Genomic DNA, 144,179 nt, shown 5'->3' on the forward strand with positions numbered 1-144,179 from the left:
CCTGGATTTTTTTTGAAAAGGTCACTAAATCAATGGAAGAATGCAAAATTGTACACACTGCATACCTTTATCTGGCCAACGCTTTTGACACAATTCCCCTCTCAGGCTCTGTAGAAAAGTTAAATAAACTGGGAATAGACCCCTATGTCACCCAACTGGATTGCCAACTGGTTCACAGATAGGATTCAGATAACAGAAATGGGGAAGTTACCTCCACAAGGGACCATTCACTAGTGGTTTTTTGCACCACCACACCCATTTGGCATCTACCTTTTTGAGGTAAAAGCCAATTCAAAAAGGCTCTGGCTGATTAGGTTTGCTGATGACTGCAAGCTAGGAGCAGTCATTGAATCCCACAATGATTTAGATATCCTGCAGGAATGTTTATCTAGAACAAATAACTGGTGAAAAAATCATGGACTGAAACTATATGCCAAAAATGCATTATTGCATCCTTTGGGAAGTCATTTACCCAAGGGAACTACCAAGTTGTCAACACACCCCTAAAAGTTGACCCAGTTATTCTGGATTTGTGAACTTATGCAGATAGCAACCTAACTTTTGACCAACATGTGTCTATTGTTGAAAGAAAGTGCTTCTGCATTGCACAGCTTATAAACAAAGAGACTGTGTCTAAATCTAGGGATACCATTGTTCCCCTTTACTCAATCCTTATTAGGCCAGTCATTGAATATAATGCCCCCTTTGGTGTGTATCTGTCCAGACTCTTGTAACAATTTGAATGTCCACAGAGATATTTTACTAAAAGGATACAAGGTCTAAACAGCATGTCCTACATGGACTGACTCAAAGCCCTGTCACTATACTCGGTATCCTACAGACTGCTAAGAGATGACCTGTATCTGGCATACAAGACATCTTCTGACCCATTTCCTGCATGTCAGCAAGTCAAATTGCATCAGGAATACTTGGTTTAGGGATCTAAACCTCTTTTGCAATATCAATAGAATTGTTTGGAGGGACAAGTGTATATTGCACAAGATACTACTGATGTGAAACAGACTCATCATCCTCATAAAACAAAGTTAATCCTGTTCATATAAAAGTGTAATTTAGATATATGGATGGGAAACAGAAAATTTATCCCGGAACTGCCCTTATACTATTAATGGACAGAGGCAGCTTGTAAATGCTTTATCCCATGTGTGAGTCCCCTCAAATTATTTACGTCATGATCCCAGTTATTCTTATTAATGGTAATATATAATTATCAATCATAGGATTGTTAAGACCATTTTAGAACCAAATGTGGCATGCTATTTTGAGCACAAAAAGGGAAATTGGCTAGGCTTAAAATGGCCTGTAAGGGCAACTAGCCTAGAACTTACCTATGAAATAAATAAACCTTTCCTGGAAACATGAAACTAGAAAATGAAGGCTGTGAACTTAAAAGATCAAATCAGGAATCAGTGTCATGATAACTGAAATGTAAATGTAGAAAATTAAATAATGTGGGTTTGTAGTGAAGTGATATGCTGAAGACTTTATACAAAATTACCAGTAAAATAGCTGTACATGCAAATGACAAGGTTCCTTATAACCAGGAATGCAATTATGATGCTGCTATAGCTTCTGATGCATTTTTTTAACTCTTGTAATTAATTTTGCTGAAGGCAAACATAATTCGTGCCTGTTATACCTCTTCTTGATCATGTAAAATTTTGTTAATGAAAACAGGAATGCCATTTTTTTTTTTTGCTGCAAAGATTAAATTTGTTTGTTGTTTCGTTGTTTATTATACTGTATATAAAAGCAAGAGTGAGTTTATTAAAATGTTTTATGAGAACGTCAGATATGGCAATAGTCTGAGATTTTTTGCAATTCTCCAAATATGATTTTGTCAGTTTTTGTAAAACTTGTAATTGCTAGAGACATAATTTTTTGTGAACTGTGTATAGGCTATTTTAGCAAATGTATGTAGTTAAATGTAATGAATCATACATAATACCAGTTTATCTCTCTATGTCTCTCTCTCTCTCTCTTTATATATATGTATATATATATATATATATATATATATATATATATATCTATATAAATATATGGTATATCTTCATATGTTCGCCAGCCATATCTTCGATGCTACTTCCGCAAACTGCGAACTGCAAAATTTGAAAACCGCGAAAACTGAAGCGCTGCATGACAAAACCTCGCCCCCTTTTTGACTTATAGTAGCACTTGTTTTGGCAGTGGAGCAATTGGAATGTCGAATGTTGATATTTTTATGACATTTTGGGAAGTCTGCATAATGGAATTCGGCAAAACGGTTCGAGATTACACCCATTCGGAAGTGTGCCTTAGCACAAATGAAGGTATGCCATATATATATATATATATATATATATATATATATATATATATATATGAGTCTACTTCATATGACTGTAGTGCAATCCTGTAGTTAGCATATGTAGATAGGGGAGTGTGGAGGGAACAGCCACCCACATTGATGGGTATGGGGAGTAGTCCTCCACATAGTTTGGGTATATATTATGCTCTAAAAAGAGTAATTTATTGATCTTGTAAGTATCCATGTCTATGGTTCAAAATATTTAAAATAGGTGGGGGGTTACACCCTCACACCCCCCAATGTGGGGGGCTGTGTCCCCCCAAACTATATATACTAACTCCAGGATTGCACTACAGTGGGAAAAAGGGCATATACCGTTTGCTTACCTTATACACACTGCCACTACTATGTTGAAATTTAGCATTGTAAGGTGTTAGTGTTATGAGTTTCAGTCAAGTGAGTTTTCATTATTATGAACTTTAGGTTATATGGCCTCGGTCAAATGAATTTCAGTCAAATGAAATTTCGATCATATGAAGTAGACCTATATATATATATATATATATACATGGTTTACTATCAAAATTCCAAAGGTAAAACACTTTTTCCTTAAAAGAGTGAAATATCAAGTTGAAAACCAAAATAAAAGTTGGCCGGAATGTCAAATGCGATAAACGTGACAGTCAACATTCAACATGGCAGACTTCCATTTTCAAAAGTCTGTGTGTCCTTTTACGTTTTAGCAGGGGCAAGCCAACCTGCACCCCTCCACACCCCCTGCTTATTATATATACTAATATGGCAATCACACTACAGTGAAGAAAAGGGTAAATTACCTGATCCATATTTTAGCATGATCTTCATTCAAAACATCCAGTTTATATTAGCAAAAGTATACCTACGTTTACTACTATACAATCAACCACTTTCAGTTCGACTTTACGACAACTTAGCAACCATGCATTCAATCCAACCAGTATTAGACTGTGTCCATTTCAGACTTTTGAAAGTAAACTTATATATAATATGTTAAAGTCATTTTGAGTACAAGGGTCTTGCTTTTAAATTTGTTAAATTTCTTACAAATTTCAATTTGGCATCCTAGACAAGTCATCCAGCAATTATCAATTAGCTTGAAGTGATCACTGAGTAATGCCTTGATTGCAGAAATGCTATTTGTTATTGATGTAACATTTATTTTAACCAAATATTTCATTTTAACTCTATTATGATACCATTTAGGCTAATTAATAACTTTTTGCCCTTTAAATCATTTAACTTTACAAGTAATTGCAGAATTTAATTTTATGATTTAAGATGAAATTATATTTAGTATTTGTCATGCTAGCATAAATTCTCTATCAATACATAGAGCTCCAATCCATTACAAATTAAGGCTTATCCTTTATCAATGTCAGTTATTTTACTGAACTTATTAAGATATCATTCCTAGCAAATCTTGAAGTGAATATTTTTAAATTATGCAGTCTATTGTGATTTCTACTATTAGGTAGCCTTGTTCTTTCCAAGTATTATTGTCTAAGAAAAATAAACTTTGTGTATTCATTTTATCACAAAGTAACAAATAATAGAGAATATGCGTCAAAATGACTAAAATGTATTAAGAAGGCATTTTGATTGTTGAACAGTGGGAAGGTATATTTATTTTCCATTCCACATATCTAGGTCTGTTTTAATACTGTCTAGTTTTGCTGAAAGATTATTAATTTAGGCAATCAATGTATTTATTTATTCAATCTCATTTCCGATAAATTTTCTTGAGAATGAGTATCATACATGCAGCTACTAAAGACATATGCATGCTTTTGGCAGTTTAATGTGTCAGTGTAGTTATAAAGTTAACTTAAGTCTCAAAGATGCTATATAGATGTTAGTACCAAATTACACTATTTACAGTGTAGAACAAACTAAATCAAATAAGATTAAGAAGTGATATATTTTTTGTATGTATCAGTGTATTGTCTGCAAATGTTATTATTTTCCAGCAATTTTACATGCTAAATGAAATATAATTTTGTACAACTGCAATAAAGAAAAGTTACATAACCTTAAATAATGGGGCAAAATAAACAGCCTTGTTGTGCATCTTTCTGTATAACAAGAGCTTTGCCATGGATTTAACAAAGTATAATGTTATAGGGGATTAAATAATATGTAGAATTCATTAACAGCTTTAATAAACAAATTAAGAAATGTATTTTAAGAAACTTTATTTCAACTGGTATGTAAACCCTACCAATGGTTTTACTAGGAATCAAATATACAAAATCAATAACATGTTTAAATGTGCAAGACAACCATTGTTAATATCACATAGGTAATTTTATATTGAATCTACAGCAATAATTTATACCTTGGGTTTCATATTTTTAGGAAATAAATGTAATAGTAAACATCAAAAGTCTGGCATTTCTGTGTGTTTATTAGAAATTCTTAATTAAAGATTTTTAGATCAGTGTTTATTAATGGCAGCTAAACATTCTACATATATCATATCAGGGGTTGAGAGCAAAAATTATAACTGGATAATTAGGGTAAGGGCCCCCACCTTTTTTAAATTTCTCTAAGATTGTTGGGTTTCTAATACCATGACAGAAATTGGTTCCCATTCCTAAGTCAAAGTACAATTAAAGTTCATGAAATTAATATTGGTTTAATCTTTGATGTTAGTCAGATGTGCTTTTCACAACACCCAAAATGTACCCATTAATGATTCCTTCTGCAAGTCATACAGAGTTACATGCATTGGTAACCTTTCTAAGTGTGATAGGACAGTTAGAGGAAATTGGTTTATACCCTGTACTTTGTTCCTAGATGTTAGTGCTGTTTTCAGTGTTAATTTTAGTTTTCTAAAGTACTCCTTACTAAGTTTTATTCACATTTTTTCATGTTTTATTGTTAATCCTTCATCAATTCCCAAATGGTTATACATTCCCTCTTGCTCAACTTCTTTTATATCACATTCCTATCCCAAATTGATGTTTTCTTAATGCTGCAGATTTCCTGCTTTAAAGGTTGCTTTTGCACATTTATCATGACCAAATGACATTCTTATATCATCTGAAAAAGTTTTGACCACTTGCAGTTGTGCTTTCAGTTCATCTCATGAACTGTACAGTTTTACATCATCCACAAAAAGATGAAAAGTCTTTACACTTTGTTGTTTTCTGTGAGCAAACTGTAGTCATGACTTATTCTGTTAAGTAGACAACTTAATGGGTTCAGTGCAAGACAAAGATTCACATTGGAATGCACCTCTTTGAATTTTTATCCCTGGAATAATAATTTGTCCTTTATCATGGCTTAACTGCAAAGCGGTTTGCCACAGTTTCGTGGTCACTGTAATGTAATTGATCACTGTAAGGTGTATCTTATACATTTTAAGCAGTTTTTTATCCATGAATGTGGGATACTTTCAAATGCTTTTTTGTAGTCTATCCATGTCATACTTAGATTCTTCCACTTTTTGCAGTTCTGCATTATGACTTTCTTTAACAACAAATGATCCTTTGTTCTATATGACTTTCTTTTGTTACCCTTTTGTTCTATTGCCATGATTGAGTTTTCTTAAAATGACTATAAACTCTGTCGGCATCAGTTCCAGTGTATAGTTTATACATTGTTGGAAAGTAAGTTATTGGTCTATACTTTTTAGGATAGCTTGCAGATTTGCTCTTAAGTTGGAGTATCGTTTTTCCTGTTGTTAACCAGGTTGGTGTCTGTTTGTGGTGCGCATATAAATAATGTTTACTCATGGCTAAATCTTCACGTAAAAATGTAAATAACTTTTAGCCAGAAGTTAGGTACTGCATCTGGGCCTGGGGTTTTCCAATTAGGAGCTTTTCTTAACTTTGTTTCAAATTTTTTGACTGTTATTTCATCTCATTTCATATCATGTGTATTTGAACTTCTTATTCTGTCTTTTACTTCTTCTATCCATTCAGCATCTTTGTTATGTTCCACAGGCTCTTCATAGATATTTCTCCAAAATGTATCTATTTCTTCTTTTTTTGGTGGTGTTTCAATTCCTTTTGCTTTGTTTCCCAATTCTCTATAAAAATTTTTTTGGGTCATCAGTAAATTGATTATTTTGTAGTTTTCCTTTATATTTATTGTTTATTTATTATATTATTGGATGGCACAGTGGTGCAGAGGTTGCATCATCGCCTCACAGCATGAGGTTCACTGCTTTGATTCTCAGCTGGGGTGCCTTCTTTGTGGAGTTTGCTTGTCCTCCCTTCATCCGTGTGGGTTTCCTCTCATGTTACAAAGACATGCATCTGGAGATATTCTCCCCAGGCCTCCAATGAAAATTGTCTTCATTCCAGGTCAGACTTTCCTGATACAAAATAAATAAATTTATCTGCAATCTTCTAAGTTTTTCTGCATGTGCTGATATTTTTAGATTATTTGTGATAGTGCATGATAAGTCCTGATCTATTCCAATATTGTGCATTGCTTTTATCAAGTATATCTTTCTGAGTAATTTTCTTGATCTGTTACCTTTTCTATACTCTTCTAACAGGGATGTATCTTGTCTTAATTGCTATTCGATAGTTCCACAATGTCATTTGATTTCTCCCCTTCCTTTCCCTTACTACCCTGTGTTTTTTCTGGTAAGAATTTATCTGTTATTAATTTAGCTGCACATTAATGTATCCTATTTGCATATGTTATTTCACATATATTTCTGTGAATAGTCCTAATTACTGTGTTCATTTGTTTTATCAATGTCTAACTTTTTGGATTTTTTTGACTTTCTGTAGTCTAGTTCTTTCATTGATGTTAATATGTCTGTCCATCTCTATTAAATGAAACAGCTTTTCTCTTAGATCATTTTCTTCTAAACTGAGTACACATTCTTTATTCTACATTTCCTGCAGGCATTCTAAAGAAAGTTCCAGAGCATCTTCCTATGCCACATTCTCTTCAATTTCATACTGTGTCATCTGTTGTTCTTTCATCTGGGAACTCATTGGCCTATCACTCCACAACATTGATTACATCAGAGTTGCCACTGTTTTCTGATCCTTCCCTTGCTTCAACTGAACTTTTGTACTGGTTTCCTATGGAAGGCTCCAAAGTATTTTCATATGGCAACTGATCATATGTTTTCCACTCCACTGGTTTCTCCTTAATTTGGGGATCCATTGCTCTAGCCTGCTCTGGTGTTATCAGAGTTAGTTTTTCTACACCAATTACTTCACTTTGCAAGCAATCCAAAACCTCAATTTTTATTTCTTTAACTTCTACATTACTAATCCTCTTTTCCACTTTTCTTCTCTGTTTCCTTTTTTTTCAAATATCTTTATTTAGATTTTAAACATTTTAAACTTCAGTATCACAGTTACAGACTTTGTCAACCATGTGATGAATATTTTACGGACATAATCTTGGAAAACACATTGAAAAATCAAACAGAACTATAAAAAACTGTGTATAAAGAGTGCTGTATGTTTTGTATAATTTAATATATTTAAAATGCATTTGTAATGAAATTAAGAAATCTTAAAGTTTAGATCCTTCATATCATGTGATCCTTCATATCATGTCTATTATAAAGGTTAGTTCAGGTTATAGTTATTTGAGAATTCTGAGTGTATTGTAATAAATGATCAAGGAGTATGTTCCAGAATTGCATATATTAGGAACATTTTTTTTCTTATAACCTTGTGAGTTGTAATATATTTGAATGCCATTTACATCTTAGATCTGTCAATCCAGTGTTGTGCTGTATACAATGTCAATATTGAGAACAGAGAAATCAGGACATGTATTTTTTGCTTGGTTAGACCAATAGGAGGAATATTTAAAATTGCAAATTCCTATGAGACAATGGACTTTTCATATGTCATTTTCTCTAGCTTGAGTCTTAATGAACACCACAATTTATAGGAGCATTTACAACTCCAAAAGATGTGAAAAATATCAGCTTTTAGATCTTTACAGTGTAAACAATTTGGTGGGGGTATGGAGATATATTTGTTAAGTAATATGGGAGTTAAGTATGCATTATTGTTTATCATTAGCTGAGTATATAAACATGTTTTAAAAGGGAGAAATTTAAGAGCTAGTTTGATTGAATTGGTTTTCTAACTGTTTTGAATTGTTGGTTTCCATTTGGTCTAGTAGTTAGAATATAGAATAGCATACTTGTATTTGAAAGATACAATTAATTTATACATATCATTTTTTTCTGGACAAAGGTATTCCATAACATCCTACATAGCTTTATATTATTGTTCTTAACCTTTTGGTCCTGTAGTAAAGCTGAAGTAATTTCTTTTATTTGTCTCAGCATGATCAAATCATTTTTGGAAGGTTCCAAGCATTTCTGAATGCATTACTTGAAAATTGTTTGTACATATTAGTGTCTAGTAAAATATTTTATTTGATTAGTGGGCACTTGTTTAAGTTAAGCATTGAATTATTTAGTTTGAAATGTGGGTTGAGGCATACTGATTGTAAAATTTTGAATGGACTTGTTAGGTTACGTGTGCAATTATTTTTTGTAAAGGTATTATTTTGTTTTTGACATATTTATTTATTTTAATTTCTTTGATATTTCCTTTAAGAAAACCCAGGTCAGGCTCCATTCAATTTTGGTTGGATTATTATCTGAACTTGCTATAATTCTACTAATATTTATTATATCATAATAGAGTTTAAAGCCCAGGATAATGTAATAATATGAACAAATTTCAGTGCCCATAAGAATTTGGATAGACTTCTAATAATAGTCTTAAATAATTTGTTTGGAACTATTATACTGGAAGCATTAAATTGAAATAACAATCTTGGTCATATGTTCATCTTGATAATCACTTCTTTTAACAACAAATTAAATTTGAATTTCTTCCATCTAAGGCTATTTTGTCCAATAAACCTGATAAAGGCATGAAGAACTCGGCTGCAGGACAAAATCTCACTTTAATCCAACAAGTCACAAACTTTTTTTTTTTGTTTGTGACTTGTTGGATTAAAGTGAGGTTTTGTCCTGCAGCCTAGTTCTTCGTGGCTTTTTTTTGGTTTGCTAGTTTATTTTGGTTAGGCACTGAGACCATTGTTTTGTTTATCAGACATTTTGTCCATTGTCAGACCATAATTCTATTAAATAGTTTTGATAAAACAGATTTAAGTCCTAATAAAAAGTTATCCCTAAATACTTCAGCGATTCTTTTAATTTAATTTCAGTTTCTAAAAAGTAGCTGATTATATTGTACCTAGAATTTAATGAAAAAAATAGAAGATTTATTCAAATTTAGTTTATAATTAGAACATTTTGGAAATATCTCAATGGAATGTAAGATTTTTTGGAAGATCAGTATTAGCTAAAATAAAATTGAGATTCAGATTGTTACCAAAGGCAGTTAGCATAGGTTTTATCTTGTTTAATAAGGAATAGGATGAAACGTTTTTTTGTGTTATGAGAAGAAAAAGAGGTTCTTTATATACAGTATATTATATATATATATATATATATATATATATATATAGAGAGAGAGAGAGAGAGAGTGAGGGGGGTATTTAATGTCCTTTGTACTTATGTAATCAGGAATAGTGGGAAGTCTTGTCTTGTTCCATTTATAATTTTTATTAGGGAGGACTGAATTTTATTCATATTTAAGATTAATTGAGCACTGGCATATAAAACTTTTATTACCTTTATAAAGTCTTGCGGTATGTCAAAATACAGCATAATTGAAAACTGAAGTCTAAGTTAAGGCCTTAGAGACATTGAATGTAAGCGCAAAGATTGTGGGCCAGATTCAATAAATCCTACACCAAGTGTACACCATTCTGATTGAACAGACAACAGAGACATAACACAAACCTTCTTACTCCTAATTTTAATTTTCCTACTGATATTCTTGCAGCTTTAAATATTGACAGAGATTCATAAAGGTTACGACAAAGTGTAGACTACATGTACACTTAGTGTAATCCTTCTGAGTGACTAGAAAGTACAAAAATGTGAAAAGAATTTTATTGAATACATACTGTGTACACTTAGTGTACACTTAGTATAGGCTTTACTGAATCTGGCCCTGCATTATTATAGTAAGAAAAATAATTGGATCCAGGGTTATTGTGTGCTCATGAGTTTGTCTGCCCTGAGGGCATCCCAACTGGTTAGGTGAGATTCTATTTGGTAGAATGTACTTCAATCTGTTGGCTAGTAATGCAGCAAATATTTTGATATCTATATTTATAAGAAAGACTGGTGTGTAATTTAACAGGGTTTTTAGTGTCTGACTTTGCTTTTTGATAAGAATTGTTCTAGAATTGTTAAGGTATAGGTCTGTGATACCATTTTCTTTATATAATTGAATAAATGTAGCAGGATGTTTGTAGTGTTTCGACCAAATGTTTTATAAAAATCTGCAGTATAACCATCTGGCTCCAGAGATTTGCCTGTTTTAAGATTCTACATAATGCATAGGCTATCTTGTTGGGTAAATTGTTTTACAGGAATATCTTGTTGATTTTGGCTGAGCTTTGGAAAGTCTAATTGGTTTAAAAAATGTTCTTTTTCATGGACTGAGAATAATAAGCTTACTTTTCCATACATTAGAAATATATCTGTTCAATAATTTGGACAATTTCATTGTTCATATTATGAATTTTATTTTGATAAGTTATTTCAGTTATTAAAAGGGAATCTTTGTTAACGTTTACTATTCTTGTAAGTTGTTTTGACAGAGTCTGAGTCCATTCTGTGTATCTAGATAACATTTTCATCTCATTAAATGATAATTGCTTGATATATAAAAAGTATATCACTTTTTGATGATCATTTATTATTTATTTATTTTTTACTGTTTTTAGGTTATAGTTTGTGTATAGTTCATCCTCTATTCTGCAAATATCATATTTTAGTTTCCTTTCTTTTGAAATGTACATTTTTTATGATATGACGCCTTGTTAATAAGTTTACCTCTGATTTGTGCTTTTATGGTAGCCCATTGTATCTCTAGTGGAACTTGAGAGTTAGTAGAGATTCATAGACGCTCATCAAGTGTCTCTTTAATTTCTTTACTAATATCTTCTTTCTGGAATAAGGTAGGATTTAAACTTCAGTAATAACTATATTTTTTGTTTTTGGATGTATTAGTCCAGTCTATAGTGAGCAACTTTCTGGAGTGATCAGAAAAATATCTTGGTTGTATACAAAAGTCGAGGTTGGTTGTTAAGAATATGTTTAATATCAAGAAAAAATCCAGCTGAACCCAGGTTTTATGACAATGAGAATAGAAAGTAAATTTCTCTGATAGTGTATTCCTTTTTTTGGAAAAGCAAATGGTCAAATAAGTTATAGTCTATTTTTAGGTCAGATATCACCAATGAAGAGTATGCATTGTACATTTTACCTGACTTATCTATCATGGGATCATTAACTGCACCCCCCCTCCCCCATGATATAGTAGCAGTTAGGATATAGACTTACTATTTTATAGATTTACATGATAAAATCCTGTTGTTTGATACAAGGCACTTATAAGTTCAGTAATACAATAGGTTTATCAAAAGCTGTGTTTTTAATAATTACATAACACTATCTCCCTTCAGTATTTGAATTTTATTTCAAAATCATATCATTTAAACATTTCTTAACAATAATTGCCATACTTGAACTATCTAATGCACTGCCTGATTTAATTATTGTTTAATCCACCCTTTCCCCATATCATGAATCTACTCATTTCCCATCATATGTGTCTCTTGCACAAATTATATTTCTGCTTTCAGTTTAAATGCTAAGTGAAAAAAATAGATTTCTTTTCATTTTTAAACTTTTAACATTCCATGAATCTATTATCCACATTTAATACTTCTATTATCAGTATATGGTGGGATGGTACTATCTTCAAAACATATGTTCTGTTTAACAGTACACAACGTTATCAAGCTTGACACATAGCACTTAACTCTTTCTATTAAATCCCAGTGCCTAGCCAACCCCCATACATACCAGAAAGAGAATAAACAAACAATGCATAAAGAACTGTATATGTAACCATCATAACCATCATGAAACCCTTTATGTTCTTTGTGTCTTAACATTTTAATCTAGTTAGTGTAAAACACAATTCAGTACAAGTTGAGAAGAGCTTAACTTCCCTATATATTCAGATACCCTTTTCTAAAGCTCCCTTATCTAATGCAATCATATTTATTTATAAGAACACTGTAAAAACATATAAAATAACTATACATCAGAGAATATGATGATAAAAAAATATAATATTATAAATGTGAGAGTAAAAACAGCTTTAATATTTTCTTTTTCACATCAGGAATGTTTTTAGTACATGCAAGCCATTGCACAATGTCTTCCTTTATTTAGAAACAGGAAGTACAATGCATATTCTTCATCAAGCAGGAAAAATGGCCTAGGCACCTCCATAGCTGCAAGGGACACAAAAACATCACCTCCAGTCATTCAGGTACATAAACCATTATTTTTAGATCTTGAAATTATCATTCATTCACAGTCCTTTATTCAGTAAGTTGTGGCCTTGTCCGTTACATCTAATGGAATCTATTTCTACTAATTTCCTTCTTACCCCTCTCAATAAGCCTTCACTCAGGGGTGGTAGCAAAGGCATTACAAAGGCTTGTTTAGCTTTCTTGGTCATTCTGACTGACCTCTCAATAAGCCTTTACTCAGGGGTGGTAGCAAAGGCATTACAAAGGCTTGTTTAGCTTTCTTGGTCATTCTGACTGAGTATTTAACTCCTTTCTCTTGGAATATCAGAGTGAAAGGATATTTCATTTGGAATTTAATTCTTTTTGAGACCAAACATGCACTATATGGTGGCAGTTTTTGTCTAGCTTGTTTAATTTGGTAGGGTAGGTCTTGAGGAAATGTAATTTTGTTTCCATTCCATGTTATTATTATTTTCTTTTTTGATGTTGCAAGACTTTTACAAATATCCTGATAATGTAAGAATCTGACACAGATTTGTCTCTGTTTGTCCTGTGCTCATGCAGCTCTAAGGGCCAAATATGCTCTCTCTATGATGATCTGGTTAGCCTCCATCTGGTCTTCCAAAAGACAACTCATAGTCTGGTATAGAACTTCCATTAATTTTGCTTGCTCATATTTTTCAAGTACCCCCCCGCCCCCATATTAGAATATTATTTCTTCTGCTTCTTGCTCTGTAATTCCATAATGTTTTAGTTGTTAGAATTAAAAGCTTCTTGTAACTTATTAATTTTATTTCATTTTCTACTGTTTTAGTTTCTGTTTTTTTTCTAGCCTGTCTGCTATTTGGTTTATTGTTTTTCCATTTTTTTTAAATTGGACTGTGAATTGTTGAGCTACCATTTGCAGTGGTTGTAAAGCCAGTTTGAAATCTTCCATACAGGGGAAATGGTCTGCTTTCTATTTATTTAGGTTCATAGGTACACAGGTTTTTACTAGGCTAACAACAACAAGGGCCTTTTTAAGCTTAGCCATGCATGCCAAGTATCTGTTGAGTTCTGATACCCTTGATAAGTGTAATCATGGGCCTGGGAGATGAACCATTTACAGGTTACCTGTTTGCATCACAGACATAGGTGCCAAACCAAGGATGAATTTTTGGTTTCCCATCAAATTGTCCAAGTTACACTTGAATTGAATTAGGGAGGAACTCTGCTTCGCATGGCTGGGGAGCCTGTTCCATAGATGGGGTAGTCTCTGGGATACATACCTATCTCTCCAGCAGGTCCTATTTATATCACAGGCAAGGTTTAAGTCTTTAGAATGGGTAATTCTAGTACTGTTTGTTTTGTGGATATGCAGGAGGTCCAGCAGAGTGGGTTCTGACAATGCCCAGTATGACAGGCATAGATCTCCCCTCAAAAGCCTGTAGGAGACAGAATACAGAGATAGGGCCTTGAGGCAATCTGCATAGGACATATTACTTACACCCTTAATTCCTTTAGTGAGTAACTTCTTTTAGTAAGGAACCTCTGTGGACATTCCAGTTGTTGGATATGCCTGGTTAGGTACATACCAAAGAAGGCATTGTACTCAATGATAGGTCTGATAAATGCCAAATACAGTGAAACAATGACTTCCTTGGACTTAGATGCCACACCTTTGTTTATATGTTGTGCAGCATAGAATGCTTTTCTCACCACTGTAGACACATAATGATCAAAGGCTAGATTACTATCTATGTGTGTCCCTAAGTCCCTGACTACTGGGTCAACTCTAAGGGGTGTATTGTCAATATGATAGTTACCAGGGATGGATGACTTCCCAAAGGATACTATTATGCATTTTATGGCACTTAGTTTTAGTCAATGGCTTTGACACCAGTAGTTTACCTGTGTCAGCCCCTCCTGGAGAACATTTGTGTCAGTATGTGTTTTGGCTTTCCAGTTATCTTGTTGTTCTCGGTCGTTTTGAGATAATTTCTTTTTCTGGTGTGATTGCTGCTGAAATCTTAGATTTATTTATTTGTGTGTCCATAGTTTCCATTTCATTTGCCATCATCCATTGCACTCCCATAATAGCTTTATTTTCTCTCTTACAGCTCCACTGGCTGTGCTCACAATGATGTAAGTTATTTGCTTCTCACAGATAATTATCTGTGGCTTTTTGGGAGTGATCCTGGTTAGTGTATGTTTAAGCCAATTTTTTAAAGCATTTTAACTCTCTGATGCATGTTTTTTGCATTGGGTTAACTGAAGTGCCCCTTGCAGTTTATGGAGCGAGGTGAGCAGTGTGTTTACAGGTCAGCCACCATCTTCCAAATCTTCCTCTTTTTCTTATTTTTAGTAATGTAACATTTTCCATATTTGGATGCTTTTGCCTGCATTTCTCTTCAAATATCTTCGGTGCTGCTCTTTTTCTATTGATTAGTTTTGCTATCGCCTTTGCAAAAATATTGCACCATATTAAATCTCTTTTTCTTTCCCATGTCCAAATTTCATCTTCAGATGTCTCCTGCTCCTCCTGTTTCTCCTTAATTGGGGGACTCATTGTTCCATCATGCTGTGATATAACCCGTGTTAGACTTTCTTCACTTCACTTCACTTCACTTCACTTCACAGGTATTCCATAACTCCATCTTCTATTTTTTAACTTCTATTTTACCAGTCTTCTGTTCTTTGTGATGTTATTTTTCGTATTGTGAAATTTTCCATATCTGGATGCCTTTGCCTATATTTCTCTTTGAATATCATCAGGGCTGCTTTTTTTTGTATTGACTAATTTGACTTTCTTCTTTGCATAAATATTGTACCATATCAGATTCTCTCTTTCTTTCCCATGTCAATTTTTCTTTTTTATACCTTTCAAAAATTTCTAGAGCTTGTTCTTTATATTGTCACACTTCCTCATATGCTTCTTTTTCCAAATGGCCCAAGTTTTCTTGGTCTATATAATGTATCTGTTCTATTAATGAACACAAATTTTTATTACTTTCCTCAAATTTCTCTCTTAACCTTTTCGTATATCTTCTGTCTAGAAATTCTGGGCTTTTTGCATAATAGTAACAATACATGATTTCTTTCTTAATCCTTCATAGTCCACTCCATCATCTTTATGGATCTTTTTTGGCCTATCAGTTTTTGTGATTTTTGTGAATGACTACTTCCTTCTACAACAGGGGGGGGGGCACCTTCCCCCTGAGCCTACCACACAGAACTATAAGGTAATATTTTTCTAAACTATAGTATATTTCTAGGAACTTACCAGTTTTAATGTTGTTATTTAGAGTATATGGAGAAATGTATGGCCTATGGCCTTCAGCCATGAAGATTCATACTATGTCATTGCGTAATCTCCACTGAATAACTGATGTATATTTCACTGACACCAACATGGATGAGTCAAACTCATCAGATAATACAACAGCTGAAATTATGGGTGACATCACAACTAAAACCAGTATTTGCAGGTAAAAACCCCTTCCCCCTTTACCCCTAGTGTGAAGGGCTTTGCACTCAAATCTCCTTTGCTTATATATCATAATTCTGTGGTCATCTATATATCTGGAAAACAGAAAAAAATGAAAACGATGAAGGATCTCACCAGAATATTTATTATCATGCTGAGAAGCTGTATAATGTAATGTGACAATATTAACTCACATTTTGTGAAGTTAAGATCAGGGAAATGTAATTGATGCAATTATATTTTATAAAAGGTAGGACTCCTTTTGCAAAAGATACAATTATTATATCAAGTAGAGTAAATTATGACTGACATGTTTTTAATGATTTTTAGTAATTTTGATGGAATATGACCTAGTTTATTATATAATACAGCTATTATATTAATACTACATAATATTTTCATTCAAGCCTATAGCCTTCGAGAGGCAGACCAGAGTACTTTTGCTTCTTTGTAACTTAAAGATGGTACTAAATTTGCAGTAATTCACACCATAATTTATCAGTATAAATGTGAGAAAACTAACTGCACAAGAAAGGCAATATGCTGCTTTTCTTGTTCAGCTAAAAAGATTTTTGTACATTTTTATTTTTACTCTGTGTCAGTCTGTCAGCAGGAAGCAATATAACTGACTGCTGGCACACACTAATGTATATAGAATGTTGTGATCAGAGTGAGCAGATATCAAGAAGTTTGAAGAGCAGAGCAAGATAAATCAGACAGGTGAAGCTTCACTTCAAGTTTGATTTATTCAATCATCAGATTATTTAGCAGAATAAATGTTGGAAAATGCCATTGTTTGTCATGGCAGTATTTTAGTGGCTTATACAACTTAATTTGCATAGGTACATGGTATGACACAGTCACCAGGTGTGTTTGCATTTTCTACAGTATTCTTTTAATATTCAGCATTTGTCTATTCTTGAACAAAAAACACACTTCCCTGATAAATTGTGTGTGTCTATGTCTGTATGTGTACACACACACACACACACACACACACACACACACACACATATATATATATATATATATATATATATATATATATATATATATATGTGGGTCTACCTGACATTGCCGACACTCCAGAATGCCGACAACCATATGGCTGACACCATATGATCGACACGACATTCGGAATGCCAGCAGTGCAATCTTTCCTTTCCTGCACTGTAGTGCGATCTTGGAGTTGGTATATTAAAGTTACGGGGGGTCTGGGGGGCGTAGCTCCCCTGATAGCAGTTGAAAGGATATTTTATTTTCCTTTTACAGAGTCTACTTACAATGCCGAGATTTCGGATTTCGGTCATATGGTGTCAGCCATATGTTTGTTGGCATTCTGAAATGTTGGCATTGTGAAGTAGATCTATATATATATATATATATATATATATATATATATATATATATATATATATATATAGATATATATATATATATGTTGTTCCCCTACATTTTGTCGAACATGCATTTGTTTGACAAACACATGGGGTGGTAGAGATTCTCAAGGTATGTTTCATCAAGATATGTAAGTGAGGTTTGGAAATGGGTGGGAGTGTTTGTGTTTGTGTCTGTGTGTGTATGAGTTTGGTTGTTAGGGGTAGGGTCAGGATTAGGGGTATGGGGATAGATGCTATGTGTTTGTGTGTGAGTTAGTGTATTTTAGGTTTAGGGTTTTTATTACATAAGGGGAATAGATGTTATGTTTTTGTATGTAAGTGAATGTATTTAGGGTTAGGGTTGGGTTAGATAATGGGTTAGATGCAGTTTTAGTAGTGTCTGCTGCCCTATGTTTGTGTGCCCAGAATGTCTCGTGTAGAGGTAGTGTTATAGGAAGTTTTATTTAAAGATAAGCTGTAGGGCTAGTGTTGAGATTAGGTTAGGGTTACAGTTAGGATTAGCATATACTATTAAGGTGGTGCAGGGGAACACAGCACTGCCACAATTCAGACATATTTAAGGCTAGTGTAACATGGGGATTTTAGTGTGATGGTTGGAAAAAGAACTAGTTTTCCCTTCTCGATCTTCTGCAGGGTCAGTATTTTGAGTGTTCAATGGTATATATGTTTGAAATTCTTAATTATGCCTGTTTATATTTGACATTAAGCAAATCTGATCATACATAATGGTCTCAGTGGTTGTCACAGGCCTCAACTACACAAATTCTAAAAACAGCCCTGCTCAGAGGAAATTTTGTGGGGTGTTGGAGATGGTATGGAAGTTACATTGTTAATGCACATTGCAATCAAACCTCAGAAGTGTGCACATGAGGTTATTATAGCTTGTGTTTGGCTGTGGATCGTATGGTTATTGTTCCTTTTACCATTCTCACAGGCTTCAGAGGTGTGCAAATAAAGTTACTATAACTTGTGTAGGGGCAGTGCACTGTCTAGTATCAGCATGTTGCAATGCATTACTGTGATCATTATATTTTCACTTTCCTCACAGTCACATATTAGGCATGCATGGTGTGATTACCTTTGGGGAATAGGGGGGAGTAGAGTGAAGAATGAGGAGGCATGCTGTGTGTATATATGACAACAGTGACTTGAAATACACAAATATAGCCATTTGAATCTCTGCCTTGATCCCAATCTAACACCACAGGGATGTCAGGTAGTGAATGCCTTTTTTCCTGGGAAAGGGCATAGGGTGATAGGCAGTATTCCCAGACATCTAGTATATATGTATCATCACATACAATTGTCTTGTTAGTTTATTCTGAGATACTGTTTTGCAGGATTGAACATCAAGTCTTTGGCACAACTTATGTCTTCCTTGAAATAAATAAGACTGGAAATTTTTCCTTAGTCTTGACATTTGTTCCGGCCATCACTGGATTGAAAGGTTTGGGAAAATTCTCTAAAATTCAACTCTATGGCTTCTGGGTGACTGGAGCCCCCCCCCCCCCCCAGTCCAAAACCAAGATGAATTATTTTCTATATGATTATTACTCTGCTACCTTTACCAGGTAAGGTGTGTTAAACGGATGCATGGAAAGCTAAAGCAGGAAAACAACACTGAATTTCTTTCCTTAATCATAATTTTTGATCAAGCTGTGATGCATAAAAGGGGTATATTTAAAAAAAAAACAATTTAAACTGTGTTTTAGGGGATATAAAAAGTCATGGCTGTTTGACTAAGCTGAAGAATATGGCAAAATGTGGGAAAAGAAAGAAAAAAGTAATGTGCATGGTGTGGGGAGCATTGAAGGATGTGGTTGTATATATGTGTAAGTGTGTGTGTGTGTGTGTGTGTGTGTGTGTGTGTGTGTGTGTGTGTGTGTGTGTGTGTATGTGTGTGTGTGTGTGTGTGGGGGGGTTCAGATAGTAGGCAGTGCCTTAGGCTCCATTTCACCTAAGGCCACACAGTACAAAGAGTTGTTGTAAAATATCATCATTGTAACTAAATGCCCATCACGGTGAAGATAGTGATGTGGGATAGGACAACATAGTGCGGTACATTGGCCTGTCATATTATAAGGGCATCACAGCTATAGCTCAGTCTGTGCATATTACTCCTAAAACTCTGATGCATGAACTAAAAGGCTACATAGGAGTGATGGCAGTTACAGGGTGACAGATCAACTAGAAGTGCCCAGAGGCCCCCAACTTGACACGTATTGGGAGCCCCTAAAATGCTAATAATGGCCCTGAGTAGAAAAAAGCTGCAATTGCATATAACTAAGAAAAACAACTTTAACAAATGCTGCTCCAGATCCTCAAAACTGAGAAAACAGACATCAAGAAAGTCACTGCAAATCATGTGTCATAACCAGGCTTACATCACTAAGTCTGAACAGTAATGATCTCATCTGGTTCACCAACTATTTAAGTAAGTGAAAATGCAAAATAAATTGGATGGCTGCATGTTACAATGAGTTCTTTGCTGACAAATATAAACCATGGAGTCATTTATTGGTTTATCACTGTTCTTTAATTTTGGTCTGACTTCACAATGTCTTGATCTTAAAGTCATTCAGTGTTTTGATGCTGCCATCTGATTATGCAGAAATAAATTCCTCCCAGTTATCAAAATGCTAAAGTGGTTTGTGGATTCCTATATGTTACCACATATCAGAAAAAGTAAATTGGGGGCGCGTGGCCAAGATGTCAGAGAGATAACAGCACTTTTTTGATGCTCTGCTTAATAGAAATTTCTCTGACAGGAAATTTTCTTAATATTATTTTAAAAACATCTAAGTTTTCTTTCACCTATATATTTAGATACAGTGGATTATTTTTTTCTACAGATATTTCAATTTTGGTGAATAGAAAGTGAATTACATCCTGTCAGAAGTACAGCAGCTGAATATAACAGACTCTCTCAGCCATGAGTCATTCAAAAGCCTCTCTCCAGGAAACTTCCATGAAGAAAGAATTACAAACAATAATATCTAGTATTCAAGACCTGTCCATGAAAATGGACATTTTAGAAAAAATCATGGAAAACATGAGGAAAGAAAATAGAAAGCAGATTGAAGAATTCAAGGAGATAATTACAAGACACACAGACCAGATAACAGAAATTGAAGAATCTCTTAACGAAATAGATGGAAGACAACATGAAAATGATAACCAGATTGACTTCTTACTAAAGCAAAACACTGCACTTTCAGATAAAGTGGAAGACCTAGAATCAAGGTCACGAAGAAATAATATTAGAATATACGGCATACCTGAAAAAATGGAAGGAAATAACACAATACAGTTCTTGAATGACTGGTTGCCTAAGACACTAAACCTACCTGAATCTCTCTCTCTTTTGGGATAGAGAGAGCTCACAGGTCATTGTCAAATATGTCTGTGTCAAAAAATCCAAATGTTTCAGGATCCATTATTGTAAAATTTTTATCATCTCAAGACAAGGACTTAATCCTGAGAACAGCGTGGGCAGGTAATCCTATACAAATTAATGGTCGAAACATAAGATTTGACAATGACTATACCTCTACTATAATAACTAAAAGAGAAGCCTGCATTCCTCTCATTAAAAATCTGAGGAAAGCTGAAATTAAAGCACAAATCCATTTTTCCTGCCAGAATTAAAATACATCTATCTGAAGGAATAAAAATATTTAATAATCTTGATGATGCCTCTGAATATGTGAAAAAGAATAAGATTTTGGAAAATACTGAAGATATGGACATCTCATTACCTAGTTTAAAAAGGCAGGCAACAAATGGAAAAATGTTATCGATTGATAAAACAAGCAAGAAGCTTAAGGGTAAATAATACAAATGAAGCTCTTCCACAATCCCTTCAAATCCCAAAATTTTCGTGCTATAAATCACCTACTTCTGGGAAAAACATACATGTTAAGGTAAAAATCATTTAATATTTATTAAGTATGCTTATTTACTTATTTATTTTTTAATTTATTTGTTATTTAAAAGCCTTTAACACAAATACGCTAGAATGTTAAACATAGATGTTAAAATTCTAAATCTTCCCTTGGCAGAGTGTATTATTAGTTGACAACTACATAGGGGCAATGTAGCAATACCATAGAAATATTGGTTAAAACAAGAACCCCCTTAATATCAGATACTGTATGTGTATGTGTATTAGATTCTGATGATATAGATCACTCCGATAAGTGAAATGAAAGCTCCCCATCTCAGTGCAATTAAATGAAAGTGTAGCACCTTTTTTGCATCAGTGGGCTTTCTCTCCTGTTAAATGTCATGTTATGCTTGGGTCCTTTTAAATCTAATGGATATAATTTATGTGACTTGTTCTAAATAGTTTAAAAGGTATTGGAAATTGTTCTTTATCATAATAGAGAAGATCATTTTCTTCCTAAGAATCTGTCATGACATGTAAAAATACATTCTCATACACTTGAGAGGTTTGTGTCTTTACTAAATGTGGTTTGTGAGTCCATCTGCTGACGGAGAGGGAAACGGAGAGGTATTTTCTGATGAAAGCTGGTGGAGTGTATGCTGCAGGGACAGGAGGGTTTGTGTGCTTGATATTGGATACATTGGTCAGTAAAATTGGTGGTTACAGAGAATTTTATATCTATATAAAACAGGGCAAAGTTTTTTTTTTTTGTTTTTTTTTTTTATTGTACTTCATATATATGCTTTTTGAGTAACATATTCTGTTTTTCTTTTCTCTCACAAAATGCACATTACGAGTATCTCATGAACAGTTATCATAGCTTGCTGCAGATTCCCTAGTGCGAGCTTCTAAACGCCAAAATTCAAATGTTAAAGGAGAAGGAAAGAAAAAAATAAAGAAGGCTGTTGCCTCGAGACTTCTTGGAGATATCTTCTTTGTAATACAAGAGACTTATGCATGTACCCTCTCGAAGTCTCTTTTGTCATATGAACTTTGGTTACGTATTCACGTTACCAGAAATCGTCACATGAAAAAAGGAAAAAGAAAACGGAACAACTGAATGCTTTATCGTCTACCAAGAGCGATAAAGAAAAATCTATAAAAAACATAGACATATATAAAGGTCCTTTTTACTAAACTAATATTGATGCCTATGTTGTTCCCTTCATAATACGTTTTCTGATGACATGTTTTACAAAGTAGTTTACACTTGATCATTAGTTGGCAGCTGTAGCTAACAGATACAGTGAAAACATAGACTAGGTCATCTGATCCTTTTTGGTTAGCAGAGCAGAAAGCGGCATATGCAGTGGTTATAAAGTCACTAAAATACATTATCTATTGGGGGTTAATGTGTTCTTATTATTTTTAAAGTAGATTTTGGGCAGCTATGTATTTTCTGTGCTTTCATCTTGATATCTTCGTCCCCAATCTTATTGATTATATGAGTTGTTGGTTGATGGCAATACTGCTGGAATGGGGAAGCCAAAGCTGCAGACAGACCATTACAATAAATAAAAAATCTGTTATAAAAGGGTGAAATAATATATTGGGGCAGGAGAAATTTCGGTTCCAAAGAAAAGGAGACAGTTCTGCTTAGAGAACGATCTTAGTTGTTACTGAAGTGATGCTTTTGCCTCACTAGACAGTGATAGTAGTAGAAGACTGTTAGGGGGGGGTGGTGCAGAGTGGGGATGGCTACCCTTGACTTATAGTTACTACTTTCATCAGGACATGAGGACAGTTGTTTTTTCCAAAGGTAGCCTTTACTTTTTAACTGCTTTTCTAATTAATAGTTTGCATTATGGTGGATTTATAGTGAATGGTGAAATTGGAATCTACTTAATCCACCTCCAGCTACATAAGTGCATACTACAATCTGACATTTTCACTAATATTCATAAAATATTGAATGTTTTACTGTCTGTAGACTACATTTTCTAGCAAAAGATATACTGCATGTTAACCACTGCCACTCTAACTGAAAAAATATTGGTAAAATCTGTTAATGTATTTTGTTAAAAAGGACAACTTAAGGGGACACATTATTACTATAACCTCTAAAATTGAAATGTCTTTGAAGGTTAAAAGCTGTGACTTCATTATATGATATTTTTATCAAAATCAAGTTACACTACATAGTTTATTTAGATTCACATCTTTGGAAAGAAAAGCGAATGGTTTTGATGATTATACAGATCTATATACCTGCATAGATATTTGCACAACTGAAATTTTATCTTCTCATGTAAAAAATTCTCATTAGTACCTCCTTATTTTAAATATCTTTAATACCGTAAGAAATTATTTAAGGTTAATCAGATATGTTTTTTTTTTTTTTTTTTTTTTTTTTTTTTAGGGGGAAGAAGGGGGGGGAGAAAAAAATGGTAATTTTATATCTTATATAAAAGGAAAATAAGCCTATAGGCTATATATTAATATGCTGATTCTATAGTAAATATTAACACTGTTGTGATTTCACAGACAAGTTCATACTGGAATGTTTTGTTACATGATGAATTTTCTTATTTTTATACATAAACTTCTTGACTGAATTCCTGGTTAAGTAGGTTTTGATCTAATGTAGTATACTAAATTAAGATCTGTATTAGTATAGAATAGACATAAATGAATATGATATACTATGTCATGATACAAGTTTAAAGACACTGTTCTTAAAAATTTTGAAAATTACATTATTTATGGTAATAGATGTTTTTCCACAATATCTCCTACATAGTAATACCTATACATCCTGGAGAATTAATAGGTTGTAGTTTGTTGATTCAATAAAGTATTAGGTAGTAGCATTAGAAAACAATAGTCTTGAGCACTAAGGATGATAGAGGGTGGTATTGATGACTTCTTCATCAATCCAGGAACTAGATGTTCCATGGTTAGTTTTGTATATAGTTATATTTTCATCTTCTCTGAACATTACTTGTTAATTAAGTCCAGAATAGTATTTATCCATCAAAAGCTTAAAGTAATCAATGGCTGGGTTTAAATGTCTGTCTCTGAATACAAATGGTCTTAATAACCCTACTAAAAGTGGAAGGTTACTCAAATACCTAGCATCTAATAAAGCTGACATTATATTTTTGCAAGCAACACACATTATTCAGAAAGATCTAGAAAAAATGTTTTTTAAAGGTTATAGTATTCTAGCTGAATCTCATTTCCAAACAAAGATAAGAGGAACCATGATTTTGTGGAAAAATACATTACCAATGCCTAAAATAATTAACAGTTTCTCTGATAAAAATGGTATGTTGTGTCTAGTAGTATTGGAATTGAATAAGAAATATTTTACTTTATCAAATATGTATTGGCTACCTGGTATTGGTGCTAAATCTGCAAACAAATATTTGGAAATAATAACAGCAAATTCTAAAGGAGATATCATTTTGGCAGGTGATTTTAATTGTATTTTATCATTTAAAGATACCACTAATGTCAGCAATATTAAGATACCTGCATCTGCCAAAAAATTGATAGATTTTGTCTCATTTCATAACCTAAAAGACATATACATGATCAAAGAGCAGAGATCTCTCAATTTTCTCACTTTTCTTATAGATATGGTACACAGATGACTATTGATAAAGTGTTTATATCTGACAGCCTATTATCTAAGACTCAAGATGTAGTGATTACATCATGCCCTCTGTCAGACCACAATGCCATACTATTTAAAATTATAATTAAACCAAATGATCTTATTCATTGGCAGAGACTACCAGCCTATATTATTAAGATAAAAGGATTCAAAGAATGGTTTATAAAGGAAGTAAACTATTATATTGAATTTAATAATAATAATAACACAAATATAGTATTTATTTGGGACTCTTTAAAATATTATATATATGGGAAAATAAAAACCTGGTATTTACATAAAAGGAAAGAATGGGACAAAGAATTATTAAATCTACAATTGAAAATTGACACTTTAAAAAATAACTTACACCCCAAAGAACTGGGCTCGAATCTGGAATTAAAACAACTAAATATCGAATATTTAGAAATTCTTAGTCATAAAGTAGCAATTAATTTAGAGAGGTTAAAATTACAATCTTATTCATCTAATCCAAAACATATGCATATATTAGCAGCCAAAATGAAAAGTTTTCACAAGAGTAAGCACATAACTGAAATATTAGACACATCTAAACACAATTCAAAACCTTCTTCAGATCTAAAAGATATTTTAGAGATTTTTCATTCATATCATGAAACAATGAATAAAGCAAACTTAAACTTTACTAATAATAGTTCAAAAATAGAATTTCTAAAAAATAATATAAATAATATACTTTCTAAAGAACAAAATAATAGATTACTTAAATCAATATCATTAATAGAAGTTAAAGAAAGAATACAAAATCTTAAAAATAATAAAGCCCCTAGTCTTCATGGCATAATAGGTGAATTATATAAAATTTTCCCTGATTCCGCTTTGAAGATATTAATGAAAGCACTTGAGGAATTTTGAATAAGTGACAAACTTTGTCCTTCTTGGAAATATTTGCTAATTTCTCCCATTCTAAAACAAGATAAGGACTCCAAATTTGTTTCATCATATCATCCTATTTCCCTATTAAATATAGATTATAAAATATTTACATCTATTTTAGCAAACAGATTAAATAAAATGATGCCAACTTTAATAAACAATGATCAAACAGGTTTTATACTGAACAGAAAAGTTCAGGATAATACTATTAGACTTTTAACTTTAATAGATTTGGCAAATAAAAAAAAAAAGAATTATCACTCATCAGTCCAGATCTAGATAAGGCATTTGATTCTATTAACTGAACATACTTATTTATGGTATTAAAAGAATATAATTTCTCCTCGGAAATCTTAAACTTGTTAAAAAAATGATATGAAGGTTCTATAGCATATATTAAAATCGGCACTTTTTTATCTGGCCCACTTCAAATTCTAAAAGGCACTAGACAAGGTTGCCCTTTATCCCCACTACTATTTGCATTAGCAATAGAACCATTTGCTAATTTTATAAGAAACAATATAAACATAAAAAGTTTTGATGTTAATGAGAACTATTCTTCTAAAATTTTACTCTTTGCAGATGATATCTTATTAACTATTGGAAATATTGATTCATCTATTGACCACATTATCAGATCATTAAAACTCTTTGAGGAAATCTCAAACCTTAGATTTAACCAAAACAAAACAGAAACTATTCTCATCAATAAAAAAAATAATAACACTCTATCTAATTACAATAACTTTAACTGGACCAATGATAAATTGAAATATCTAGTGGTTCATATTCTGTCTAAATGGAAAGACACTATAAATATAAATTATAACATTTTATTAAATAAAATCACAGAATACATTAATAGATGGAAGAAAATGTCCTTTACTATAGAAGAAAGATTATCTCTGATAAAAATGATTCTATTACCAAAAATTCTTTTTTATCTTCAAACACTACTGGCTCCTCCTTCTAGAAAACAACTTAAAGACATACACACTATATTAATTAAATTCCTATGGTATCCTCAAAAACCAAGGATTAAATATGATTGGCACTATAAAAACTGGATTGAAGGAGGGATTGCTTTTCCAAATTTTGAGCTTTATGCTGATGCCATTATTCTTAATATAACAAGTCTGTGGTTAAGTCCAAAATACCATTCAAATTGGAAAAATTTACACAAAACAATACTATTAACTAAATTTGACAAGTTTTTCAAAAACATATATTGTTCTGAAAATATTAAATAATTCTTCTTCAACAATGAGCAGGAAAAATCACATCTTATTCCTATAATTAAATATATCTTGCAAAATTTAAAAAAAGTAATGAATAAGAATCTTTTGAACAACAATTTGTCCATTCTAATGTTTCCAATAATCTTAACCAAGGGATGTGTTGATTCATTTAACATGATGAAAATAAAAACTATGGAAGAAAATGGGTTATTATTCTGGCATCAGTTTTTAAGAACTAATAATATTCATGATACTACCTACCTTTTAGCCAGGTATAATATCTACCAAAATAACTGGTTAAATATTCAAATCTTCAGAGAATTTATTTTAACGGAATTTAAAAGACATCATTTTCCTGCTATAACAGACCTCCCCAAAAAATTATCCATCCTCTTTGACTTCACCAATATAGGCTATAATAATGGTATCTCATTGTCAAGATTTTACAACATTCTTAGATCAGATCTAATAATATTAGACGACAATTTATGGAAATATATCAACAATTTCAATAACTCCCAAATACATATAAATTATAAAAATTTAATTCTCAGATCTCTTTACCATACTTCCTCTTCCACATATTGGAAAATTTTTACATGGAAATTCATTCATAGACATTTTATTACACCACAAAAAGCCTCTAGAATAAGCAAGAAAGATTTTAATAGATGTTGGAGATGTGAGGAGCTAATAGATGCCGACTGGGCACATATGTTTTTAGAATGCACAACAATAACCACATTTTGGATGGAGTTTAAACATTTTATTAAAGCTTTGTGGTCGGACAGATGTGAAATCTCTGATTCTATGATACTTTTTAATGCACCAATGCCAAGGTATGTCCCACTGAATCAAATGAACCTCCTTTGGACTCTACTTGCTATAGCAAAAAAAAACTATTACTAGAAATTGGAAATGTAAAAATAACCTCTCATTCAAGGAATTTATATATTTTACTAAGATTATTTGTAGTAGGGAATTGCAAACAGCTATGTTACACTCCTCAAACATGACTCATAAACAAATTGCCTGGATAAAGCTTAAAAAACTATTAGATAAAATGTAATGTTATTGAAGATTTGGTATCTATTTTGGACCTTGTATATAGTTTTTGTTAAAATTTGATATTATGTTGTTTTTTCTTTTTAAAAATTGTATTTATACTAATCAATAAAAAAAATATGAGGAAAGAAAAAGTAAGTCTATTCTTTTGTGTAGTTACCATTATCACATCACCTGTGCACTTGACAGTGTTATCACTGCTGGTAGTAGAACTCTGAATGTGCGGATAGTGTCAGTCACCAAAGTGTCATACTGAGCAGCTCCTTATCACTTGTCAGATGTATTGATTATACTTTGCAGTCACTAAGATTGTTGTTTAAAGTTAAAAAAAATCCTTCCAGCTATCTCTTTTTTTATATTTGTTATATCACATCTGTTCTCAAAATGTTTACTATGAGGAGTGTACTCGTAATGAGCTTATGCTAAGGAAAACTCCAGTTAAATGGAAAATGTACACTTTAAATTTGCTACATTTATGCACTGTAGCCTAACAAGGACATTTCAGCTTGACATTGCTCTTATTGTTCTCTTTTAACTTTCATCATCTCATGAAAGTGCTTACACAGCAAACTTTATTTCAGTGATATTCTTGTGTGCACGCAGGTTCATAGGTATCTAGTAAGCTAATGACCATAAGGACCTTTTTAAGCCTCACCATGCATCCCAAATCTCTGACAAGTTCTGGTATGCTTGATAAGTATAAGCAGAGTCTTGGGTAATGAAACATTTACAAGCAGAGACCTCTGAGATGACCAATTTACTGACTGTGTCCATTAAAGACATAAGTGCCAAATCAGGGATATTCCCCATCCAATTATCCAAGTTACACTTGAATTGGGTGAAGGAGGATGTTTCTGTCAAAATAAAAGATGCATAGACATTTCATTCCTTATACTGAAAACATTTCATGTTCAAATTTGCATTACTTGAATTGCAGTTGTCTTGACACCAAAGCTATGTTGACCAATGGAATCTGTGATATTAGAGTTATGACTGAAATGACAAAGCAGACACTGGATTTATAGCACTGTATGTCATGAATTATTGTTACTTAGCAAAAGTACTGTAGCTTTTTAAGAGTTAAGTAACACAGCAGGTTCCTTTAACATACAATCTACATTTTAATAATGATGACGCTCATGATGGAAATAAGAAATGGTAAAATGTATAAATGGCTGATACCTCTGGGAACATCATTAGCACATAAAATAGGCAAAGTGTTCTACCTTGCTACATGCTGAAACAGCATTGCAGAAAAGAATTAGCTTGCCTGTGGGACACCATGTTAATACTTCAAAAGACTTTTGATCTGAAGTCTGAAGGAATTTGGGACGCCCATAAGTTATTTAAAAAAAATGACTTGTAAAAATTGAAATATCCGATCTTCATCACTATTTTGCACAGCTCTGTATCCTTTTGCTTAAGGGAGGTAGGAACAGGTTTTTACCAATAAAATAAAGCAAATTTAAATAATGTATGCTGTTATTAGAAATATGCTTGAGATGTTTGTTTTCTGGGTTTCTGCAATGCATAACAAAAATAAACACAAGAACAGGCATTAATGCATAAACAAGCTAGGGCAGATTTCTGCAGCATAACCAAGTATTCTAGGCATAATTTTAACAGAATGCTTTCAACAAGCAAATGAAACAGAAAACTGGTTGTAATATTTTGATTGCAGGCAAATCCTGAGATCTGAAAGTGAGTACATGTGTCACTGAACAGATTTTTCCAGCCATAGCAGTCTTGTGTGGTATGTCACAGTGTGTGTTTGTGTGTGTGCCTGTCTGTCTCTGTATGTGTTTCATATACATGCTAAACAGTAAAGGTTTTTTTAGAGAGGCATCCCTGATAAATTTATCATTCAAGAGTACCTGAGTCTGCAACTAGCTGTCAGTATCACCTAAATATCAAGATAATGCATTCATTTGCTACACTGAAACTTCAAACATTTGTGAAAGAAAAATGTTCTCCAGGTATTAGCTGACTCTGGCCTATGCTCTCCAGTGCACCGCACATACGACTGAGGTATCAATATTAGCCTGCTTTCACCAAATTACTTCTTGTAATAAAGAAAACAATGGCTGATTTCTTCTTGCTCTCCCTGTACCTCACCACGACAGTTAGCACCTATGCCTGACCATGACAGTTAGCACCTATACCTGACCATGACAGTTAGCACCTAAACCTGACCACAAAAGTCAGCACCTGTACCTGACCACAACAGTTAGCACCTATACCTGACCACGACAGTTAGCACCTATACCTGGCCACGACAGTTAGCATCTAAACCTGACCACAAAAGTTAGCACCTGTACCTGACCACTACAGTTAGCACCTATACTTGACCACAACAGTTAGCACCTAAACCTGACCATGACAGTTAGCAGCTGTACCTGATCATGACAGTTAGAACCTATACCTGATCATGACAGTTAGCATCTATATCTGACCACAATAGCATCTATATCTGACCACAACAGTTAGCACCTTATACTTGAGTGCAACAGTTAGCACCTATACCTGACCATAAGAGTTAGCACATATACCTGACCATGAGACTTAGCAGCTATACCTGACCACAAAAGTTAGCTTGTATACCTGACCACAACAGTTAGCATGTATACTTGACCATAACAGTTAGCACCTATACCTGTCCACGACAATTAGCACCTATACCTGACCACAACAGTTAGCACCTATACCTGACCAAAACAGTTAACTCGGTGTATACCTGACCACAACAGTTAGCACCAGTGTTTCCATGGAAGATAATGGTAATCATTCACCATGATATGGTTTCTAACATGCATATAAGAAAAGACAAAAGTATCCATTTGGATATGCTGCTACTGTGGTATAGCTTCCAAACCAGCCTGACATCCTATGTTCATGTACAATTCATCTAGTTCCATCAGACTAGATTATGTTTCACAGCTCTAGTATTATTTTTCTAGTAGTGTCAGATACAACACTAAATGGAAAGAGCAAACAGACATTTACATTCAGAAGGTAATAAAAAGCATATGTTTTTAAGTTTGTTTCAATTGCTTAGTATATCACTTGAAGTAATGTAAGACAGAATTTTCTGCGCTATGTTTTTGGTTGTGTTCATAATGAGCATGGTGTTTGCTTTATCTCAATCATTCTCCATTGCATGACAGGAAAAAAACTCACTTAAAAGGAAAACATTAGTCAAGAAAGGCTAATTGTTTCCTTACATCTACATGTCATAGATGGATGAAGCCATGACTACAAGGCAGATGACTTGAGTTCAGTTAGCAACCCTAATACTGGACTACTGGACTAATTAGGGTGAATGTGGCATGAAGGGATGTGCTCATTCACCTCTCTTAGGTAGGAGGGTGTGGGGATGTACTGGGCATGGCTATTTCATGAGTCCCAGTGGTGATATCAGCACTGTAATTATATAGCTACAGTGTGTGGGGGGACTAGCATAGTGAAATTCATCAAGCAAAAAACTGTATCCGGTAACAATGAAGGCTGTCCGATAATCCAAAGGATGCAGGCAACTCAAGTGTTATACAGACCCACACACAATCTGATACTATGCAGGCAGGTACTAGTAGTGGTGTACCGTGTGTGCAGAGTAGTCCCAAGGACCCCAGAAGCTGTCGCAATCCAACTGAGTCGTTTGACCAACAGGTACGAGATGGGCGCAATACGAGAGGTAACGCCAATTATAGAAAAAGTAACAGAGCATTTTCTAACAGTTTACCGGAATATGGCGATAACCAGGGGGTGGACAAGCGATACATGGAAACCTACAAGGACATTGACTTTCATACGTGGTTGGACAAATCGTTTCAAGGTAACGCTAGAGAGAACAACCGAGAAGCAAGGAGCAAGCAAACGGCTACACATTTAGAGTGAGGTACACTTGAGTTGCCTGCATCCTTTGGATTATCGGACAGCCTTCATTGTTACCGGATGCAGTTTTTTGCTTGGTGTTCAACCTTTCTGCAGTGTGGTTAATAGTGAAATTCATCACAATGTAGGTGGAGGAATTTCCCTCATGGTGCTATTATATCCTAACCTGTGTGATATTACCCAGCATGTCAGCAGGAGAACAGGCTTTACATGCAAAAATTCATAGTTGTACAAACAATATGATGCTGCTGGTGACATGCATCCCTCCCATCTCCTACTAACTGTTCCTAGCTCCCTTTCCAGCCCACCAAGGCAGCCCCAATGGGAGTGAAACTTGATGAGGAGGTCTGCCTCCTTGCCTATTGATTCTGATCACATTCTCCCAATATCAAAGTGGTCCCATTCAAAGAGTAGTACCAGCGAGGAAGGATGGAATGCAAAGGGAGTAAAAATGAATGAATGAATGAACAAACAAACAAATAAATAAACAAGTGTCTCATCCTGACATCATACAATTGCAATTTTATCATAAATCACCACCTTGAATAACATCATAGCACTCTTACCACTTGAATGTGCAGAGAAAATTTGTTATGATACTGAATGGCCTCTCAGCACTGAATCTTCCATATTTATACATACTAGATTTGCTATTACTTTGGAAAGGTTCATCTAAGGATATAAATTGCTTCTACTATCATGGAATACTTAGTTTCCTTTTCCCCTGCCTTCCCAAATAATTTTACTCCCCCTCAAAGTAACACCTCAAGCCCTGCCTGGCTTCCTACCTTACCCATGTCAACCTTGAAACTTTGCTTGCCTGAATCATCCAGCAAGTAGAAGATGTCACATATATCTAGTAAACCTTAATATTCTTCTATGTTTTCCCTGGCCATGCTTTATAGATTATTGATTTGCTGCCCTTTCTGTACAAATACCTGTGACACAACAGTTGAAGCTCCCATATCACAGACTCACTTTAGATGCCTAAATTGTTTTACAATCAAAATTCTGAAGGCTCAAGTGCAAAAGTCATGTGGATAAAAAGGAAGTTTTCAAAGTTGCAAAATCCTGAACTGGAATAATATGACATCATAATAATGAATGTAAAGCTTGATTCATTATTATGAGTTTGGCATTGTGAATAGAGATCGCGGTACAGTAAGGATCAGGGAACTTACCCCTTTCCTCACTGTAATGAGATCTCAAAGTTGGTATATATAATTTGCAGGGGGTGTGGGGGGGTGCAGTGGGGCTTGCCCCCTGCTGAAATGTGAAAGGACATAAAAACGTTTTAAACCAGAAGTTTGGTATGTCGAATGTCGTTCATTGTGTTTACGACGTTCGGCATTTAGGCTGGATTTTGTTTTTATTTTCAGAATTTTTGTTCATTGTTTGAAGGCAAACTGTTTTGCCTTTGAGATTTTGACAGTAAACCTGCCTAAACATATAATCAGTAAGAGAAAATTCCATCATCTTAACCAAAGTAATTCTTCCTCTAAAAGGCATAAAGCTTCCATTCCTTCTATCCAGCTTTCCACTTATTTTCTTTGACTACGTTCTAACTTTTTCTGGTATTGCCTTTGTCATGAATACAAGCCCATTAATGCCATCCTTGCTGATCTTCCTTGGTCCACACTAACACACACACACACACACACACACACACACACACACACACACACACACACACACACACACACACACACACACACACACTCACACACACACACATTCAACTATCTTTTCTCCTCTACCCATATGGAGCTATCAGTCATTTTACCTTATAGTTCCTCTGGCCCAGTTCCTTTACCAATGCCAGTCAAACATGTTAAATCATCTTTAACAATGATATTCATGATTAACAATGTACAGTTTCAAAAAAAAGATTAAACAAATGTTTCGTTATGCTGTCCCTCCTTCCTGATTACCCTTCTCACAATTAATGAGCACCTTTATAATCAATGACATGAGATAACGCCAAAGAAGTTATCCCTGGGCAGCACTGCATCCTAAATGAGTTTGCCTGGAAACCTGCACATTATCTTCTACCTCCAGCTGGGATTAGAGCACAAAGCCTTCATTTCTTTTCTGAGTCATCTCTACAGTTCACACACTAGAGCACCCTATCTCTACCCGACATAAAGCTCTGTATCAGTGGTCTTCTGAAATTCTAATGTCACCATCCCTTACATGTTTTTTTAATGAAGACTTATATGTTTTCTGATAGACTATCACAAATGTACTCAGAAAACATCAGAAATTAATGCAAACCAAATACAAGGAATGAGTAAAAAAAAAAAAATAATTAAGGGAACGAGCCCCCCCTCCCTACACTTCCCAGTGTGAGGAGTGCACCTCTTGCATACCCACTGTTTCTATCTACTTATGCATAGCAACTCTGCTGCATCCCAAAGGAACAGAAATTCCTTGAGATTCTCCATTTATAATATTTAACACAAACTCCAGTTTTCATGCATTAGGGATTGCACACAGAAGAGTGACCATCACTAATGGGTCACAAACAAGCTGGTCAGTTCCCTTAGCTTCTTACTCTTTTTCAGCCTGTCCATGAAATCAACCAATGGGCTCCAGTTATCTTGTAAAAGATACTCTATTAAAACCCCTTCCCATCCACAATCAACAACATTCCCATGAAGTTATCAAACATCACTACTAGGAGTTCATCACAAATCCATACATCTGCGTTCAGCAGAGATATCTGCTGATCTCTCACCATGTTTTCCTGGTCACCTTGGTAAGTACCATTTCTGGTCATTCCAGCCATAACTGTATCCTTTAACATTCCACTGAATGTCTATTTAATCCCCCATGCCATCTCCATTCAAACCATAAAAGTACTAGAAAGTAATAGAAAAGAAATCACGAGCATATGATGGTTAGTTATTCATGTTAACAAGAATATTTTGTAAGTATGTGCATCAGCGTAAAAGGTGACGTGTAAAAATAGATGATATCAGTACCTCATATCCCAAGAGAATGTTTCACTAATACAATAATTTTAGGCATTTTGTGTGCTCTATAATTTCACAAGAATGTATATGGTAGGGGTCTATATCACTTCATTGAAATGGCAGAAGTTCGAACACCATATCTTCGAACTTCTAACCTCGAAGTGCAAAACTGTCAAAGGCTTAGAAAAGTGATTGTTTTCCCAGGAAAAAAAAAAACGCTGTTCCAAGAAACACAGACACACAACACAAGCACACCAAAAAAACAGCAATCCACACATATACACTTAAAATCCTACATCTAACCCTACACTAAACTGTACACATACTACTATCGATCCACTTACCTTAACCCAAACCCTAACCCTAAGGTCCGTCACTGTTGCACACTCACCTGACCCGCTCCCTAACCCTAACTCACCTATTCCACCCTAACCCTAAAGTCTGCCACTATCGCACACCCACCTCACCCACGCCCTAATCCTAACGTCCCCACAATCGCACACTTACCTGAACCCAACCCATAACTTTCCACCACAATGCTGAAAATCACGAAGCCACAAAAATGGCCCGCTGAATTCTTTCCCTGGGAAAGAATTTGGTGTTCTGCGGCTTCGCGATCATCAGTTTTCAAATTTCACAGTTCAAACATATGATGTTCGAACTGCTGAAGTTTAGACGAACTGATAGGAACCCCATGATAGCAGTACCTCATCTCCCAAGAGAATGTTTTGCTAATACAATAATTTTAGGCATTTTGTGTGCTCTATAATTTCACAAGAGTGTGTACTGGTTGCTCTAACAAGGGTTAGAAAGCACACATCACCAGGACCTGATGATATCTATGTATACTTTATGGGTAACATTAAAGACAACATAAGATATACACATAAAGTACTGACCTATCTTTTTCAGCAATCTTGGGAGACTGGGTATGGATTCTTAGACTACAAGCAGATGTTGTTTCAGATATTAATACAGCTATCAGTATTAAACCTGTTTTAAAGAAGAAACAGTCAATTCTAAATGAGAAAATGTTGTTTTATAATGATTTAACTGAATATACTATATAATTATGTTATAAGTTGGATCATTGATTTTATTTAAGGCTGTGTCACATGATCCTGCACCTGAATTATATTAAGTTGAGAAGATGGCTGAATGATTTTACTACACACTGAAGAAGGCCATTGGCCCGAAAGCTTTATGATCTCTTGATTTATTAAAGTTCTTAAACTTCTGTGGTCGTAAGTGTTTCCTATCTCTGAAGTGTTTCTCTTTAGACTGGGTATGTACACTACAATGGAAAAAGGCCGATGTAGCCCCATTCATTTTTGTTTATTTATTTAATGATGCATTTATGTGTGTATCTATATACTGAGTGTATATTGATTTACTGAGGTCGTTCACCGATCAAAAATGACCATTTGTAGTTACAGACTGGGTGAATACCATTCTCATGATAAAAGTGGAAGTAGTACGTCTTACCCAAAATGCTTTCACTTCAACCAAAACACAGTTGTACAAGTTATTTACAAATATTATACATCAATACTGTGTACAATTTGATCACTAAGGATGGAGTTAGTCAGGTAGGGTAGCAGTTTTGATTGTTACTTGTTGGAGTATTGCAGGCATAAGCAGTTGAATTCAGCAAGTCAGAGAGAGCTCCTAAGTAGTGATATTGTAGAGGGATATAGTAGTGGATCAGGTATTAGGTACTATTTTGGCACAAGTACATTGCCACAGAGAAGAGAGGTGTGATCTGAGAGACTTCTTAAAGAGACCAGGATTACTGATTGTTCTGATAGAAGGTGGGAGGGCATTCCATAGTTTTGAGACAGTAAAAGAGTACAGCATTTGACCAACTGCAAGGTTAGTTTTTTCAACTTTCAGCATCATTGTGTTTTTGGATCTTAGTGGCCTGCTAGGGTGGTATGTAGTCAGTAAGGAGGAGGAGAGGGAGGGGCATGTTAAAAGCTTGTATATGAGTTTATGTGCAGTGGTTAACTATGAATAAGTGAGGTAGTGTGGGAGTTCGAGACAGTTTAGCTGTTTTAGAGATAAGCAGTGGTGTGCTGAGTTTTTTTAATTTGTTACAAATATGGCAGTGTTGCTGTAACATGAGACCAGTTTGGCTTTCAGGGAGGACTGAATATTGGTGAGGATTGGGGCACCATATAGTAGAGATGGTAGCAGGAACGATGATGTTAGAGCTCTATGGAGGTCGAATGTTAGATTTTCATCAATAATAACTCCTAGCAGTTTGGTACTTGGAATGACTTCAGTGAGAGTATTATTATGGGATTGAACAGAAAAATCATTCTTGTTTAGAGCAGTAGTTTTTTTGGGGATGGATATTAGAAGTTTGGTTTTATTGGGACTTAGAGCGAGATGGTTGTTTGACATTCAAGTTTTGGTTGAAGTGAAAGCATTTTGGGTCAGATGTAACTCAGATATATGTTTGGCAGTGCAGATGATTGTAGAATCATCTCAATATTGGATAACTGTGCCATGGGTAAGGGTGGTGTGGAATTTGTTAATGAATATACTGAAAAGGAGGGGACCTAGTATAGATCCTGGAGGTACACCTCTGGTTGTGTTGAGAAAAGGTGAAAAGGAGTGTTGCCATTTGTGGATTGTTGCCTATTGATGAGATAGTCTAAGAACCAGTTTAAGGTATGGGGTGAGAGACCTAAGTTGGTGACTTTTGTGAGCAGAAGGGGATGTGAAACCATATCATAGGCCTTAGAGAGATCTAGGAACAGTGAGGAGACTATGTAACTGGCATCGCGAGCCCTGTTTACTGTATCCATAAAGGATATGAGAGCATGCAGGTATTATGACCTTGCCTGAAGCCATGCTATTTAGGGGAAAGTATCTGGTTTTGGACAAGATAGTTAAGAAGTTGAGTGTGAATAAATTTTTCTAATATTTTAGAGATGGGAGAGAGGATAGCAATGGGTCAGAAATTAGAGATGTCAGAGTTGTTGCCACCTTTATGGAGTGGAAGAACAAATTTTTTCTTCCATACATTTGGTATACTGGACTCCTGACTAGATCTGTTGACGAGTATGTTGCTAGGATAGGTATTGGAGTTTGCAGATAGTTGTAAAAATTCAGCAGGTAAATTGTCTGATGTGTTAGTACAAGGTTTGAGTTTATGAAGTAGCTTTTTATAGTGAAAGTTGGTAAAGGTGAGAATGAGAACAGAGGAGTTGTAGAGGACTGTGAATTGAGAGGTTCAGGTGGGTAGGGATCTATAGGTGGGAAGGTAGTGGTGAGTTTAGCTATGGTGTCAATAAAATAATCAAAAAACAATGTTCTGTGCTTGAACTGAAGTCTCGCCAAGCCAAAATACGTCAGTAGCAATAAAAGAAAGAATGGCAAGACACAGCTATGAAGTTTTCTTCTTTAATAAAATGGCAAAATCCAGATAGTAAGCGCTTTCGGGTTCTGCAACCCTTCATCAGTCTGATGAAGGGTTGCAGAACCCGAAAGCGCTTACTATCTGGATTTTGCCATTTTATTAAAGAAGAAAACTTCATAGCTGTGTCTTGCCATTCTTTCTTTTAGTGTCAATAAAATAAGAATTGAAGAGTGAGGCTATCTCAGTGGGAAATTTATCTGGATTAGGGCAAGGTTTGTTATTTTTACCTGGATGGATTAGGGAATTGATTGTGCTCCCATATTTCTTTGGGTTTAGTTTGTATTGATCTTAAATGCTTAGGAAGTGTTCTTTTTTATTTTTAATCAAAGGTCCTTTTGCCTGGTTGCATAATTGTTTATATTGAATAAGGTCATTAGGATTTTTATTTTTTTGCCAGGTTTTCCAAGCTTTATCCCTAGCAGACATAATTGACTTTGTGTGTTTGGTAAGCCAAGTTGCCTGTTTAGCTTTTACTCTTTTTAGTCGAGGTGGGGCTAAACTATTAAAAATTCTAAGAAATGTTGAATTGAAGAAGAATTAGTTGTGTATAGTTATATAGGCTTATGCTGGTGGAAGGGTCCTGATTAGAAATATCAAGCCAGTTAATGTTAATGTCCCCTAGGGTGATGGTTTCATTTGTAATATTATTAGTTGACCAAGCAAGAATGTCTTCAAGTATAGTAATGTTGTTGCCTGGGGGGGATGTATATGACTATGATACAAAGATTTTTACTGTTGTTCATTTTTAGAAAGGTAGTATCTCTGCTGTTGAGAATTGTGGAACAGGTTTTGTGTATTAAGCTACAGTGAAGGTGTTTGGGTATATCAAGGCAATACACCCCCCCGTTTATATGTGGTCTACGTATTCTGAGGCAGTTGTAATTAGGGGATAAGAATTCGGCATCTTTGATATAAGGTTTTAACCATGTCTCAGTAATGGCAGTGAAGTCTGGTTTGTTTTTGTCTAACCAGGCATGTACGTGTGGTATTTTATTTCTAATGCTTTGGAGATTGATGGTGGTGAAGTTTAGGGACTTTAAGGAGGTTGGGGGTTATAATAGGCTGGAGGAAAACCAGGGTTTGAATGTATATCACCATATAGACTTAGGTTGCAGTGGATGAGGAGATTTCCAGGTTACAGTTTCTTTTTAATATTGAGGAGATTGTTTAAATCTCAATGTCAAGGATTAATGGTGGAAGTTAAAAAAGGGTGATTGTGAGGTGGAGTTCAGGGAAGAGTTAAGACAGGCACTGGGAGGCAATGAAGAGTTACAGAATAGCTGGGTAACTACAGCAGAGCTAGTAAGGGAGACTGCTAGGAAGGTGCTTGGTGTGACATCTGGACAGAGGAAGGAGGACAAGGAGACATGGTGGTAGAATGAGGAAGTACAGGAGAGTATACAGAAGAAGAGGCTGGCGAAGAAGAAGTGGGATTGTCAAAGAGATGAAGAAAGTAGACATGAGTATAAGGAGATGAGGCACATGGCAAAGAGAGAGGTAGTGAAGGCTAAGGATAAGGCATATAGAGAGTTGTATGAAAGATTGGACACTAAAGAGGGAGAAAAGGACCTGTACCAATTGGCTATACAGTGGGACAAAGCAGGGAAAGATGTGGAGCAGGTAAGGATGATAAAGGACAGTGAGGGAAACGTACTCACAAGTGAGGAGAGTGTGTTGAGTAGATGGAAAGAGTACTTTGAAGGGCTGATGAATGAAGAGAATGAGAGAGAGAGAAGGTTGGATGATGTGGTAATAGTGAATCAGGAAGTGAAGCAGATTAGCAAGGAGGAAGTAAGGACAGCTATGAAGAGGATGAAGACTGGAAAGGCTATTGGCCCAGATGACATACCAGTGGAAACATGGAGGTGCTTAGGAGAAATGGCAGTGGAATTTTTAACCAGATTGTTTAATGAAATTTTGGAAAGTCAGAGGATGCCTGAGGAGTGGAGAAAAAGTGTTTTGCTAGCTATCTTTAAGAATAAGGGTGATGTGCAGAGCTGCAGTAATTACAGAGGGATACAATTGATCAGTCACAGCTTGAAGTTATGGGAAAGAGTAGTGGAAGCTAGGTTAAGAAGGGAGGTGATGATTAGTGATCAGCAGTATGGTTTCATACCAGGAAAGAGCACTACAGATGCAATATTTGCTCTGAGAGTGTTGTTGGAGAAATACAGAGAAGGTCAGAAGGAGTTGCATTGTGTCTTTGTGGACTTAGAGAAAGCATATGATGGGGTGCCTAGAGAGGAGTTGTGGTATTGTATGAGGAAGTTGGGAGTGGCAGAGAAGTATGTAAGAGTGATACAGGATATGTACAAGGGTAGTGTGTCATTGGTGAGGACTGCGGTGGGAGTGACAGATACATTTAAGGTGGAGGTGGGATTACATCAAGGATCAGCTCTGAGCCCTTTCTTATTTGCAGTGGTGATGGACAGGTTGACAGATGAGAGTAGACAGGAGGCCCCATGGACTATGATGTTTGCAGATGACATTGTGATATGTAGTGAGAGTAGGGACCAGGCTGAGGAGACCCTGGAGAGGTGGAGATATGCTTTAGAGAGGAGAGGAATGAAGGTCAGCAGGGCTAAAACAGAATATATGCATGTAAATGAGAGGGAGGTTAGAGGAATGGTGAAGATGCAGGGAGTAGAGTTGGTAAAGGTGGATGAGTTTAAGTACTTGGGATCAACAGTTCAGGGTAATGGTGAGTGTGGAAGAGAGGTGAAGAAGAGAGTACAGGCAGGGTGGAATGAGTGGAGAAGAGTGTCAGGAGTGATTTGTGACAGACGGGTACCAATAAGAGTGAAAGGGAATGTCTACAAGAGGGTAGTGAGACCAGCTATGTTATATGGGTTGGAGACGGTAGCATTGTCGAAAAGGCAGGAGTCATAGCTGGATGTGGCAGAGTTAAAGATGTTAAGATTTGCACTGGGTGTGACTAGGATGGACAGGATTAGCAATCAGTATATTAGGGGGTCAGCTCAGGTTGGACAGTTTGGAGACAAAGCAAGAGAGGTGAGATTGCATTGGTTTGGACATGTGCTGAGGAGGGATGCTGGGTATATTGGGAAAAGGATGCTAAGGATGGAGCTGCCAGGTAAGAGGAAAAGAGGAAGGCTTAAGATGAGGTTTATGGATGTGGTGAGAGAGGACATGCAGGTGGTTGGTGTGAAAGAGCATGATGCAGAGGACAGGAAGAAATGGAAACAGATGATCTGCTGTGGCGACCCCTAACGGGAACAGCCGAAAGAAGATGATGATGGAGGAGATTGTTTAGAACTGAGTTTTTGTTGTAGTGGATTTGATAAGAGAGGATTTTTAGTTTGATTTGTAAGATTAAGTCTGCAACATATAAAGTAGGGCCTACTGAGGAATAGCTGGGGAGAGATCGCCTAAGTATTGTTGTAAAGTAGATTTGTAAGATATGCGGGTTGTGTGATGAGATGTTAGTTGTAGAAGGAGATAGAGATATAGAGAGAGCAGAAATAGAATAGTTTTGGAAGTGAGAGGCATTTTAGAGAGCTGTGCATTCTTATGTGTGTGAGTATGATGTTGTTTGTAGGACTAATAAGGTGAATGGCAGTGAAGGTGTTATAGGTAGCTGTGGTTAGGATAGTTAGAGTATTGAGTAGCGTTAGAGAGATAGGATAATAGCAGTAAGTAAAAAGGAATTTTGTGAGGTGGGAAGAAATAATATGAGAGCAGGGTAGATGAAGTATAGAACAGTAGTATTTGGAGTTGTATAGGATAGAGTAGTGGAGTAAGTGACAGGTGCACAGATAGTAAGTGATGTTAGGAGGGGTAGGAGGTGGTGGGTGGAGTAAAGGAAGTTAGGAGGAGGTTGGATAGGTTGGATAATAAAGTAGTCTGAGTTAAACGAGAGTTGAGAGGTTAAAGTACAGGTAGAAGATATTTGAACATAGGGTCAACCCACAACAACTACAATAAGTAAGGTAGTACAATATGGAAAGTAAGTATAGTAAGAGTGCAGGAGAGGAAATTGGTTGGTTGAAAGGTAATGGTGTGGAGGATAGTGAAAAAATATATAGGTGACTGTATTGTTATAATGAGAAATAGGGGGAGTGACTCAGTGTATGATGGAGCATCTGGTTAACTTTAAAGGAAAGGATGTGAGGAGTGGGTGGGAATAGGGGGTTAGGGTGGGGAGCAAATTGAACCCGGGCGTAGCAAGGGCAAACAGAGTGGGCTAAGCCAAGGAACTGAATTCAGAAGACAATACTGTTAATGGGAATGAGTCCGCAGAGACCCAAGATTACCTAAATACAAGTAAAGATTTAAAGTCCTGCAAGGAAAATGCAGGGGGGGTGCAGGTCCTAGAGTGTGAGTCTCAGCTAGTATTAAAACCAAGTTACAGGAACACAAAGATATTTAAATGGAAACCTACACTGGCTGCTTGTAAGACACTAGAAAGTTGAAACTTTTAAAGAGCCCTGTTAAATTGTGAGGCAGCTTGCATATAGGTCCGATGAACCGGTATCAGCACACTGTTGCAGTTTACCTCTAGAGTTAAGTAGTCTTTAGGTTGACTGACTGCAAAAGCAAAAAAGAGAAAATAAACATATAAAACAACACTTGCTTAGTAAAGAGGGTCAGTTTAGAGCAGATAAGGAAGGAGGAAACTCTGTTATTTGTAGATAAAAATAGTACAATGGTTAGAGCAGTTGAGAGGTTTTGCCTGTTATTACAATAATTGACCAACAATCCTTACATGAACATGTACTTAGCAGTAAAACAGATGTACTTAAACAGTATTAGACATAAATCTTGCAGCACAGTAGTTATACTTTCATAATCAGTTCTCTTTTAACTACTGGATACAATTATATGATTATTATCTGACAGTTGTTTCACTTTTTTATTCAGCTTATCACCAGTGCTGCATGAATTCTCTGCAGTGTATGCATGCGTCTATACACTAGAACTGTGTTTCTACACTGTAATGTTGTAAAGTTCTCTTATTTCACAGTTTCCTACAGTAATGTAAGTATAGCTCCAGACTTAATACAAACTCATATGGAATAACATTAGAGTTCTGCCAGCATTCCACATGGTACTTGCAAACAATAATAAAGTTTACAAATATGAGAGCCTACATTTCCCAATAACAGCTGCCAAAACCAGTATGCATCAGTCAGTAGTATTTTTAACTTCTACACTGTGCAATAGGAGACAAGACAATGTACTTACATTTAGAGGCATACACACATCTAGGACACCACAGTAATTCATAGGTTCATAGGCTCATAGGTAAGTACTAGGCTATTGGCCCTAGGGCCCATATAAGCCTAGCCAAACAGTACCCTGGCTTTCACCACACAAGAAAATTATTTTCCTGTGCCCCTGTCGAGCAGAGCCACAGAAGTGATCCCAGGGTGAATTTCCTATCTCCCATCCAATCATCAAGATTTTTCTTGAAGAGTGCTAGTTTAATATGAGTTTATCTATAATTCCAGAGTGGGGGATGGTGTCAAAAGCCTTGGCGAGATCTAGACAGGCTATGTGAACCACCTTACCCTCATCTACGGCTTTGGTGACCACTTCAAAGAAGTCTATCAGGTTTAGGAGACATGATCTGCCTTTTACAAACCTGAACTGGGTAACTTATTTAATGATGCCACTCATCTTTGCCTCAAATATAGACTGATTAAATTAATTTCAGCTCAAACCAAATTAAAACTAAGTGGGAAAATACTCAAAAAAACAAGTATCAATAATTCCCCAATATACTACAAATCTTTCTAGGAGGAGATATTCACCATAATCCTAGCCCCAGCCATCACTATGAACATCAAGATAATTCTCCTCCAAATACTACTCTAATCCTACAACAATCAACCCCAACTCTGGTAATCTAACTTTTGCTACCATAAATGTTAGAGGTGTAAGAAATAAAACTGCTGAGCTACATGCCGAGATTACCAAACATAAGCCCAATATTCCACTGTAACTGAAACTTGGTTTAAACACAACAAAAACAACTCCAAAATTACAACTCATGTCTATAATGTCATCTGTAATGCTCATATAAAGAGGAAAAGTGATGGTACTGCTTAAATATTTCCCGTCTACCACATTTCCCTGTTTAATAAACCAATACCAAAATTCAGTTCGGCACAGCTTCTTATGACTTTCTTGAAATTAAACAATTCTAAACAAATCAGTTTTACTGTTCTTCACATCCCTCCTGGTGACACTACAGCTATACTGGAAGATACCCTACATGGGATATCCATTACAATTCCACAAGAAATAATACTACTAGGTGATGTGAATGACAATTGGTTGGACATAAACTCTAACTCTTACATCTAGCATGAAATTATTTGGTTTCACACAACTAATTAATAACCCCACACATTATAGCAAGACATCAAATTAATTATTAGACTGAATTATTAGACTGGATCCTAATACCAGACCCTAGCAAATACACCATCATTGGTACAATGTCTGACTGTCTCAGTGATCATCTCCCAATCTATACCACCAGACATTGCACATATCAACTTAAACAGCATGTTTATATTTATATAGGAATAAGATGGAGGACTTCAGTTGGGTGGTGGAGACTATGCTTCATCCATAAAGGAGGTACACCTTTATGTGTCTTTTAGGTGTACTGTTAATTCCTTCCTGATCTGTAAGTATTTTGTTAAGTTGTTGGAGTTGCGCTGAGAAATGGTTCCACTTAGGAGAGAGAATTTTCATTAAAGACCTTTCAACTGTATCAAGCCCAAAAGGGGATGGACTTAATGATACCGTATGTCTGTTTTTATGCAGGATATTCTCTATTTGAACAGATGTGTCCAATAAAAAAATATAATTTTGGAAAAAAAAATCTTAAGTTTCCTCTAATAGGTATATAAAACAATGATTTTGTATCTGAAACATCTTAATATGATATAAAATAACAGAAACAATTCAAATTCTACAAAGGTGAGTTTTTATCTTGGCAACATAACTAGATCATGGTCAAATGGACCCCTAGGTAGGGTAATGGAACAACTCTCCCTGCCACACAGCCATTCCAGCTAGTATTTCAACATAAGTCACATGCACATAATCAAACATGTATATATACACACATACACACAGATGTAGACACACTAGTCCTGCAAAGCCAGAATAAAGACATTTTAAGGTGACATCTACAGAGAGCACACACCACCTCCACTACCTACAGCTGCTTTGTTGACTTGTGTACACGTCTTATTGTTATGAAGTTATAAATTACCTGTACTTTATTAGCAGCTTTGGGTGAACTACATTAAAACGTATAAAGATCACTAGCATCACACCTCTGGCCATGTGAAGTACAGTTCAAATAGAAGAGTATCTATGAGGGCATAAGAAATGCTAACTGTGTAATAATATATGTTCACACTCTGTACGGAACTGCAGTACAGTTTATGCAGAGGATGGTGCCACTGCAGGCCATAAACACACTTACTTTGACTTTTACATGACTCTTCCTTACTCCTCCTCATCTAGAAATCATGTTTTCTTGGCTTACATAGCATAGGCTAGATTCAGACCTACTAAATCTAGACTGTTTAGTATCGCTCTGCTCTTAAACCAACCATCTTACATTAAGAGGGCCTCTCTGCATCCTTGTGGCAGACGTGTGTAGCTCAGGACCCATCTGAGCTGGGAATTGCTGGTGAAATGCTTGGTTTGGGGCTTTTCCATTGGTAGTTGTGCTAAAACTGTTTAAATTTGCCTGTATATAAACCTCAGATTGGCACAGGTTTGCACTCAGTCTGCTGAAGTTGTTCAACGTTTGGCAAACTTTAGCCAGAGATCTGGAATGCATCTGCACTGAAATCCAAGGCATCCATTGAAAAAAAAAAACAGAAAAATAAGTATATTTTAAGCCAGCATTGTACTTTGTTGACTGTATTTATTTGAATTACTGCTTCATTTTTGCTGTTTGTGACTGCTCTTTACTCTGCACTTTGAAATTGTGTTTTATTGCCTTAAATAGCATAGGCTAGATTCAGACCTGCTGAATCTAAATGTTTGGTATCACTGTGCTCTTAAACCCATTCAAATTCTCAATTCTCCAAAGAATTGTTTGGTCAAATGACTTGCTCATGGTCACACAGGAGGTAAATGAAGGTGGGAATATTGTAACCCTGCATATTTGCCACAGGAAGCAACTCATTATCAAGTGGGAGCTTTAGTCCTCTGTGCTAACAAACAGAATAACACTTTTGAATTAAATACAAAAGTCCTTTCTGATCTAATCTTGTAACAAAGACAATAATATGCAACACTGACTATATAATGGATGCTGAAGAACAGGCGATTCTGGTCATTACTCTAAATAAAGCCGACTGTATGACCTGACAAAAGTAAACCTTTTGCATTTGCTGTTTGCTCTAAAGAAGGCACTGCAAAAATATATTACTAAATGCAATGTGTTTAGACTATATTATACAAGCTAGGCCTGTTAATTAATTTATTCATTTAATGCAAAGAATATAGCAAAACAATTGCAGACAATATAAATGTTGTAGCAGTAGCTTTTGTTCAACAACGCACAAGTCCTACAAATATCAGCAATATTGCTGCATAAAGCACACTGCTTTATTTTTTTCTTTGGGGGGGGGGGGGGCTTACATGCTTGCAGGATACCTACATCTTGATTTTGACCTCCACATGTCTTCTCTGTCAGACTACCAGACTCCCCGAAATCACTTAAATTAACAGAACAACAGGTTTTACAGAAAAAATGTATTTTGTGTACCAGATCTTGAGTTTTTCCTAAGAAATTCTTTCCAGCATTGGATTAAAGTTCTTACCCACTGTATCTAAGGTACAGAGTTTGACTTCAAGCAATCCCAACAGTTATGTATGGCATTTCACAAACATTCTGCAACATGTATTTAAATCCAAATCACTGCTTGTAAACCACTGGTCATGCTTGTGTGCACACACACTGTACCTGTTCTGCAAAAAGCATATAACTCCCAACTGCTGGCAGCAAAACAATATATTTACACTCTTCTGTGCCATCTCTGCATATTTGCTTGCTCCTGTCTTCAGTGGCTGACAACAGCAACAAGCAGATTTTTTTTAATTCTTAAAATGACGTTGCACAGTTACTGAACAAAATAGGAAAACTTCACTTTTTTTTTTACCTTTAATGCTGTGACCAAGCCTCCTGACAGCATGGGGGCCCTAGGCAGGGACCTAGGTTGCATAGTGCTGTAACTGACCCTACTCGGCAGCAAAGCAAAGCAAAGTTTAATGCTTTGAACTGGTTGCTAGTGTAATTTTGTATGCAAAATTACAGATTTCAATAAAAAAGTGTGGCACTTGAGGCATATAAAAAGATTGTAACCATAGACATACCAGAGACAGAATGTTGTCCTGGAGTCCGAAGAAGCAGAAGGATTTTACTTGCAGTGTACTTCTTAGAGATGGACAGAAAGAGCAATTCTTTAAAAGTAAGGGTGGATAGAATGAATGTGGAATGAGCAGTGACTGGAAACCAGTTTGACAATGATGATCTTTTTGGAGTGAAAGACAAATTAATTTACACATGGCATTAATTATTTGTATTTTACAAATATTATATGCAGGGAGCAGGGAATAGCATATTATATTCTTTGCCAGGGATTTTTCTGACTTTGTTTACTGAACAGGACATAAAGTATAACTCTCAAATGTTATGGTTTAGGCATTGCACTAAACTTTCTGCCCTCAGATGTAGCCTTGCTTTTCCAACATTCACCATTTTCTATACAATATAGACATATTTAAGGGTATATACCTGATAAAATAAATGAAATAGCTCAATACAAAGATTCTTTAACAGTAGCTATTTGGGGTCTAGTACCAAAAGACCTATTCAAAAATCAGAAAGTTTTTGAGACCTTTGCTATGATTTTTTTTTTTACTTTTACAGGTTGAAAGTTATAACTGCAGGTATGAAGTACAAAATATGATTAACCTCTAAAGAAGTGAACATAACAATGTAAACTTTGTCTTGTTGCAAGAACAGCATCCATTAAGGTACAGTAAAATGTCATTTTACATAGAATTACTAAATAAAAAGGTCTTGCCCTAGGAGCATTTTACACAGCACCACTAAATATAATTAATTTTCTGTGAGGAATTTCATAAATCACCACCATATAAGCATGTATCCACCATCTTGTACTCAGCCACTAAATATAATTATTTGTCCACCGAGAATTTTACTCAGTAGAAATTGGCCATGAAAGTTTTTACTCACCAAAGCAAACCTTTTTTTCATTACATTTATATAGATATATCTGCATCTCTCTCTCTCTCTCGCTCCCTAAATATATATATATATATATATATATATATATATATATATATATATATATATATATACATACAGATACACACACACACACACACACACACACACACACACACACACACACACACACACACACATATATACACACACACACACACACACACATACATACACACACACACACACACACACACACACACACACACACACACACACACACACACACACACACACACATATATACACACACACACACACACACACACACACATACACACACACACACACACACACACACACACACACACACACACACACACACACACACACACACACACGTAAATAGTATGGATCTGTAGAATCTACTTGCGTGCTTCTTTGTTAGCTAGTACATTAGGGAGATGCATTTATAGTCATCCCTCACAGTAACTTGTAATGAAAAATAAGAGTCTCACATCTAATTAACACCACTGAGGGAAAGTAAGACATGCCATAAAATATCCAGTTTAGTTAAGTCAATGAATATATAGGGCATTTTTGCATTATTAATAAGCATTCAGAAAGTGGGAATCTAGTAAGCAAAAGAAAAGGAACAAGAAAATGTCATTTTGTACAACAAATACAAAAAGAGTGATGTGTAAAACAGCTATACGTTGTAAATAATATTAAAATGCAGAGGTGAGTTTGAAAAGACAAACTGCTGATTAACACAGTACAAGAGTAAACTGAAATTTTGTTTGCGCAAGGCAAAAGGCTTTTGACATGACAAAAAGTCTCTAACAAAGGCAAAAGGTAGAAGTTGTATCAATGTCAATGTTATTGATGAAAAATGTTAAATGAGGGTTACTGACAGTGCACAGGTTGTCACAGACATCATCAAACATTCACTCAGTGATTTATCACTATGATTTAAAATGTTTTTTAAACAATTATTGACATAACCTCACAGTGTAAACCCCAGGATACTCTGCCAGAGGTGAAATATTGAGTTCTACTGTACTGATGATAAACTGCATTGAACTAGTGTTTTCTGAGCCTGACATAAGCAGTTTGCCAGTGTCTCAGCAATGATACACAGCAAATTACTTCGTATCACATATCATATCAAAACCATTGCTTTTTTCCACACCTTCCTGGATTTTTCTAACACGTGTTTTTCCTCCTATCTGGATATATCTGTGTGTGTGTGTGTGTGTGTGTGTGTGTGTGTGTGTGTATGTGTGTGTGTGTGTGTGTGTGTGTGTGTGTGTGTGTGTGTGTGTGTGTGTGTGTGTATGAGAGTATATGTGTATGTAAGGGGGGTGTTATTATAACAAAGTTTAACAGACTGTGATATATCAGTGTTTTAAACAGGCTAATAGAAGAGGTAGTTATTCACTAACACTTTTGTAAAAGACACTCTAACATAATGTGCTCGGCATCAGGTCATGAATATAACCATTTGTAGCCATGGGCAATGTTTTGGCTGACCACCAGTGCAACTACCACTTCACCTCTTATTTCTTGTACAATGTATTTCACATTTTATGTATTATTCCAGTTATATACCAACATATAGTTCACTTCTCAGATGTTAAAGATTGCTCAATTAGAAATAATTCCTTTGACAGCAAGTTCACAGTTTATGGCCACATATTTTATTGAGTACTACAACTGTGTTTTGACATGAATGAAATGCAATTTTTATACTTATGTTATTAAAATTCAGACCTGCTAAGAAACCAAAAATGCACTTATATGAATAAATGCAAGTGAAATAAACATATAAAGCAATAAACATGTAGTTCTTACATTTACACACACACACACACACACACACACAAACACACACACACACACACACACGTGCACAAGCACACAATACAAATAACACACACAAAAGTAGAGGTATCACTAAGGGTAGTATTGCTCCTTCATTAGTGATTGTGTTAAGAAACAATCAAAGAACAAACAATATTTACTTTTGAGTGAAACATTTCCACATTATTTGCAGTTTTATCTGCAAGCTGTAAAGGCAGCCAGTTTGAAATTGTGACATATGGCCACTGTAACCATTATCATACAATTATTGATACGTTTGCATTTTGCACCACAGTAGAAGACATACAGAATGCAGTACCTTTTGGAATGGTAAAACGTAAATTGTCAACATGTATCTGTTGTTTCATATAGTAAACAATCAATAATGCCCATTCACGGTACGCAGTGCAAGAAAATAATTGACCACCTGTAATAATAAGTGAAATAATGCCACTAAAATGTGAATATAATGTCAATGGAAAAAAGAATGCGAGAGGGCATTGCTGTTTTAAACTACAGACAACATTATAATACCCATAGCACTCAATCTCTTACATACTAAATCAGTGATGAATCCAGAAATGCTCAGGTTCAATCAGGGACACCTTTTCATATATTAATATTGCTAAATGAGAAGCTGACAGAATAATAGAATGTGAAATAACATGTATTTTCTGAAGTAAAATAGGTATATAACTTTTAACTATTTTAATTATTTATTAACTGTAATTCAACACCCTTTCTCTCAAAATTGCCAGTTTTAAGAAGGATTAAGAGCGACAGAGCAAAATTTGAGCTCAGTCAGGAATGCCCATGAAAATCGCGCATAGTTGTGAAGTATGCAATACACAGCTCTGTCTTGTTACCATTGTTTTCACTTTGAGTTGTTCTGAACAAATGTTTTAAGTTTTGATAACTGGCATCCTGATGTTTGGGTGCTATTGCAATACCACTTGGTAATAACAAGGTTTGCATTTCTGACATGGTATCAGAACCAGGATCATTAAAATGAACAAAACCAATAACAATGCCTTAACAGATTTAGAAACCACACAAGTAAAGGTTCAATGAATCTAGCAGCAGTCAGAGTCATTTTTTTTTTACCACTGAAAGCCGTCTTACTTCACAAACTGACTATATTACCAAATTCAACCAAGAAGAAAAAATATTGATCCTTTTTGAAATGTAACTCACCAAAGCCATGTGGTTTCTGAAAACCCTACAGATGGCCAGGCTGAAAACAAAAGTTTGCACAATGCTGTGTAGCAGTGAAATTAAATAAAGAAATAGATGAAATTCAACTACTGCTCAAAGACTCAATGAGGAGAGTTCAAGGCTATATATAATTACTTTTTATTCATAAAGGGCCAGAGTGTTACATATGAAACTGTGATGAGCAAACTCAATGAATATGTTGTGTCACAAAGAAGTACAACACATGAAAGGGGATGTTCCATCAGATATGTACAAGATATGGGAGAACAGGCTGAATTTTATTTGAGATGATTATGAGATCTGGCTGAAAACTCTCCTGCTTGAATTATTAGTAGCTTAGAAGGATTTAGAAGATCCCACAGCACCTATTAAAATGAATAGGGAATGTTCCCTGAAGCCTCAGCCAAATTTCCCCTAGTAGTGTAAATACAGCCTACCTCCAGTGAGAAGAGGCCTCTAGTCAAGTGGGACTAATCTAGTCAACAAAGAATAAATAATTGTACTAAAAATTATCAGATATGTGACAGAACTGTGACTCGAATGATTGATGTAGAAGTGTCTCAACAATTACAACATGAGGTTACTCTAGCTTTAGAGAGAGCCATACAAACTGATAGAGAAGCAGAGTTTGTTAAATAGCAGAATAGATGCTCAAACATGGCAAATAACATGACTGACGTCAGATGCAAAGTTGATTGTAAGTTTAAAAAGAAGTATGATTCTAAGCAAAGTAAACAAATGTTTGAAAATCAATGTGACTATAAGTCTGGCATATGTACGAATTGTGATCATTAATACAACTGATCAATGTGCTTGTTGCACATGGCAGAAGGTGTAAGAGATGTAAGAGACTGAGTGATCTTGCTGTTGTTTGTAAAACAAAGTTAAGTAATGAGGTTGCTTCTGAAAATAATATGAAGAATAATGTACAAAAAGTGTTTTGTGGGTTCTGTTGCTATTGTGCATACCTCTCATCCTCTTAGAGCAAACATTCCAGACAAAGTTAAAAATAATGGACAAAGGCCCAAAATCAGAGGCAGATTTTAAATATACATCTTATAAACTTAGAAAAACAATAACAGGTTTTCCAATAAATACACGCATTTTCAAAATATATGAAATCTAAAACTCTAATATCAAATTGTTATGTAGTGATTGTAATCATCGATGAATTCCCAGAAAAAAATGCACGAGACCAAACGTATAAGGCACAAATCTGGACAGTGTGCAAAATTCTAGATAGTTGAGACAGTTGAGAATGTCTGTGAGTTTCAGGACTGGTACAGAGGCTGATCTTACTGTGATATCACATGCTATATGTTTTTTTAAAGTATCTGCAGTTACATTTGTTGATGTAAGTTCAAGGGAATTAGGAGAATTATGTTTATACCCGAGTGGAAGGGTAACAAATGTTAGTTTTGGATTTGGCCGCTTGCTTGTCCACACATAAAGAATTTGCTCAGCAATGCTATGGCATGCTGGGCGTAATTGCCAATATAAATGAAGTCAGTTTAGATGTATCTGCTGAAAATGGCTTGCTTTGTTTTGAATCAGTCAAGATTAGGATGAAGTCAAATGCTGCTCATATGCCTTAACAACTCTAAGGAGGATGCATATCCTGCTTTTGTCAAAAGTAGAAGCAGAACATAATAAATACAAATCCTTAATAATAACTAAAAGTGCTACTGAACCAATTGAGGGGTTTCCTTGAGTAGTCCCAGTGATTAAACATAGCTCCAGTGATTAATAAGAATAGTTGGGTATGAATATGTGATGAGATAAAAACGCCCAGTGATGCACTTGTGAGATGACATAGCACCAAACTACTAAATGGTAAAATGTTCTCCATACTTGATGCTTCCAGTTGGTTCTGTCAAATATCGCTTGATAAAGAAAGTGAGAGACTGATTGCTTTCATTACTCCATCGGGAAAACTTGCTTCAAAAGACTGACATTTGACAAAATCTCAGAACCTGAAATCTCCCTACAAAAAATCAATGATTTGTTCAAGGGTGTGGTTGGTGTTGCTGTTGTTATGGATGACATGCTAGTGTTTGTGCCTAACAAATGTATGTGTTATGGAAGACTGGAAGCTATACTGCAAACTATCATAACCTCTGATTCACAATTAAACAAAGATTAAGTCCTGTTTCAGTTAATCAGCACTTTTGAGTACCTCATAAACACTAGCGGAATCTAACAAGAAGATGCAAACAAAGTCAAAGCAATAGCAGAATGCCCAAATCCAATGTGTGTGTGATGGAGCTGAAACAAGCCTTAGGCATGATTAATTATTTAGGCAAGTTCTTTCTTGACCTGTCTACCATACTTTACCCTTTAACAGACTTGTTAAAGAAAAAATATATCTTGGTCATGAGGTCTTCCTAACTGATGCTTAACAGAAATATGCACTAATCAAAAATGAATGGCTGCAAGTGTGTAAGCATGTGAGAGTTCTCCAGATATTTATTAGGCCAATTCTAGACTGACCAGAAGCCTACTAATAACATTGTATGACTTAGAAAAAGTGCTGCTGTGGTGCAAATGACTGTTAGTGAAACTGAGACAGTTCAATGCCAAAGCAATACTTGCAATCGGCAAACAGCTTGTAATTGTTGACATGCTGCCCTGCAGTCCTGTACGTGACCAACCTTTATGCAGCACTGAAGATGAAGCTGCTGTTTATGTACAAAGTGAAAAGATGAGAAGATCTCCTACTACCAACTAATTCAAAAAGCTCAAACCTGCTTGTGTAAATTATGCAGATTTTATAGCTGTCATTCAACATGTATGCAATGGATGGACAAAACGTTGGACATTACCCAAAAAAAGTTTGTACATAAGTACTGTATAGTCAGAATACATTTATACAAGTTTGATAGCTTGTTTTATATCAGATCATAATGATTGCATTCTCATCTCAAAGAATTGAAATGCCATGTCAGTTACAAGGTGATCATCAAGGTCTTACCTAATGCAAAGAAAGAGATAAAATGTCAATGCAGTGGTCACATGCCAACCATGATGTTATTAACCTAGTGTCCAAGTGTCAATTCTGTAATTATCTAACATTCTGAGACTGGATAGTGTGACTTCCAAAACAACGAGACAAGTCCGAGATTGCCATTTCTCTGAATACTCGCTTTTGTGTAAGATATAATGATCTTCGAGTTGGTATATGTTTGCCTGAGAGGTTATAAGGGTGTACTTCCACACTGGGGGATGGGTGTAGGAGTGCTTGTACCCCTGTACAAAACAATTTTAAAGGAGAAGGGAATGTTCAACATTTGTCTTTCTGCATTTTCAGTTACATTTTATAATTCCAGGGCTTGCAGTTATACATCTTGAAATTATAATAGAGAACTATCAACTTTATATTGACAACAGACCACTGCAGAACTGAAAGTCACTCATGGTTGGAGGTCTGTCGTTAAAGACAGTAGCTGATGGGTGAATTTGAAGGCAAAAATGACCTCGTTGTAAATGAGTAGTACTCATGTGATATCAAAATTATCCAACCATGGCTAACAAGCAAATACCAGTGACATTCAAAGCAAAATTCACCAGATATGGTCTGCCTGTTAACCTACGCATTCACAGTGACACAAGATCAAGTACAGGTAGTTTTAACAGACTGTTATTGGATATTAGTTTACTCACACTACATCACATCTGCTCAACTCAACAAGCAAATGGTAAAGCTGACAGATCTGAAAAAACTGTGCAAATGATCCCAAAATAACCAGATTCTCACAAAGTACTAATGGCCTAGCGTGCATATTGTCAAAGTGCAACTTGTATAAGCCCTTCACAGCTAATACTTGGAAATTAAATACAAATTGACATGCTAATTTTCGAGTCAAACGTTGATCAAAATCATTCCATGCATCTTAGTCAAACAAATGACCAAAAAGCCAAAACTCCAACACATACACATGCTTACATACACACAAACACACATGTGCATGCACACACACACACACACACACACACACACACACACACACACATACACACACACACGCACGCACACACACACACACACACACACACACACACACACACACACACACACACACACAGATATATGTGCACACACATATAGAGATATAACATCACTTTCCATATTTACACACTCATGCATAAACACACGCATGCACGTGCACACACATAAATATTCAATTTTGGCTTCCCCTATCTACCTTTCTACCTACCATACTGCAACCACCCAGACAGACACATATGCTCACATATATGTACATACACACACACACACACACACACACACACACACACACACACACACACACACACACACACACACAACACACACGCGCACATGCTTTCATTCAGCCTTATTCGTGCCCCTGCAACCAGAGCTTTACTGTTCTTACCTAAAGCCCAAGCACTTCTGTAGGATTGAGAAGGAGGCTGCATCTTTTAACAGTATTCACTTTTTTGCCTAGACTATTTCAGCACCCACATGTTCTGGATGGCAGCACATGGCTAGTTGCTATTAGTCCCGCCACTGTACTACTGCATTAGCATAAGGAATCACCCACAAGACCAGTGTCAGTGTTATGGTGCCCATGATGTGAAAACCTCAGCAGTAGAGCTGTCTTAGAATCAGAAAGGCTTAAGAAGTAGAAACCTCCCAACATAAGGCTTCTTCATTATACTAGGCCTTTCCTGAATCTCTGGAGTAGTTTGTTATTAAAAAAAGTGCTTTGTTACCCAAAACATGAAACTTCAGACTGACTTTACCACTGTAAGAAAACATAAAGTAACCAGTAAAGTTTCAACAAGAAAACAGTCACTCCATTGGGTGCTGCCCTATATCAGGTCACTCTGCAGTTCTTTCTATAGGTAAGATGCAGGAGTTTCTTTGGTGGTTTCTTCTCCTACCATCTTGGAAATATTCTCTCTGCCACAGCTCAGAGTTTCATCCACACACTCTGCCTTCTCAAAGCTTAATCATCCACTTGCTGATCAGGATTCTCTTCCCTTTGAAGTATAGTATTCTGCCTACTTTCCTTCCAAGGTAGGTACTGAGATCTTGGTATCTTACCTTCATCCAGAAAGGATAACTCACACCAGTGGTCTGCGATGGCCTCCGCTGTATCCTCCATTTCTGGCATACTTTTTTCATTCTGTTTCCTCTTTATTTCTTACTGTTCTTGGGGAGTGATTCTCAGTTATTTCACTCACTGTTCTTTTGAAAATTGGTGCTATATTTATTTCTGAGGATTCTAACCTCTCTTTAAAGGTTTTCTGTTCTAATTGTTGCTCCCTGAAGACAGAATGACTTGGGGGTCCTTTTCTTCCTACACTCTTTTCCACTCAGTTAGACATTCAGTTGATATTCCAAGTCTCTCGTGCCCCTTAGTTTCTCTGCAACTAGTTGTTTGGGTAATTCTTCTCATAACTCAAATGGCTGAAGGGTTGTTGGCAGCTGATTTGTATAACTCTTGGAAGTTCAGAAGCTCATTGCTCAATACTATTCTCCCTCTCTCATTGCCTTCATAACTTTTTAAAAAGGTAAATATTTCCTGATTATCAGGACATAGGCAAGGTTGGGACTACAGCTACTGGCTGTAGTGTTTTAACCAGAATTTTATGAATTTTAACCAGAAAAGTAGGCTAACTCTTTTTTTTCTTCTTCCCATGTATACAAATAATTTGTACATATTTTTGCAAACAGGTATTCTGCTTGCACATGTATTACTCCTGTATGAGTTCAGACATACTGCCAGAATATAATAGTCCTGCAGCTTCTTTATATCTATTAATATGATATATGTGAGTAGTTTAGCAGTGGAACAATGACAGCATGCAGCTTGACAAACCTAGATGAAATGTTATCACACTCCATTTGATCCCCACTTAACGGTCTGTTCTTTGTCTGTCTACATGTCACTGTTATAATATTTGGCGATATACCCTCTTTTCCCACAGGTAAAGCCTAGGGTGTGTGAAAAGCCACTTTTGATGTTGTTGTCATGTTTCTGTTACTTTAGGTGACACTTCTTTAAAATATTTTTCTTTACATTCAATTCTTTTAATTAACATGACAAAAATGTTGGCATCTTTCAGGTTAGATTGACACACCCACTTCTTAATAGTTTCTGGCAAAGCTTGTTTAAATTTATGTGTAACAACAATCCTCATCATGGTATCTTAACTACTAACGCAATCATGGTACAGCCACAGTTTTACAGTATGTTTTAATTCAGACAATGGTGCTTTAACCTATGTTTGTGACTAGCCATTTCACAGGTAAACACTTTTTTCATTGTCATTTATACTGCAGCCGAAGTTGTGAAATTAAAAGCAAGAAGGAGACTCTCCCCCATAGGCTGAGCTGCAAGCAAGCCCCCCCCCCCCCCAATAAGCTGAGCTGCAAGCAAGTGAGTCCAACTGGCCTGGTCCCCTCCTTCCTGGTTGGTTATACATTTGTATGTATATCGCTGGGTTCTCTCCAGATGACCTCTAGCATGGTTGCTAATCATTAATCTTCGCATGCAACACTTGACAAAGAAAAAGCAAATTTTCCAGTCATTATGTGCATTTGTTGCAACTCACTCAGCAATGACAGGTAGAATTGGATCTTTAGAAAATTGTAGGTCTGAAGTCTCAATTGGCCACTGCACCCTCCAGTGTGAAATTTTACTTCAAATAGAAAATCTCCTGTTCTTTTGTTAAACATAATAATCACCAATAAATGATAACACAAAGTAAGTGGTATTATTTTTCTAATGCTGACAATTACTACACAAAACTTTGGTAATGGTAATTGTCAAACAGAACTGTTATGCTGATAATAAAATGGCATTTAAAGTCTCTCACAGTTTCTGTTTCAAGTCCTTGTATATGATATCTGTTACCAGGACTTTGACACACTCCAGTTGGTGTGTCTGTGCAGCAATTATCTCAGAGGTGACACTCTGCCCTTGATTTATATCTCCTTCACACAGTTATGCTCATGACTATTCTGGGCTTTAATTCCATGATGTTTTCTTTCTCCTTCTATCTGAGTTTACCTTAAAGTGATGCAGAATTCCACTTGGAGCCATTTTTGTTCTTGTTCCACGCATTTCCCCTTGAACTGACCATGTTTTCTTGCACTTCGCACTACGTAGGTTTACAATGAAAAAGTACAAAATAAGTAGTTTTTCCAACATTAACAGCACATATATTCCAATTTATATTCCAGATAAACATCGATGCACCAAATTATATCTGTCATATTCCAAATTTATAGTTTTAATGGTGTCAGCCTTCATGCTATGTTACTATATATATATGTATATATGATTCCAGTCAATTTCTCAAAATATCTTTTATTAACTTATTAAACTAATGTTCATGTTTTGAGAAACTTCTGTAATGTCAAATAATGAAAATGCTGCTGTTAGGAATATTAACATTTTATATGTTGGGTGAGGTTCGTGTGCATGCAAGTAAGTTGGGTTTGTTTACTAATGTCATATTTTTGGTTATAGTGAAAGTTTTTGCATTAGGGGTGGCAGTGTATTTGTGAGTGTTTGCGGGTTAGGGTTAGGGTAAGTGCCAGTTAAAGTGTACAGATTTTGTGTTGTGTGTGTGGTTATATGAGGTGTCCATGTGTGCCTGTGCATGTGTTTGTGTGTGTGTGTGTGTGTGTGTGCGCGCATGTGTGCATGTGTGTGTGCCTGTGTGTGTGTGTGTGTGTGTGTGTGTGTGTGTGTGTGTGTGTGTGTGTGTGTGTTTGAGTGTCATGTGATGTTGTGGAAAGAGTTTTTGTAAGGTAATCCCCGGGATTCAATAAACACCGTGCAGGAGTAGTGCTATTCCTGCACAGAGTGAACTGCGTCCGTTTCCCCTTAGTTTTAACAGCAGTGTGCCTTGCATATAAATGAAGGTGCACTACTGCTAAAGCTAAACAGACACGAACACTACTGAGTGCAGAAGGTGTGTTTAAGTAGTGCACGCCCATTTAACATGTCCCTGCACTCAGAAAGTGCCATATGGCACTTTTTAAAAGGTTTTCAGTGTCCGCAGACACTGAAAGAGGGGATCAAGAAAGTAATGCAGAAGGTGTGTGACAGGTTCTGTCACACACCCCCGGCATTGTCAAAGTACCATATGGCACTTTGCAAGTTCTTTTAGTGTCTGTGGACACTGAAAGCAGGAAATATGGATAGGAAGCAATGCAGAAGGTGTGTGACAGGTACTGTGACACACCCCCTGCATTGTCAAAGTGCCGTATGGCACTTTGCAAGTGCTTTCTGTGTCTGCAGACTCTGACAGCAACTATTCTAATAGAAAGCAATGCAGGAGATGTATAACAGGTACACAACATCAGTGCAGGATACCCCTTCTCTGTCAACAATGTAACCCTGACAGGTACAAGCCCCTTCCAGTAATGTAGCCATTGTCCTTCCAGTCTGCCACACACCATTACAGGTTGACAGTCTAATGGGTATGTATGTGCTACAGAAGCTATGGGCCATAGGTAGATGTAAAGTGAGAGCAGACCTGTAGATTATTGAGTAGTATGGTTGTGAAAAATTGAAGCCTATACAGATGTTAATGGACTTTTTTTTCTCCACCCACCCCTCATTTGAATCAATAATTATTATTCATATACTATGGGTATGTTGTTCTCAAAACCTATTGTTGGGACATGTGTTGTATTATTGTTCATATATTTAATTGGTTGCATATTAATATACCTTGTTCAAATACTATTATTGGTGGCCTGTTGCCATAAATGTAACTTGCATACTGTTAAAATACTTACTGTTGTTTCATTTATGCATGTGTTCTGTTTGTTATGAAACTGTTTCAAATTTGTTGGTTTGGGTTAATTGGAACACCCATGCATGCTATTATAACTGATTTTGAAATGTTTTGTTCATTACTAACCAATATATCTTGGATAACCTCAACACCATAGCACATTTGGGATGGCAGATCCCAGTGGATTCGCCTGTCCTGCCCCATTTGGCCATGGCACCGGGCCCCAGCACATCTGGGACCCAACCTGGAACTTCCTCATCTGCTGGTCCTGCACCATTTTTGGGTGGAACCCCCTCAGGGGAAGGGGCCCATTCCCTGGGTGCGAGCACAGAGAGGAGCCTGTCACTCACCGCAAGTTCCAGGGTATGGTGCGCAGTGTCATCCGCTCTGAGTTGAATGGACATCTGAGCCAAATGGAGGGCCACCTGATGCACCTGGAGGGGCAGACTGCCCCTGTTGCCCAACCCCCAGCATAGTCACCTTTGGGGTCGTGAAGGTGCACTGCTCACTGCCCATGGGTGAGGACCTCAGTCCCACTGTATCCATTTGGGGGCTCATGGGTCTGTCCCAACCACCCTCCCTGTCCAAGGTGTTTACCCCCCTCATGTGTCATATACCGCCCCTGTCTGCTGTCCCATGTGTCTTGTCTGTCTGCAAATGCAACCTATCCTTCCCAACCTTCCTCCCCAACCATACCTACAGCCCTTCCCCAATATCCCACTCTCACCTTAATAAAAAATGGGCATCTGTCCCACAAAAAAACATTGCTCAATACATAGCTCTACGTTCTGCCCCCATGTCCAGTGACATAACTCAATCAACACTGAAATTACCATACAAATGTATATTGTCAACATCTCTCCCTGTGGGGTGTGAGGCTGTCAATCTCAAATTTTCAACATCAGTCACAGCTGTTGATGCAGTAGAAATGTAGAGCTATGGTCCTTCCCTACACCTGTCCTGCACATCCCTAGCTGTTTTTCCTAATGTTCTACCCCTACTTGCTCCCATTTCACCACTTTCCTATCACCCTTTTTTTCTTTTCTTTAATTAAACTTAGCTCAGGTGTAAGTGCGAGTAAGCTGTGCTAAGTGAAGCTAAGAGGACTTAATTGTCTGTTAGCATTGCTAAGCTTTGCGCAAAACTGTGCAAACCCACTTACAACTGCTTAAAAGTGCTTTAATCATGCTGCAATGCTTTTACAAACATATCATGCATTATGGTCATTTAACATGAATGCAAAAGTCATCACTACAAAGTCTTGAACACAGGACCCTGTACACTACGATCACAACAATGTTCCTCTACACCACCTGAGCTGTAGGAATGTGCAATTTTTTATGTTTTTACAAACATATCATGCACCACAGTCATGTAACATAAGGGAATAATACATATCTGTAGTACTCTGATATATATATATATATATATATATGTGTGTGTGTGTGTGTGTGTGTGTGTGTGTGTGTGTGTGTGTGTTTATATATATATATATATATATATATATAAATACATATTATATATATATATATATATATATATATATATATATATATATATATATATATATATATATGTATGTATATATATATATATATATATATATATATATATATAAAACAACCTCTTACTGCAAGACATCTGCAAAAAACCTGACAAAGTGCAAACAATAAAGGGCAAACAATAGTGACATATTTGAAATATGGCTATTCTACATGTAGAAGTCTGCTAGAGTAGCATGGTTTGATCTAACATATATTTTCTGATAGAGTCTAGGTCTGAAACACAAATGATTGTCATCATTTACTGATATCAATGCTCATATCATCACAGTAATTTGTCAGACACTCACAACTGTTATCGGGAACAGACCAAACACGAGCCACACTTCTGGACAGTGTCTAGACATATGGACAGTGGAGAGGTATGACTGCAGTCATGTAACAGAAGAGCAAAAACATTGAAAGCTGACAACCATTTCTCCCAGCACCCTCTGAACCACAATAAGACCAACACTACCCCAAATCAGCTCAGGGGAATTACCCATGTATTTGCAGGTATTTCATGTACTACAGGGATGTAACTGTAGGGAAAAGCAGACATTGGTGATAAATTCTCCACCCACATCCATTCCCACCACAGTCACAGCAACATACCAGTACCCCAAATGAACTCTAGAGTATTAAGATTATTTGAACAAACACATCCTGATTCCCAGTCACACACTAAACTGACATATACTGCCCCAACTCACAGTCTACTGGGAATCCTGAGGTGCTACAGGACATTTCTCAGTCTGCCCCTACAAACATATACACCTGATAGACTACCGGCAACTGTAGCAACATGCACAGTCAGATAGAAAATGATCTATGAAATCCACGTCTGCTACTCTCCCTACTCAGCCCAACAAACATGTACACACACAACACTGCTACACAATCTTGACAGTATGTTAACAATGGCCAGAAATACATAACTTTCAACTGTATAGATTCCCACAGAATGTCCAGGGAGTGGGACCATATTTATGGCCACTGATGCATAACACATCAGGGAGTCTGCTAAGTTACTGGGATGATATTAGTAGTGAAGTATCTAAATAATGTTATACCATACCTCTGAACCTCTTACTACAAGACATCTGGACAAAGCCTGACAATAAGTGTCTTACAGCTAGATGTATAGCAGATGTCTTGCTGTAACAGGAGCTAAATGTCTTAGCATGAAACCCACATCAATGCAAGTGTTCCTTGTCCTGTAGGATGCTGACATTTGTGCAGTCACTGACACCTGCTTTGCAGCTGTGGAGAGTACATTAACCTTGTCAGGTTATTCATCCCATCATATGTTCAAACCCCAAAGGGAGGGCTGTAAAGCCACAGGAGGTGGAGTTTTAAACTTATCATGCACATACACACTACCAGGCTGGCCAAACAGTATGACCCATGGGAGACATCCCGAGTGCAGTTAACTGTAGACAAAACACGTACTCAAATCATAGCTAGCTACATACCTCCAACCATGACTTTGGACACCCACCACACCTATCTGGACTTGCTGGAATCTGTCAAGATCCAACCATCTACCTTGTTCCTGGGTGACTTTAACTAACCAACCATTGTGTGCATGACTTATGCTACCTGAACATGAATGCACAGAGATTCCTTGGCTTTGTCAATGGCAATGCAGTGGATTGGCTGTTTAACACTCCTACGACAGGTGGAAATATCCTGTACCTGGTGCTAACCAACAGAAAAAGCCACTGTAGCACTCCTTAAAGCCTCCTTGGTAAGAGCTGACCACATAGCTATCACTGTTCAGGTCATATTTTCCTCTGCCCTCCACCTTGTCAGGGTCAAACAAAATAAACTTTACAAAAATCTCCTCAGAGCAGGTAGAAGTAGCTTTACAGCCACCATCCCATCTGTTGGAACTGGCAGTAGTGTCCAAGCCCACACCACAATACTATGAGCACCTACATAGCTATATGGACTCAGCAATACATGATAGGAGAACATTATCTCCCTCAAGATAGGGTAAACATCTGTGGTGGACAGCAGCAATACACAAATACCATAATATGTGGAAATAATTGCTGGACAGGGCCAAGATGGAGCAGGTGCCTAATTGGAAGCAATGTCACCTTGGTCTGAACAAGCAAATAAGGTCACAGGTGAATACCCTAAGGCTACCTTTGAGTGCAAATTGGACACATCCACCAAGGCCAATCACTAGGCCTTCCACACATGTCTGCAATCCCAGGGGCAATACCCAAATCTGCTCTGTAGTGGTGGTCAATAACATCACACACACATATGGCATGGATATAGCCAACCTGCTGCAGACAGATGAAGTGTAAACATCACCCCGTCCCCCCATCGGTACACATGTGCATACACAGCACCTGTCCCCCTCCCTTCAACATCAGGAGCCAGGTCCATAATGCCCCCTCAAAGGCAACACACAGAAGTCTCCATAGGCCTGATACCATACCTGGCTGCATCCTACATGAACTCAGGCATGAGCTCTCAACTCCATTACACACTGTAATCAATCAAAGTCTGTGCACCAGTGTCATTCCCTCTGGACAGAGTATAGCCACTGTCATCCATATGCACAAAGGCGGAGCAATCTACTGACCCAGCCAATCATATGTACATCACCCTAACTAGTCTGATCTGAAAGGGCATGTAAGGTAATATCCAGCACATTATGAACAGGGACATTGGCAAACTCAAAATGATTGAGCCTACACAGTGCAGTAGTGTCAAAGGGAGATCAGGCCTGTTAGACCTGGTCGACTTTTCTGAAGTGGTCAATAAACACAAGGATGAGGTGAAGATGGTGAACAATATTTACCTTCACCTAGCTCAATTCTCTCACAATAATCCTCAGGTGACCAGGATACATAAGCCTACACAGCTAGGCATCAACCTATATGTTACCAGATGGTTAGCTAAATGGCTCAATGATAGTACTCACTCGGTCAAAGTAGTGGAACCCACCTCTAGTAGTAGAGTCTTCCAGAGTGTTGTACCCCAATGATCAGTTTGGGGGCCTCTACTGTTTGAGATATATGTTTCTGAGGTACAAGACAAAAGCAGTGGTCAGTGGCTGACCAGGTTTGCAGATGTTTGCAAGCTGGCCACTGTCTTACATTCCCCTACTGATGTGAGCCTCCTCCAAGAGGCCATCAGCCAAATTAATGACTGGTGCAAGAAGCATTGTCTCAAACTGAATGCCAGGAGATGCATAATTTTTCCCTGCTTTGGTAGATGTTATCCACACTAATTATGAAAGTAATAATACACTAAGCATGCATTCAGGTGTGAGGCAACTTGTGCATCCTGGTTGGTAGCAAACTGACAGTTTTCACCGTGTGGGCACCATTGTACGGATGGATGTATACATGGCCCACTTCATAAATATGGATATGTCATCCAGGAACCAAGAGGCCACAACATCCCTGTACTCCACCCTTATCAGATGCATTACCAAGTACAATGGCTCATTTGGTATCTACCTTGCCAAACAAATACAGCAGGTGCAGAGACCACAGAGGTTCTTGACCTGGTAAATCTTGGGCCTGCAACACATATCCTATACAGATAGGCTAAAAGCCCTGTCCCTGTACTCAGTCTCATACAGACTGATCATAAGAAACCTGTTTCTGGTATAAAAGGCCATTTTCATACCAGCCTTGATGGCATTTATATCTGTAAGACAAACTCCACTCATGCAACACCCATGCAAGGCCCTCACCTGGTCTGTGACATGTATAGTACTTGGTGGGATAGTGTAGTGTCACACACAATACACTCTGTAAAGTACACTCCCTCTCCATGTGTACCAGAGTACGTATATAGCCCTCTTGAAGAAGAAGCTGGTCAACTGTATGGAAACAAGACACCCCTGGGATCCTGTGTGCCACAGCTGGACAGGGGACACAGGTGCTGGCTTTGAAGGGACATGGACGAAAGTCTGGGCTGGGCTTATGAGAGCATCAGGGCCAATAGCCTGGCATCATCTTATGAGGCTATGTACCTAGTCCTTTACATGTTTCTTGTACGTATTGTAGACTGTCCTGCACTGTTGTCTGAAATGAATCCCTGTAAGTCTGAAATGTGCAGGTACTGCAGTGATGGTGTATACTCTTGTACCTTCATCAGTTATCATCACATAATGTCACACCTTGTCATTGTGTGTAGTCTGTATAGCAGTACATCAGCTCTTACAGTACTTGCATATGCACTTAGTGGCACTGTATATATCTCACTCCAATAGCCTTAGTCTTTGTCACAATTATCATTCTGCTAATAGACCCATCACACAGTAGGATTTGTCTCCCTTTGTTGTGGGCCTTACAGTAGCTATGAAAGAGATGGAATGTGGCAGGCAGAACAACCGTATGGTCTGACCTGAAGGGCCCATAGGTGTCAAAGCTGTGCCAGACTTTACCAGAAGTGTGTGTGTGTGTGTGTGTGTGTGTGTGTGTGTGTGTGTGTGTGTGTGTGTGTGTGTGTGTGTGTGTGTGTGTGTATCAGCAGACATAATACTGCAGGATATTACTTTAATTATGTTGTCTTCCCCTCACAGGTGAACATAGGGGTTTGTGTCTCTCCCCCTCACAAACAGATGTCAGTGTCTTAAGTCTTAAGGGACTTCCATGATGATGGTGGGCATAGTGAGGCACAGGTGGGTTTGTTGGGGCCTGAATCTGTGTGATTGCTTGGTATCCCACTGTCACAAACCATGTCTCTGTACACAGTCAGCATGCCTCACATACCCAGTCCCCAGCAGCCACAGATAATGGCCACTGGAGGGTGGTGGCATGAAACAGGCTAGTGTGTTGACTATGGCAAGTGTGAGTGTACACACCAGCAATAGCCAGACTGCAGGTAAGTTCACACATGGGCAGATGGACAGGGGACTCGATGGAGTAATGCTGCCCATCAATCTCCTGTCATAAGTGCCACAGCAGGTGTCACCAGACACATGTTATGGTCTGTCATGGAGGCACAGGTGCATATTGACAGCAACACCAGACAGATGCTCAGGGTCATGACTGCAGTGCTTCCTGCCATGTGTGACGACCTCCACTGCATTTGTGATGTCATTTGTCATTTGTCCAATGGCATGGATAGACAGTGGGGTGAGACATTGTCACTGCTTCACAGTGCAATGTCTGTTCTTGAGCATGTGGTGGAAGTAGACATCGGTGAGGTGTACGCAGGTCAGCAACATGATCAGCTGGGAACCCACGTGACCATGCATATTTGCAGTCCCGTAGTGGCAGTACCACCAGCACTACCGGAGGGAGGGTGCTGTCCACACCACAATGGAGCAGGCCATAGGCACATTGTCCTGGCCAGCCCTGTCAGGGATGTGGATCCAGCAGACAGCAGTCACCACTGGGGAGTAGTACTACATCCGTTCTTGGGCCTGGTGGTGGCAGTGAGACTCCTGGCAGAACCATTTCCTGCAACCCTCCCAGGAGACAGTGAACCATACATCCTGCCATGTAGGGTCCATGGCTGTCGAACACAGCCCTGTGTCAGGCATCCACATGGCTTGATGGTGTGCAAACATAGATTCACACATCCCTATCACAGGCCATTCACCTCCAGACATGCACAGCTTTTCTGCATAGCCCACTTGAACACCACCCATCCATATACACACACACATGATGTCAGTTATATGGCACAGCCTATGCCTCTGGCAATCCAACACCATACCCTGTACATGTGATGATACTTGTGCCACAATCCAATTATCCATACCAACAATGCAGGGTCATGCTCATATGGGTCTGATGCACAGGGTTACTATAGTGCAGTGTAGCAATGTAATGCTGTGTAAGGTGCTGTCTGCTGACAATAGTTATAGTTACACATTGAGGTGTATGTACCTTATTAGCCATGATGCACTATTGCTGTTAGTAGTGCTGACTGACTGTAGTGTCACGTATTGTATTCTGTTTGTGTTCCAGGTGTCTGTGTGTCTGCAGGCTTTGGTCCTGATGACAGTAGCAATGATGAGTAAGGCTGAGTGGAAACACAGTGACCTTTTCATAGCCAAAGTGCAGCTGTATATGTACATATTTACCAAATGTGTTTACATGCAACAGTGTGTGAGAGGCAATTGTGGAAGACAGTGTGACCTTGCATACATACCCTTGACACAGCCACTTATCCTTCATACATGTCACCTGGGTGCTCTGTAGGACCACAGGCTCACACATACAGAGGAGGTTACTTGAGTACTAGCACTAGGTCCCTCACAAATGTAGCCATTACTTTAACTGCAACAGATTCAGCTATTAGTACACATGGCCCCTGCCATTTATCTCCCATCCACTCAACCATCATGCAGTTGATGAGGGTATGCCTGGTACCGTGTATGACAGGTTTAGGGTTTGTATTCCTGACACAGGTCAGCCTGTGTTAGTCTAACCTGACAATCACCAGCATGTGTGTCTGCTATCTCATATTCATGTCTGGCCTTACATGCTGGTAATGCACACAGAGGCATAGTCCTGTACATGGGGCAGCTGATGAAGGGCTGACCACAGCCCCTACCTGCACAGTCTTATGAATGATAGTGCTAGATACATAACACAAATAACACAATGATACTATAGTGTGGCAGTGTCTGCCATGACTATTCAAGTGGGTGACAATTACATGGGCTGTTAGGATTGCCAATGGTGGGTTCAGAGCCCCTTAACATGTTAGATCCATCTCACACACACTCACACTCACAAACACACACACACACACACACACACACACACACACACACACACACACACACACACACACACACACACACACACATACACACAAGACTGCATGGGGGTATGCATTGAAATACATATGCATATGGAGGTGACACTTCTCAGAGTAGATGACCTACCCATCTATTAATGTACAATACACAGTGATATACCCATTGCATGCACCACAGTGCCTTGGTGTTCGAAGCTGTGTAACTGTGCTTGTACAGTGGATAACATCTGTATGGGCTGACACTAGGTTGGCAATGGAGAACTTCACAGGGTGGAAGAGGCGCACAGAATGGTATAGCCATCCCATATACACACTAAAGACAGCCACAGGGCTGTGTATACAGAAACACATACACAGCTGCCAGTAGACATATTAATAACCCTACATATCCACTTGCATATACTATATTGCTGCATACACATGATATGCTCCACATAGATCCTATGCTTGGGACATAACACACAACCTCTTGCAACAGGTAATCTTATGAATGCCTTCACGGATGGTAGGGTAACCCACCAGGCATAGTCATTTGTCTTGTCTACTGCTCCTACAAACCTGCACAAGTGATAGAGTGACACACTTTGTATCAGCATGGTGTGTCAGTCAGGTATGATATCTGATGCTGGCATGTGTATCACTACAGTAACTGTGACATATTTGGCAATGATATCACAGGAATGCTCATTGTTAGGGGACACAGACCACATATAAGTTGCAAACATGTGGATATTCCATTTTGTACAGATCATTGGTATGGGAAGTACAGTGTTACATGGTGCATGTGAGGCAGATGCCATTAATAGGCTTTTTTAAAGTAATGTCATGGGTAGGGGTCAACAGGCCTTAAAATGGCATAACCTACACACACAACAGCTACAGGGGATATGCTTTACAAACACTACTATAGTTGTCAGTATTGAGATTAGAACCCCTGCCTATCTACTTATTTTTATAATAGTATTGCACAAATATTGCACATACCTCAGAGCTTAGAGGGCTGACAAGTTTATACAGGTACATCTAAGGTGAATGACATCAGCAAGCCTTGTAGAGAAGGGCAATGAGATGTGTACTGGGTGGTACTCGCCTCAAAATGGTATATAAACCACACCCCAGAGGATATGATTCTCATCCAAACACACAGTGGTGATGTGAGATACACACACACACACACACACACACACACACACAAACAGTATCACAGTTGCTAGTGTTGATTTTAGAACCCCTGCCTATCTAGTTATGTGTACTATAGTGTTACACAGTTATCACATGCACTACGGAAGTTGTAGGATTTAAATGTGTCACAAGGTATGTCTAAGGTGAATCATAAGTGCCTTTGTTGTAAAATATGGCAATGGGAACTGTACTGGGTGGGAAGGGCATAAACATACATTACCAAACAAACATACACACTTACAAACACCTTCAAACATGCACACATTTGCCATGACTGAGTGTAGAACCCCTGCATATCTAGTCATCTGTACTATATTGTTACTTATTTATTACATGTGCCATGGAGTTTATAGGGGTGAGGGCTGTCCAAAGGTACTTCTAAGGGCAATGACATCAGCAGGACCGCTAAAGTAGGGCACTGGGAAGTGTTCTGGGTGGGAAAGCTCTAAAAATATATTATCCTACAAACATACATACTTACAAACTCCTGTACATACACTTATACACACATATTTTTTAGACCTGAGAATAGAACCCCTATTTATCCAGTTATTTGTACTATATTGTTACACACTTATTGCATGCATCGTGGAGCTTATATGGCTGAGGGCTGTCCAAAGGTACTTTTGAGGGTAATGACATCAGCAGGACTGCTAAAGTAGGGCAGTAAGAAATGTAATGGTTGGGAATGGCCTAAAACTGTTTCATCTACAATGAAACACATCACACACACACACACACACACACACACACACACACACACACACACACACACACACACACACACACACACACACACACCCACACACACACACACACACACACACACACACACACATTTGCCAGGATTGGGATTAGAACCCCTACCTATCTAGTTATTTGTACCATAATGTTACACAGTTATCAGACATGCTACAGAGGTTAGAGGGCTAACAATTGCCCAAAGGTGCTTCTAAGGTGAATGCCATCAGCAGGAATGCTAAAGTAGGACACTGGAAAGTGTACTGGGAGGGAAAATACTCAAAATACTTCATCCTACAAACATACACAATTGCAAACACTTGTACACACACTTTTACACACGTACATATTTGCCAGAACTGAGACTACAACCCCTGCCTATCTAGTTATTTGTACTATAGTGTTATGCAGTTATCACATGTGCTACAGAGCTTATAGGGGTTATCTGTTCCCAAAAGTACTTCTAAGGTGAATGGCATCAGCAGGACTGTTAAAGTAGGGCACTGGGAAGTGTATTGGGTGGGAAATTCCTCAATACACTTCATCCTACAAACTTACAAACACTTGTATGCATGCTTATACCCACCCACACACAGACACACACACACACACACACACACACACACACACACACACACACACACACACACACACACACACACACATTTGTCAAAACTGGGAATAGAACCCCTGCCTATCTAGGTATTTGTATTATAGTGTTACACAGTAATCACACATGCTACTGAGCTTATAGGTCTGACAAGTGCCCAAAGGTACTTCTAAGGTGAATGACATCAGCAGGACTGCTAAAGTAGGGTGCTGGGAAGTGTACTGGGTGGAAAAGCCCTCAAAATACTTCATCCAACAAACATACACACTTACACACACACTTATACACACACATTTACCAGAACTGAGAACAAAACCCCTGCCTATTTAGTTATTTGTACTATACTGTTACATTGTTATTGCATGCACCAAGGAACTTATAGTGCTGGGGCTGTGCATAGGTAGTTTTGAGGGTAATGACATCAGCAGGACTGCTAAAGTAGGGCACTGGGAAGTGTATTGGGTGGGAATGGCCTAAAGCAGTTACACACAAACACACACACACACACACACACACACACACACACACACACACACACACACACACACACGCACACACACACAGAGGCAGGTGATGTGATATTACAACACCCACCTCGGTACTATTACACAATGGGGCTCAACTTCATGCTGGCATGTGTGACTGGTTATAACTGGTATGCCACTGTCCACAGCAGGACATTACTCTATGCCATTCAGGGTATCCCTCTGTATGACTCACTCTCTGTGTGTCCCCCTGTGTCTCTTTATCACTGTGTCTCTTCCCCATGTCTATGTGTGTGTTTATGCCTGACATATTGTTATATGTTGCCCATATATGTGTCTGTGAATCACACGCAACATATACAGATATATCACATATGGGCCACCTACAGCTAGCTGAGGGCAATCCTGTCTGATGGAGGTGTGTGTGGTGAACCTTAAGGTGTACACAGCTGTCTGTATGCAAAGACATATATGCACAATACTGTTATATAGTCCGATGTGGGTTCTGACATGGCCTGTGATTCTCTAAGTGTAGGAGCATGCCCAATATGACTTTGTATAGTGAGAGTGGGATTCCATTCCAGAGATAGTTGTACTCCGGTCTGGTGTTTTGTGTGCTACAGCCATACCTCTCAGAAGTAAACAGGACTTTCCTAGAGGTACTGGGTTTGTTTTAGCAGACATTTTCTGACATATCTGAAGTCTAACACTGGAATGTAATGTGTCATTACCTAGTGATAGACATCCTCATATCATCACAGCACTTTATCAGAAGAATACAAGATGTATGATGCACAGACCAATATTATGAGCCTGACTATATACATTCTTGCCCAAAAAGGCCAGTTGAGAGGTGTGGCTACAGCTGGGTGACTGATGAAGTTGTGTAAACAGTCCAACAACTTGGTGATATACTGGCTGGGGATCTCCTGCTTGTGTGGTATTCGTCTTAGCTGAATAGTCATATCCTGGTGTGGTCATACCTCTCAACTGTACATTTGTTGGCAGATTGTCCAGATGTTTGCCTAGAAGTTTTGTCCAGTCTACATAAACTTGTGTTTTATGTCAAGTGAGTTGCATATAATTGAAGAATGACCTTACACAATAATGACAGACATTAGTGTTTCAGACTTCATAACCTTCAGACATTTCCTGCTACTGCAAAACCCGTTATTCTACCAACTTTCTCAGTATGTAAGGGTAATCTTTACAACACTTCTTATCACTGGGCCTTTGACCCACTTTTATTTATGACCTTGTCCAGATGTCTTGTTGTCAGAGGTTGAGAGGTATGGGTGTGGGTACAGAGTGCATTCTGCTGAAATGTCCATTATATGTGTAGTATATTCCACATAGCACTGTGACTTCCAGGTATGTCAGTGGCAGATCAGTACAGAGCAATGTGGTGAACCACTGACACACAGTTGTATATAGGTTGATAGGTTGCTATGCCATTAGTAGAGTATTGGCCCTGAAGCCCTTATAACCTAGCAGATGAGAGTGTAGCCCATGTTATGACATGTAAGAACCCAGAGCCCCTGTCCACCAGGGACACAGGTGAATCACAGGATTGTATTTTGTGTTTCCCATGCACTTATATATAGGGAGCACATCACTAGGGGTATTGAGGCACTTGGCTTGCTGTTGACAGGGAGTGTATTCCACAAATAGGGGAGTGTGTGGTAGATGTATCTGTCACACCGACAAGCCATACTGATATCACAGCCCAAGTTGATGCTGTGCCTACAGTTGATGGAGTGGGCCTTGAGTTCCAGATGTGCAACAGTCCCATCAAGGCAGGGTTTGGATTGCTTTGTACGCCACACAGGGGTCACCTCAGCAAAGTCTATATGGCACAGGGTAGAGGGACAGTGCTGTTAGCCTATCTGTGTATGGTAGGTGTTTGGGTTTGGGGTAAGGCCTTACTGTTTGCAAGACCCTGGTGTATGGAGTCTACATGGTCTGTGGTGTGTAGGTTTGTGGAGTTTTCATGTGATTTTGCCACTGAGGTGTCCATTGTTTGGGTTTTTATTTTGTTGCAGACCTCCACTTACATGGGTGTGTGTTGTGTATTTGCATGTGATGTTTACTGACTCCATACAGTGCATGGCGCCTATATTACTGCACAATTTGTTCTGGTGTGCACATTCTCCATTTGTCTGGCCATTGGTTCCCCTTCTCCTTATGTGTGTCTTTGTCTTTCTGTAGTCCAGTCACAGGTTTTGTCCACAGTGGCTGTTGTTATGTATTTGTAAATCTGATGTGAGCGGAGTAAATGCCATTACATCACACACAAGGTTGTGGACTTCACACCTCTAAGTGTACCTATTTAACAGGTTGTCCATCATTGCACCACTCCATTTGCTGTGGTCCTTGGATGATTTGTGTTGTTATATGTTATTATGAGGCTACATGTGGGCCTAGCTGTCAAATCATCACAGACTGACATCCGGACAGACCCAAATATGACAGTCAGACAAAAGCCCACACATGGGAACAGGGTGTTACTAATATTCTGCCAAACATAGACAGTTGGGAGACTGATTTGGTAATTGCTTGTTTGCTGTTATGGGTATGATGTCTGCTTCCACACTGTCTGCCATTGCTGTTTTGACATGACCCTTTCTTGTTTTGCAAATAGTTGAAAGGCAAATGTAATATTAGGACAAGCATAACAGATATACAAGGCGTACTTGTGCTCCTTCTGTGACAACCTGTGTCATTCCATGGGTATGGCTGTTGGCCAGCGACATGTTGTCAGTGCTGACACAGAAAGGTGGCAGCCTTTTATAAACTGGCAGTACACTGACCTTCAGGTACCTGCTGTCCTACTAGGCACTATACTTCTCAACTTCTGAGAGCCAGACATCTGGACAAAGCCATAAGTAATTGAGGGACAGAGGCCTAAATATAGGGACCATTTTTCATTATTGGCCTTACAAACCTAGAAAGGTGATTCAATAACAGGTTTTGTATTAGCATGCATTTTTCTATATGGTATGATGTCTGACGCTACAATCTGTCATTATTTCCTGACCTTAGTCTTACGTGATTTGCCACTGAATTGCCAGACAATCACTATTTCAGGATATACAGACCACAAATATGATGCAATCCTCTAGACATTCTGCAATAGATCTGTACGGCTTAGAGGTATGGTAGGCATTGTGTAGGTTACTCCAGGATATGTACTGTCCATATGTGTGGCCCCCTGCCCAGCTTTCCTGCAATAACAGATATTGATGTCTGGACAGTGTGTAGAACTACCGTAGGTGTAGCTGACATGTAGAATAGTTGGCACTTCAGTTCTTGGAATATAGCTTTGACAACCACAGTACTGTACCTATACCACTACGACACAACAGCTGGGAGTAAGTGCTGGCCACATTCTGACAGTATTAACCATACATATACATAGCTCATTGACCCCTGCATATTGTGGACATGCTATGAGTTATCATGTAGATTGGGACAGCCCTGGCAATGTGTGCTCTGCTGCTATTTCCCTACAAACATACATGTTACTGCATTTCTGTGGCAATATGAGTGGGGGGGGCACACCTGTCAACTGTACACATTTGCACAGACTGTGCTGATATTTGCATTACATTTTGGTTCCATTCAGCATAGTACTGTGCCCTGTCTTAGAGACTACAGGCATATCACAAAAGACCACAAGTCAGATTGTAATGGCATACATTTGCATTTCATACTTCTTACCTTTCAGAGCCTTACTGCAACTGCAAGATGTGCTGCACTATCACCGTCTGTATGGGGGTATTTCATCATTGTTGCCATTTGTGGGCCTTTGCCAGACATTTCTTTATGGTTTTCTATGGCTGACTTGCTGGGTGAGGCTGAGAGGTGAGTATGGGACACCCACACTGACATCCATGCCTGTGACCTATGACCCCCCCAGTTAGTTGGCTCCCCACATATACTGCAATGGGATTTGTCACCTTGAGTACTACTGCATAGTGTGGGGAAGCCAGTATTGGGAACCATTTCCTGGTGTCCCACATAGCTGCCAGTTGTCTGCTGCTATCCCAGTAGGCCACCCCATTCCCTTGCATGCATGCAGCAATACCATAGATATGCTACCAGAACATACTACTCCATTTATTTATTGTTAAGAAGACTGACTTACCTTGTGGCTGCAGCAGTTGTGAGGATGGTGCTTGAGGGCTGCCTATGTCAGACGCACACAGTACATTGCCTATACTTGGTAAGGTACAGGTAGTGTGATGTGTGCGGCATCCATTTTACTGTGTGTGTGAGAGTCACAGGGAGGTGTCAGTCCCTGGGTCCCTACAGTGTCAGTGTGTGTGCTATGCATTGCCGCTTTGCCAAAACCAGGGTATACTGGGCATGCCTCCATCTACCTACAGGTGCTGGCTCGGTGGATTCCTCCTCTGAGTCATCCTGTGCCTGTGGGGACTTTGGCAATGGTGGGGGGCTGTGTGGCCCTTCCCTGTGCTGTTCCTGCTGTAGCTGTTTCCACAGGATCATATTGTGTAGCATGGCACATACTATGAATGTGTGCACATGTGGCTGCAGAGTACTGCAGGGCTCCACCAGATATGTCAAGGCATTGGACCCATGACTTGAGCATCCAAACACACACTCTATAATGATCCTGGTTTGTGTGTGTGCCTCATTAAGGCATTTTTGAGTGGATGTGTGTGCATTTCTGAAGGGTGTCATCATCCATGGCTCCAGTGCATAGCCAGCATTCCCCACCAGCTGGCCATATGGGATGTCCACCCTGGCAAATCCCTGGTACAGTTGTAAGGAATGCCAGATGTGGGAGACGTGGTAGCTTCCAGGGCTGCCAGCACACACATTAATGATAATGCCCTGGGAATTGCACACATGACCTGTCAGTTGGAGGGAAATCCCTTGCTATTTACACAGACCCTCCCCTTTTCACCTGGTGGTGCTTTGATGTGGATGCTTGTTCAGTCTATAGCACCAAGTACCTCTAGGTAGTCTACTACATGGTGGAAGAGGAGAATATTGCTGATCCTCTCCTCACGGGTGCTGGGGAAGTAAATGTTCTCACCAGCATAAGGTAGCATGCCATTAAGGAACTGGTGGAGTACCCTGGGTGCAGATGCCTGTGAGACCCCCATAATGTCCCCAGTAGGTCTTTGGAAAGTACTTGTAGCTAGTATTGTTAAGGCTACACATACCTTGGTATCCACTGGGATGGGTTCCCCTCTATTGGCTCGGGGTCTGAGGTGAGGCCAGCACAGCTCAATGAATTGCTGAGGTATGTTCCTGGCTAGCCTGTAGCACTCTACTATCTCCAGATCATGTAGTCCCTGGTAGGTTACCCTGGGTCTGAACACTCTTCTCCTCCTCCTCAGTCTGGGGCTGTTGTCAGCATTATCCTCCTCACCGCCCTCAGCCTCTAGCACATACTGATGTATCAAAGCAACACCAGAACCTAACATATTCTCAATTAAAATTCTCCCGAGTGTGTACACCAATGGTGCAGAGTTTGTGGGAAAAAACAGACTGAATTGTGTTTGCATAGTTTATACTGTTGTGCTGTAGATGCTACTTGTATGATTGGCTGACTATGATACATTCCACCTGTCAGCTATATTATTTGTACTTGATTGCTTTTATTCTGCGATTTCCGTTTTTCTTTTTTCCCCTTCTTATTTCTGACCCTTTTAAGCCCTGAGGCACACTGCACAATCCCACTGCCGAAATGTAAATAGTTCTGCTCACGCCATGCAAACCCAATTATCTAAAGTAAACACTTTTAAACAGAAATGGCCCTCCCCTGGATGCGAACATTCTCCTCATTTCATGGAATAAGTGAATACAGCCTCAGACACACACCCTTGCTTAGCTGTGCTTAGCTAAGCTCAAATGGAAGCCGTGGAGCTCCAATGTGCTTATACCAAGCATGACACACCCCCTTTTCATGGCAGCTGCTTCTCCTGCTTACACCACTGCCTTATAGCGCCTACACAGTTAGGTGCATCCAGACAATGGTCTCCCATTTTGCTATTCAGTAAATTGTGCTCATTTGCATACCCCACTGCCTTAGTCCTTTGTTACACCACTACACCAGAGCCTTTCTCCTTAGCAACCCGTGTTACCAGTTATTGTTTTGATTCTATATGTTACCCATTATAATGGCAAAATGCAGATTTCACTTAAAATTGTCTTTTCACATTTTTTTATTTTCTGCACAATTTCGTTTGCATGCCGCTGCACTACACTTAAATAGCTAAAATTAGCCAAAAATAACTTTTATTTTTATACTTTTGCAACTGTTTTATATGCCAATGGCCATATTATTGGCCATTGGCATGCCTAATAGTCATAATACATGCTTTACTTTGAGCTGTCATGCCCCCGTTTTGATTTTGCAGAAATGTACAATTTCAGTAACCGAATGCATTTCTGCAATGGACAGTGTTCTGGCATGGATGCCTCCTGCTTACTGAATCACTAATTCATCTCATTTGGATGGTTTTCACCAGCAAATGAGGTAATTAGCATTATTCAGTGGTGTCCATGCCAGAATAGTGCTGATAGGCTCATGCACACCCTCAGCCTAGTTTACTGAATTGCTCAGCGGCCATATTCTGTGCAGGAGCTGCTACACTATTCTGGCACGATAAAAATGCTTTATTGAATCCCGGGGACTGTGTAGAGTTAGGGTTACAGTTAGGATTAGCACATGTGTACTTAAAGCCAACAGAGTTATGTCTAAAAGTGCTTTAGTTATAAAACAAGAAAGTTATATGATCTACAAAGTGAAGTTGCACATGACAGCTTGATTTTACATGTGCAAGAAAAAAATATATATCTTTTTTTTATTTTCATAATTTAAGGAAAATAGTAAATCTGTCTGCTGAAATGACATGCTTGTAATCCAATGCAGTAAGGAGGATTTGCTTCACCTGATTAGCACTTACTCTGGACTGTAAAATGTTGGGTCATTTAAAATACATTCTTTGGTATTTGTTTCTAAATTTTGTCCTAGGTCTTTTTCTACCTGTACCTGTCACCCATTAGCCCATGTATTACCCAAATGACATATGCATTTCCCTGAGAGCAAGATATAAGAGCAGGAGGCCATCTGCTGAGCAATTGTTGGGGTTATTACCTGACCTAACACCTGCAACTACTACTGCAAAGCAACATGACATTATTAGTGGTTTGGGCATCTGAGGCACTTGTAGGAGAGGGGAGGAGGAAGGGAGGGTAATGTTCATTGGGCAGCTCAGATGTCTTTAATTGAGGTGTGGGAATTAACCATGACAAACAGCTCGAGGGTGGACAAGACAGCAAATCAGAGTGGTCTGTCCACTGCATGGACCACCTACATGATGCTACAAAATCAAGTGAGTGCAAGGATAAAGATCGAAGCAGTATGACATGGACTCAGAGTGCTTTGATCTAATTACTTGCCCCAACATTTACCATATGAAGTCTGAGGAGGAGCAGCAGGGGTTGATCAACACAGTGATGACTAATACACATCAGCATCATCTGATTCAGCTACACAAGGTAACATGAGAGCAAAAATCCATGTGGAGCATTTAAATCACAAGAAACAAATTCAAAGTTGATGAAATATGACTGCTAAACAGAAGAGAATATGGAGGTTGACGCTGTATTAAATCTTGGCTGTGGTAGAAATCAGATGTACTGCACATCTACTTTCTTATGGTCACATCAACACTAAGCACTTCAGCATCAGGAGGTTATGGTAGTTATGTAGTGATAGATGTTGTTGATGTATATAGAAACTCTTACTACAGTGGTGTTCTGTTTGAAATTGTGATGACCATTGAAAGAACTGGAATAGGCAGGTTCAAGTTTATAGTACTGCAGTTTTTCAGAACATTTTCTTTCTATGTGTTTTTGCTAGAGTGGATGATGGCTATTTAGGCCCCATTAATCAGATATGTCCCATTCATTCCTTCCTTTACTTGGAAATTTCACGCAGTTTCTGAGCAAATACTATCTAGAGATTATTTGTACAACTATCATGGTGAATACCTTTCATTGTGACAATCTGACACTAGCTTACTCCCCAGACAGAAACCCTTAGCAGACCTATTCTTGCCCTGACTATGCTAGACTACCTGGTCCATCAGTCAAGTGAGTTCAGCTTATCATCTAGACTAGGGCACAAAGGTGATCTCTCTATCTAGAACTACAACTCCGGCACCAAAATGAATAAAAACACATAACCAGATGTTATCTCTGACCTGAATAGCGATTCTTCTGATCTGTCTATCTAGCCCTGGCTGACAAGTACACCCACAATCAGTGTCCTGCTTCATCCATGGACACAGGCAGGGGAGGTGTTTTTCCCTTGCCCCTAGCTCTACCCTACACTTTTTTGTTTGTGGCTGTAATAGATGGTGTATCACTATGGAGCTTCCAATTCCCTTCCTCTGGCACATGCCTCCAGAATGGTACCATCATCAGATTGTGAAGCCATATATATGCCCACCCAACCCAGTCAATGACATCTGTGCAATTCTGCAGTTGTACTTTACCAATGGAGAACCTTTCTATCTTTCCTCACCTGAAAGGGTGAGCTAACATTTGACACTGACTGCCATCCACCCTGCCCTGCACTTCATCACCTTAGCCAATAACTGAACTTGGATCATCTAGGTCTGTGGTTAAATTAATCTGCAAGTTATATGTTAAACAATTTTCCTTTATTGTACTTATGCTAAATGAATATCCTGCACCCATATGACTAAATATGTCATAAGTGACCCTTTCAGAAAAATATTTTTTCAGAACCAAACCAACCTCACCTCCCCAAAAACACATACAGTACAACTTACTGATACAGATATATATGTATCCCTTGTTGTTGTGTCTTTTGGCTTTTCCCATTTAGGGGTCGCCACAGTGGAACTCCAGTCTGCTAATGATTGGCAGTAGATTTTTACATGCTGAGTTGCCGGCCCTGCTGCACAACCTTCAACAAAGGTACGCCCATTCACATGTGTCTCCACATAGAAGACGCTCTAGCTGAGAATCGAACAGGACAACATCTTACTGTGAGGCGACAACACTACCGCAGCACCACCACCACTGCAGTATATATATATCCCTTGTAATACATATTATTAGATCCAGTCTGCCATTTTGATAACAGTTCCATATAGCAAACTTTCATGATTTTTTTCTCATATGTAGCTCTCTGTTTTTGCTTCTAGCTACTCAAAAACATTGCAACATGCAAACATTTGCTTGCATATGAATTCTATTTCTCCAACTATCAGTGTTCTTGGTATCCAAGTTATTTGTATACTTTTTGACATTTCAAAGATTAAGCTACCGTTTCATCCCTTTCTTTCACTAAATGCTCTTTAGCTCATGCTCTTCTTTTATTAACTTTTATCATCTAATCACAATGTGTTCATTATTTTATTAACTGGGCAGATAAAAATGTCTGTGGAACTGCCTAAAATACAGTCTTAAATAACTATCAGTTCCATTAATGCTGACCTGATAAAATACGCGCCGCCCATACTAAAACTACTTTATGTGTGTCAATTCCTCTGTGCTTTGAACCCCGCCTCTTTTTTTGACAGGCAGCATTATGCGTATGGATCTGTCAAACTGTTCAAACATATAAATGATGGTGCAGTGGTGTAGTGGTAGCGTAAATGTTTGCAGCTGTTTGATCTGGAAAAGAGAGGTCAGAGCAGTAATGAGATGTTATTTTATTAAAAATATTTTCATACTTCTCTTCAGATACACTAAACAAAAAAAAAAACAATATAGATTCTATTCATTATTTATTGAAGGATAACTTGTCATTTATGTGAAATTACATAAATATTTTAATATGAAAACATTATTGAAAAATACACCATATTTCTTGTTTGCAAGCTTCATTGAAGAACCTGCTTTTCTTAATACAAGAGTCACAAATGCCTGTCTACTTTCTCATATAAGGATTATTTACATGATAACTGTCCTTTTGTTTTCCCTCCTTTCTCCCTCTCTGCCTTTATTTAGACTTGGATGCAAAGTTTGTGCAGATAAGTGCTCAGCCCTGTACCACAGTTTAGCTTTTGATTTAGTTCAGTTCTCCTGTTCTCTGCCCATTCATTGTCCTTCTCTTTAAAAAACTTCCAGAACTGTAGGCAGTATTCTAAACCTATCTATACCAATATCCTGTTCAGTGGAAGAATGCCAGTTCTTTCAGTGAATTTCATTTAATTTCTTTTGAGTCAGCTTCCTCCTACTAAACAGCTGAGCATCATTGTGAGTATGCCACAGCCCTCCCACTGTTTGACGACATTTTAAGGTTCTGCTGAACACATGCCTTTCCTTAGGGGTGGTGTGGAGTGTCTTTGAATACATGTGTTTTCTTGGGGGAGCTGTGTAGTACTATTTATAGGCTCATAGAGTCATAGGTAAGCACTACACAAGCTGCTCTTATAGGCCATTTGAACCTTAGCCAGCTTGCCTTTTTGTGCTTGAAATAACCTATTCCATTTGGTTATAGATTGGTCTTAGCCAGTCCATGGTCAATAATTATATATTATCACTAATGAAAATAACTGTGATCATACCATAGATAATTTGAGGGGACCGATGCATGGAATAAAGCATTTAGGAGATGTTTCTGTCCCTTAGTAGTACAGGGAGCAGTCCTGGGGTAAATTGTCTATTTCTCATCCATTGATCTAAGCTGCACTTGAATATGGACAAGAATGGACTTAGTTTTATGTGAATAGTGAGTCTATTCCACAGCAGCAGTATCCTCTGCAAGATATTCCTCTGTGAGATATATCTATCCCACAAAAACATTTTGTTGATGTTGTGGAAGAGGTTTAGATCTCCATACTGAATATTTCTGATGCCATTTGACTTGTTGACGTGCAGTAAATGCATCAGTAATGGGTCAGAGCATGCCTTGTATGCCAGACACAGATCAACTTTTAGCAGTCTGTAGGATACTGAGCACAGTGAAAGGGCTTTGAGTCTGTCCATGTAAGACATGTTGTTTAGACCTTGTATGCTTTAGGTAATGTATCTCTGTGGGCATTCAAGTTGTTGCATGTGTCTGGACAGATACATGCCAAAGAGAGCATTATATTCAATGACTAACCTAATGAGAGCTGAGTAAAGTTGAACACTGACATCCCTAGATCTAGACACAATCCCTTTGTTTATAAACTATGCAATACAGAAGGACTTTCTTACAAGAATAGACACATGTTGGTCAAAAGTAGATCATTGCCTCTATAAGTTCACACATCCCAACCACCGGGTTAACTCTTGGGGTATATTGTCAAGTAGTTTCCTGATGTAGATAACTTCCCAGTGGATTCAGTAATGCATTTTTAGGCATTTAGTTTCAGCCCATGATTTTGCACCAGTTATTTATTTCAGGCAAACCTTCCTGCAGGGTGGCTAAGTCATTCGGGGATTCAATGACTGCTTGCAGTCATCTGCAAACTTAGTCAGCCAGAGTCCTGTCTTCACTTCATAAAAGAAGATGCCAAACAGGAAAGGTCCCAGCACAGAACCTGGTGGACTATACTGGATACTGGTCTATTTGTGGAGGAAACAAATATGAAAGAGAAAGACTTTTAGCTGTGAAAGAAATCAGCTGCTCTCATCTGGTAATTTTATCTGCCAGAAGGTAAAACATAAGGATATCTGAAGCAAAAGTGCAATGCTTTAGAGAAGCCTTACTCTGTTAACTTCAGACTGAACTGTTCGATTGCTTATCTAAATGTGTACCTTTGGAAAATCTAAGTTGTATATCATCTTGGTGGTCTACATTTATATATAAATTAATATAATATATAAACCAGTCTGTGCACTAAAATGGAGTACAATAACAATTATAATCTGAAGGGAGAGATGACAAAAAGTGGCAAGCAGAGGAGAGTGGTGTTGCTAGAAATTAATTCATCCTCGAGTCATGGTTAGTACCTTCACAAGGAACACCCTGTTTTTACAAAGTCTCACCAAGACAACAGTGATATATAGATTCTATTTTTATATAGCATGTATCATAGACAGAAGTATGTTTAAAAATAAAAAGGACAGCTGGGTACACAACTCCCAGGATAAAAAAGTGCTCATTCCTAGTATGTGTATTGGCACCATGACTGGAAAAAATGGCGTAGAATCCTGAAGGCATGGAAACATTCTTATAATAGGGTTAGGCCAGGCTTAAGGAGAGGATGCCCCCCCACCCCCTTGTAGAAGGAAGTAGTAGTCCACAAAAACACAAAATTTGACAGGCTAGAAAAGAGCCTTAAAGATGACAGAGCGGACTGTTGAGAATAAGGAAGAAATGATGTATTGTTACTATTATGCAAGTGGCCAGAATTTTTGGATAGAAGATATTCAGAAAAAAAAAAGAAATTAGAGGGAAGAAAAATACTTGGCAAAAGAAAACTATCAAAAGTTTCAAATGCAGCCTTGTGTTCATTAATACAATGGATTCATGAAAAACATTACGTAGACAAAGAAACATTGGGCCATTTGGAAAAAGAAGTGATTGACTAAGGGTGAAAATATAAAAAGCAAAACCTAGAAATTTTTGAAAGGTATAAAAAAGTAACATGGACATGGGAAAGAAAGAGACAGCTAATACTGCATAGTATTTATACAAAGGGGAAAAAGAACTAATTAATACAAAAAAGCAGCTTTAAAGATAGTTGAAGAGAAATACAGGCAAAGGCACCCAGATATGGACATTTTCACAATACAAAAAATAAAATCAAAAGGGTGGATGTAGAACATAAGATTAATAAAGTAGAAGTTAAATAAATAGAAGCTAAAGTTATGAAAAACCTGTAAAGTGAAGGATTTGGTGTAGAAAGTCTAAAATGGTTATGTCACATCATGATGGAGCAACGAGTCCCCAAAGTAAGGAGAAACAGGCAGAGAGTGAGACATCTGAAGAAGAAATATGAACATGGGAAAGAAAAAGAGATTTAAATGGTGCAATATTAATGCAAAGGAGAAAGCAAAAACCAATCAATACGAAAAAGCAACACTAAAGATATTTGAAGAGAAAACAGGCAAAAGCATCTGGATATGGAATATTTTACAATCTAAAAATAAGAAAACAAAGAGGGAAAGTAGGAAAGGGGATTAGTAATGGAGGAGTTAAAGAAAGAGACACTGAGGTTATGGAGTACCTGTGACGGGAAGAATTTAGTGTAGCTGACCCTTTAAGTTTACAGGTCTATGTCAAAATCACGAAAGTTTATTTACCCGAAGACCTAAACGCCGACACATATTCCGCGAACCGCAAATACACTGAACGCCCTAAACAGCGAAGTTCAAATACTCTAAATGTCATAGTTGTCCCATCCCACCGCCCGCTACATACTACCTACACAAACTAAATAAACAACATACATACACTAACCAAAACCCTATTTCTAACCCTACACTAAATCTTTCATATACCACCAAGTATGCACTTAACTTAACCCGCACCCTAACCTAAGGTCCGTAACTATCGCACACTTCCCTTAAAAAGCTATACCCAAACAAACTAAATAATCCACACACATGCACTTAATAAAACCCTACTTCTAACCCTACACTAAATCTAACATACATTACCATCTATGCACTTACCTTAACCCACACCCTAACCCTAAGGTCCGTAACTATCGCACACTTACCTTATGGAGCTACACCACAGAAGGGCCTACCATGATGAATCGACGTTTCGGGTTTCGCGCTTCAGGATGATCGATGTTTTTGCAGTTTGATGAAGATGTGTCGGCATTTAGGTGTTCGGGTAAGTAAACGTTTGAGTTTTTAATATAGACCCTAAGTTTACACCTGTCAGGCAGGTGGATAAGAGCAAAAATGGCAAAGTTCTTTGGTAGACTCAAGTAAAGTGATCTGGAAGTATCTGGAGTGTGTTTGAGAAGGTGGGTATAACTTAGTTAGGAGAGGTATTCCACAAGAGTATTAAAATTTGAGAGTAACATTTCAAGTATTAGTGATGAAGGAGAACAGTCTACACCTAAACCTGAAAGTTTGTCTCTGGGAGTTATGGTTAAGAAGAGGAGAGAAGTAACTGAAGAAAAACAGGTCTCACTGGTGGTGGACAAAAAAATAAACCAATAAATAAAAAATAGGAACACCAAAGGAATAATAAGATTAAAATGAAATGACAGAGTATAACACAGTATAACTTTAGCACTTTTGTTCCTTTGATAAAAATGCAACTTCATCAAAGTGGTGTCATTCTGTTTTGACCTTATTATTCCTTTGGTGTTCATATCATTTCTTTATAAGAATAGAAGATGTTTAGTATTGTCTTTGCATATGCTTCAATCATAATAGACCTGATTGTTTTAACTGATGTTCCCTTTGTGTTTCAACCAATAACAGACTTTGGTTTGAACTTCTTTAATGTAAAACTGCAACTTTTGCACATTGCTCTTTCAGTCTACCCAAAAAACAACAGCCAAAATCTGTCTCTAGTAATTACATTAGTTTTGTTAAAGTGAAAAAATAAAAAAAAATTGTATAGAATAAACATGCTGACTATAAGTAGCACATTAGAAAGCAGGACTAGCAGAAAATGGACCCATTTGTTAACATCTACAGTAACCGTAAAACACAGCTAATGTACAAAATTAACAAATCCAAAAATAACCCTTACTTAGCTACTAGAATACATCATAAAAATAAACTGATATTAAAAAAATGTTTGAAATTTGCCAAAACTACCTCTGAATTGGTCTTTAACTAGGTATTGATGTACTGTTGATAAGATTGATACCTGCATGGATTACAAATATGATATGGCAATTATCACACACCAACTGGACAGGTGAAATCCTTGGTTACAGTCAAGATGTCCCACAGGGCTCTGTACTAGGCCCTTACTTGTTTAGATTGTATCTTTCAGACCTTACTTTTTCATCTGAGGTGTTCTACAGTCTATATGCTGATGACCTGAAATTGGGTAAACTGATTACAAGTGTTACAGATAAGGCATGTCTGCAAAATAATTTGACTAAATTGACCATTTGGGCACAGGAGAATAATATGTTGATAAATACATCAAAAACTAAGCATATGAGATTTGGGAGACATAAACTGAAAGGTGAATATTTAATACAGCACACAGTGATTGAAACTGTAGACTCATTTAAGGATCCGGGTTTATGGGTAGATTCAGCTATGAGCTTTTCTAATCGTATCAACCAATTGGCTAATGATAGCTATAGAACTATAGGTTGTTTGTTAGTTACATTAGACCCAAACTTTAGTATGGAATAACAATATGGAAACCCTGTAGGAAAACAAGCATGCATAAACTGGAAAGAGTACAGCGGAAATATACTAAGGGCATCCATGGATGTGAAAATCTAAGTTATTATGAAAGACTAAAATATCTGAACTTGTACAATGTCTCTTACAGATATTTAAGAGGAGATCGTATTCAGGTATATAGGGCATTAAGGGACAACTACCTCTGGGAATGTTTCGGGTTATCAAAAAATACTAGAGAATCCTCAGATAACCTATGTAGAAGATTCTATAGGAATGAGAAGTGTACTAATTGGTTCTCTGACAGAGTAGCTGATGCTTGGAGCAGACTACCAAATTACATTAAAGCAAGTACTAGTTTAGATATTTTTAAGAACAGTCTGGTCATTTATTATGGAACAATTGTTTTGGTATATTGGCAAGCTAGAAGGGCTTTAATGCCCATGCTTGAAACATTTGTATGTATGTATGTATGTATGTATGTATGTATGTATGTACAAAGCCATCCTCAGTATTTTGCATATCTCGCAACTGGCCAGATTTTTGCTTCACTTTTTTTTTAATGTTCCTCATAAAATGTAATGTTTTTTTTTTTTGGCAAATTACTGAGGATTGAAGTCAATAAATAATGACAGATATTTGAGTTTCAAACATCATATCCTTCAGAAAATGCATGACTGATGCAAAACCTGTTTCTCTAACGCTGTTTTAAGTGTCTAACAGCAATACTTAAAATCTGCCCCATTTAGGGACCTTTGTGTCCCCAATATTTGTCAACTTTGTCCTAATGTATTAGGCAAAGAACTGAGAGGTATGGTACTCAGCATTTAGAAACACCTGTGGAAATTACACAAATCCTTATTCTTTAGAAACATAGGTAGCTCAATTAAGTTGATATGAATTACCATTGTGATATAATAAAAACAGAAGTCCAGATAATGTTCTATGTGGGGTCTGGTTAGTGTGATTACTGAAATAACTTTTATTTATTATTTGTTGTTTGCTTACTAACCATGTAAGTCTACTGGCAAAGAACTGTTTTCAGACACGTCCTGAGCCAGAAGGTTAAGAGTAAGTGCTGCAAATATACAATTTCACATAAACAAAAAATATATATATTTATAACACTCATTGTGGTATGTATATAGAATCATATATAGAATTGATACAAAAAAACCTAGACAATAGAGCATCACATGCATGTGCATCAAGAAATCTTCAACTGTGGTAAAAAGAAAGTATAAGAAACATTAGCACGTATCTCTAGGGTCATGACATGGTCATTTACCAATCAGGTCACTCACACACCAACATTCAATGCCAACTCTAGTCAGACTTATATGAGGTCCACCTATGGTTCCCAAACTATAAACTACCTCTCAGCCTCACTAAGGTGAAAAACTATATTATTTGGAACTCCACAGAAAATTTACAAAAGCACCTGACTCATTAACTCTCTATGACCTATTCAATCATTCCACAGAGACAACATCCACCTTCAAATACCTAGGGCTACCAGTTGCTAAACTTGTATTTCCACATAGACAAAGTGAGGTCCAAAGTAAATCCCATCCTCTTCTGGGCCAAAAAGCTCTCCCGTTTTCTATACCAACCAGGTAGAGCAGCCATTGGCAGAGGAGTTCTCATTTCTCAACTTGAATATGGGCTCATGATTTCTGCCTCCAAGGAAAAACATTGCCATACTCTCTTAATAGCATCTGCCAGTTCATCGCAAACTCACCTCTCTGTGAGCATCACTGTATTACCTTAGAAAAAGAGAAATGGCTACAAAAAATAAAGATCTAACCTACTTTTAGAATTCCAGCTCTACAAACTACTCCAAATCCACAAATTCACTTGCCTTGCAGCTAAACATCATAAAAAATTCCTCATACAACTGGAAACATAACTCAGAAACCACACTGACTATCATTATTCCTAGAGCCAAACTCCACAGTATTTCACATGCTTTCTCCTCTCAGGCACCTACTCTTTGGCAAACTCTTCCCATTTACATTAAGGAAATTGACGCTTAACCCAAATTCAGAATGCAATTCAAAAAGCACTTCTTAATCCAAGCCAAATGCTCCTGCTTCAACACAGGCCATATCACCTAACCCATTTCCTTTCTGAGTTTCTTCTCCTCCTCTGTAAAGACTCACTGAAGATTGACCCACTTTAGAAACTAATGTATATATTGTACATTACACTCTGCTTAATTGTACACTGCACTGTACTTGTTTACTAGAATGTATGTACACTTTTTTTCTGTGTAACTACTCTGTTATTGCATACTTGTCTGTATTTTGTTTTTGTGAAAAGTTCTGTATTTCACCCAGACTGAGCCTGAAATTGGTCAATATTGATGACTGCACTACTCCAATAAACAAATATAAACTAAATAAATACAGAATTTGCATTTTTATTCCTGTTGCAAGTAAGATCTAAGTTTTTTGTTAGAAAATAAAATCTTACCTAGATCAATTAGATCTGCTGGAAGAGTATTCCAGGTTGCAAAGTCAGTTTGCAAAAAGAAGTTTTGCAAGTTGCTATTGTGAAGTGTGATCTATTAAGTCTTACTTTATTGCTTCTTAGAGAATAAGTTGTGATAGGAACAAGCTCGGGGGGGGGGGGGGCAATGGCATTCTATGCAAATCTTAAAAGTAAAAATGCTAAGTATCTAGCTGGCTTCAGCAGCCACTTGAAGCCATTTTGCATTTTTAATAGCATGGCAATGATGTTCAGAAAGTTTGTCAAGCTTTATGAATCTAAATGCCATGTTTTCTGTGGTCTGAAGCAATGAGATATTTTGGCCAGAGATAGGGGCTATAATAGGGAGAATATATTTATCTCTGGTGACAAGCATATTAATGGCATTTGATGTTCTAATTTAGTAGTCAGCGAGCATGATATTTTATAGGCAGCTTTTAGTTATATTGAAACTTTCATACTGACTTTTGGAAATGTGATTGTGGAAGGATAGTGTGCCAACATCCAAAATACTTAACAATATTTCTGATCTTAAGTATATGGAAATAACAGGCCTGAATACTCAAAAATATCTAGGTAGGGATTCCAGGTAATTTCATTGTAGTATCAAAAATCATCCTAGTAGACTTGGTAGCATTGACAATCAAGTTACTTGAATGCATCCAGTTCAAGATCATGGAGAAAGCATGTTGCAAGGATTTAGTTAGGAATTGTAAATTCTTAATGCAGGCAGTCAGAACAATAACATTTGCATGCATAATAACATTAAAGGTAGACAATGCCATGAAAAGTTACTGATGTGTAACAAAAAGAGTAAAGGACCAAAGATAGAGCCTTGTGGAACTCCCAATGTAAGTGTGCTAGTCTCCAAAGTGGAATTCTTTCCAGCAATTCTCAAAGATCTGCTGAATAAGTAGCAAAAGCACCTGGGAGTTACTTCGGTAGAGATGCCATATTCAGATAATTTGCTGATTAACAAATTGGTGTCAACCATATCAAAAGCCTTCTTTAAATCTAGAAAAATAGTTGCAGTAAGTAAAACTTTCTCCGTATGTATAGGTTGTAAACATGAGTATGGCAGTTTGATTACTATACTTGGAAAACAAATCCATGCATCAGAGAAGATCATATTCTGTATATAATCAAGGAGCTAGTTGTAGATCAGAACTTTTGTGTGATGAAATAAGTTTACAACAGGTCTGTAATCTGGTGAGGATATAGTGAAGAGATGTTAGCCATAAGTGTGATTAAAGCACATTTAAAACTTGGGGAACTACTGTGGTAGAAAAAGCTAAGCTAAAATACATTCAAGAGACTTACAGAGAATTGAGGTTCCATGATTAAGTATATTTGGATGGAGATAGTGAAAGTAAGGTTTGAATTTATAGTCTATGTCTTGTGAATGTTCCCCAGTTTTCTTGGAAGATAACTTCTGAAAGTAAAAAGGGTGGTAGTCAAGAGCTTTATGAAAAGGGAGAGTAGGTTTAGCTGAGTTAGAAAGAATAAAGGAGGGTATGAGTTCAACACAATGAGGGGATATTAGGGAGTCTTTGATGCTAATAATTAGGATATGGATTCTAGTTTGAGAAAGAGTTTTTTTGGTTGTATAATGGCTGCCCAGATTTTTTGAGGCTGTCTTCGTGCATAATTTGAAGTTTCCTATAGTATTCTGCTTTGGTAGTATTAGTTTCAACACATGTAGACAATTTAATTTGCTGAAAATAGAGGAATTTAGAAATTAGTGTTGCTGTTTTCTTTTTTATCTTTCCATGCTTTATTTATCTGCGTTATTTTCTTAAGGGTTTGGTAAACCAAGGAAGACAACTACCTTTAATTAATCTTTCTGCTGTAGGCAGTAATATGTTTTGGATAGGTAACGATATATTATAAAATGTGGCCAAAGCTAGAATGGGATCAGTGTAAGAATACAACACTGACTAACTAATACGCGGTAACTAAGAAGTCTTCACAATTTCTGGGAGTAGACCATGTAATGATAATGATAACATTTGGTGGTAAGTTGAGTGTTTTTAAGTTCCAGTGTGACAGGTCATTGAGGTCATTAGTTATAAGATCAATGTCATTAGATGCGTATCTAGGGTTAGGCGAGGAAGGCATTCAGCCTAGGCACAAGGTGTTAGAGGCACAATTGGAAGATGCTGATTGCTATGTAGCACAGTACCAACATTCAGTACAGTACTGGCATTTCTGAACTGCAGTGCCTAAATGAATGCTGATACTGCAGTTTTTAGTTGAGGGCATGTTATATTGTAAGCTGTAACAAGCAGTTGTTACAGTTGTTAAAAGTAGAAAGGAATCTGTATTTTTTTATTTATTTGTGCTCCGAATTTAAAGTTGTGCAGGTTAGTGAAGGAAGGACATAGACCTGCCTTGCTCATTAGGTGAACGCACCTTTTTTTGTTTTCCTTTTGCTTCTCAAGTTAAAATTAAGGGGTGCCAGATCAGGGAAAAGCACCAGGCACTAGATGATTCAGCTACTGCTCTGAATCTCCACATATGTTATGGGCATATTCATAAAAATGTGAGTAGATATTTGTACAGCATAGACTTGAAAAGAGTTATGGTGGCAGGTGGAGGAATGTAGTGAAAAGTAATATAAAAAGTAGAACAGCCACTAAGTGAAACCTGAATAATAAACCAGTTTGAATCGGTGTCATTAATGGCATTAGTAGAGGGTTTAAGTTATATTCTTTGTTTTCTAGTTGAAGAAATCCACCACCTTGTCTAGTTCCAGACCTGTTGTCTATAAAGATTAAGTAGTCGAATGTGCAAAATGGGGACAGCCAGGAGGTTTTTTCAGCCAGGACATGTCTATAGCTATAATTTTCAGTGTATGTTGGATAGACTACATCTGTAGATAAGTCCAGTTATTGTTAATGCTACCAATGCTCAGATAACCAGTAAAGATGGATGTTAAGAGAGTTTCTGGATGGCAGTCCTGGATTTGCATGTACATTCCCAGATAGTAAGAAAATACTAAGTAGGAGCATTGCAGGGGTTTATATCATATGTTCGAAGTTTTGTAACTTTGAACATTAAAATATCAATTTAAATGGTCGAAGTTATAAAACTTTGAACATATTTAAAAAAAGAAAAAACTAAAACTAACAGCTGTAGGCAGGGGTCAAGCCCCCCTGCACTGCCCACGTGGGAGGCTGCACCCCTCTACTCTTTAAATATACCAACTTCGAGACTGCACTACAGTGCAGTAAGGGAAATCTTCCCTTTACCGCACTATAGTGCAGTCTTGTGCAGTCTCGGAGTTGTTATATTTAAAGAGCGGGGGGGTGTGGGGGGTGCAGGGAGGCTTGTCCCCTACCTACACTAGTAAGGTAAGTTATGTTTTTTTTTTTTTTATTATTATATGTTCGATGTTTGAAACTTCAAACATTTAAATTCGATTATTTAACGTTCAAAGTTTTCAAACTTTGAACATATAACATAGACCCACATTGCAGGCAATTTAAGCAACCTATAGACTGCTTTGCACTGTGCATATTTGAAGAATTACTTCATGCTTTGAAGGACAAACCTATTTGTAAAAGGAAGTGTTATGTGCTTAAAAGTTTTTCTTGTAGCTGCAGGGTGGTATATATTGCCTGTGGGTGTGAGTTAATGAAACTTTGAATAATGTAGGTTTAAAGAACTTGTTTCACTATATGTGGCTTTTATTTATGCCCATATTCATAAGTATTTCAAGAGATCCGACAAAGAAGAGATAACTGTTAACTGGTGCTACTGGACCCAAAATTTCAGATGTATAGTATAAGTAAAGATAGCAGTACATGTTTCAGTAGAGGTGAAAACCAAAGGAGAACAGAAATGCAGTAAGCATTCATGTTAAGTTGTCAATCTCGCCTTCATTCTTGCTTGATGGGTTCGGAGCCGATCCTCGGCTCCGACTCAGCACTTGCTAAGCTCGAGAGTCACTTTTACCAGCTCGAGGCAGCCCCATATCCCATGATGCAAGGCGGTAAGTACCCAGATCTCGTTTGCCGCTTCGCTGATGAGGTCCTCCTTTTACCAGCTCCTGGTAAGTGAATTGTTACTTTACTATTTTAGCCCCTTTCTACAAAAAACCTTAAAATTATTAGTTTTAACTTAGTTTTAGTCCCTTTCTGACAGAAAATTTCCCTGTCTCTTCATAACTTTTAGTCAGACTTTCACCCATCCCATCCCCCCCCTGTTAGGGTGTGTGTGTGTGTGTCTGTTATTGATACCTTTTGGTATATTTAATTTAATTTCTTGGACTGGTGTTGTGTGTGGGTGTTTTATTCACCATGTCTAAGGAAAGGGTCTCAGGCTTTAAGAAGTGTGACTCGTGCTGTCAGAAGATGTCTCTGACAGACGGTCACACTTCTTGCCTTTGCTGCCTGGGGCCTCTTCACCTGCAGGACTCCTGTGCTATATGTCATTCTTTTAGCCAGAGAGTCCTGCAGGAAAGAAGAAATAAATTGATTTTGAGGGGCCTTCTTAAGCCGGAGGGCTCTCCAGCTAAGTCGGCCCCATCTAAGACTTCTAAGTCTTCCAAGGCCCAGGCTTCTGTGTCCAAGCCTGTGGCCTCGGCTCCGACTCATTCAGAGTCGAGATCGGCTCCGGCTGGAGCCGATTCTGGGTTACCTAATCCTTCGGCACTGATGGCTATCGGTGCCGACTCTGGTTCGACCACTTCGGTGTCGGCTCCGATCGGTTCCGACCACCATGTGGCCCAGGCATCGGTGTCGGCTCCGATCGGCTCTGACACCCTTACCTTTATGGCCGTATCGGCTCCGGCTGGAGCCGATGCATCGAAGCTACCTGTCGGTGCCGATAAGTTGTCGGCTCCGACAGTTTCTGTGGTTTCATCGGCTCCGATGGTTCCTTTGAGGAAGAGGTCTAGGTCCCTTCCTTGGAGCCGATAGTTTCGGCTCCGGCTTCGCCTCTCCTCTCGGAGCGGAGCCATCGGAGCCGATCTTCAAGGTCATCCAGGCTTTCTGACCATGATTTGGAGAGAGTGGTCAGTAGATTACTAAAGTCACAGGCACTGGCCCAAATGCTACATAGTCTGTCTCAGCAGACGACTATTAGTCCACACCCCATTGCAGTTCCTCCTTCGACTCTACCTCAGAGTTTGGAGTTGGAGTCTTCGGGAATGGTTTCTGCTATGGCTGAGGGACAGATACCCCCTTCTGCTCCTTCAGCCTCTACTCTTATCTCCTCTTCGAGACCTTCCTTAGAGGGATTCGGTGGCCGGGCTTCCCTGGTCTCCTCCGAGGGGGTGAGTGGCATCGGACCCTTGTCCGAGCCTGCTCTTCCCCTTGGAGCCTCGGCCTTGGTGAGCTCGGCTCCGACATCTGCCTCGGAGCCTTCCTTTTCGGTGGGTCCTGGAGTTCCTAGTTCTTCAGAGCGGGTTCTCTTGGACCTTCCTGGGAGGGGAGCCTTCGAGGTGATGAAGAGTGTGCTGGCCACTGGTCTCAGCCAGCAGTCTGTTCCCTTAGCTCCTCCCTCTATGGTGCCTGTTGACTTCTCTGCCACTTCTCTTGCTCCAGGATCAGGTTTCCCCACTGGGAATATCCCCCTCTTCTGAGGATTCTCCTGATTTGTCGGGGGATCCTCCGCGGAAGAGGACATGTAAGAGGAAACACGTAGACTCCCCCGAGTCTATCACTTCAGATACTGACTTAGATGAGTCAGAGGGATCCCCGAGATCCCCCTCTAAGGATGTCTCCTTCTCAGACATCCTAGAACTCCTTAGACAGAGGGGAAACTGGCCCACCAATAATCCCTCTGAGGATGAGTCAGTATACCTGGAAGCGTTTGGATCTCGGCCCTCCACCTCCTGGGTGTCTCCGCCTTTCGACCCCCTTATGCAGGTTATTGCTCGAAAGGCGTGGGCTGCTCCTGACTCTGTAGAGCCTGTCCCTAGGAGGCCTTCTAAATTTATTACTGCCCCGTCGGACAAGCAATTCCTTACAAAAGGTGTCCCCGCTGATGCCATGGTGGTGGCGGCTGCCACCAAGAAGGAACTTGCAGATCCTTCCGTAACTGTCCATCCTCCTATAGGACCATGGATAGATATGGTAAGCGGATGTTTTCTTCAGCGACCTTTGCTATGCGTTCGCTGAACTACCTTTGTCACTTCACCAGACTCCAAAGGGATATCCTTAAGGAGCTAGATGAAGTTGTGCAGGATCCTACAGCTGCAGGGGCTCAGGAAAAAATTGCTTCGCAGCTAGGAACCCTTAACTCCATTGCAAACTCCTCCATGCGGCTGATATCATATGCTGCTGATGGAGCAAGCAGGGCCGCAGGTACAGGTGTGGCTCTTAGACGCCAAGCCTGGATGCGGCTATGTAATTTTGCAGATCCCTTTAAGGCGTCCTTCACAAACTCTCCCTTTGATGGGTCAGCTTTGTTTGGCCCTCAAGTGAAGGAAACGTTGACCAGGTGTGAGCAGGACGGCAAAACTCTTTCTGCCGTAGGAGTCCGTTTTTCCACCCCTTCTAGACCTTATCCCAAAGGACAGAAGGGTGGCAAAATGTGGTTCCGCAAATCCTAAGGAGTCACGCCGGATTCACATGGTCAGTTTACCCCTAGAGGCAGAGGGGCTAACAACAACAGATGCCGCTCTAGAGGCAGAGGGGGTCCACAAAACCAGGGAAACAGAGAGTCTCTCTCTGACAAGCCCTTTCAGCATCCCTGAGATGTTGCCCGGCTGTCCCTCCTTGGAGGCAGTCGGGGGAAGACTATCGCTGTACCCAGAAGCCTGGCGTTCTCTCACTATCACATAAAAATTCACAGACGCTCCAGGAGATTTCTCCGCTTTCAGCTGGGGTCCAGTCATTTCCAGTTCAGAGCCCTGCCCTTTGGTCTCACCACAGCCCCCAGAGTGTTCACCAAATGCATGGCAGTGGTCACGGCTCACCTGAGACGTCAAGGATTCCAGGTGTTTCCATATCTCGACGACTGGCTCCTCTCAGCCACCACCAAGCATCAGCTTGTTCAAGCCAGGGATTACACAATAAATCTTTGTTCTCATTTGGGCATCTCGATCAACTTCAAAAGTCATCCTTATTGCCCTGCCAGTCTATTACTTTCATAGGCGCAAACTTAAACACTGTTCGGATGTCAGCTACCCTTACAGACCAAAGAGTTTCAGACATTCAAAGTCATGTCAGGATCATTCTAGCCAACAAGAAAGTAAAGGCCAGAATGGTTCTAAAGGTATTAGGCCTCATGGCTGCGGCCATTACTCTTCTTCCCCTGGCTCGCTTCTACATGCGCCTTCTTCAGTGGATGTTGTTCACTCAGTGGTCTTACCAACAACTTCCAATGCGTCACCAGATTCCGGTGACACAGATTTGCAAAAATCATCTTGCTTGGTGGATCACTTCTCCCCAGATTCACCAAGGCAGACACTTTGTACCCCCATCCCCGGTAGCCACTGTCACCACTGACGCCTCCCTGATCGGGTGGGGGGGTCATTATCAAGGCAGGATGGTTCATGGGACGTGGCAAACATTCGAGTACCACCTGCACATAAATGTCCTAGAGATGAGAGCAGTGCTTTTAACGTTGCAAGCCCTCAACGACTTTCTTCCTGTAGGGACAATTGCAGTCCACACAGACAACATGTCTGTAGTTTGGTATATCAACAAACAGGGCGGAACCAAGTCCTACCCTTTGTGTCGAGAAGCGCTCAGACTTTGGCAATGGGCGATCTCCTCTCATCGGTTTCTGGTAGCAACGCACATCCCTGGGAAAACCAACATTTTAGCGGACAGATTGAGCAGAGCTATTCTCATGCCTCACGAGTGGTCTCTCAAGCAATCTATAGTGGAAGAGATTTTTCTGGAATGGGGTCGCCCATGTTGCGATCTTTTTGCTACTCCTCAAAACAGCAAATGCCCAGACTTCTTCTCTCTTCCCTCTGTCAGGCCATCCCCCCAGAGACGTTCTGACCCAGGATTGGCCCCAGGGACTTCTTTATGCCTTTCCTCCTTTTCCTCTGATCCCTCATGTTATCCAGAAAGCAACCGTTTTGAGAGCCAAAATGATTCTCATTGCTCCTTATTGGCCTCGACAAATTTGGTTTCCGTTCCTTCATCGTCACCTTTTGGTGCAGCCGTGGCATCTGGACCCAGTGCCAGATCTTCTGATTCACCAATCCGGTCAGCTGCACCGGTCTATCCCTTCTCTCAACCTCACAGCATGGTTGCTCCACTTCCTTCCTTAGCCAGGCTTCCTTTGATCTCTAACCCTGTTAGAGACATCATAGTAGCTTCTTTAAAATCCTCTACCAGGAGGATTTATACAAGCAAATGGAAACGTTTCTCTTATTGGGCTAAAGCCAAGAATATTGATCCTTTCACTGCCCCAGTTCAGGCAGTTTTGGACTTCTTAGCGGAGATTTTTCATGCAGGCTCCTCTTCTTCCACAGTTAGAGTTCAATTGGCTGCTATCTCGAACTTTCATGTCGGGATCGCAGATCACAATATTATGTCCCATAGGCTTTGTAGAGCCTTCTTGAAAGGAATTTTCCTCCTGAAGCCTCCAGTCAGGAATCCTCCTCCTCAATGGGATCTAAATTTAGTGCTGACATCCTTGATTCTTCCCCCTTTCGAGCCAGCTGTTTCTTGCTCCCTAAAATTTCTTTCTTGGAAAACCTTATTCCTAGTAGCCATTACATCGGCCAGGAGGGTGTCTGAACTTCATGCTCTATTGGTTCAACCCCCCTATTTGGTCTTTCACAAAGACAGAGTATCATTGAGAACTAATCCGACCTTTTTGCCTAAGGTCGCCTCCAAGACTAATTTGAATCAATCCATTGATCTCCCTGTATTTTTTCCAAACTATTCAAACAGATCGGAACAAAAACTACACTATCTTGATGTCCATTGCCAACTCAGATATTATTTGGACAGAACTAAACAATTTAGGAAATCCGATCAACTCTTTGTTTCCTATGCTGATAACAAAAAAGGCCTTCCTGTCTCTAAAGTGACCTTATCTAGATGGCTTTCTTCTGTCATCTCTGAAATTTATCGGCTCAGGGGAAAACAGCTGTGCTCAAAACCTAAAGCACATTCAACTAGAAGCTTAGCTACTTCTACAGCCTTTCAAGCTAGACTTCCTTTAGACACTATTTGTGCAGCGGCCACTTGGGCCACTCCTCATACTTTTGTTTCCCATTACAAATTGGACTTGGCCTCCAGGGACAGAGCCAGTTTTGGCTCTATAGTCCTCAAGAGTCTGTTCCATTGACCACCCAGGATAGAGGTGCTAGGGACGCGGTCCCATCAAGCAAGAATGAAGGCGAGATTGACAACTTAACATTGAGAAGTTATGTACCTACCATAACGTTCCATGTTAGTTGTCTTCTCTCGCCTTCTTTCTTGTGACCCTCCCTCCTTCCCCCAGGCCTGGACAGACCTTTTTCTACAAGGAATTTTTATGCTGAAGACCATTCAGAGCTGGTCCTTCTTCCATCCTGTAGGCTTTCTTCTTCCTTTAGGAAGTGTTTATGCTTGGTGCTATTGCCCTTTGTCATCAAACGAGATCTGGGTACTTACCGCCTTGCATCATGGGATATGGGGCTGCCTCGAGCTGGTAAAAGTGACTCTCGAGCTTAGCAAGTGCCGAGTCGGAGCCGAGGATCGGCTCCGAACCCATCAAGCAAGAAAGAAGGCGAGAGAAGACAACTAACATGGAACGTTATGGTAGGTACATAACTTCTCATTTCATGTGGTAGTGTAAACTAATTTAGATTGTGTTGTCAGAGTTTATTTAGAATTAATCTGTAACATATGGAGGCCTGAACTAGCAAGCTTTACTAAATAAAGCTTTCTATATATCTTACTGGGTGACTGCTGTTTAACCGATGGCATGTCTTACTTCTGACCTCATAAAGCTGCAAAGAATATGACTGACTGTTAAAGTGACTAACTATTTTTGTACTGGGAATTAATTATGATAGCTATAAAAGGCTATCAAGTCCAAAGTGTTCTGAGGCAGCAAAACTATAAGAGGAGTGTAAATAATGTAAATTTGGCATGCTTGTCTTCCAACAAATAATAAAAAGTTTTTTTAATGCCATGCACTTATTCCTCAAAAGTCTACTTTCTTGTATGTTTGTGGTATATATTAGTTGATGTGCAGTTACATGAAAGCACTTTCACATTTCTTTCCTTTATAGATCAAGTAGCATTTTGCAGTTCTAGGTTTTTTTTTTTTTTATGAAACTTAAGGTTGCTGAAATAATCAAAAACTTTTGTAAGCTGACTAAAGACTTGGCTTTTCTATAAAATATGTCTCTTTTCACATAAAGGAATTCAAAAGCATTTCTTATTTGACACCTATCGAATATAATTCTTATAATTATATCAGTAGATACAGAATTTACATATGGACTCAGCATGTCATTGCAACCTTGAATTAATTTTTACCATCCTGTAAGCACTAGGGCCAGATTTACAAATGGGACTATACTCACATCAATTGCAAAAATCATATTATTTTATCCAGTTATAATGCAGCATCTTCATTTTCTGTGTAAAGTACTCTGACTGAATTATATAACATATAGTAAGAATATAAACCACCCTTGCAGGGTCAGATTTACACCAGACATGAAAATTGGTCACTAATTTAACTCCTTCAGAAAATGTCATTGTGTTCTTACTTCTCACAATTTGCAACAATACTTTGTTGCTCTTGAAAGAAGTGGCATTTTGGATAATTATCATAATTTTATGTTATTTTTAGTCCTCTGGATTTCAGATTGGACTGTATTATAAAAGTGTACAAAATAAATACCAAATCACAAATGATAAGAAATGCCAGCTTTTCACTAACACATTATAGGCATCAAAAAGCAGACAGATAAGGGCTTTTCTGACAGATGTCAGCAAAGAGCTATATTTTAAAAATTGTGAGAAATCATACACATGGAAGAGGAAATGAACATTAACGTCAGTGCCACGTCCATAATTTCACAGCTGCCAGACAAATAGCTGCCTCACTAATAGAGTATGTGACAACTCTTGTAAGGAACATAACAATTTATGCCTGCAAATCATCTCATAATAGTAATGTGTAGTAAAATAAAGTGGAGTATGGTATGTTCTGCTCATATACTTCTTAAAAAGAAGTTTATATTTTTAAACATAGGCATTTAATAACCAATGATCACATTTTAACTTTCAGTATAATTAGAACAAGTGACTTATTTTCATTTCCTGAATGCATTATATCTTGCAAATGCATGCATGCATGTTAAAGAATGTGGCATACAAATATTGCTGTAACAGAATTGCAGTATAAACACATGAGGCTACATCCTTACCAGAATGTACATTTTTGCAGGAATATAGATATTTATTACTTTGTACATACAGTGCCTTCAGAAATTTTGACTAAGTTTGAAAGTTGAGATGTGCATAAGAATTCTCATGTACCCATATATTTTTTCTTTGTTATCCATCTTCATAAACTATGAATAGAAAAAAAGACATCATTTCACCTCATCATTTTAATAAGACCTAGTCAAATATTTGCCAAAGAATCATATAAAAGCCAATTAAAATTAACTGGATGTAGTCTTCAGTTTTGATCAGCCTTCAACAATGGCATCACTTTATTTGCAATAACCCCACTTCTGTAACCCAGACCTCATCCATTTTCTGTCTAGTGGCTTATTTAAAAAATAGTACTTATTTTACATACCATTGAAGATCAAGTATTCATCCCCATTTATTGCCTTAAAATCTCAAAATATTCATTTTTTGCCTCCTTTTCTTGGGTAAAAAGTCATTATATCCAAAACCAGAAGAGGTTGATACTCCACAACAAACGAAGCAAACCAGATGAATGAAAAGACAAGTCCTTTATTCGAATAAGTAAGCGCTTTCACGTTGCTTAGAATGCTTCATCAGACTTCAACAAGCCATAAAAATTTGAATCAACTTATATATAAGTAAAGCACCAATGAAAATCACATTAGCAAGTCACATGCAAGTCACAAAAATACATCATTTCCTTTCCATAAAAATTACATAAAATAAAATATATAAATATATATATCCTAAAAATCTCATGCTGAAAGATGAATAGTAGAAGTAAAATGTTAAAACATATTAAAACATATATTAGATAGTGGAACAAATTACTACTGTTTAATGTTTCAAAGGTTTATCTAATAAAAATGGTCTCAATGAAAATTTATCATTAAGACCATGACCTTTGTTCGCAGATAGCTTGATTATCCACTTTGCCTCAGCTTTTTCTGTCTTATTGCCAATATTACCAAGTCTTTCTGTCTCTGTTAACTGTCCTATTACTAAAAATCTAAAGGCATGTGTGGTGTCATTTTGTAGTACATGCTTGGCTAGGGCATTCCCTTCATTCTCTCTATGTATAGCATACAGATGCTCTCGTATCCTTTCTCTTAAAGTTCTATTAGTCTTTCCTATATAGAAACAATAACATTTTATGCAGGATGCTAAATAAATCACATTTCTTGACTTACAGTCAGCGTATTCATTAAACTCATATTTAACGCCAGTATCTGGATGTATAAAAACATTAGATTTCATTATATATTGATACATATATAATGAAATCTAATGTTTTTATACATCCAGATACTGGCGTTAAATATGAGTTTAATGAATACGCTGACTGTAAGTCAAGAAATGTGATTTATTTAGCATCCTGCATAAAATGTTATTGTTTCTATATAGGAAAGACTAATAGAACTTTAAGAGAAAGGATACGAGAGCATTTGTATGCTATACATAGAGAGAATGAAGGGAATGCCCTAGCCAAGCATGTACTACAAAATGACACCACATGCCTTTAGATTTTAGTAATAGGACAGTTAACAGAGACAGAAAACTTGGTAATATTGGCAATAAGACAGAAAAGCTGAGGCAATGTGGATAATCAAGCTATTCATGAACAAAGGTCATGGTCTTAATGATAAATTTTCATTGAGACCATTTTTATTAGATAAACCTTTGAAACATTAAACAGTAGTAATTTGTTCCACTATCTAATATATGTTTTAATATGTTTTAACATTTTACTTCTACTATTCATCTTTCAGCATGAGATTTTTAGGATATATATATTTATATATTTTATTTTATGTAATTTTTATGGAAAGGAAATTATGTATTTTTGTGACTTGCATGTGACTTGCTAATGTGATTTTCATTGGTGCTTTACTTATATATAAGTTGATTCAAATTTTTATGGTTTGTTGAAGTCTGATGAAGCATTCTAAGCAACATGAAAGCGCTTACTTATTCGAATAAAGGACTTGTCTTTTCATTCATCTGGTTTGCTTCGTTTGTTGTGGAGTATCAACCTCTTCTGGTTTTGGATTTGTGTTTTTTTTGGGAGGTGATACCTAACCCTGACAGTGTTCTTTTCTTGCTGAAAAAAGTCATTATAATAAATATTAAGAACTCTTCCTTTGGAATACCATAATGATCATTTTAGAAGGCCATGTAGTAATGAAATTTAATAATTTCAGATTGCCTACAATTATAGAAAAATACACTGCCTAAAGACTGAATGCAATTTAATCTGTATTACTTTACACTGCATATGATCTTCTGCTCTGTCATTTATGCATGTTGTTTTCCTTTTTACCATCTTTAAAAGCAGCTGTGTGCTGTTGACCTCAATAACCACATGCTAGGAACCTACTCCCTTATCTTCTCATTTAGTCACATCAGACCAGTCAGACGTGTCCATTTTGTAGCTGTCATTCCTGCTCTTATTCTATCAAATCACATCAGGCAGAGCCCCTCACTAACACTCGTCAAGAGAAACCTTGACAAGTGGATGGGTAACAGAAAATACACCCCTGGGATTACTTCACTTGCTCTACTTGACAGAGGATCAGTTACTTAATCAATGGGGCGGCCAAAGCGGACACACTCTGGCTAGGCTTATAAATGCCCTTGGGCAGATAGCCTAGTACCTACCTATGAACCTATGAACCTAAATTATATAAATTTAACTATTTATTATATCACATCTTCCTTTTTGTATTTTTCAGCAGGTTAAGACACATATCAAATCACAAAAGATTGTAACCAATCTTTTATTAAATAACTCTGCATCATCATAAAAGTAAATCAACACTGGAATATATGTAATGCAAATGCAAATTTTATAAAACTCTAATGAAAGCAACAATTCCTTTATATTAAGTTCCAGACTTCCCCTTACCCCAGAAAGCACATAGCACATTCATCAGAAAATGGTGCACTGAATCTATCCAGGTAAACACCTCATGGAATGCATTGCTTCAGTCAAATATATTTTCTTGCCTCGACCAAGCTGCTGTATTCTCATGCATCCTTCAAACATAAGATAAGTTTTCCTACCAACATAACCAAAATGACACACATGGAAATTCATGAAAATTAATGTTCTTCTTTTGTTGGTAAATGCAAAATTCTGTTAAAATAGGAATATCTGTATCAGGTTAAACCACATTATTCAGTCTCCATTATTTCCTTGAAAATAGGAGATAACAGGCCTATTATAACTTAATCATATATGCTCAATATGATCACTGTTTGAAGACTTTCAGTCAGAATAAATTTGTTTATATTTTTGGCCATCACTTACAGTATATAATGTTCAAGGGTTGACCCTTTCCTTGGATGACATCTATGTAAACTCCTACACTACCAGAAATTCCCTTCCCTAGCAGTTAAAATAATTAGGGAGCTGTAGATAATTATGTGTAATGTTCCTACTGAGCCACTGTAGCTAGATGGCATGTACATATAAGTATTGAGCACGTGTGAGAACGATGCCATTTTGTACAGTCAGCCAGAGTGAATTCAGCCATCAATGGAGATGCACATACAAGTGTGTCTGAAGTAATGTGTGAATCAGTGAACTTAAATATTTGTTTCAGTTCCAGTTCCTGACAATATTTATGTACAATAAATATCTTGAACCCATGCACTGCTTCATAGTCTCTTTTGAATGCATGAGACAAGCGACATGGTGCCAGAATGGGATCCGAAGTTGAAGCAACACACAAGTCATGAGGCACACGGTTAGAAGTGGAGGAATATACCAGAATGAACTCGCAAACAGGTCAGCAGTTATTCAAAGGTACTTAAATTCATTTAAATGATTTTTCAGTTGCCCAATATGTGGCAAAGCATTCAGAACGTTCAAAATAATTACCAAGATAAACAAAATGTTTAGTATTGTGACATCCTGATAAAAGTATTCAAAAGGAATATGAATGTGTTCAAAATAACTTCTGAAATGTTTAATATGTATAAAAGGGCTGAAATTACCACATTTTTTTCACAATGTACTACTTTTTTGCATTAACTAAAGGTATTTGGAGTGTCTGAGGTTTCTGGAATGTTGACAGTGTTTGCAGTGTCAAAGTGAAGCCTTTTCAAAGAGATTGTTGTGCATTTGCCCATACTTATAAGTACCTGGTCTATGCCTATGTTAAAACGTATTTTGCTGATATGGCAGAGGGATTTCATAGACCTGTATTGCTGGGGGTCTATATTACATCCTTGGAAGATGTCTCCACCGAACATCTGTTCGCCAACCAATAATCAGCAAACTGTCACTTCTCTGAATGGCCATTTCAGCAAATTCTTTCCTAGGGGAAAAAAAACGCTTGGCCATCATTGGGTATTTGCCCATTTCCCCATTGTAGTGCAATCTCAGAGTTGATATATTTAGTTGAGGGGTTGTTTTGAAGGGTTTGAAATTTTGTTTGGTTGCTGAATGCCCAAGCAATTTTTTCCCTTAGGAAAAAATTCACTGAAATGGCCATTCGGAGAAGTCAGAGTTCACTGATTATTGGTGACAAACAGGTTCTCGTTGAAGGCATCTTTCGAGGATGTAATATAGACCCAACTACTGGTGTCTGATAATAATATTGTTGAGAATTGGAGAGTGTTTGAACAAGAACATGATATTTTATACAGGCTGCTTTTTCTGATAAAGATGCACATACAAAGGCATTATTCATATTTCTTAATTTAGCAGGCTCGGAAGCCATTAAGAGGGAACACTCATTTGTGCACTCACCTGCTGTGTATGCAGGGAAGGGGGAACACTGTCATATTGTAAGAATGGCTGAAACGTGGGAAAAACCTAAGTGACTAAAATATAAATTTAGAGAAATGTGTAACCCTCAAATGAATATTACAATGTAAAGGCACTTATTTTAAACAAGAAATCAAAAGCCAGGTGAATCTATAGCAGCATACATTACCGACATGAGAAATAAAGCAAAACCATGCAGATTTGGTGATTTGTAAGATGAGTTGATAAAGGACAGAGTTGTGTGGTGTTAATAATGATGCAATGAGAAAGATTTTGCTTTAAGACAGTGATTTAATGTTGAGCAAAGCCCTAGAGATTTGTCAAATATATGAGCTTACAGAAAAGCATATAAATATGCTTACAAATGAGAAAAACATGTATACAGTGTCTACCAGTGCAAATGCTGATAGTGTGCGACACAAAGCTAAGATGAATAGAAGATATAAGCTGAAGAATGTGGCAGTACCCAGTTTTAACCATAAATCAAATGGAGCAGCTACAAGTAATCTTATTATCAGCTGTCGTAACTGTGAAGGCAACCATGAGCCTAAATGAGAAAAGTGCTTAGCTTTTGGTCAGCAAATGTCACAAATCTAAAAAGTGGAATCATTTCAAAAGGCTTTGTAAGTCTAAACTGGGCAATACTTTTAAGAAGAGAGAGCATTCTAAGAAGCAAGTAGATCAGTTAGAAAGCTGTGAGCCACTTTTTATGTTGATGGTATATCTGTGATTGATGAAAATATTAATACAGTAAACTATCAGCTAACTGGTAATCTGGCAGTAAAGGGTGACATTTTTTGTACTGTTCAGATTAATGAGAAACCTGTAGAGCTTAAAGTAGATACAGGATCCAAGTGCAATGATATATCAGCACAAATGTTTGCCAAGGTGAAATTGGTGAAAATTTTGATTCAGCAAAGTGTGCAAAACTTGTTGCTTATGATGGTGAAGAGATTCAAACTGATGGCATAGTAGTTCTCACATGTCATTCTGGGGAATGGTTATGAACTGCAATTTTACATAGTCAAAATATACATGCAGTCACTGCTAAGCCTCAAAGACAGTTTGAGAATGGGACTGATTTAATTTAGCAAAGAAGTTCACCATATAAGTCTGAACAACCACAATAGTTTTACACAGAATATTTTGCGTGAATATGCTGATATTTTCTAAGATGAGCTTGGCAAGCTACCAGTCACATATTCCATGAAGTTAAACCATGAAGTAAGCCCAGTTGTCCAACCAGCAAGGAAGATTACAGTAGCAATGCAGAGCAAAGTAAAAACAGCACTAGACAAAATGGTAAATTCATGTGTGATACCTCCAGTAAAAGAACCAAATGAATGGGTATCCTCAATGGTCGTAGCTCATAAGAAAATCTCAGATAATATTTGAATATGTATTCATCAGAGAGATTTAAACAAAGTGCTTTAACGTCCTCATCATCTGATATGCACAGTAGAAGTAGCAGCACTCATGCCAAATGCTACTATTTGTTCACATCTTAGATGCAAAAAGTTCATTTGGGCAAATTTTGTTGGATCACAAATTTTCATTGTTAACTACTTTCGGTACACCATTTGGAAGGTACAGATTTTTGAAAATGCCATTTGGGATAAATTCTGCCAGTGAAGTCATTCAGCATGTGACAAAACAAATGTTTTCAAGTTATCCATGTGCTATCATAGTAGACGACATTACTGTATGGGACAATGATGAAGACGAACATGATAGAAATCTCAAGAAAGTTCTAGACCATGCACATGAAGTCAATCTTAAACTGAATCCTCAGAAATATAAATTCAAGCTGAGAGAAGTTACTTATGTGGGACTTTTATTTACGGGGTCATTTATTTACCATTTCTGGCTTACAACAAGATCTGTCTAAGCAGTCTGCAATTCTTGAGGTGCCAGTACCAGACAATGTCACATCTTTGCAACATTTTCTTGGTATGGTCAACTATTTAGGAAAGTTCATTCCAGACTTGAGTGAACCTTCAGCTCTGTTATATGAGCTACCATGCAAAAATGTAAACTGGTCCTGGTTAGAACAGCACTAAAGAACATTTGAAATTCTGAATCAGAAAATTGCAATTCCACCCACTTTGAGATATTATAATGTCCACAAACCAGTAATTCTTTCATGTGATGCTTCAAAGTATGGTCTTGGTGCAACATGTCTTCAAGAAGGTATACCAGTAGCCTGTGAGTTCAGAACTTTAACACAAACTGAGATGCAGTATGCGCAAATTAAAAAAGAGGTTTTGGCAGTAGCGTTTGCATGTTCAAAGTCCAATGATTATATTTATGGCAAACCTGTTCAAATAGAGACTGATCACCACCCTCTAGTGACAATTCTAAAAAAAGCCAATACATTCAGCCACAGCACATTTGCAATGCATGATATTAAAGTTACAAAAGTACATTTTCAATATTGTCTACACAAAAGGCAAATATTCACACCTTGCAGATGCTTTGTCAAGATTACCCAGACAAACAACAGAACAGCATGACAATGAGAAACCAGACTTGGAAGTCATAGAAGTCAAAAATTTTTCTTCCTCATGTCTTGATCAACTTAGGCAACACACAGCTTTAGACTCAGTTCTTCAGAAGCTGACGCATTATTAATCAAGGATGGCCAGTTCGACAAACCAGTCTACCACTTGATGTCCAGACATATTTTCCTTACAGAAATGAGCTTGTGATGAAAGATGGTATCATCATGAAAGGTCCTAAAGTAGTTATTCCTTCAGTGTTATAACAGGAATATATCAAGATCTTACATCATGGACACCCAGGTACCAAATCTACCAAGAGAAGGTCAAGATACATAGTATTTTTGTCTTCTATGTCACAAGATATAGAGAAGGAAACTCTAGCATGTTCTACTTGCAACAGTACTAAATTGCTCCAACAAAAAGAGCCACTTCAGCTAAACCAGATTCCTGAACTACCATATTTTTGAATGGAGTGTTCAATATTACTTAATGTTAGTAGACTCTTACTTGAATTGGTTTGAAATTGGCCTCCTTAATCTAATGTCCAACACTATCATTACTAAACTGAAGAGACATTTTTCTGGCCATGGTAGTCCACGCAAAGTTGTATCTGATAATGGTACACAGTTTTCCAGTCAGCAGTTCAAGAAATTTTCTGAGTCCTTGGACTTTGTCCATGTTACTAGTAGTCCTGAGTACCCATAGTCAAATAGATTAGCTGAGCATGCAGTCCAGAGTGCAAAATGTTCATTAGAGAAATCTAAGAAAGATGGTACCAACATTTTCCTTAACCTACTCAATATCAGAAACATTCTGTGAGATAACTTGTTTGGTTTATCTGCTTAGAGCTTAATGTCTAGACAGAAGGGAACAACCTTACTGATCAGTAAACAACTATTGATTCCGAATACAAAGAACAACAAAGTGGTCAAGACTCAACTTTTGATGAAATGTCATTCACAAAAGTAGTACTATAATAAATCTAGCAAACCTCTTAGACCACTAAGACAAGGAGAAATCATAAGCATGCAAACAACCATAGGTTACAACCAACTGGGTATTATCCAAAATATCTGTGAGGAATAAAGATCCTATATTGTTCAATCAGAGGGAATGTAATTTAAAAGAAACCGAAGCCATATACTTCAAGTTTCTGAACCAGTGATGCAGCAATTGCCTGTGCCACAGACTCTAGTTCTCAGAGTGACCTTACACTTGTTCCAAATTTACAGGACAGTGTATTTTCCTCAAATAATCCTGATGTTCCTGTTAAGAAGAATTCCCCAGAGACTGTCCCTGTAAACCTGATCGCTTTTATATAACCTGATTGGGTAGAATTTCCAAACTCAATACAAAATACAAAGCGATATGGACTTGAGTTTGATTTGCATTAATATTGAAAAATTATCTAGCATATACATTCTCTTGTTCTCCTTTTGCATGTCAAATAAATCAAAGAGGGAAGATGTAGATCATTATGTGTAATGCTCCTATTGAGCCACTGTAGCTACATAGCACGTGCATATAAGTACTGAGCACATGTGAGAACAGTGCCATTTTGTACATTTAACCAGTGTGAATGCAGGCATAAATGGAGATACACATGAGAGTGCGTTTGAAGAAAAGTGTGAATCATTTAACTTAAATACTTGTTCCAGTTCTTGACAATGTTTATGTGCAATAAATATCTTGAACCCATACATGCTTCATCGTCTCTTTTGAATGCATGAGACAAGTGACAATAGCCTTACTGCTTCTACATCAGAAAGAACAACTTTTCTGTACCCACACTTTGACCTCAAAAACTAAACTTAACTGTATAAACCACTGCTACTTTATACTAAGCTCAAAAGTTTGGAAAGTATATTCCCACAAGTAAATGGCAAAACCTACCCTAAATTTAGATCTCAGCTAAAGGCCTATATCTTCTCAGTGGCAATGTGTCACTGCCTTTCATCCAACCATATAACATAATATAGCTTTTTTACTGTCTCACTCTCTCTTTCTCTCTCTCTCTCTGTTTCATAACAGTTGTGTCTAACTGTACCTTATGATACATTCAAATGGTCCAGTCTATCTTATCACTCACTTTCTGTAACAGTTTTTGCATTAGCATACTTTTTCTGAAAGATTTAAAGTCTGAAACTTAAATGTCTGTCTATAATCCTCAATGACTTGGCAGAAACCACAAACTGTATGAGGGGCAGACCAAAAATGTGTGCAAAAATATGAAGAGTTGATAGCTTGGTAATTTCAGCTTTGTTTCACATAAACAGCAGCCTTACGTATTCCAGCTTATTTCATACAAATGCACATTAATCCTACAAAGTCAGATGAATAACTGTGGAAGTAACTAGAGTGTAACTTAATTTCATCCACATGTAGCTCCTTACTACACCCATCACAGTTGGAGCAACTTTGTTGTGTAAACCTCATTTGATTATGTTAAAAAATGTCTCTTAGTCTCTTAGTGAAGAATCTGGGGTAAACAGAAAACAGTGAGAAATAAAGGCTCAACCTCAGTGACTGATGTTAAATAATGCTCATATACATAAAATGTTGCTAGAATAACCAGAGTGTAAGTCACTTTCATCCATATGTAGCTCCTTACCCCATCCATCAGAATTATAGCAACTTTGTTGAATATGTTAAAAAATGTCTATTAACCTCTTAGTGCAAGAATCAGGGGCAAACACAAAAAAAGGGAGAGATAAAGACCCAGCCTCAGTGACTGATGTTAAATAGTGCTCTTACATGTATAAAGATTTGCTAGAATATTTTTGCAATGGCATTCATTTTGTGAAGGATGTGGTTCCAAAAAGTGAAATGTCTATCATTTTATTTATTTATTTATTTTACATTTGTTGACCAGGTTAGTCCAGCTGGATATATGTCCATTTTCAGTGGAGGCCCGGGGAGAAAAGCTCCAACGGTATTACAAGTAATTCACAGAAACAGGCAATACAAGGTTAAAATTATTAACACATTGAATCAAAACATGAGATATACATGCAGTCAGGCATAGTCATAGCAGGAAATTACATAAACAAAATTTAGTAGATATTTGCTATACAAATTCTAAAAATATAAGTATATAATATAGAAAAAGGTGAAAAAGAAAATAATTAAAATATTTTTTTTTTTACATATGTCTATAGGATGTTGTGTGAGGAGGAATTAAGGAGGAAAGGAAAAAGGAAGGTTAATCTGGGTTGTTACAGGATGATATCATCATTTATTTTTCAGTTACATGCAGGGTCATGGTTAAGGTTCCTAATAGATATAAGCTTAATATGAACCAATGAATCTTTGATGGGTTTTATTATGTTTTTTTTTTTTTAAGTAAGACTAACTAAACACTTAGACACAGCCAAGAAGTTAGCATTGACCTCATTAGACCTTGTTTAAAACCCCCAAAGGAGAAAGCCTTCTCTAGGCTAGACTATGTTTTTTAAATTGGCTACCTGCAGATGGACAACAATAAACGATTGAATTATTTGAAACAAACTATAACGTCATCCACTTAAGGGCACCGAATGCTCTTTTTTTCATTGAGAATGAGTAAATACTTGCAGCTCAGCTATAATCATATCTTTGTTAGAAAGACACACTTTCAACAAATGACCACTGGGTGAATTCTTTCCGCAGCTGTACACACTGTAAATAATAATAGTATCACATGCATTTATAATTGTAAATAACATGCAAGTGTATTGTTTGTACTTTATTACTCCATATATAACTCTACATATTCTTTAGCCCATGTATGATCTTCTGTTCATGTCTTTCACTATGGTGTCTCGGTCATAGCTGAAAAGGGTCTGCTAGCTAGTTCACTTATCTGGCTATTAAACTAAAAGAAAGAAAGAAAGAAAGAAAAGTCTTTGAGCCTAACATGACTATTTCTATACTTCATTAGTTTTAATTTAGTATTTGGTTGCATGTTTTATTCTTATGATTATGATTGGTTCATTCTGGGATGTACTTCACATTTTAAATGTGTGTGTTAAATGTGGCACTTGTTAAATGTCACTGGTGTCACTCCAACAGTACGTTCACACAGTGATTTGGAATGTGTTTGACATACTGAGTAGACTGTGCAGCAGTCACTGGTTGTGTATGTGTATGTGTGTTGTGTATGTGTAAACGAGATGCTGAGCTGTCCATGTTCATTACTGACAAGAACTTAAGCAGATACACATAAATAAGCACACACAGAGACAGTATACATTAAAGAAACATACCCATTAGGGCTACGCACACACCAAAATGGAGTTGTTAAGATCATATGCTAATATGAAAATCAGGTGGCAGGCATAACCGAGAGTCATTTGTGATAAGCAGTCTTATGATTCATCACAAATGTGAGATTTGTTTCTTTTTTATTCAGTGTTTGAGATTACTGTATCTTGATAAATTTACTTTTCTCTGAGATACAGGGATGCTGGAATCAGTATATTTAAATAGCAAGGGTGTGGGTGGTATAGTGCACCAATCTGGGGGGCATTTGCAGCCTGGCAATAAGAGCTTTAGCAATGAAACAGAGAGCTGTGACAGTCGCTGTTACATAGTCATTTTGATATTCACCGATCTCGTTTCTGAATATCAATAACTAATATATCAAACATTAGTCTAGCAGCCCTGAAAATCACCTAGCTACTAGTGTTAAGACACTGCTATTTACTTTTATGTATTTATTTATTTATTTATTTATTTATTTATTTATGTAGCTTGTTTACTAGAGTTACTAGGATACTATGTTGATCACAACAGACCATTTGCAGGCACAGCACAGTTGAAAAAATACACAGAGAAATAAAATGGAACAAATTCACAGAGTAAGCACAGAAGGCAGATAACCCCATAGACAATTGATGCAATATGTAAATATTATTAACAAAGTAGAAAAATAAATGTGATTTAATTTTAGTAGCAAATATGATAGGGAAGCAGCACATGAGAACAGGAGTGATGCAGCTGAGGAGGGAGTTAGGTTATGTGTTCAGTGAAAAAACACATTCCATCAGATTTTTGTTGGTGGTGTCTTTTGAGTTGAGCTCTGAATGCAGGGAAAGCTGAGACTTGTTTTAGGTGAGGGGGAGAGACTGCCAAAGTATGAGCGCAAGAATGTAAAAGGAATGGTCAGTACAGTACAGTTTGGTTTGGGGTGTCTAGAGTGAGGGAGTTAATTGGGAGAGGTTGCAAAGTGTAAGGGGCGATTTTGTTATGGACTTTGGTTGCAGGAGGTGGAAAGGCACTTGACTGAAGTAGCTTAAAAAGAAGAGACCCTAGCAGTAGCTCAACTCTGTAGGATACTGGTAGCCACTGAGCTTTGGAGATAGTGACATGGTTATAAACGAAATGGCAGATTTTGTTTTCAAAGGACTGCAGAATGGATGATTTTTCTTTAGTAGCTGTGGCTATGATGAAGAGCCCGTATTCAAGTGCAGCAAGGAAGAGTCCTTTGACTTTTGCAGCTCTAGCTAGTATGGAGAGAATGAGAACATTTTTCCAGGAGCAGAATAAAAGAACTGATCTTTTTTCTTGGTGTTTTCAATGTGGCTATGAAAATTAAATGACTGATCTAGCCATAAACTAACTATATTTTTTTGTTTCTATTGGAGAGCCACTTACATCTGCAATGCTGAGATTTCTATGTGTTTCTTCAGCATTTATGATGTTCCAAATGTCATGCTTTTAGTTTTGGCATGGTTTAGGAGTAGTTTATGGTTGTTTAGCCAAGAATTAAGAGAGTGGAGGTCAGACTGAAGCTGTGTTTGAATGGTTGTGAGAGACAGGACTGAAGAATAACCATGCCATCTGCATAAAGAGTGACAAGAAGGTTACAGAGATCACAAGATAGCTTGTTTATGAAGATTGAAAGCAAGGGTGGGTTGAATATGGATCCCTGGAGGGATGATCCCATTTAGACTCTGAAATTTAATAAATGCTGGAACTAGGTGACTGTGTTAGGGATATCCATGATTTCTTAAAGAGTGTGAAGGAGCAGGAAGTGGTTAAATAGATCAATAAATATTTTTGATGAGGTCAATGAAGAGAGCTTCTGAAAGGTATCCTTTATCCATGTTAATAAGGATCTTATCTGCAATTGAACATAGTGCTATCATTGTGCTCCAGCCAGTCCAGAATCCATGCTGTATCTTCCCATGTATATAGAGGATAGAGATTGGGCAGAAGTAGGGTATTTACTGGCTGAGGCTGTTTGGGGAGGGGTTTGACAGGAGCAGTTTTACATATGTCTGGCATCGTGTTTTGAGTTAAGCAGAGGTTATAAATATGGAGAAGAGGTGCTGTTAGGAAGCCTTTGCAGAGTGATGTAAACCAAGGGAGTAGGTTGTCTGTACCAGCGGGTGCATGCAGGGGTATGTTTTCAGGTACGAGGTCAAGGTCTTGCTCATTTTCTGAGAACTCCCATCTGCTTGGCAACCTTGCCACATTTTGAGAGCATTCTAAGTTAACCCTGCTCTATCCTTGGCAGATAAGAGATTTATTTTATTGTTTTGTAGTTCAGTTAACTTGCTCCATCTTTGGCAAAAAGGAGATTTATTTTATTGCTTTGCACTGTTTGTAGGGCTTTTGCTTTATTTTTGCTATATTTGTTGATTTTGTATTTAAATCATTAAAAATGTACCTAATATTTGAAATTGCCTTGTTCGAGTAGTTTTATCAAGTTGTTTTGTTGTAATATTAAATACTCAATATATCTTTTTTGGTGTTTTTGCATTAAGAGGTTAGCAGTGCCCTTTACAGACACAAACACCTAGATAGTAAATTTTATCTATAAAACTTGTCTTAAAACTGAAACCTGTAGCTTACTGTGGCTTACTCTGGCTAAAACAAAGCTATTGTCTCTGTACAATAGCTTTGTTTTAGCCACAGTAAGCCACAGTAATCTATGGCTTAATCTAGCTAAAACAAAGCTATTGTACAGAGACAAGCTTATAGCAGTTAGTTTACACAGTAAACAGCACTACTATCAAATCTTAGCGCAATCTAACCTAGTCTGATGCCAAACCCCAGAGACCATCCAAAGAGACCTATGTATAACCCAGTCCATAACCAAATATAGCTCACCCAAATACAGGTCCGGACAACATGGATATACAATTTTCAAATGTTTCTGTAGCTAGCTTGTTGGATATCAGCATCCTGAGGCAATGTAACAATTGTTTCATGTTCGCAAACAGCCAATTAATCCTTAAACAAACAAAACAATTGTCAAATTGAAGAAACTACAGATGAACACTATCCTCGATTTTTCTAATTGAGTTTCCTTCCAATGGCTGGTAAGGAGTCTGGTAGATACACATGATACAGTTGGGTAAACTCTTTGTCATATTATTTTATTATTACCACAATTTTTATGTTACTAGCATAAAAATTAAAACTGGCTGTGCACAGGCTAGGCACATTATCATTGAATTTAAATTTATATATGAAAGTGGAAGAATAAGGTATGCAACAGGGATATAAAAATAAAGAATACATATTTAAAACGTGGAAGCATAAACCATACTTGTACATGCAGTCATCAAAATATGTCTGCTAGTATAAAACCTTGGTAATTAAATAGTTAGCCCTAGCAGATACATATTATTTAGAGTGAAGACTCCATTGTGATGTACATTCACCTTCCCAGGCAGCCTAGACCTGAGCACTTCTCTCATATTTGGTAACACATGCTCCCCTGTAGACCATATCAAGAAGATTCTCAGCTTCTAAACCAAGAACACACTGCTTGGCTACTGCTGCTATCTGGACATCTGTATTTCGTATTAACGTTGCTAATTCTTTTAAAGTGCGTACATATTAGGTTCATAGGTTCATAGGTAGGTACTAGGCTATCGGCCCAAGGGCCTAAGTAAGCCTAGCCAACAAGGTCCCTGGCTTATGCCACCCAAGAAAGTTAATTTCCTATGTCCCTGTTGAGCAGAGCCACAGAAGTGATCCCCCGGGGTGTATTTCCTATTTCCCATCCACTCATCAAGATTTTCCTAATGAGAATCTTTGCTTGACATAGATGGGTAGCTTGTTCCAGAGTATGAGAAGTCTCTGGGACAGGAATCTATCCCTCCAGCATGTCCTGTTTATTGTGGTGACAAGGTTTAGGTTCCTAGAGTGTGTAGCTTGGAGGGATTGGGATTTCTTTAGGTGTAGCATGTCCAACAGCTCTGGGTTTAACATAGCTTTATACGTTAGGCAGAGATCTCCTCGGAGCAGGCGATATGCTACAGAGTAAAGCTGGAGTTTTTTGAGACGGTCAGTGTAAGTCATCTGTTTAAGGCCAGTAATCCTCTTTGTGAGGTACTTCTATGGCCTTTCCAGCTGCTGCAGATGTCTTGTGAGGTACATTCCAAAAGGGGCATTGTACTCTATAATGGGTCTAATGAGTATCAAGTAGAGGGGAACAATTACCTCTTTTTTCCTGGATGAGAACCCTTTTGTGATGAGGTGTGCCACATAGAAAGATGCCCTGACTGCTGTGGTGATGTGATTATAAAAGGAGAGACTACTGTCCACCTGGGTCCCAAGGTCTCTTATCACACTTTGTCTGGGAATTTGTGTGTGTGAGTGTACGTGTGTGTGTGAGTGTGTGTGTATGTAGTTTTTTCAGTACATAATATATATATATATATATATATATATATATATATATATATATATATATATATATATATACATGTATATGACTTTTTATAGCATGATATTTTCTTTAAGAGTACCCCTTCTCCATGTTGAATAAAGAACAAGAAGGAAATTGAACAGAGAAAGCTCAGTGTATGCATTCCAAAGGACTGGTACCACTAACCTAAATGTATTACACTTATAGGAAGAGACGGAGAAACATGAGGAACAATAAATAAGGCCAGTAGGTACACCATGAAATACTGTAGGCAAGAATAAAGCAATGGTTAATGTGTAACAGTACCAAGAGCACCTCTGACATTGAGGTAGAATATCTTAGCAATGCTATTGGTTAAAGTTATCAGCATAATAAAAAGGACAGAGAGAAGGCAACCACAAGCCTGGGCACATCAAGAACTTCAGTGTTCAGCTATTGATGGAACAAGCTTTAGTCTGTCAGGGATTTCATAAGCATTGCTTATGTTATGAAGTATGCTATGGACATTTGTAGGTGAAACCAGCAGCTAGTTAAGTTGAGGTCATGTCTGATTATCAAATTTAGATACAGTGGTTAGTGGCCTTCCCAAAACAGTTCTGGTTTATGACCATAGAGGACAGTCTGATATTTGGGGTAGTCTGAATAGACAAATCATAAGGCAAGCAGGAAGTCAAAGGAGAAACCTTGCAGAACTCTGATTACAAGTGATATGTTCTGGTTCAGATTCCCTACATTCAGGTCTAAAGGCCAAATATAAACTTAGGCAGAATGTATTTAAGTTGGCTGAAATCAAATGCCAAATGGATAACTTGTCTCAGCTGCATTGACAACATTTTGTAATCACAATAGCTTAAACCTGATCCTGATAAAGTTGAATCAATTGTAAATATGGGGAAGCCTTGCAGAAAATCTTCTGTTATGAATTTCCTAGACATGGTGGCCATTTTTCAAAACTAATCCCTAACTTATCACATGTAGCAATACCACAAAGGAAGCTATTAGATCACAATGTAACATGCCATTTGTCAGTAGAGCAATGTACTAGCTTTAAAATGCTATGAAATCTTGTTACTGTAGCACTTACAAACAAAACCTCTACCACTAAAGGTAGCAACATCCTTCACCTGGTCATGGCTAACATGAGCGACTGTTGCTCTACACGAATAGTCAACTCCTCCCTGGTTAGATCCGACCATAAACTAATCACCTTGGAAATCCACCCCCCCCCCCCCCGCAAAGGTAACCACCATGAAAAACTTCTCCAAAGCTAACTTTGGGCTCCTAAGAACAGAGGTGGCTAACTTCATGGCACCCATGCAAATGGAGAATAGTTGCATGACCGCCAAATCATACACCAATGGACTCTATGAACACATACACAAATGCATGGATCTCGGCATACCCAACAGAACCAAGATGCTCTCCTCCAAAAAAAGGAAGCCAATCTGGTGGTCCCCTGCCATAAACAAACTCTACAACAGAAGGAGGAAACTGATGCAGAATAAGGTGAAGTCCCAAGACTGGAAAAACTCCCTTATCAGCCTCAACAAAAAGTTGAGATCTCTCATCAAATCCTCTAAAGCTAGCTATGAAAACAGAATTGCAACATATAGTAAAGACAAGTACAAGGCCTTCTACAGTTATGTAAAGAATCTCAACAGCAATACCCAGATTTGCTCTGAGCTCCTGCACAATGGTACCTCCTATACTGAGCCAACAGATATTGCCAATATACTGGCTGACAGATTCAGTGCCAACTTTACCCCTCTCCCCCCACAAAGGACCTATCACATTAACAGTAGATTGCCAGGCACCCAGTATTACTGCTGCACAGGTTAAAATAGCACTGTTCAAGGCCAAGAATACAGCTTCTATAGGACCTGACAATGTCCCTGGCTGTATTCTACATGAACTACAGAGTGAACCGGCACCTTACCTGCGTGCCCTGTTCAATCACGGCCTCACCTCAGGCTTTGTCCTTACCGAATGGGGGAGTGCTACAGTCATCCCTCTCCACAAAGGAGGAGCGACTACAGACCCTGGGAATTATCGCCTCATTAGCCTGATGAGTCTGATATGCAAAGCTATGGAATGCATCGTTGTGGAACTACTAAACAAGGATATAGAGAATCTCCAAACTCTGGAACCTACATAGTTTGGTTTTGTGAAGGGTAGATCATGCTTGCTCAACTTGGTCAACTTCTTTGAGTCAGTCACCAGAGCTGTGGATGAAGGAAAGGTGGTTCATACAGCCTAGCTTGATCTGGCCAAGCCCTTTGATGCCTTTCCCCGCTCAGAAATCATAGAAAAACTCAGTAAGCTAGGCATCAACCAATATATCATTAGGTGGGTTGCAAACTGGTTCACAGATAGAAAGTAGCTGACTCCAAGTCAGACTGCCGACCAGTCACGAGTGGATTCCCACAGGGTTCGGTCCTGGGTCCTGAAGTCCAGGCCAACACGAAGGAACTCTGGCTGACAAAGTTTGCAGACAATTGCAAGTTGGGAGCTATTATTTACTCCGCAAGTGATGTTGACATCCTACAGAAAGGCCTCACTGAGACCAATGACTGGTGTCAGAAACATGGCCTTAAGCTCAATGCCAAAAAATGTGTCATCATCTCCTTTGGGGAAAAACCCAGTTCCCATGAATTACCACATCAATGGTAGTCCACTGAACACAGAAGGTGTTATAAGAGATTTGGGAACACAGGTTGACAGCAACCTCTCTTTTGACCACCTCATTGCCACTGTTGTTAGAAAGTCCTTCAATGTGGCGCATCTCATTACTAAGTGTTTTGCATCCAGGAAGAAAGAAGTCATTGTCTCCCTCTACTTTTCCCTCATTAGGCAAATCATCGAGTACAATGCCCCATCTGGCATGTACTTCATTAGACACCTGCAACAACTGGAGAGGCTGCAAAAGTACCTCACAAAGAGGATCCTAGGCCTTAAACACTTGTCCTATATGGACAGACTCAAAAAACTCCAAGTATTCTCTGTCTCATATCGCCTACTTAGAGGTGATCTCTGCTTAACTTACAAAGCCATGTCTGACCAAGCCTTGTTAGAAATGCTACAGCTTAAGAAATCCCAATCCCTCCACACCATAGGTTCTAGAGACCTTATCCTCATTACTACAGTCAACAGAACATGCTGGAGGGACAGGTTCATAACACAAAGACTGCCCATGCTATGGAATAGACTTCCCATGCATGTGAAACAGAGCACCTCACTGGCCTCTTCAAGAGAAATCTTGATGAGTGGATAGTAAATAGAAAATTCACCCCAGGATCACTCCAGTGGCTCTACTCAACAGAGGCATTGGGAACTAAGGTCGGGTGGCATGATGCCAGGATAATCCTATGGCTAGGCTTGTAAAGGCCCCAGGGCCTTTAGCCTAGTACACACCTATGAACCTATGAAGCTATGTCCTGTAACCAAGTGTTTTGTAGGTTGTTGTTAGCCAAATTCTTATTAGGGCACTCTCTTTATAAGAAGGTAGGCCAATAGTTTAAAGGTTAGGAGGAAACATTAAGCTCAAATCAAAAAAAGAGATACTAGTTATACTAATATTTAATCATGACTATAGCTATTGTTAAAGAATAATAGTAGAATCAGTTAATAAATTCAGAGTATATTGCACAAAAATATTTAGGTACAGTAACAAGTCTACAGGTAATGTTAAAATTGCAAAGGAATAACAAGCAAGTTTTATATATACAAGTGCTATAAAAAAATTGTTCAAGAATGATCTAGAAGCCTTCTAGATTCTTTCTCAATTGCAAATTTCTACTTAGAACCTAGAAGACGTGCAGTGAATGACTGAATTGTAGTTGTTGGTTGATATCATTATGTCAGGATAGCAGGATAATGCTAAATCACTTCATCCCATTATCAGATTGTAGGTTGGCATAGTGGTTGAATTGCTTACCTCACATACACAAAGCTTGAAAATCTATGAATCAGAGCTTACTTTCCTTAAAGAAATAAGCTTTCACATATTAAGGTATTCAAGGGTCTTATTATTTAACAGAGACAGTGTCATTATTCTACAGAGTTAAGTGGAAAAATGCTTAAAAAGATTGCTAATTATAAGAAAGTATAAGGAAGGAGTTTGTAATAATTTTTTTGGCCTGACATATTTGAATAAATAAAGCATATTGTTTAAAATTTTGACATATATACAGCATGTATAGACATCAGAATCAGAAAAAAGGAGACAATACATCAGAATCAAGAATTTGGAAGTAAACACATGCACCCCTAATGAACAAATCCCATTTCGAAGAACATGCTTGCTGTTATCTTCATCTGGCAGCCAGCACAGAGGATTAATGAGCTGTTAACCAGCTGTTTCCTGTGGTCCAGGGTTTGAGTACCCCAGCATCATCGGCCTATGTGTGTGAGTATGTCACTTAACCAGATACCACTCTCAGACAGAGTCAGAAAAAGGCAACTGAGATCAGTGCTCTACCCTGGGTAGCAAATTCAAATAAAATACAGTAAAAATAAAATCTTCTTTAAGGTCCTGATATGACAATTATGGGAAGAACAATAAACAGCTGTTGAAAGTGCTAGATACTTGGTCAGTTATTCTATTCTAAGGATATACATGGCTCTCCAGCAGTGAAAGCAGAGTGAAGTATCACAACAAAGTTGGTTTGTACATTTCCAATCTGTAGAAGATGGTGCCATTGTCTTCCTAGACAGACTCCTCAGCTGATCAATACTGAGTAGTAGCCAGGATGTTAAGCTGTGTCAAATACTTAACAGAATGTGACTGAGCTTACCCAGAGTAGTGCCTTTATATGCAACCAATAATCCCTGGGTTTGATAATGGATATTAAGATACTTGAAAGAGGGTCTACAGGGAACTCATGAGTATAATACAGGCATTCAAGTAATATTGCTCCAGTAAAAGAAGCTGCTAAGGCTTAAAGAAAAAATTATATGTTTACACATTTTTTATTCCTTTAACTGTCAAAATGGACTTGTCATGATGGACCTTTCTCCTAGCACCTGAGCTGCAAGAACAAGTGTAAAAGCAGTATATATACATATATATATATATATATATATATATATATATATATATATATATATATATATATATATATATATATATATATACAGATAAATAAGATACAGAGATATAGATAGATATAGATATGTCAGGGTGTGTGTGTGTGTGTGTGTGTGTGTGTGTGTGTGTGTGTGTGTGTGTGTGTGTGTGTGTGTGTGTGTGCACATGTATCTGTGTGTTTTCATGCGCGCGCGTGTGTGTACGTTTTAAAGTAGTCAGCCAACCACCATGTTTGCTGGTAGGAAATTGGTGTGTCCAGATAAAACAAGGAGAGCATGCAAATTTGCTGTCAGAAGTAAGGACTGAATTCAGGACCCTGAACCTGTGCGGTACAGATCTTCCTACTGAGGCACCATTCTGCTGGTGTTTCTAGAGTCTTCTATAAGAAATAATTTAAGTAATTTGTAGCTTGTATGCAGTATGGAATAAGGTGATTATAACTATTTAGACTGAAGCCGATTAACTCAAAATGGTAAGGAATGATATTTATATTTGTGAAAACAAAATAAAAATCAAACAGAGAGAGAGAACGAGATAAAATAATCCCTCTTACGTAAACAGACTGCACCTTGCTGAATCCACACTCAGCTGAGCCCAGCCCATTAACCCTACAAATGTAAACAATTAAAAGAGCCTGAATTACTATTACTAAATGTTAAAAGTTAAAAAACAACTCTTCTTTGTGGGTGGGGCAAGCCCTCTACACTTCCTTTCAGGGGAGTTGTAAGCCCTCACACCCTTGGTAACTATGTCTGTTGTCACAAAATCATAGAAAAAGGCAACAATCAGTACTTTTTACACTCATTTATTTCCCTCCTTTGTAGGTATGTGACATTGAAAGACCAGCTGCACAGCCCACTTTCACCATCTTGATGACAGAGCAGACTGTCCCAATTATTAGCACAGCATCTCATTTACTGATGAGCTTGGATTCAACATACTCGGGTGATAGCAAATAAATAATTTGTACTTGTGTATCAACGTAAACATCAATGAACCAACTATAAACTCCAACAAGACTGTAGTCAGCCCACCAGAATGCTGGAGTGCATAGCTAAGGAAGGTGAATCTAGAAACACTTACTTCATCTTTTTGTACAAGCATTAGTATGACCATAACTGCATCAGTATGTCCGGTTATTTGTGACTGCTTCAGAAATTGTAACCAAGATGTTTAATAAGCTTGCAATATTAATCCAGAAAAATAGTGATAGGTAGGAGTTTCTTGTCATTATGAAAGATTCAGATGCCATACAGTGAGCAGCGTTACATAAAAAAGTATTGCTTTAATCATTTAGATGGGATAATGCATGTACTAGATGAGATAAGCAGATTTTATAATGTTGACAGAGCACACTATTGGCAGGTGTCAAGGATACATTTGAAGGGATGAAAGAGCAAAAGCAATACCCAACAAGTAGAATGTGGTGAAGTAAGACAGACATAAGAAGTTCTGTTTCACAAAAGGGTAACTTGCCTAGTAATTCATAGTCAGTGACAACAGGAAAAGTACATGGTAGTGGAGGCCGTTGGTTCAGAAAGGAAATGATAGATCAGTGATAGGATAAAACATGTACAGAGAACTTGCTTTAATTAGGGTATGGTTTCATCAGTGTGGCCAGTTTAATCAAATATATATATCTTCATCAACATATTCATTTGTTCGTATTTAGCATAACACATGAGGTAGACAATTAGAAAATGTTATTGTAGAGTTACAGGATTGAATAAATATCTGTCAGAGATGGTGGTGATATAATGAAGAAACTGGCAAAGAAAACAGCAAATGCATCCTAGTAAAATCACACTTGAGTGTTACAGTAAGTGACATGAAGGAGGGGGCAGGTGTTGAGATACTTGAACTAAAAATGAAAATGGTCATGTATTTGCTGAAGTCATATATAATTCTGTTTGGGAAAGCAGGCCATAATCTTTTAGATGTTCAAATGGCACATTGGTGCAGTGGTTTGCATTGTCACCTCACCACAAGAGGTTCTCTGGTTTGATTCTTGGGTGGGGTGCCTTCTGTCCTTCCTGCATTCATGTGGGCTTCCTCTCACAATGTAAAGATGTGTCTGGAGCATTTCTCCCTGGGCCTCCACTGGAAACTGGCTCATTGGAAGTCAGACTTTCCCAGTAAATAAAATGTTTCTTTGTTTTCCTCCTTTTTTACTTTTTTCCCTGTTTAATATTTCTGTTTTTACATTAGTTGCACTTGCAAAATATTCTCTCTCTCTCTGCTATAAAGAAAAAGAAAAACAATTAACTTTCTTCAAAATTTGACCCCTAATTCTGCAGCTGTCCATGGTAAATGCAAAAGTTAACTCGAGAGTGATAATTAACATCTGAGAACATCATTTGGGACCACTGATTATCAATACATCAAGCAGAAAGAACATCCTAAACCATATATTTTTCTTAATCCATGCATGACTATGCTTATACTCCAAGAACAAGACCATGTTTTTTATGCACAAAATGATCATTTATTTTCAGACGGCCTGCTTCCTATATAAACCACTGGTCACCCTCATGTTTTCAGTTTCAGTGGCTGTGCCTCTGTTGCAGAGGCAGGTAGCATATTTGTATTATTTATTGACACATATTATGCTGGTCATCTGCCTAAGCAGACAGTTTAGGTTTACATGAAGACTTATGTTAATATGGTTAGACAAAACAAAGAGAGTTGCAGAGAGAGATAGATTTTGAATAGAGAACAGCTATCTAGTCTCACTGATAACAGAATAGGAATTTTAGTAAATTATACAGCTAGGACTATTGACTTAATAGGAAATAAGGCATTAGTGTGGGGCAAAAAGTGAGGGACAGCCAGTTACATTTTATTAGTAGAAATGAGCATATAGAAAGTTATGCCCACTGCCATAAATGGTCCATGATAGCTGGAAAAGGAAAATTATATCGATGTGTTTTCTTTGCCACTCAGCTATTAAACACTTTTAAATTCCTAACATCACACTACATCTAAATTAAAATGATTTTATAAGACATGTCAGGACTTGTTACATCCATCAGGATTTGAAAGGATCTGCAATATCACAAAGTTATATGTATATATAAGCCAAAATAAAAAGGAGAAACATTTAATTCATATAATCATCTGTTTTTGATAATCAGCATTTGCCTGACACTGACACTGTCACTGTACCATCATGAAAATAAATCCATGCATACTGGTATCTCCTGGGATATTAAACAAAGATGTTATGCAACATTAAACAATGTTTATGCAGTCTGCAGATAAATAAATAATAACTGTATCTAGCAAGGCATGCTACCCATATAGGAAGCATAGTAACAAAGACAGGATGTGATCAATATTTTGACTTGTATTTTGACAGATGTTTAGTAAGTCAGCAGCAGCTTCTATACATGAGATATAATGAAACAGGATGACAGGCGTCATTTCTGAATTCACCTGTATAGTCCATAACAAAGTATTATTGACTGACAAAAAGACCAGAATGGAAACTAAGATATCATATATCGTATTTCAAACCATTACTTTAATTACTGACACATCTTACTGTAGAACTCACACATCACTTAGCATTATTATAGCATTGTTTTAAAGTAAATGTTAAAATATTGATCAATTGCAGATAACATGCACAATGGATTGCTGCCCTTAGCCTCATTATAAATTTTCAACGTGTTCTGCAATAGATAACACACACTTTATTTTCATTTCTGAAGTCATTGATTATTTAATAGATACTGACATTCTGTAGCTTAAGTTGCAACAATAAAAAAGCTTATAAAAATAGTTGTATAAGACATAAACAATATTGTTTATATTGATATGTATTTTAGTTCTTTCCATTTGTAAATTTTCATTTAGCTGTACTATACTTTTACATATTTATCAAAATCCATATCACTTCCCTCTGTGTGTTCCGTACTACACCTTATATTACATTGCTGGTGAAACACTTTGTATTTAAAGAAACTGCAAAAACACTATGAAATGAAACAGATCATAAAAAGCTGTACAGAAATAATAAATGCTAAGGCATATCACAGCTATGTGTAATTATGTTGCTTAACTCCCATTATGTACTTGGTTAATACTCAAGTTTGTAGTTTATCACCACTTACCAGTGAGCATGTCAATACTGAAATTTTCAGTATGTAAATTACTGTGACATGTATTCTTACATTTTATGTATTCTTTATTTTTTTTTCTGCAATGTTTTGGATGTTGATATGTTTATCTCACTCTCTCACTCTTTCTATTTCTCTCTTTTTCTTTATCTCTGCTCTTTCTCTCTGTAAAATGTTTCTTAAGTATGACAAAAATCAGAAAAAAGAGTTCAGGTAAAAACAAAGCCCTCCAAACTTCTGATCAGTTAAATTATATGCTAGAATATTGAGTAATAAGTGACTGCCCTTTATATTTGAACCAGCTAAGGATATTACATTTTCAGGCAATTACAAACGTTTTAACTGTTTCACAATTAAGTATATTTTTTATCTACAGTGCTTCCAAAATGCAACTATTATTTTATTTAATCTTCATTTCAAGTTTTTTTTTAAATTTGGTTTTATGCAAACAATTTTCACACATTCTAGCAGTGAAGATAGATTTAGTGGTCTAGGATGGATATGCTCGTCAGAATAGCGTTCAGAGTGAATGAAGAGCAGAAGATAGAGAAGGAGTGTTTAGACGCTTATCAACAATGAATGTGTGATAATGGAAAACCATATTATGTGGGAGAAAGCATGTGAAATTTAAAGCCTTGGGCCATATTATCTTTCAGCAAAATATAAATCAAGCATTAACTTAATTTCAATAATGGTTAAGAATTTACAGGCAGGCTGATGTTAACTTTAGAGATGAACGACAGGTCTGCCATTTTTGTTTCACTTTTACTGATGTGGTTTCTACAAACATTTGTAAAAGTATCAGTTTACAAGGTCTGATAGCTGAGATATAGGTTAAGTGATTTGAAGAAGGGAGAGCACGACATTTTATTGTAATTGCCACCACCATTGCTGTACAACCGTGGTACTGTTTCTGTTAAGTATAGCACTCATCTGAATTCTTCTTATCTTTCTCATTGATTGTAATGTGAAAAGATCACCCAGTTCCATTATGGAGTTTGGAAGAATAGGGATAGCTGACAATTTGATTACCAAAAGCAGGCGACACATGACCATTAGAACTTGTTTCACCTATTACTTTATAGTCCATGAGTTAATGGAGGAAAAGTACAAATATCTTAAAAGATGAATGGAACATTTACCAAGAGCTTTGCCTAAAGACAATGAAGAGGTAATTAGACTTGAGTGTTGTGTGGTTGTATTTTATTTGTATCGGTCGCAAATGAGTCAAGTGCTTATGAATGAAGTAGCTGCCATAGCTTTGTGGTCATGTGGTATTTTAGCTTGCATCATAGCTCCAATGAATTATGTACTTATTTTGAGCCAGCAATAAGTTGGTGTGTAATGTATTATAATTAATAGTAATAAGCAAATACCATCAGAATTACCCAGTCAAGGGACTTAAGCCTTGCCTGCAACACAAATAGGACATATTGGAGGGAGAAGTAAGTGTCTCAGAAACTATCCTTTCTTGGGAACAGGCTTTCCATTCATGTGAAGCAGTGTTCTTCCCTTACCCAATTCAACGGTAACTTGGACCAGCAGATAGTGAATTGGAAATTCACCAGTGGTCTGGTACCTATGTCTCTAATGGACAAAAGTTGCCTGTTAATGTTTGACCACCAAAGCCCAAGTCTACATATGCCTCTTGGAATAATCTTGACAGATATATTTGGGATACATGGCTAGGTTTAAAAAGGTCATATACCTAATGAACCTGTGAACTACAGACAGCAGGTATGGCTGAAACTGCTCTTGGTCTGGAGCAGAACACAGCTTGCTACAGCATTCCTTAAGCACTTAGGGGCAGCTCCTTACACCACAGTTATGGAGCACTGACTATACAATGGATTATCCAGATCCAATAAATGGTCCAGATATAGGAGAAGCTATGGGAGGGAACTACAGTGAGCAGTTACTCTTGTCACACTAATCTCGGGGGGATTCCGGTTTATTACACAACTGACAGCTGTTAGGGGCCTGAGATCTCTAGCAGCATAGATGGCAAAGACAGCACAAGTCATCTTTGACCTGACAGATGCTACTCTGTACTGCATCTGGGAATTGAGGAGTATATGGGTATGCAGTCATCACAGGGCTCAGAAATGTTAGCCATTATTTTGGTACACGACTTCAGCAACCTTTGGGAGATGAGGGTTAGGGTGAAAATAACCCCCAGAGCAGGCTGATAATCCATCATTAGCCAGGTCCTACACCTATTATGTTAGCAGTTATAGCACACAAGATTTAAAAAGACTGATTTTTTAATGGAGGAGGCTAAAGTCAATAGGGCGATGTGGAAAAAAATCATGCAATAAAAGTGAAGCTGTCTGGAATTTAGGTTATTTGGAGATGTCCTGAAATGATGTGATAAATGGAATGTATCAATGCCTGTACCAAAGCAGAGTACTGTGACCTTTGTTATTGGAATGAAAACAGGCAGCCAGGCATGGGGGTAAGGCAGTAAGTATAGCTTTACAACTCATGCTAGAACATGATGAAGCAGATCCAAGACTATCACTTAAAATTAAACAGAGGTGATATGTGCAGTTTTAGCTTGTCAAAGACTGAGTGGAGAGGGCATTCAAAGCTGAAGGCATACAAGGCTGTAGAAAACAAAGGGTATAATAAAATTCTGCAACATGCTGTCATATTAAGTGCGAAAGTCCAGATTAAGACAAATGATTTTCTAGACAACTTACAGGGCACATTGTGACATGGCTAGTTAAACACCGAAGCATTTGCAGAAGGTCTGCATATTTTCTGAAACTGTGCACACATAACTGCATTTACACTGTATATGTTGCTCCTTCAAGGGGCTTGAGATGGACTGTGCCATGCATTTCCAACATCACCAGTGGTGAAAGTTACTTGTTGGGACCTCTTCAGCAGTTGCTTAGGCTTGCCTGTGATTACCACTCTACAAGGAAATCTGATCTGAATATCCATATATGAATAAATAGGAAAGCATGAGAGACTCATCAAAATATTATGTCTACTTCACACTTAAACTGTCCAGATTTTCACAGAATGTCCAGATTTTTGCCTCATATTTTGGTCTCTTCCACAAAAAACGTGAGGTTTTCTAGAAAATCACTGAGGACTGGAGTCCCTAAATAATGACATACATTTGAGTCTCACTCTTCATGTCCTTCTGAAAGTGCATGCTGACTCAAGTCCTGTTATCCTAGCAACTTTCTAAATTTATAAGATTGATATTTAAAATCTGTCCCTATTTTTGAGTCTTTGCCCCCAAATTATATTGGGCTTTGTCCAGATTTCTTGAGAGGTTTAGTATAAAGTACACATTTCTTAAAAGATGAACAGAACATATACCAAGAGCTACTGCTAAGGACAATGAAGAGGCAGTTAGGGTCGGGTATCTTGTGGTTGTATTTTATTTGTTCCACTTGCAAAAGCACAAATCAGTCTTGAGTATATGAATGAAGTAGCTGGCATAGCTGTGGGGTCACGTTCTGTTTTAGCTTGGAACACAGCCCCACTGACTTATTTACTTGTTCTAAGCCAGCAATAACTTGTTATGCAATATATTATAATCAAAGTTAAATGGTGTTTAACTTTCACTGTTCCATTTTGTTCCCTTTAATATCCACACATAAGTTTCATGTAAACTTTCACATTTTCTCAATGCACTAGCAAATATCAATTACATGAACCAGAGCCATAACTGGGGGGCAGGGGCAAATGGGGCAGAAATCTAGGGAGCCTGGTGCTAGGCAGCATAACTGGCAAATGCTGATCAGTTGGTGGTGTGGTACCACATTCACAAAATGAATGCCACTACTATGTCTGCAGTCAGGTGCTTTAGTGATTCATGTGTAGTAGAAGCAGTAACAGGCCACTTGCTATTTATGTAGAAGTGGTTTGCTACAAAGACAACAAGGAGAAAGACTGTTTTTTTCTTTTTGACAAGATCAGATAATGGTACATTATGCTAGACTACTAGCTACAGCAGTACATGGACACAAGAGCTCATATGAGATGACAATACCAGTTTGCAAAACAGAAGAACACTGCTGTTTAGGCAATAACATGATTCATTTGACTTCTGCATGTGTCTTGTGACATCCATAATAATACATTCTCTGTTTTGCTCTTTGTTTTATACACTGAGCTACTCCATACAGTTATGTAAATGCCTTAACAGGTAGCACACTTACCTTTGGTTGTGGAAAGCTCAGAAGATTGAAGGGAATTATCCTGACATATCTGCGTGGATGTATGTTCTGATAATGACTACCTGCTTGAATACATGTTCTGATACTGACTACCTGCTTGGATACATGTTCTGATACTGAATATCTGCTTGAATATATGATCTGATACTATCTGCTTGGATATATGTTCGGATACTGAGTATCTGCTTAGATACATGGTCTGATACTATCTGCTTGATGTATGTTTTGATACTGACTATTTGCTTGATATATCGCACAGTACAAGGATAAAAACCACACCGGAACAACGGAGATACGACCCAACAATTGCAATGGAAATAAAGCAGAAGCAAGTAAAAATCACCACCATGCGCTGGGTCAAATGGCTTATTAAATACAGAATAAAAGTTCCACGATAACAGCAATCCAAAACTTAGTTGTAAAAACCACCAGAAACTGCAAAAATGGAAATAAAGCAGTTTAATAGCAGAAACTGTTAGCGCTTTCACCTGTAGGCTTCTTCAGACAGTATCAAACATAAAATGCTTTCTCAGTTTAAATATTAAAGCAATGCTAGCAATAGGTCAGAAACAAACACATGTCAAGAACCAATTACAGCATGTTTAAAGAGCCAAACCATATGATATACATATAATACGGCATTCAAGCGCTAAACATGAATGTAAACACCAAAAAGTACATTAAATACAAACTTCACATAATTAAAAACCACATTAAATAAAACGCCATGTTAAAAACTCATGCTATATATATGTAATCACAATAAAAATTGTCAGAGAATTAAAATGCACACGCAATTATATAATATAATAAATGCCCATAGTACATTATGGTCTATAGCACCTCCTTTTCCTTAGTGCAGGGGTTATGTTCACCTTCTCATTAAGTCCAGGGAACTTATCTGCCCTGCACCTGATAATCCAGTGCATTTCTCTCTCCAAAGTATAATTAATAAGATCTCCTCCCCTCATGTTCAAATAAATCACTTCCATAACACTAAACAAAAAAGTATGCTGTGGACCAGTCACTAAAACATGTCTGGCTAATGTATATTCTGATACTGACTATCTGCTTGGATACATGTTCTGATACTATCTCCTTGATGTATATTCTGATACTGACTGTTTGCTTGGATATATGTTCTGATACTGACTGTCTGCTTGGATATATGTTCTGATACTGACTATCTGCTTGGATATGTGTTCTGATACTGGCTATTTGATACTGACTATCTGCTTGGATATATGTTCTAATACTGGCTACCTGCTTGGATACATGTTCTGATACTGAATATCTGCTTGAATATATGATCTGATACTATCTGATTGGATATATGTTCTGTTACTGAGTATCTGCTTAGATACATGGTCTGATACTATCTGCTTGATGTATATTTTGATACTGACTATCTGCTTGATGTATGTTCTGATACTATCTGCTTGGATGTATGTTCTAATACTGACTATCTGCTTGGATACATGTTCTGATACTGACTATCTGCTTGATGTATGTTCTGATACTGACTATCTGCTTGTATATGTGTTCTGATAGTGACTATCGGATACTATCTGTTTGGATATATGTTCTGATACTGACTGTCTGCTTGGATATATGTTCTGATACTGGCTATCTGCTTGGATTTGTGTTCTGATATAGACTATCTGATACTGACTATCTGCTTGGATATGTGTTCTGATGCTGACTATTTGATACTGACTATCTGCTTGGATATATGTTCTGATACTGACTATCTGCTTGGATATGTGTTCTGATACTGACTATCTGATACTGACTATCTGCTTGGATACATGTTCTGATACTGACTATCTGCTTGGATACATGTTCTGATACTGACTATCTGCTTGATGTATGCTCTGATACTGACTATCTGCTTGGATGTATGTTCTGATACTGACAGTACAGTGAAGCATAAAGGTATGTGCTGCACCATTAAGGTGCCGTATCTTGGACATCAAAGGGTGGGGCAATGGTACAGTGTTTAGCATTGTCACCTCACAATAACAGATTCTCCAGTTCGATTCTCAGCTGAGGTGCCTTCTGTGCTGAGTCTGCATGTCCTTCCTGCATTCACATGGGATTTCTGCAGGTGCTCCAGTTTCCTCCCACATTTCAAAGACATGCATGTGGAGTGTTTCTCCCCAGGTCTCTGCCGAAAATGGTCTCTGTCTCAGCCGGACTTTTTCAGTAAATAAATAAAATAACTAAATTAAACTAACCATCTCAAACTCAAGTCCCACAGGGAACAAATAAAACCTTTCCCTCCTGACATGGGCTACAACCTTGTCTGTTCTTGGGAGCCTGAAGTGTAAATTTTCTCCCTTCGGGTACAGGCAGTGAGAAAATTCACATTCTGGGGTGTAGGGCACAACTATAGGAATGCAAGGTATGCTACTATACTTCCTCTGATGTGATTGGGTGTCTGTTACATATTTAGAGTTTGCTTGTATTTATCAATGAGATCCACCAGTTTACTGCTGATACATTTTCTCTCCTTTATTTATACCAGTGTCATGAACTTGTACCAACTCACTTTATATACTATGGGGATATTCTACCATTTACTTAGTTCATATAATGATATACAAAAGGTCACAATACACCTATCACTCCTTTACTTAATTCTGCCACATACATATGCGTGTTTTCATTTTCATAGTGTTCCCTGCCTGCCTACTTACCAATCAATTGACTTTCTTTGACTTACATGCTTTAGTACAAGTTCCAATCACCTTGCCATGAAGTCCCACCCATAGTATTTGAATAAAGAGCCCTACTCAAAGTGACTTTAGGCAATATAAAGAGTTTCTATAAAAAATGCAATGATTTATTGGTGATGATTTCTGGCAACTTGCACAAAGGTTAAGATTTTGAGATTTAGTTCTTATGGTAGAGGGTTCGATTCTCTCATTTGTCTCCTGTGTGACCTTATACAAGTCACTTAACAAGACATTACTCCTGGGCTACCCCTAAAAATGGACTGTGTATATAATAGACCTATGTGATTGACAAATAGTATTGTTATTAATTAATTAATTAATTAATTAATTAATTAATTAATTAATTAATTAATTAATTAATGTATTTATTTATTTATTTATTTATTGATTGATTGACATTTGATTACGGAGAAAGTCCAACTGGGTACGAGCCCATTTTCAGCCCAGAGAGAAAAGCTCCAAGGTATTACAAAACATTTTCAGAACAATAATTTTGCAATCTTTAAAAATAATTAAAAAAAACTACCATTTAGATAATTATATCAAATTAGACATAAGATGAAAACATTGGTTAAGAATAAAAACAAGTTACATGACATAGATTTAACATTTAGGGAAATTTTAGCCAGTTTATAGAGAAATTAAAGGTAATAATACAAGTAGGAATTGCAATATGAAGTGCGAGAAAAGCAGGTTTATGATATATTTAGAGAGAAAGTCAGGGGAAAGAAATTTATAGATGGAAGAAAGTGAGTAAAGGATAGAGAGTAAGGATGTGTAAGGTTTTAAAATGTACTTGTTCACATTTAGGAGTATAATTCATCCCAGTGTTGAGGAAGAACAGAGCCAGTTTCTGGCTAGGAAGTGTTTCAGGATAGTTCTGAAGGATAGGTGGGAGGGTATTGACCTGATGGATACAGGTAAGCAGTTCCAGGCCTTAGCAACACGGTACGAGTATAGACAATTCCCAGCAGATTTGATAAGTTTGTGGACAGACAGGAGTTTTTGTTTCATGAATTGTAATAACTGACTGGGAACAGAGCTGTATAGATAGTTATTCAGTACTGGACAAACAGATGAATGCTGGATAATTTTATAGGTGGTAAGAAGCTGTGCATATGTTGGTTGATGAGGTCATTCTAACTAATTTAGACATTTTAGTGTTATACAGTGGTGGTTTCTGAAAGGGGTATTTGTTACAAATTTAGCAACTTTGTTATAGCATTGTTCAAGCTTTGTTTTTTGTGATGGGACCACCATGAAGAAGTGTTTAGAGGAGATAAGTAGTGGAAAGTGTACTTTCAGTTGTGTTGGCAAAAATGTTTTTGGCTCTGTAAAGCATCCTTAGTTTTTGATGATTTTTTATTAAGTAGCTTTGTATATTTATATGCAGATAAAATTTAAAATTATTATCCACTATAATCCCTAATAATTTTCTATGAGAAGTGACTTCATTGGTTGTATTATCAAGAGAGTGGATTTCAAATTTTGTTTTTTTTCATGAGAGACAGATTTGGGGAAACAAATTAGGAGTTTTTTTTTTTCAGGCTTGAGCATAAGTTGTCAGTTACAGTGTCACATTTGTGCTTTTGAAGCTTCCTGAATAATTTTTTGGAGGTGTACCATGTTGTCAGATGTGCAAATGAGAGTGGAATCATCTGTATATTGTATTAGGGTAGCCTGTTGTATAGAAGTATAGATGGTGTTGGTGAAAATGTTTAAGAGGAGGGGAGCAAGCATAGAGCCTTGTGGTAAACCGGTGGTGGCTGGAAGTAATAGAGACATTTGGAGTGCCATTTTACTGATTGATACATATTGGATAGGTAGCATTTGAACCAAAGATGGTTGAGCTGAGAGAGAGAAACATATTGAGGACATTTGAAGTAAACGTTTGCTGTGGCATACTGCATCAAAGGCTTTGCACCAGTCTAGAAATAAGGGAAGACTAGTTTGGGTTATTTCTAGCTTTACTGACAGTAGAAGTGCAGTGTTAATACTATGGGAAGGATGGAAGCCATGCTGTGTAGGGGAGAGGAGTTCTTGCTGCAGGAGATAGTTTAGCAATTGTTTTTTAATTAAGTTTTCAGGTATTTTGGAGAGGGGAAGGCAATCCTTATACATTTGTTGAATTTCCTCTGTTGTACAGAAAGATAATATGTGACTTCTTACAGAGAGAGGACACATGGGATTCTTGAACTGACCTATTTGTAAGGATTGAGACAGGATAGGCAATGCTACTTTCTGCTGTTTTAAGGTTCTCACTTTGAATGTCATCAGCTGAAATAGAGCATGAATTTAGTTTGTTTAATAGTAGTTTCATATATAATAGACGTGGGGCATAGCTATCAAATGTACAGATTTTTTTCAGAATGCCTAGATTTTTGCCTCATATTTTGGCCAGTTTTTAATAAAATTGTGATTTTCTGGCAAATTATTAAAGATTGCAGTCAGAAAATAATGACATGTTTTTGAGTTTCAAACTTCATACCCATCAAACAATTCATGTGAATGTAAAACCTTCTATTCTATCAACTAAGTTTGTAAGAGAATATTTAAAAATTGTCCCTATTTTGGGCCTTTGTGCTCCCATTATTCATGACTTTGTCCAGATTTTTTGTTCTAAGAGGTTGAGAGGTAAGGTGTGGGCAGAGTTTGAAGGTAAAAGTAGATGTAGTGACACATGGCTGTTGGTTAGGGCTAGGATTAGATATTGGGGGAATTCTTGGTTAGACATGCTATGCTATCTATGAAATAAGAGTTGAACTGTATTGTGTTGTGTTATTGGGAGAGGGCTTTGAGTTGAATGTTTGGCTGGGATGCAAGATTTCTTTAATGCCTGTCCAGAAATTTTAGGGTTTCATTTATTATTTTTCTGAAAGCTATTGTGGTATAGTTTTGTTTTCATTTATTTTCTTCCTAGCATGATTGTCAAGCATTCTGAAGTTTTTAAGATATTCCCCAGGATTCAGCAAGCTCTGCACGGTATGCAGGAATAGTGCAGGAGCTGCTGGAGGCAATATGGCTGCCGTGCGATTCCGGAATAAGCTCCCGGGATGTGCACAAGTGCTCCTGCACTATTCCTGCACGGACACAGCTCCTGTATGGAAATTACCCCATTTGCAGGAGAAAACCATGCAAATGAGGTGAATTTGCAATCCAGGAAGCTGGCAGCTGGCCGTGCAGGACTAGTGTAGTCTGCAGAAATGTACTTGGTTGGTAACCGAGTACATTTCTGCAAACTACAAAATGGAGCCATGACAGCTCCAAATAAAGGGTTTTTTAGGCAAAGTTCAAAGGACAAAACCACCACCATAACAGGTTCAAGCATGCAAAATCTGAAGGTAATGCTACTCAATGCTAGAAGTCTAAACCTCAAAATGCACTCTCTCAAGGCACTCCTAAAAATGGAAAACATTGATATCTGTGCAGTAACTGAGACCTGGTTCAAGGCTCCAGAGAGCACTCCTGCAATACCAGGCTACAACTCCTACCACACCTTTCGGCCACCAAACCAGGATTGAAACACTAAAGGCAGAGGAGTGTCCATATTCACCAAGGATATGCACACCACCAGGTTAGTTGCCCAACACAATGCATCTGAAATTCTCCAGGTGCAACACTAGGTAAGACTGCAATCCAAATTGTAACTTGCTACAGATCCCCCACCATGCCCCAAGATTCTCACTACACCTTTCTAAACATACTGGAAAATATTAATATACAACCAAATACCCTAATACTGTGTGATTTCAACTACCCTGTCATTAACTGGGAAAACTTCTCATGTACCAACACCTTTGCCCAACGGTTCTTGGAATTCATAAAGTCCTATGCCCTGGATCAACTAATCCATAGTCTCACCAGTGGATCCAATATTCTAGACCTGGTCATTACCAACATGGGAAATCGATGTTCCACACCTATGGTCACCCCCTCGTTGGTCAGGTCAGACCATAAGCTAATCACCCTTAACATCCACACACCCCCCCCCCCCAGTAAGGAAACCTCCATAAAAAACTTCTCCAAAGCCAGCTTCATGCTACTCAAGTCAGACGTTACAAACCTCATGACACCCATGCAGACAGGAACTGAAAGTTCCACTGCTGAGTCCTACACTAAGGCACTGTACGAGCACATCAACTCATGCATGAATCGTACCATTCCAAGTAGAACCAAGATGTTCTCCTCCAAAATAAGGAAACCAATCTGGTGGTGCCCTGCCATAAACAAACTTTACAACAAAAGGAAGAAACTGTTGCAGAAAAGAGGAAAATCCCAGGATGCAAAAAAACTCCCTTACCAGCCTCAGTAAGAAGCTGAGATCCCTCATACAATCCTCCAAAACTAGTTACGAAAATAAAATTGCCAAAGATTCCAAAGACAACCACAAGGCATTCTATAACTATGTCAAGAATCTAAATGGCAATGCTCAGATCTGCTCTGAGCTACAACAGAATGGCATTAAATATACTGATCCCAAGGATATTGCCAATATCCTGGCAGATCGATTCAGTGCCAACTTCACCCACCTCTCACCCCCTAAACAGCCCATCTCAATACCGGAAGATTACCAAATTCTGGTAATAACAGCCACACAGGTAAAACCGCACTCTCCAAAGCTAAAAATACAGCATCTATGCGACCAGATGACATCCCGGGCTGTGTACTACATGAACTACAAAATGAACTGGCACCTTACCTAAGTGTCATGTTTAATCATACCCTCACCTCAGGCTTCATGCTCACTGAGTGGCGCACAGCTACAGTTATCCTACTCCACAAGGGGGGATCCACCTTGGATCCCGGGAACTACCACCCCATCAGTCTGATGAGCCTGATCTGCAAGGCCATGGAACGTATTACTATGGAACTTATAAACAAAGACATTGGCAACCTTAAAACACTGGACCCCACCCAGTTTGGGTTCATGAAGGGCCAATCTTGTCTCCTGAACCTGACTGACTTCTTTGAATCAATCTCCAGAGTCGTGGACAAGGGTAAGACAGTCCACACAGCCTATCTGGACTTTGCCAAGGCCTTTGACACCATCCCCCACTCTGGAATCATAGATAAACTTACTAAGCTGGGCATTAATCCCTATGTCACTCGATGGGTTGCCAACTGACATAACCCACACTGTAAAAGTAGCTGACTCCAAATCCAGCTCCAGACAAGTGACAAGTGGAATACCTAATGGTTCAGTCCTGGGGCCTCTCTTGTTTGGCATATACTTCTCTGAAATACAGGCCAACACTAAGGGACTCTGACTAAAAAAATTCACAGATGACTGCAAACTGGGAGCCATTATTGAATCCCCAAATTATGTTGATACTCTACAAAAGAGCCTTACAGAAACAGATGCTTGGTGCCAGAGCCATGGGCTAAAGCTCAATGCCAAGAAATATATAGTTATCCCCTTTGGGAAAATACATGTACCCGTGAATTAGCACATAGGTGGCAGTACACTAAACACCAAAGGTGTGATAAGAGACTTAGGGACACAGGTGGACAGTAGTCTCACCTTCAATAACAACATCGGCACAACAGTCAGGAAGTCCTTCTATGTGGCACACCTCATCACTAAGGGCTTTTCATCCAGAAAAAAGGAGGTCATTGTCCCACTGTACTCATCCCTCATTAGACCCATTACAGAATACAATGCCCCATTTGGTATGTACCTCTCAAGACATCTGCAACAACTGGAAAGGCCGCAGACATACCTTACTAAAAGAATCACAGGCCTAAAGCAGATGCCCCATGCTGACCACCTTAAAAAACACCAGCTATACTCTGTCACATATCGTCTACTCCGAGGCGATCTCTGCTTAACATACAAGGCCATGTCAAACCTAGAGTGGTTGTATATGCTGCACTTAAAGAAATCCCAATCCCTCAGAGCCACACTTTCCAGGGATCTAAACCTTGTTATTACAATAAACAAAACATGCTGGAGGGATAGGTTCCTGACCCAGTGACTCCCCAGACTCTGGAATAGACTGCTCATACATATCAAGCAGAGCGCCTCTTTGGCCATCTTCAAAAGGAGCCTTGATGATTGGATGGGAGAAAGGAAATTCACCCTGGGGATCACGTCAATCACCCTGCTAGACAGAGGTCCAGGGAAGTAAATAGTGTGGAAAGAAATAGCCAGGGAATTGTTATGGCTAGGCTTTTATAGGCCCTAGGGCCGATAGCTTAGTACCAACCTATGAATCTATGAACCTATATTATGTTGAAAGCATACCAATGGCCAAGTATATGGCCATTGGCATGAAAAACAGCTGCAAAAATTAAAAAAAAAACATTTTTTTTAGCCAATTTTGGCTGTTTAAGCATAGGGCAGTGGTGCGCAAACAGGATCAGGCCAAAAATAAAAAAAAAAAACTGAAATAAGCATTGTATCCAAAAATCACTATTTTGCCATTATACTCAAAGGCAGGCAGAAGACAACATGGCCAGTGAACAGTGGTTGCTAAGGGGGAAGGCTTAGTGTGGGACTTATAACTAGGCGTTAGCAGGCAATCCTATGCAAATGAGGGGAATGATACTGAATCCCAGATTCCCCCTCATGGCTAGGCTGCACCCAACCGTGTCAGTGCAGGAAGACCATGGTGCAAGCCTAAGAGCTAGCTGACATCATAGAGGGGTGTGTCAGGCATACTGTAAGCTTATTGGAGCCCTGTGGCACAGGTTTGCCCTGAACATAGCAGAGCTAAGCAAGGGTGTGTGTCTCTGAGGCTGCCTAGCACTCTTTACATTGCCTAAGCAGGTGTGTGGTACCGTGCATTGGGTTTTAAAGGAAAAAAAAAGTAAACCAGGAAATAGCAGCTCTGTGCACATCTGAGCACTCACTGAGTTTGTGTGGTGCAACCCTAGGCTTAAACAGGAAGGCAATGGGAAGGGAAAACAGCAGTAGGAAGGTAATCAAGCTGGCAGGTGAAATGCATCAGAATCAGCTAATTATACAGGCAGCAGACCAGCCCAGCCCAACACATCACTATAAACTATGCAAACACCTTCCCCTCTATTTTTTCCCACATAATCTACACTACCGGTGTACACAAGCGGGGAAATGCTGCACATCAAAAGCAACAGAATGATATGGGGTGCAGCAGCTATTATAAATCAACATGTGAAAGAGGCTGAGGGTGGTGAGGATGAGAATGCTGATGACCAACCCACAGTGAGGAGAAGGAGAAGAGTGTACAGACTCAGGGTAACCTGCCAGGGGCTACATGAGCAGGAGATAGTTGAGCACTATAGGGTGGACAGGGACCTCCTACAGCAAATTGTTGAGCTGTGCCAGCCACACATCACACACAGAACCAACAGAGGGGGGCCCAGCCCAGTGGATAATAAGGTATATGTAGGCCTAAGAAAACTAACCCCAGGTACCATCCAAAGGCCAACTGGGGATATCATGGAGATCTCACAGGCATCTATATCCAGGGTACTCCACCAGTTCATGGATGTCATGTCAGCACATGCCGGTGAGCACGTATATTTCCACAACACCCATGAGGCGATAGGCAGTGATATGCATCTCTTCCACCAAATAGCAGAATACCCTGAGGTAGTGGGTGCTATAGACTGCATGAACATATGCATCAAAGCACCACTGGGTGAGCGGGAAAGGGTCTATATCAACTGCAAGGGCTTCCGCTCCATCAACTGCCAGGTTGTGTGCGATGCCCAGGGCATTATAATGAATGTGTGTGCTGGCTGCCCTGGAAGCTATCATGACTCCCACATCTGACATCTGATGAAGCTGTACCAGAGATTTGCCAATGGGGACATCCCTTACGGTCACCTAATGGGGGATGCTGGTTACGCACTGGAGCCGTGGCTGATGACACCCATCAGAAATGCACACACACCCAAACAAGAACTCCATAATGAGGCACACACACAGATCAGAATCATAATAGAGTGTGTGTTTGGGATGCTCAAGTCACAGTTCCGGTGCCTGGACACATCAGGTGGAGCCTTGCAGTACTCACCAGCAAAATGTACCAAATTGTCATTGTATGTGCCATGCTACACAATATTATCCTGCAGAAACAGCTGCAGCAGAAACAGCATGGGACAGGGCCACACAGCCCCCCACCATTGCCAAGGCCTGCACATGCACAGAATGACTCAGAGGAGGAACAACCTGAGCCTGTCCCAGTAGGCAGAAGGAAGCATGCCCAATATGCCCTGGCCTTGGCAAAAAGGCAACACATAGCACATACACTGACATGGTAGGGACCCAGGGAATGACACCTCTCTCTGACTCGCACATACAGTAAAAGGGGTGCCAAACATGGCACTATCTGTGCTTAACAATGTACAGGGAGTGTACTATGTGCATCCAATATAGGCAGCCCTCCAACACCATCCTCAATACTGGCACAGCCACAAAGTAAGTCACTCTTCCTACCAATTGTCGAATGGAGTAGTATGTGTTGTTACAGGTATCTATGGTATGGATGTGAGCATGCAAGGGAATCAGGTGGCTGAATGGGATGCCAGCAGATAGTAGACCCCTACAGTGGCAGCATGAGATCTGTAACGAATACTGGTGTCACCAGTACTAGACAAGGTGACAAAACTCACTGCAGGAAATGTGCTGGGCCACATGTGTGTCCATAGGACACACACATGCCAGTCAGGGAGGCTCACATACCCAACACAGTCTCAGCCAGCAGGACAGGTGTAGACAAACACAAACAAAAGTTGTGCTAAGGCCTTGGATTGATAGCTATGGAGAACATCCCCCCCTAGACCTACACAGACAGACTACAACAGGTCAGGCAGTGGCATGTTAGTTCTGAAGGGTAAGAAGTCAGAAACTGAAATGTAGGTCAATCAAACAGACCTGTGGTACACTGATATGCCTCTAGTCAGCATGATAGGTTAGAATACAGAATGAAATAGAGTACCTGAAATACCAGTACAGTCATAGCAAATGTATACAAGTGTCAGGTGTGCCCCCCCAATCCTATGTAGAAATGTAGTAACAGTCAGGTGTGCTCCCCCATTCCTATGTAGAAATGTAGTAACAGGTGTGTCCCCCCAATCCTATGTAGAAATATAGTAACAGTCAGGTGTGCCCCCCCAATCCTATGTAGAAATGTAGTAGCAATCAGGTGTGTCCCCCCAATCATATGTAGAAATGTAACAACATATATGTGTAGGTATAATAACAGTGGAACACAGATTACCTGAGCTGGCCAAGGTAGCAGGATAGATTGCAGCATGTGTACAATATGCAGGGCTGTGTATGTTAGGCTGGTGTGTGTCATATATTGTGTGAGAGTGGTCAGTATGCATGCATGGTGAGGTTTGTCCTGGTGGCCATTGCCCAGTACTGCTGATGACAGGGCCAAGTTCTCACAGCTGTGGTGCCAAACACAACACTTCCCAGCAAAACACATTCCAGCAGTAAGCCATAGCAAATGTTTGGAAGTAATATGTGTCACCATCTGAAAGATGGACATGGCATGAATGTGGGCCTAGACATACAAGCAGTACACAGGGGGACATACCCCAGACAGACAGTGTATAATATGTAACTGTCAAATGGCCACACTCTTGGAATTGTACATACAGGTTAACAGCACATTATTTGGGCTTGTAGTAGGAAATACCGATGTCATCTCGCCAAACACTGGCAGACCACAAAGGTCATAGGAATGAAGTATTGAAAAACAGCTGAGGTCCCTGCACAAGCCAGTATAAGTGGAATGCCCCATGCATATCTGTGAGTCAGATGCAAGTAGTGTCAATAGCACACATGCACCCAGCTCACCCCACCACAACGCACAGGTACCTCTCTGGTTTTATCCCTGCTGATGGGAATGAGTACAATATGACCCCCACCTCTGTATGGCAATGGCTAAAGAATGCAGCATGCAGAACAGATGTCCCATGCAGATGTGTCCCTAGCTGTAAGCAACACCCTGCCAGCATCCACACCACTAGATCAATAATGACAGAAAGAATTGGCATGAACACCTTGCACACCTACCCTGTCACCCCAGAGGAATATAGTGTATATAGTGTATATAGTGTAATATAGTGTATAGTGTATTTCTTCCCGGGCCTCCGCTGAAAAAGGACATGTATCCAGTCGGACCATCCCGGTTAACAAATGTAAAATAAAATAAATATAAAATAAGTATTGCAGTCTGGGACTGTAGGAGTGACAGAATGCAATGGCCTGCTACAGCTGACTTGCATCTCTACCAAATGTCTGACAGTCCTCTGCCAAAGGCCTGTGTCTCACTCATACTGCCTATGTATGTTATGTCATGGACTCCTAAATAACAACATAACGCAGTCCACAGAACCCAAATGCAAGGCCATGTGGGCAAATCACAGTAACATGTCCACCGTGTCCTACTGCATGAACTGTAGATCAACACTAAATTACTGCTGAGATGAGGTGATAACTATAGGGAACATATTAGATAATGTTTGCATAATGTATGGAAGAGGATAGAATAATAGAGGGAGGGTAGGAGCATGGGCAACATGGAGTGTGTGAAGTCCAAAACTCAACCGTGTACATATATTATCTCTGGCTGCAAACACAAGAATGGGTGGCTACAAACCCATTTGTAAACCACAATGTGAAGGGGTAATGTCCAGAACTATGATCCCTGCTTCTGGGTAACCTATGTGAATCTGTACAGCTGTGAGGTATGGCCACAGCAGGATATGGTCATACTGTCACGTCGATGGATGTACAAGCATGGGATCCTTTGCCACCACTGTACCAAGGTGCTGAACCATTTACACAGACCCAGCAGTAAGTGCCTGCAGCTTCCCCTCAAGAATGGCATGATTGTGCAAGAATATGTAGGCTGCTGACCACAATATTGGACACAGCTGCATTCACCCTGTGTTCCCCAGGA

This window comes from Protopterus annectens, chromosome 3.part0, assembly GCF_019279795.1.
Source record: "Protopterus annectens isolate FY-2018-M chromosome 3.part0, PAN1.0, whole genome shotgun sequence".
In the NCBI taxonomy this organism is placed as follows: domain Eukaryota; kingdom Metazoa; phylum Chordata; order Ceratodontiformes; family Protopteridae; genus Protopterus; species Protopterus annectens.